Source organism: Castanea sativa, chromosome 9, assembly GCF_040712315.1.
Source record: "Castanea sativa cultivar Marrone di Chiusa Pesio chromosome 9, ASM4071231v1".
Classification (NCBI taxonomy): Eukaryota; Viridiplantae; Streptophyta; class Magnoliopsida; order Fagales; family Fagaceae; genus Castanea; species Castanea sativa.
In genome coordinates this window covers 617,505-739,400 of record NC_134021.1, presented here as the reverse complement: position 1 = coordinate 739,400, position 121,896 = coordinate 617,505, and the positions used below count along the sequence as shown (strand labels likewise).

The 121,896-nt window shown below is 33.1% G+C and overlaps 6 protein-coding genes, 1 long non-coding RNA gene, 1 other non-coding gene and 1 pseudogene across 14 annotated transcripts; 6 read left to right on the top strand and 3 right to left on the bottom strand.

Moving 5' to 3' along the window:
• The first annotated feature begins 3,514 nt into the window (after positions 1-3,514).
• Positions 3,515-3,587, top strand: TRNAK-CUU (transfer RNA lysine (anticodon CUU)). The gene has a single exon. It is a non-coding gene; the product is annotated as a tRNA-Lys (tRNA).
• A 14,572-nt stretch (positions 3,588-18,159) lies between these two features.
• Positions 18,160-19,806, top strand: LOC142610532 (metallothionein-like protein type 2). The gene is made up of 3 exons (XM_075782351.1): positions 18,160-18,416; positions 19,198-19,275; positions 19,377-19,806. The coding sequence occupies exons 1-3, from the start codon at positions 18,352-18,354 to the stop codon at positions 19,465-19,467; spliced, it is 234 nt and encodes a 77-aa protein (XP_075638466.1). The 5' UTR covers positions 18,160-18,351; the 3' UTR covers positions 19,468-19,806.
• Positions 19,807-22,949: 3,143 nt separating this feature from the next.
• On the bottom strand, positions 22,950-26,725 carry LOC142610530 (kinesin-like protein KIN-10B). 2 transcript variants are annotated; one of them, XM_075782350.1, is made up of 13 exons: positions 26,393-26,725; positions 26,129-26,297; positions 25,590-25,983; positions 25,263-25,468; positions 24,856-25,166; positions 24,713-24,776; positions 24,247-24,334; positions 23,999-24,126; positions 23,869-23,915; positions 23,736-23,757; positions 23,581-23,643; positions 23,458-23,496; positions 23,097-23,371 (listed from the first exon to the last, which is right to left on the bottom strand). In XM_075782350.1, the coding sequence occupies exons 1-13, from the start codon at positions 26,605-26,607 to the stop codon at positions 23,276-23,278; spliced, it is 1,842 nt and encodes a 613-aa protein (XP_075638465.1). In that variant the 5' UTR covers positions 26,608-26,725; the 3' UTR covers positions 23,097-23,275. The 2 variants fall into 2 exon arrangements, with proteins under 2 accessions (XP_075638464.1, XP_075638465.1); XM_075782349.1 differs by having other exon boundaries at positions 22,950-23,371; positions 23,999-24,334.
• A 1,455-nt stretch (positions 26,726-28,180) lies between these two features.
• On the top strand, positions 28,181-31,490 carry LOC142610916 (mitochondrial import inner membrane translocase subunit Tim9). The gene is made up of 2 exons (XM_075782902.1): positions 28,181-28,354; positions 31,169-31,490. The coding sequence occupies exons 1-2, from the start codon at positions 28,260-28,262 to the stop codon at positions 31,353-31,355; spliced, it is 282 nt and encodes a 93-aa protein (XP_075639017.1). The 5' UTR covers positions 28,181-28,259; the 3' UTR covers positions 31,356-31,490.
• A 7,343-nt stretch (positions 31,491-38,833) lies between these two features.
• On the top strand, positions 38,834-47,027 carry LOC142611176 (transcription factor MYB3R-3). Of its 2 annotated transcripts, none has more exons than XM_075783223.1 (9): positions 38,834-39,002; positions 39,445-39,599; positions 39,905-39,956; positions 40,369-40,426; positions 41,190-41,284; positions 41,378-41,481; positions 41,803-41,931; positions 42,642-43,825; positions 46,532-47,027. In XM_075783223.1, exons 1-8 carry the CDS (start codon positions 38,961-38,963, stop codon positions 43,813-43,815), a joined length of 1,809 nt encoding a protein of 602 aa, XP_075639338.1. In that variant the 5' UTR covers positions 38,834-38,960; the 3' UTR covers positions 43,816-43,825; positions 46,532-47,027. The 2 variants fall into 2 exon arrangements, with proteins under 2 accessions (XP_075639338.1, XP_075639339.1); XM_075783224.1 differs by having other exon boundaries at positions 38,845-39,002; positions 39,434-39,599.
• Positions 47,028-54,322: 7,295 nt separating this feature from the next.
• Positions 54,323-59,285, top strand: LOC142609613 (uncharacterized). The gene is made up of 2 exons (XR_012839639.1): positions 54,323-54,644; positions 56,826-59,285. It is a non-coding gene; the product is annotated as an uncharacterized LOC142609613 (long non-coding RNA).
• A 1,192-nt stretch (positions 59,286-60,477) lies between these two features.
• On the bottom strand, positions 60,478-87,516 carry LOC142610654 (E3 ubiquitin-protein ligase PRT6). Of its 5 annotated transcripts, none has more exons than XR_012839849.1 (19): positions 87,194-87,516; positions 85,003-86,103; positions 83,551-84,728; positions 83,274-83,414; positions 82,619-82,862; positions 81,819-82,541; positions 80,754-80,945; positions 80,031-80,620; positions 79,707-79,758; positions 78,983-79,619; positions 76,005-76,213; positions 75,357-75,922; positions 75,159-75,263; positions 74,888-74,954; positions 74,645-74,722; positions 74,008-74,076; positions 73,494-73,595; positions 67,160-67,252; positions 60,478-60,959 (listed from the first exon to the last, which is right to left on the bottom strand). XR_012839849.1 is itself a non-coding variant. In XM_075782529.1 (18 exons), exons 1-17 carry the CDS (start codon positions 87,260-87,262, stop codon positions 73,521-73,523), a joined length of 6,096 nt encoding a protein of 2,031 aa, XP_075638644.1. In that variant the 5' UTR covers positions 87,263-87,516; the 3' UTR covers positions 60,478-60,959; positions 73,494-73,520. The 5 variants fall into 5 exon arrangements, 3 of the variants coding, with proteins under 3 accessions (XP_075638644.1, XP_075638645.1, XP_075638646.1); XR_012839848.1 differs by having other exon boundaries at positions 67,160-67,209; XM_075782529.1 differs by lacking the exon at positions 67,160-67,252.
• On the top strand, positions 70,212-71,738 carry LOC142610656 (uncharacterized). Its single transcript, XM_075782532.1, has 2 exons — positions 70,212-70,723; positions 71,561-71,738. Exons 1-2 carry the CDS (start codon positions 70,438-70,440, stop codon positions 71,677-71,679), a joined length of 405 nt encoding a protein of 134 aa, XP_075638647.1. The 5' UTR covers positions 70,212-70,437; the 3' UTR covers positions 71,680-71,738.
• On the bottom strand, positions 87,387-99,882 carry LOC142610438 (NADH dehydrogenase [ubiquinone] 1 beta subcomplex subunit 10-B-like; annotated as a pseudogene).
• Between the last annotated feature and the right edge of the window lie 22,014 nt (positions 99,883-121,896).

Below are 121,896 nucleotides of genomic sequence, written 5' to 3'. Positions count from 1 at the left end.
CATTCCAAATTATATAGATTTAATAAATTTCAAATTAAAATGTTAGCAAAAATGATAACCTTGGGAGATTTAAAAAATATAGTGGTGGAGAATTTGAAAAATATAGTTGCTAGAAATGAATAAATGAAAAAAAAATTATTAAAAAAAAAAACTCAATACTTGATTTCTTGATAGTAAAGTACCATACAAAAAAAAAGGAAAAGATAAATCACTTCACATTCCACACTCTAGATACTAATTACTATATTAAATTTATAATCCACTTACTAATATAATATTTACAAAAAAAGTATAAAAAAAAAAATTACTTAGTACTTGATTTCTTAAAAGTAAATTATCATACAAAAAGGGGAAAAAAAAAGATAGAGATAAATAACTCCACAGTCCCAATCTAAATACTAATTATTATCTTAAATATTTATAATTTACTTAATAATATAAAATTTATTTTAAAAAAAGTGAAAAAAAAAACTTACTCAATACTTAATTTCTTAAAAGTAAATTACTATACAAAAACCAAAAAGTTTAGAATTAATAAACATAAATTTTTTTTTTTAAAGTATGGACAATTTACATTTTCTACCTAATAATATTCTTACAAGATTAAAAAGTTAAAAAATATATAAGAATGACTATTAATAATATTTAAATTATATAGGTAAGAATTATACTATATATTTTAATGTGTATATTTTAAGTATATTAATGCATACATAACATAACTTACCGTAGCTCCTAATGGTGGATTTTAATGAAATTTAAGCCCTTTCTAGATGTTCGGCGGATAATCAAGAAGTCATGAACGAAAAAGTTGATAGAGGAACATTTCCAGCTTCTTGTTTCTCAAAAGCCCACTTTACATTTTGTCCCCAGCCCATTTCAATCGACAACAGATTTTGCTTTCTACTAGGTACCAATGAAATGGGCCGAGTTTCAAATTCCGCCTTGAACCCATGTGGCTTGCCTCTAGGGATTCTATTCAATGTTAGAATTACTATGAACTTCAAAACAATTTAAAATTTAATTACTTGCTTTTTTAAAGGCTTTTTAACTGTTAGAGAAATAGGTGGATGATATTATGGGTTGTACTCTTATGTTGTATGAGTCGTACTCTTCTAAAAATGATGAAAATTTATAGGAAGTTTCTAATCATGATATATCCCTACTAGTTATTTTATTTAAGAACATTTATTATCTTATTACCGGCCCTTCATATATATAAAATAAGGATTTTGCTAATATGTGCCCTTAGGGCACACAATAACTATTTATTTTTTGATAAAAATTTCTCGAGAATTGAAAAAGTATTGACAGTTTTAACCAGACTCATAAAATAATATCGAGAGAAGTGGATATCAATAATTTTAAAACGTTTAGGTTTAAACCAATTTAGAGATATCTCCCTCCAATCCACTATATGATGATTAGATAAATCATCTATATGCAGTTTTAAAACAATTAGGTTTAAACCAGTTTAGAGATATCTCCCTCCAACCTACTATATGATGATTAGATAAATCATCCATATACAGTTTTATTTACATTAATTTATTTAATAAGTAATGTGACTTATTTAAATAATACACATAAATAGTCTTATAAATCTTCACACAATGAGTTAGCCTACTATGTCCTCAAATTACTAATATCATATTTTTATTTAGTAGTTTTCACCATCATCTTCGTGGTCATTGTTGGTTATACTAGGAAACCTTAGGAGCATTAAAATTTACATTTTTTAAGAGCATCTATACAAACCTTAGAGTCACTCTCTATGTCAAACTGGAGAACATCAAAACTGGAAATAAAATTAAGTGCACCAAGAATAGCTCCAACCCTTGCTTGAATATGGATGTTGGCCTACACGTTTGAATGGGCGAATATCAATTTCCCTATCCAATCTTTCGCCACTATAGCATCATAATTCATTTCGATACAATTTGCCTTGGTTTAGACCAGCTTCCACTTCTATGAATAATGTTCGAGGATGGCCTAAACTCATTTGTGTGGGCTTCTAATGAGTATTGTCTACGCCTTCATATACTGCTTTATTTCTCCACGTCCAAAGGTAGTCAATTGTCACTGCCCCAAAGAAGAAAAATTTATCCTTTTACTAGTTGTCTAATGGAAAAGGATAAATTGTCCTTTATAGTCATACTCCTCCTCAACTTGTTGCAATATTGGACTTTTTATTAAAGCACGTTTCTAAAACTACACCAAACACACAATTTGGATTTTCAATAGTAAAAATGGCTAACAGTGCTCCCTAAAACTGAAACAAACACACACGAAGACACTAGTTGATGACAAAAAAAACTTTACCACTTGATCTAATTAGGACCCAGTATTAAATTTTATGCTTGAAGAATAAAATAGTTGATTCTCTCTATAAAATTAATCTTAATTTGATTAGTATTAATTCATCGATTTTGAATCCATCTTTGCTTTGGACAACTTGAGGTTGTTTGTGTGATTTTATTACCAAGTGAAATTGCAATAGTGCATTTCTTAAATAGGATTTTATTATTCTATATTTTAATTTTTGGCATGTTGTAATTTTATATAGTAAATGGTATTCATTTTATTTGTATGCTTCTTTTAATAAATTTCTACAAGATAATATCAATCAAAATATGAAAAACTTATAAAAAAACAAATAGAAAATTAATTGAATCTTAAATAGGATCTCTTGTTAAATTTGTTACTAGATGTATAAAAAGTATAAATCTATATAAATTTCTATCATATTTATAATAATAAAAAAAGAAAGCATAAAAATTAATAAATTGAAATTAAAACAAAAACTTATGTTTTTTTAAATAAGAGTTTTAACTTATCTTGAGTATGGTGATGCGCGGTGAAGAAAAAAATTAAAATCTAATTTTGATTTTGAGAGAGAGAGAGTGTGTGTGTGTAGTGTGTAGTCGTATGAGAGATTGGGTGGGCAAGGTTCACATCTACCATGTGGGTGATGACTTACAAAAATTAAAGTATTGAATCATTATGAGAAATTGATTATCAATGATTATTCAATACAAACATAATTTTTTTTTTAAATTTTAATCTTTAGTAAATAATTTTAATCTTTAGTAAATTTTAATCTATTGTTCCCAAAATTTAGAATTTTTCTTAGGGTGGGAGAGAAAGTGTGCTACCTATCTATACCTATTTATTTTTATTTTTTCAATAATTATAATTTCTAAACTAAAATTTTGAGGTCTCTTTCTAAGACTGGTTCGCAAGTAATGGTTTGAGTAACCCTGTCTATGAACCGGTCATATTACCAATATTATACCATCTCAATAAATTACAAACAAAAATTAGTAAAATTTGTAGGGTAGCTAACTTTACTTAATCTAATGTAAGCTCAAAAACAAAAAATTCAGATTCTTTCATTTATCACGGTGATCCTACATCATACGAGCACAAAAAGCTATTTATAATTTCGACCACGTTGTATGATTATAGCAACAGTATGTTTATTATAAAATATCCCGTAGAAAATGTCAAGGAAGCCCGTCTAGCTCAGTTGGTAGAGCGCAAGGCTCTTAACCTTGTGGTCGTGGGTTCGAGCCCCACGGTGGGCGATCTCAAGTTTTTTTACTTTTTAATACCACTATTTCTCTTCTCTGAATGACTTAATTGTTTTTTTTTTTCCTTTTTTTTTTTTTATGTCACTATTTCTCTTCTTTGAATCATTCAAAGGCGAATAACAATCATCTTCAAATTCCTTATCAAATTTAATTTTGAGCCAATAAAGAAATTCGTGTTGCCACTATTTCTTTTTCTTTGAATCATTCAAAGGTGGAATAACCATCATCTTCAATTCCTTATCAAATTTAATTTTGAACTTGTAAAGAAATTTGTGTTTTGGAGAGTTATCTCCCCAATTCATTATCCAATTTAATTTTGAAGATATAAAGAAATTGATGTTTTGGAGATGATGACACTCATCAATGGCAAAGCTAAGATTTCAATTGGGAGAAGACTTGAAACATAAGTATGACTTTTGTTATGTTTCCAATTATCTCGAGTAACCCTTTAAAAATTATAACTTTATTAATCTTAACCCCACATAAAGATCACAAGTTGATTTGATTGTGAGAGTTTTAGAGAAATAATTTGATCCTTACATAAGAACAAACAAAAAAGAATAACTTTTTTCATAGCAAAATTACCCATTAATTAAGAATGATTTTATTTGTTTATTTTATTTTATTTTTTTAAAGCCTCCAAAAAAAAAAGAGAGAAGAAAATAAATTAATCTAAAAGTTGCAAAATATGATAACATACGTAAAAACTTTTCTAACAATATCGAATTCCAATATTAACATAACTTTGTTTTTGTAAGTATGTAAGGTATAAAGAGAAAAACTGAATCTAATGGTCAAATTCTCAAAATTCACATCTAATAAAAATATATTGAGTGATATAATATTACTTAAAATTATACTATGTGAAGATGAATAATTTCCATCCCCAACCTTTGTCGAATTTTCTTAAAATGACAAAGAAATTTCATTTTATCAAACAATGACAAGAAACAAGAAGACTATTACTTATCTTCCAACATGAAGTCTTTAAATCTAGGAAAGTTTAGTTTTGTGCTAAACTTTGTCCATAAATCTGTCAACGAACTTGTTTAGTATAGTTCTAATATTAGGGAAGTTATTAGAGTCATGGGCAAGTGTATGAGTTTGGTATCAAGTATGTTATCTTTCCTGATTCTATAAAAAGAAGGGTATGTTATCTTTCTTATTTCTTTTTGTTTTAGCTTAATTGACCGTTATAACTTATAAGGGAAGCACATCAAGAAGAAACTCATGCTATCTGATCAATTTTATAGTCTCTATAGAGTTTGGAGGCCAAGTTCCCTCGAATTAGCTCATAAAACATTCTTTTCACTCTTCTTCTTTTTTCATTTTTCATAAGAAACCCAAAATAGAGAAAGACAGTGTGTTGAATAGCCTAGGCATGGATCAAAGGATGGAATAATTGGAGCAAAGTCTAGCTCAAAACGGCTATATACCACACAGGGTAGAAGAAAAACACACACACACACACAATATTAGAAAGCATAAATTTTTATTTAGAAAGTAAATGCAATTGAATACTCAAAGCTAGTGAATAATAATCATCTAGGATAAGAATTCCTAGGACTCTTTGTCCTTGGGTACTTGTAAATATTTTTTTTCATTGGCACAAGTAAAAGGAAAAGGTTGAATCATTCATGCGTAGAAAGAGGTGCATGTGCTTGCCTAAGGACCATAATGAGAGAAACCATACAAAATTCTGAAGGACAGAAAAACTGTAACCTTTGGGCCATTCGGGAAGGGATTCCATGGCCACAGCGAATGAACGTAGTTCATTTAGGGCCCAGCAAGACATCAGTGCGTACTGTAGAGTGTAGATAGCTAGGGTGCCCAACCCTTTTTTGACTCTTTGTTTGATTATTTGATAGGTCTTCTCAATGAGTATGAAAGAAAATGTTTTCTAAAAGCAAAAAAGTATTATTTTCCCTTTTTAAATGGGCTAGTGGTTAAAAAGAACAATAATGAACAGCCGGTACTATGTTATAATTTATTATTATTATTATTATTATTTTTGGAGAATCACCATGTTTTAGAATAGTATTGTTGTATTGGACTCGGGTTAAAATATGCTACTTAGAGGGTACAATGATATGAGGTTTGAAGAGAATCCGAGAGGGGAGCCAACCCTTTTTGGACTATTTGTTTGATAGGTCTTCTCAAAGAGTAAAGACTAAGGAAGAAAATGTTTCTAAAACCTTTTTTTTTTTTTTTTAAGTTTTCTTTTCTTTTCTAAATGGGCCAGTGATTGAAAAGAACAATAATGTTCACAATTTTTGTGCTGAGTTGTGCTAGAAGTTGTGAACATTACTGTTGTCCTAGCAGTTTTTTTTCTTCTTCTTTTGACTCTTATTTGATAGGTCTTCTCAAAGAGCAAGGAAGAAAATGTTTTCTAAAAATAAAAAAGTATTTTTTTTCAGCTCTTTTTAAATGGGCCAGTGGTTCAAAGAACAATAATGACCATCCAACTTAACCACATAAAAAATAAAAAAAATAATGACCATCCAGTACCATATTTGTTAGAATAATATTGTCGTATTAGACTAGGGCTTTAAATTTGCCACTTAGGGCACAATGATATGAGGTTGCAAGAGAATCAGAGAGGGGAGCCACCCTTTACTGCCACAAGTGCTCGATAGCATCAACTCAGCAAAAGAAAAGATGTGCTTGAGAGCATCCATCAAATCTCGAAGTTCATATAGAAGAGCATTGGCTTTCCTTTCGAGTAGTACAACTTGCATTTGTACTAAACGTTTTACTCATCTCCCTCATTTTTTGAGTAGTACAACTTGAATTTTGTACTGAAATCAAACTAGAGAATGGTAGTGATTGGTGAGTTTAGATAATGCTCCCCCATCATAATTGTTTAATTGAAGGAATTTTTTATAAGTAATTATATAGATTCCCATAATTCCCCGATCCAGTATAAAACGCTTTTTATACTCAATTCAAACATTAAGTTTGGGCTCCATTATTATGGATTTTGAATTGATGGAATGTTTGACAATTTGTACTCCTAATTTCTAAAGTTTCTATTAGCAGGTGGTTGCTTAATTGTATTTGAAGTTAATAGTAAAGTCTCTTATCGTTAAAATATGGATTCGAATCTTGTCAACACTAGTTTCTCAAAAATCTCATTTGATTAGAAACTAAATTATATATATATATATATATATATATATATATATATATATATATATATATATATATATATTATCAATTACCAACCCCATATTCCCACATCATGAAAATGTAAATACCCACTTATTTAAGAGGGTGTATCCTAATCTTTTACAAAGTAAAATTTATACTAATTGAGTTAATTGAAACTCACAAATATATATAGATCCCACATTAAAATTATTTGTTAAGATAAGATGAAATAGAAATAAAAGATATATGAAATTGTATTTCTATGAAGGATCCTCTTCAAGATCCAATTGCTCAATTATGTGAAAGCACGTGGAGAAGTTATAAAAGCGAATGCTCAGTCCATTAGGTGGGTGGCCTTATACCATGGACGGAGCCATGTTTGGATTCCCCACCCCCCCCCCCTTTTTTAAATATTATTATTATATATATTAGGTACTAATTTTAGTAATTTTGTTTTAAAAAATTACACTTTTGCTCCCTTAAAAATATCATTGATTCTTTTAAGAGTATTGTTATAGTCACAAATTTTTCTATAACATTTTTAGAGACGATTAAGGTAACAAATTTTTATTGGTTCGCATTTGGACTCACCACTTACATTATTAGCAATTTGTAAAAAGGTTTGTAGTTCAAACATTTTTCACATTTTAAAGACCATTAAAAAATATTTATATGTCTAAAATCAAAAAAAGAAATATACAGGCCCAAAAAAATTAGTACAACAACAAAAATTATCAATAGTAAAACTAAAAAAAATAAAAAATTAAGCCTGGTCAACCAATTTTAGTTAAAACAAAAAATCCGACCCTTTAAAAAATTTTAAACAACTAGCAGTTAAGCGATTAAGTAGCAACAAAGTCAAAGGCCTAAGTCATTGCAGACAACCAACATCAAAGCCGCCCCCCCTAACTCTAAGTTCTGGCTTCATTCCTGCCTTGTACTTGTCTGCCCCATCAAACAAAAGAATAGCTACAATGATAACCATGGAGATAATGATAATCATTTTTTTTAATTAAAAAAAATGATGTTCTGTTAAAAATTAAAAGATAACTCTTGTAGGGGTATTGGGCCCAATAGTATATGAAGGATGGCCCAACGAAGTATTTTGGGCTGGAAACCCAAAATCCGAAGACATCAAAATGGTCGTGGACTATTTACATATCCAAACACGTCCGAGGAGTAGATTTGTCCTCGGGTTTCAAGGCCGAGGACATAGAAAGAGAAGTTTGGTATCCCTGGGTTATATTATAATGAGTCCTACAATTATGGGGATGCACGGTATACGTGGAGGGCGAGAGAAAGAACGGTGGAATGTCTAAAAATAAAGCTGCTACCACCGCCCATACATTAAAAGCTCTGTAAATTGATACTTGTATAGATGGAAGGATGGGACCTGAACATCGAGCTTGGAACTTGGTCCCTAATCCCGGCGGGCTTTAGGGAAGAATGGATGGGACAAGTATCCAAAAAGGGGGATTGCAACCAGAAAAGTGGAAGGTGATGAAGGGAAAGGAAAGGATATAAATAGGAGGAAAGGCATACGAAGAAGGGGAGGGACTTTTCTGAGTAAAAGAGATAGAGCCAATAGTAAATGATAATCAACACTTGTATCCAAACTTGAGAAATATCATTAGAAACCATCCTCGGACACAATCCGAGGACGATTTCTCAGTCTTACTCTTTGCAAACGATTCTTTGTTCTGTTCTATTGGGCCCGTTCTTTTTGTAATTGTCTAAACCATCCTTGAAATCTAAATTACAAGCCCATCCTCTACAAATTCATTGTAAAGAAAGGCCTTTCAAGCCCATTTTTCTCCCAGTCGTAGTTTGGGAACTTGAATTGTGTCCTTACAACTCTTTTTTTGGCTAATTATAAAATAAAATAGAACTTCTCCATTTATTGGATAGAAAATCTTAAGGTGAATAAAGTTTTCTACATTTTCTTATATTTGGTAATATTAAAAATAAATAAATAAATAAAAAAAGTCAGCATAAAACTATTTTTTGACTTCCTTTATTTATTTTGGCATGAGATAAAGTTAATGTTTGCTAAAAATTTGTGAAAATAATTTTATCTCACCCTAAGCTAAATAAAGGACTTCAAAAAATAATTTTTCAACTCATTTAAAGTCTTTACTAAATATAGGAAAATGAGATAAATTTGAAGAAGATACTTTTTGGAAAATAATTTATTTAAAAAAAAATGTTAACCTTAAAACAAACGGAGATTAAATCACTCTGGTAGTAGAGTGACCACTATACAAGTTGTCTTGAATTTTTTCTCAATAGTAATTAGGTCTTGTTTCTTTTGGCGCAAAATATTTAAATAAAAAACATTTTCTTCTTTTTAAATTAATTATCAAATTCACCACTGAGCCTCATTGCTCAGTGGTCACATCTTCATGATTTTTTTTTTGAAAAGACAACAATTTAAAAAAAAAAAAAGAAAAAGATGAACATAGAGGATTCACTTTACATTGGAGGATTAGTTTAAACTAAATATTTTTTCATTGGAAGAAACTAATAATATCATTTAGTTACAAGGTTATTGAGAGATAGTAATATAATTTATTCCTTTTTTTTATTCTCCCTTATTGTTCAACATTAAGTTATATAAATACTAGTCTTTTCATGCATGCTTTGCGCGTGCAATAAGGCTTTTTATTTTTTTGATCTAGTGTCATAATTTTGCTTCATCTTTTTTAATTTTAGATAAATTTGTTTTAAAAATATGGATTAGTAGGAGAGTGTCTTATATTGTAGACATTTTAAGTGAAATTTGTGATATATTTTCACTGGGTTTTTTCATGTTAAACCTAAGGTTTAAAGCTATTTTTTAACCACATAAAAGTTCAGTACAAAAAATAGAATCTTCTTATAAATAGTATAGATAACTCTCTCAAAAAAAAAAAATCTTATAATTATATATATGATTTTACATAACAAACATAACATTCAAATTCAAAAACAAATTCACCCTATCTACAATCTACTACTTCAACTAAATAAAATTTAATCAAACACTAACGTAACAAACTTAACAATTTATCTCACCCTTAAATATTACCCAACTCCTAGTCATAAAAAGTAAAAAACACAATTTTAAAATGATAAATGATATAAAATATAGGAACATTGCTGGAAAATTCTCTCTATTTTTTTTTCTTCTAATCAAACCCAAAAACATATTAAAAAAAAGAAGTTATTAGCCAAGAAGTAAATCTGCCAATGGGGTTTTCCATGTCCCTGGCAATGAGGTCTTCAAAAGGAGTTTTTTTTTTTTTTTTTTTTTAAGTCTGCGTTCTTGTTCTCCCCCCAAGGTTTATGAATAATTTTCCTCCATCTTAATGTCAAAGCTTTCCCTTTTTTAGTGGAAATAGTCAAATGCATCCACCCCTTTTGTCCTACTTGTTTTCAAAGAAGGGTAAAAACATGTGTAGGTTTGCATACAATAATACAAGAGAAGGTTTTGTTTTTGTATTTGTATTTGTATTTGTATTTGTATGAGAATGAGAGCGTTACTTGGAGTCATTGGACCCAGAAAACTCCATGATACAGACGTCACGTAAGAAGATGCGGTGGTGAGGTCCTAGATTTTTTTGACGTGTAAGTAATCAAAACCGTTACCGTCTACATTGTTCTAACAAAGTTTGGCTGCTACAGCTACTTTTGTGTCATAGTAATTATTATACCCACTTGATTCCTGGATGGCTTGCGTGAAGTGAAGTAGGTAAAAAGTCATATTCATGAGTCATGATGGTAGCGACTGGGGAACTGTCGCTGTGGGAGCGTCTCTTCTCTTCTGCTTCGATCGTTTTCCATCCAAAGTTAAAGGAGAGATAAGTTTTCTCTCTACGCATAGATAAAAAAAGCAGCGGCACGACATTTTCAGAAGGATAAAATCGCACACTCAAAGCCTCTCATTTTCACTGACACTCAACAATTAACATAAATAGTGGCAGTATCGGAGTTAGTCAAACAAAAAAAAACAAAAAAACTTTTTCTTTTATCAGGAATAATTTTCTACCACGCTGATAACTTATAAAACTTTCTACATTAATTATTGAAAGTACAAGATGTTGGTTAAGAAATTGTTTTATACCAAATCTTTCTGTTTTATGTAAAAAATTTTACCAGTTTTATGTAGCATGAAGCCAATTAATCTTATTTTTCTAGTTTCATTTATCACTTTAGTAATATTTTTTGCTCTTTTATCAATTCATATAAATTTTTTATTAACTGAACTTCACCATAATTTGTCATTAGCGAACATCTTATTATGCATGATAACATTTCTTATTATTCAAATAAGTCAATGTGTATTATTTAAAAAATTTTCCTTTAACTTTAACTAGTTTAAAATAATTTTTTCCAACCCAATCTGAATGACTTTTATATAGAATTATTACATAAGTACATAAGTATTATTTAAACAAGTCTCATGATTCATGAAATAAGTCACACGACTAAATCAATTTTCCTCTAAATCGATTTGGAATAAAAAAAATCCAAAAATAATAAGTTTTCATTATTTTTTTTTCAAAATTGTTTGAGATGGAAAGTTATGATCAGTAAATATCATTTTTATAGTTTCACCCAACATTGGCAATCAGTTTAATGTACACCAATCACAACATATTGCCTCAAATTACTATTGGAGTAATACTATTTATTATTTTATGATTCTCCCAATAACATGTTTTTAAAATTAGCTCCTAAACTTAACAATATCCTATTATTTTTATTTGTTAGTGACATCATTTTTTTATACATGTCAAATTGTCAATTTCAATATTTATTAAAAAATAGATAATGAAATATATATATATATATATATTTATTTATTTATTTATTTGGAGAGAGAGAGAGAGAGGTAGAAAATAGTGAAATATATTGATCCTTAGAATTATAAGATTTGAGAATTCAAAAAAGGAATTAGATTTCCATTTTTTAATAGATCCATACTAGTGTCATGCTTCTGAGTCTTGTATTGTTATGAGACTATCTTTTGGTGTCCTGTTTTATAATTTGATAAAAGATAAACTATTCGCTTGTTTGTCTGATTTTTTATTTTTTTAAGTTACAATAAAAGAGGATGGATTGAATCTTATATGTCTTTATTGAAAATAGCAAAAGCTACAAGCCAGTTATAAGACTTTTGACTATTAGTTTTTTTTTTTTAATAGTTGAGTTATAATTTATAAGGCTTTTGGCTATTCAATTCTATTATTAAACCACAACATTTATATAAAAATAAACCTTAAAATGACATTATTCTTTAACAAACAAAAAAAATAGTGTCAATGTCAGAGTTAGTCAAACCAAAAAAAAAAAAAAAAAAAATCTTTTATCAGGAATAATTTTCTACCACGCTGATAACGTATAAAACTTTCTACATCAATTATTAAAGGTACAAGATGTAGGTTAAGAAATTGTTTTATCCCAAATCTTTCTATTTTATGTAAGAATTTTTACTAGTTTTATATAACATGTAGTCAACTAATCTTATTTTTTGAGTTTCATCTATCACTTTAGTAATATTTTCAGCTCTCTTATCAATTCATATAAACTTTTTATTAACTGGACTTCACAATAATTTGTCATTAACAAACATTTTATTATGCATGTTAACATTTCTCATTATTTAAATAAGTCAATGTGTATTATTTAAAATTGTTTTCTTTAATTTTAACTAGTTTAAAATAATTTTTTTCAACTCAATCTGAATGACTTTTATATAGAATTATTTACATAAGTATTATTTAAACAAGTCTCATGATTCAAGAAATAAGTCATATGACTAAATCAATTTTCCTCCAAATCGATTTGGGACAAAAAAAAAAAAATACAAAAATAATAAGTTTCCATTTTTTTTCAAAATTATTTGAGATGGAAAGTTATGATCAGTAAATATCATTTTTACAGTTTCACCCAACATTGGCAATCGGTTTAATGTACACCAATCACAACATATTGCCTCAAATTATTATTGGAGTAATACTACATGTTAACGGTTGTCTTTAGGATAATTGTTAATAAATCATAATAAAAAAGTTTTGACACCACTTTCGTAAAAAATATAAAAAACTATCAACAACATTTATTATTTTATTACTCTCCCAATAAAATGTTTTTGAAAATAGCTCCTAAACTTAACATTTCCCTATTACTTTTATTTTTATTTGTTAGTGACATCATTTTTTTATACATGTCAAATTGTCAATTTCAATATTTAAAAAAGAGATAATGAAATATATATATATATATATATATATATATATATATATATATATATAGAGAGAGAGAGAGAGAGAGAGAGAGAGAGGTAGAAAATCAAGAAATATTTTGATCCTTAGAATTATAAGATTTGAGAATTCAAAAAAGGAATTAGATTTCGATTTTTTAATAGATCCATACTAGTGTCATGCTGCCAAGTCTTGTATTGTTATGGGACCATCTTTTGGTGTCCTATTTTATAACCGATAAAAGATAAACTATTCCCTTGTTTGTTTGTTTTTTTTTTTTTTTTTAAGTTACAATAAAAGATGATGGATTGATTCTCATATGTCTGTATTGAAAATACCAAAAGATGTTAGTCACTTATAAGACTTTTGACTATTTATGTTTTTTTAATAGTTGAGTTATAATTTATAAGGCTTTTGGCTATTCAATTCTATTATTAGACCACAACATTTATATTAAAAAAAAACCTTCAAACGGCATTATTTTTTTAACAAACCAAAAATATATTTAGTTTCTTATTCAGTAAATCTTCACAAATTTAATTTTTATAAGAGAAATGTTATGTTTACAATATTTTCACAACAAATTTTATGTGGCAGGTTGTTACGGGTTGTTATAGGTGGGGTAGAAAATTAATTTCATTGGTAGGTTCAAATTAGAACCAATAACAACTGTAAGGTCTCGTTTTGCACCTAACCCTACAAATGGGAAGGGGATAGGCCCAAAGAGCCCAATACAATGAATTTCTAGAGAGTGGGCTATAAATTTAAGTTTTAATGAGTTTTGCTAGTAACGATGTTGGGCTGAAATTATAATAGAAGGAAATTGGAACAATTTCAATAGTGAAAACTGTAATCGGTCTTAAGCTGAGGATGTTGGTTCTTATATTTCACTCTCTTAAGGACAAATTACTGATATTGTTCTTATGTATATAGTGTTTCCTCTCTTTCTCTCTTCCTCTCCTTTTTTCTCGATCCCCTTCCTTCGGGACCTTCTTCTTTCTTATACTTCCTTCCTTCTCTTATTTTTGCTCTCCACGTGTAGGTTTAGACTACTAATGTTGATACTTATCCAATCAGTACATTCCAGAAGTCTTTAGGTAATAGCTGTAAGGCTGAAAATCACTGTTCAAATATCATTTCCTCATTAATGCAGCCAGAGATTTAGATACAGAGCATTCAATGCAGTGGTTGCAGTTTTTCCTTAGATATTTCATAACTATTCCTGCTCCCAATGCCCCGCAAAACATATCTTCACCCACAAGACCTCTTAGAAGATCATTCTGGACAACATGACGTACCATCTAATCCTTACTTCGCTTAGTCAAGGAGATGCCCCATCTCGAATTACCTCCCTTAGTTTCTTCTGTCACAATTTGCTCATGGATCTCTAGGTCTGACATCTTCGTCGCTATTAATCTGTCCTCGGACAGGTGAATAACCTTGAACAAAACCTATGGCCCAAAAATGCACTTTGGGCTTTTTATCCCTACAACAACTAACCACCTATGATTTGTTATAAAAATATTGTGAAAATTTGTTGTGAACATAGCACATCTTTTTATAGTGGATCCAATTTGACAATTTCACATCTTTTCTTTAGCTGTCTTTTTGTTTTTGTTTTGTTTTTAAATAGAAGAAAAACACCATAAGACTACAAAAGCATTAACGTTATGTTTGGTAGCAGTTTTTGTTTTCTATTTTAAAAACTTATTTTTGGGAATGTAAAGAAAAAACAATATTTTTGTATTTTTGAAATAAAAAACATGTTTGGTTAGTTGAAATTAAAAAAAAAGTTTTTTGAAGAAAAAAAGAAAATATTAAAATGTGTTGTTATTAGGATTTAAACTCCAATGCTAACTCATTAAATGAGACAGATTCATTAAATTAAATGCATGTTTTGATTAACTTTTGAAAATTAGAAATTGAAAACAGCATCTTGTATGTTTTTATTTTCTGTTAATTTTGAATTGCTAAACAAATTTTTTAGTTTCAAAAATAAAAAATTGTTTTTAGAAACAAAAAATATGGGAAAATTTGTTTTTAAATAATATCTTATGACATTTTATTTTAATAATCTAAGCATACTGCTAAATTATGATATAATAAAATTAATCATTAATATATAAAATTTTTAATGAAATTTGTGATAAATTACTTAGTAAGTTTATTTAAGCATTTTAAAAATTGACTAGACTCTACTTTCGTTCTTTCCCTTCAAAGTAATGAATGATTTTAAAAAATGATTTTTATTTTATTTTATTTTATTTATTTACTTTTTAAAATAATTTACTTTTAATTTTTTAATCTCTTGATTTTTAAGATTAGAAAAAAAACTTCTTGTTTTTAAAATCAAATCTGTAATAAATCACTGGCAAAGTTTATTTATAGTTTTGAAAATTTCAAATGTTTGTTCAATTTCAGAAACAATTTTTTGTTTAAAAAAAAGAAAAAAGTCTTATAGTAATAACTGAAGGAGTATGTATTGACACGTTAGACTAGTTGAAGTGCCAAATGATCGGTTTGTGTGGACCCCACGGTGATAAAGCATAGGCGAGAGATAGCATTACACGCATCACACTGCACAGGAAAAATGCAAACGTCACAACTTTTTCATAACTTCTGGAAAAATTACGTTTTATCACCTAAACTATGAACCAGATTATAGTTTACACCCTAAACTATCTAAATGAACACTTTACACCTTAAATTATTACACTTATCACACTTTGTACCCCAATGTTACTTTTACTGTTTAACGAAATCTTGCTTAGGTGGAATATGCTTCTTGTTTAACGAAATCTTGCATGTGACAAGTACATGCTTCTTATTTAAGTGGAACAGCACATGTTTCTTACTTAGGTGGAACAACACATGTTTCTTACTTAGGTGGAGCAAACTTAAAAGACTGAAATTCCCTTGTTTAACGGGATCTTGCATGTGACAAGCACATGCTTATTATTTAGGTGGAATAGCACATGCTTCTTACTTAGGTGGAACAAACTTAAAAGACTGAAATTTCCTTTTTCAAAACAGCAAGATTCCGTTAAACATAACAACAAAAATAACACTGGGTGCAAAGTGTGATAAATGTAATAGTTTAAGGTGCAAAGTGTGCATTTGGATAGTTTAAGGTACAAAGTGTAATCTGGTGCATAGTTTAGAGTGATAAAGTGTTTTTCCTAACTTTTGTCGTAACTAAGTGGAGAGTAGCGAAATCTCTTATAGCTTAATTCCCATCACCTATCTACAAATTACTTGAAGTTTTAAGGAAAAGAGATTCGAGTGGTGAGATTAATAACATATTGTAATTATTTGTGTAACCACGAAATATGATTGAGACATGGTGGAAATCTAACACTCTTTTTTATTATTTACTTTTAATTTTTTAATCTCTTGATTTTTAAGATTAGAAAAAAAAAATCTTATTTTTAAATCAAATCTGCAATAAATCACTGGCAAAGTTTATTTATAGTTTTGAAATTTTCAAATGTTTGTTCAATTTCAAAAACAATTTTTTGTTTAAAAAAAAGAAAAGAAGTGTTATAGTAATAACTGAGGGAGTATGTATTGACACGTTAGACTAGTTGAAGTGCCAAATGGTCGGTCTGTGTGGACCCCACGGTGATAAAGCAGAGGGGAGAGATAGCATTACACGCATCAAACTGCACAGGAAAAATGCTAACGTCACAACATTTTCAGAGTAGCGAAGTACCTTTTAGCTGAATTACTATCTCCCTGTACAAACTACTTGGTGTTGGAAAGGTTCGAATTATGGAGTTAGTGGAGAGTAAAAATATTGGGTTTATAATTCACGACTTATTACTTGGGCAAGTTACGATAAAAATTATGAAAATTTTTTGTCATAACTTATCATGTAAGAGCATCCACATCTCTTCAGCTAAAATTTTGTAAAATGAAAAAAAGTACAACTTTTACATATTTTTTGTAAAAAATCACCCACATCAGTGGGTGTATAAAAGTGCAAAAACGTGGAAACCCTTAAACGAGCTACCGTGTAAATATACACGAGTAGCTTGTGTATAGATTATTTTAATATTTTCGTTCGCTCCATTTTTCCTCTCTCTCGCTCCGTTCTCAACGACCTCAACAAACTCAATATCAACACAGAGAAATTAACACGAACAGCTCCTCAGTAACAAACTCGACATACATTTGCTCCCAAAAAAAAAACACACGGATACACAAACTTTGGTCGGCCGGATCGGAGGGGATCGGTGGTGCGTGAATCGGAGATCACGGCTGGGCTAGGCGTGGATCGGAGATCGCGCCGGGCTCGCGTGGATCGGAGATCGCCGCCGGGCTGGCGGTGCGAGGATCGGAGATCGCGCCGGGCTCGACGTGGATCGGAGATAGCCGCCGGGCTCGGCGTGGATCGGAGATCGCGCCGGGCTCGCGGTGCGAGGATCGAGATCGCGCCGTGGGCTCGGCGTGGATCGGAGATCGCCGCCGGGCTCGGCGTGGATCGAAGATCGCGCTGGGCTCGGCGGTGCGAGGATCGGAGATCGCGCTGGGCTCGGCGTGGATCGGAGATCGCGCTGGGCTCGGCGGTGCGAGGATCGGAGATCGCGCTGGGCTCGGCGTGGATCGGAGATCGCCGCTGGGCTCGGCGGTGCGAGATCGGAGATCGGAGTTGGAAGATGGGTAGAGAGAGAGAGAGAAAGAGAAATGAAGAGAAGGAGAGAGAGAGAGACATGAATCAGAAATGAAGAGAAGAATCACCAAAAAAAATAAACAGTAGGCGCGCGCGTGTTAGTTGAGAGATATAATTAAAAAAAGTGAGAAAATTATTATTTAATTAATAGAGGTAGTAGGATAGATGAACTGATGTGGGTGATTTGTAAAAATGAATGTGTAAAATTTTAAAAGGAGGTTTTTTGTGTAAAATAGATGAAATTTTTAGCTGATCTGGTGTGGTTGCTCTAAGTGGAGTAAAAAAAAGCGAGTTTATTATATTACCACTCATTATTTATTACTTTAGTAAATTATGGCAAAAATTGTGATCACCTCAAAAGTAATTCTTCATTCTCAGATGAGAGCCTATCAGCCAGCGAAGCATTGAAAAAACGTACACCTTAAAGAGCACACCAGAAAGACCCAAAAACTGGAAGGAAGCTAATTAAAGAGTTTGTAATTTGGAGCCATATGCATGGGGATAACCACGAAATAGGATTGAGACACGTGGACGGTGGAAATCTAACACTCTCTCTCCTCAATTACATTATAAATGGAGGTCATGGAACGTCACTGAAAACTCGTGCTACACTACACGGTTTGATCTTTCTTCTCCAGCTCTCTCAAAATATCCCAATCTCTTCTTTGCATCAGTCATTAACTTCTGAAAAATGTCGTGCTGTGGTGGAAACTGTGGCTGCGGATCTGGCTGCAAGTGCGGCAGCGGCTGTGGAGGGTAATTGGCTTATAACTTGTTTAAGCTTTCGGGAAAATTTCATCATGTCTGTCTTCTTCTAGCTGTTGTAGAAATTTAATGATGTTTTTTTCCCCTGTTTTTTAAAGTTTATAACTTTTTTTTTTTTCCTTAAACGATAGAAAAGTTTATAACTTTTTAATTGCGAAAGGAATACGAGTCAGGCTTGTAACTTTACAAAAAATTGACCCATTTGATTCCTAATTACGGTAAAATTTTTTAAATTGATCAAGATTCTTAATTATCAGGACTAAATGACCGTAAATTTTTTAAAAGTGACCAATTTGATCCCTAGTCGTCGGATCAAGTTAGTCAGTTTTTGAAAAGTTTTAGAACGGGTAGAATTAGCCAATATGTTATTATTAACCCAAACTTTAGAGGTGTCTCAAGCTGAATCCAACACACTATTGTTGACATGTGAAATAATTTGAGGAAAGGGTGACACACAACTTTCTTGTAATATAAAAGAAAAAAGTTGATCACTTTGTATGAGTAATCTCAATTCTCCAGAATTTTAGGATGAAAAACTCACAAAGTTGAAAGTTGTCTTATGGTCTTGTCGTGCAATATTGTATTTTTTTTTTCTTTCATAATCCATGCCAGTAAAGGGTGTTTTTTTTTTTGGAGAGGAAAAATTGAAAGGGTTTTTATTTTTTACTAAGGTGATCTGATGGGTTCTTGAGTTTGTTCTGTAATTACTTATCTCTTTAACATCTGTGAAGTTATGGAATATTTATGAAATTTTTGAATATTGATGGTGTAGATGCAAGATGTTCCCTGATTTGAGCTCAGAGAAGACCACCACCGAGACTCTTATTGTTGGTGTTGCTCCCCAGAAGACGTATGTATTATTTTGTAGCATAATTATGCTTTTGTACTCTTGATTTTTAGTATTATGGACTAATCCTAATGTTGTTGTGGTGATAAACTTGGATTATGCAGACACGTTGAGGGATCTGAGATGGGCGTAGGAGCTGAGAATGGAGGCTGCAAGTGCGGATCCAACTGCACCTGTGACCCTTGCAATTGTTAATGGGAGAGATCCTTAGCCTTTGAAGCAGAGACGACCTTGTCTTTGGAAGCTAATAATAAATAGAGCATGTAGTTTCTGTTATATATGTGTTTGTGTGCTATGTTTCGTGACTTATAACTTATAACGTGTTTCTCTGAGAAGTGAGAACTCCTGTTGGAACTAGTATTTATAATAAAGTAGCCATGATTGTCTCTGCAAATCTTACTAGTCTAAGGTTTGCCTTGTTCGCTCAAACCATGGTTGCTTGGTGTTTACTAAGTTATGTATGATGGGAGTCTCTGCTGTAATGGACTAATATTTATTTGCCAATGGAAACTCCTTTTCTTCTAGTTTGAGAAATTTACAGTCGTTTGTTTCTTTCTTTCAATGTGGATAAATGATGAACTCTTGACACTATATGCACGTAATGGATGATTGAACAAATTTTTACCATTATAAATTTTTTTGTTTTAACTTAAAAAGTTTTGTTAGATTTTCTTAGATGAAATCTCTTCCCTCGCAAATAGGAGAGCAAGAGTCAAATAACCCTTTTTTCGGATCAAGTGGAATAAAATAGAGCAATTCAGCAAGACTAGAAACAGTAGCATTATAAATATTGTCAATGTAAAATGATGGGTAATGGGAAAGTCAAGTGGGTAGTTGGGATAGATAATGAAATGAATTGGACTTTTATCACTTGATTTTATTTTGGCACAAGGCACAAAGCACATCCATCCATAATACACGGTTCAGGCGTGGACGAAGTTTGTCCTTTTGAAACAACAATTTTATTATTACTTTTTCAATTTGTATTAATATTTTTGATGTAAAAGTATTAATAAACTCATAGATTCACTTAAAAAAAAAAAATTGTTGGTTCACTTTATATGATTTTTTTTAATTTTTTTACAAAATATAATTTCTATTTTGATTAAGTGAATATGTGTGAAGCTTCCTTGAACCTGATCCTTACCTCACATCTTACAAGTAGTTAGAGTGACCACCACATCAAGTCTTTTGTAATTTGTGCTACAATTATTGAAACATTGTCAACAGCTTATTACTTATTTGCATTATTTGAACAATAGAACAAACTGAGATTCTTAGAATATTTTCCTTCTCTCAATTATTATGCTACTTTATTGAATGGATCCAAAACATTTTCTTAAAAATAACTCAAAAACAAAAACAAAAACAAAAAGGGTACTAAATCATATCATTTGGGTTTGTTTTGGGCCCAAACTCTTTAGGTCCTCATTTAGAACAAATGGAATTATATTTTGTCATCTTGGTGTTTTTTTTCCTCATAAATTTTATTTCTAAAATATTTGAATTCAAATTTTCATATAAATAATGATCTGCATGAGGTTAAACCGTTAAAGTAAACTATTTTAGTTATTAACCTATTATGATATGATTTAAAGATATTTTCTTGATGTAATTTTTTTTTGAGAAGAAAAATGGGAATTTTTTTTCTTTATGTATTGATAGTTTGTTACTTGGTAACTAATTAATTAATTTGTGTGGGAAATTGAAAGGCTTGGTTTGTGTGCCAGTTTTACAATTGTGGCCTTTAACTATACGGCCTTTAGCAGACAATTGCGGCCTTTAGCATAAATTTGTGTGGCCTTCTATGCCCAATCCGCCTCTAATGAAATTCAATTATTTCACTATAGCTATCCTTAAGTCATTATAAATATAGTTCATTGTTATCAAGGACACATATATGTAACATATCAAACATACAATATTACATTGAGTATGTTGGTATATGGCTGATCACTTGACAAATCATTACAAAATATATATATATATATATATATATATCATATCAAACATACAATATTACATTGAGTATGTTGGTATATAGCTGATCACTTGACAAATCATTACAAAATATATATATATATATATATATATATATATATATATATATATATATATCTCACGAAGGGGTAAGTTACAAGTATAGACAAAAGCTAACTGAGGCCATAGGATTACAAGAGTAAGCAATATTTAGGATTGCCATCTGATTACAAGAGTTGGGAGAAATAAGAGGGGGGATATGCTGAATGGCTTGGACTAAGTCTGAAAATTAGCCTGCCTTGGAATGGAACTTAAGCTTCCTTATATAGGCCAAAAGGAGCTTAGGATCCTCTGAAGATTGCTGAAATTTCAAAGAGTAATTTGCTTTTACTGGGGTGAAAACTTTTTCCACCGAAACCAAATAGTGATTCTAGAAAGTAGCGTTAGGTACTGTTCATTAGTCAGCTACACACCAACTAAATCTATGTAATATTGTAAATTTTGATATGTTACATATATGTGTATTCTTGATTACAATGAGTTCCTATATTTATAGTGACATAAGGTGACTTAAGGCGCTAGTAGTCTTTGATGTAAAGTGAAATAATTGAATTTCTTTGGGGCGGGCATAGAAGGCCACACAAATTTTAGCCGAAGGCCATAATTGTAAAATTGGCACACAACTCAAGTCTTTTAATTTCCAACATATTGGTTATTTTCTTTATTTTCTAACAATCTGGGAACATATATTGGTTTTGTAAAATTGTATATTAATAGATATTTTTTAAATAAGTAATGAAAACATCTATTGAAAAGAAAAATAGAGTGAAAACCTTCTATATATACAATTGAAATACCAAGTAGGAGTTTAAATGAAACAAGTTATTTGTAAACAACTCGAGCTCAACTCGTAAGTAAAAAAAAAAAAAAAATATTGCATATGTTCGTTTATTTATCAAATGAGCCAAATCCAAGCTCAAGTTTGGGCTTGATTAGTAAACGAGTCAAGTTCAAAGATAATAATGTGTTTGTGAACAAGATTGCAGGTATGAGACTTGATTTAAATCTATATTATATAATATTATTATTTTTTTCAACGTTGGTTCATAAGAAAAATAATTATATCATACTATAATTTATTAATTCAGTGGATATCAAATTTTGTTCACATTCTTTACTATTAGTGGGAATAGAATAAGTTGACAGTTAAATGAACCAAACTTATATTTGATATTTGGCCCGACTAGTTTAGCAAAAGGATATTTGGCCTGACTAGTTTAAAGTCCTACTACTAGGAGAGCTAATAGAGATATAGTCATATAAAGTTTGAAAATATAGTACATTGAATTTTAAACATTTTTTGTGGATAATTCGTGGAATCATTGTTTCTTCTTTATTTTTTATTGTATTTTTTAAAAATGAAAAGTAGGATCTTACAATCCTCAGTTCATTCCTATGATCAAGTCTCCACAATCCTACACAAGATAGCGGCTATAAATTTAAATATTTAAAAAAAAAAAAAGGTTTTAGAAGCACAAAATAGATAATAAATGATGTTATGAAGGTGGACTGAAAAGTGAAAATGAGCTGTCAATTATCATATTTTGGTGAGAAATGGTCCGATGTATCAACTAAATCACAATCCTCTAAATAATCGCTTCATAAGCTATCTAATGCACTGAGGCTAAACAGAATGATTTCATTTTTAAGATGTGAACTGCATTTACCACAAGGCCAAAGTTGTTTGTGTAGGCTGGACTCTGAACCCTCTAACACAACATGAAGTTAACTGAGCAACTATTGTGTGACCAACAAAGTTTAAATCTCGTACCTCTAAGACTATGTTAGAGGATATAACAAAGGTGCATGAAACACATAAAGATTATGTTACAGGATATAACAAAGGTGAATGAAACACATAAAGAAATATAAACAAACTCGATCAAAGTAAGAAGTGAAATTCCAGGACATGGCAAATCATCATATCCGATAATGTCAGTAGTTTAAACTATCCAGAGCAAGGCTATTTATTTAACTTGTAGATGTCTGAACTACTGGGTGATGAATCTTCTAGTCTATCAAATATTCCTCTGGCAGCTTTGCTGAACAAGTTATAAACCTATAGAATTTTTGAGTAGATTAGTAAATTGGTTATCTTTTAGGACCAAAACTTGTGTCATTCTTTATTCACATTAATATATCTACCTGCTTGGATGAAAGGCCAATCTTCTCCAAATCGCTCAACTGCAACAGGTGAAGTACTAAACTTAGCATTAATAATATCAATATAAGTGAATTCCAAGCCCAAAGCTTACAGACTTGTCTTACCGATTTTAAAGGGCTTGTTTCCCTGAGCTCAAGGATGTATTCTGCCATTTTCATTCCAATCCCCTAAATTAATATTCAAGAAATATATCAGATTTGTCACACTCACATTAGAAACTATGGACTACACTGTCACTATAATTAGCTAACATATATACCTTTAACTCCAGTAGCTCCTCTCTGCAATCACAGAAGTCAATTGGCAAACTCAGTACATTTGCATATGAAGAATATAATAATAAATACATGCTAAGAAATGTCAAACAGAAACCAACAAACAACTGAACTTACTTGCTGGCCGTATTTAAGAAACCAATATACTCCTGAATAAGAGAGGTCTGCAAAGAAAATTTACAGAGATGAGAAATCACATTTTTAAGAGCCAGAGGAGAAACACTATGGTGTAAATCTTTTTATATACCTTCAGATTAGAGCTCCTTGCATGGAATTTATCAAGTGAGGGGCCAACCATTTCCGACTTGTTTGGAGAGTTCAAATTACAAGGTCTTTGGGGAGTAACTGGCTCAAACAAAGCTGGGCATAATTGATCTGTGGATGAGAGTTCATTAAGGGGTTTTTGATTTACATTGTTTTTTATGGGAGAGAGAGCTTTTCTCACAGAACTCTGCAGTTCATTTTTCTTCACGCAAGAATGCATTTGACAGTTACCAGGCAAGAATGTATTTGACTTGGGCAAAATTCCATCAGCAGAAGCCTCAATCGCTTCTATATTTGACTTAGCATCAATCTCCCCAGCCTGCAATAGAATTATGATAATATGCATATAAGTTAAAATTTTATATAGTTTTGCTTCTCTGCATTAAATATGAAGAAAACTTAAACTAGATCTGTTTCAACATATTCTTATCTTCACCTAGAGCTGTATCTTTTTACACTCCTTTCATTGAAATCACTAACAATGACCATCAAAATACCAAAATCTGTATTAAAATTTCTAACTCAGGAGTACAAAAGGCTGATGTTTTATGCTCTTTATGAATAGAAGACCTTAAGTGGCCCCCTTAATTTTCTTTTCAAATGTCATGCTCTTCAGTCATCAGTAGTAATGACAATTAAGCAGTTGTGGTTCTGTAGCTATCAGTACAAGGCACATTTTACAATTTCAAATTCTTACCTCCAAACAAGCATCAGCCGGACCTTCATTGTTGTTTAAATTTGTGAAAGGCACGGGAGCAAACCTGCACATATATTTGAGCAATTAGGCAATAAGAATGTTACTTATTTTAATCTGTGAAAGGTTCAATCAATCATCCATACCTTTCTTTTGCCTTAGAAGCACCTTGGTTGCTACTACCCTTTGCTTTCACAGAGCTGGGATAGACACTGGCTTTCTTAATAGAGCTCAAAGAACCCAGAGTTTTGCTCGTAAAAGGAGAATTGAATGGTCCAATTCGTTGTGCACTCTTTGTCTTGCCTCTAGAGTCAAGCCAAGCAAGCAGTTTGGCCTCCATATCAATTCTAATCTTTGGGGTCTCTAGCTTATGTGATGAAGGAACAAAATTGGATACGTGCCTTGACCGAGCAGCCAAGGTCACAGTATGAACAGATTCCTGGTACTCTCCTGGATTCTATTATCAAAGAAAATCATTTCCCTTCAAAAACTTCAATACACTTAAAAATTGCAGGGTCAAACAACATGAAATGGAAAAAAAGAAAGTCCATACCAGGCACGCAACCATTAAAGCACGGCTTGTCCCACCAAGTGAGTCTTGCAAAATACGGGTCAATTTGCTTTCTCTATAGGGCACACGGGTTTTGTTATTATTCAGTGCATAAATCACATTGGACAATGCAAACAAGGACTGGTTGATCTTGGCACTCTCTAGGAGACGAATTCCTTCATTGCAGGTCCTTCTATTATCTTCATTACCTGTTTAAATTATAGGTACAATTACACAAATCAAAATTTGGGAAAGAGCAGAAATAAACCCCTCTTATGTACAGCTGAGCTATGACCCTCTAATTGAGCAACTTAAAAGGTGAGAAATAACCTGCCAAGTCTATTAGGTTCAGCTTCCCAGTAACAACAGCCTCAGAGCCATCACCACAAGGAGTGGAAACAGCAATCACAAGCACCCCGTGGCTCCTACTAGAGACATCGTTAAGCCCCGTGTGCGCGACTTTCCTCCTCTGAATCCCACAAGAAAATGTCTCATAGAATTCAGACATCGACTTCACAGGGACCTGAGATAGTCCGCGGAGATGAATTTGCCCGTTTTTATCATCCAAAACTGTAATTTCCTTCCCCTTGAGCTCTAAAAGATCGTAGCACCTGTCCATATAGACCTCATAGTATGAAATCTCTGCTGTGCTTCCTGTGCTTTGGGACATTGTGAGAATTGTGGACATGGCCAGTGGCATTAGACCTGGATCCTCATCAGTACCCTACAACAACATCAAGGAACACAATAACCATAATGAAAGGAAAATTTGTGAATTTTTTTTTTATAAATATTTTGGAGGTTTCCCCCCTGACTTTCTCTGGAAACAAACAGAAAACAACATGGGATTTTTCTTTGTTTAAACAAACCTGCATAGTATAAGTCTTTCCACTACCGGTAGCACCATAGGCAAACACAGTGGCATTGTCGCCACGGAAAATACTCGAAATCAGAGGGCTAACTTCCCTGTAAAAGATCTGACTCACATTGTTGTCCTCTTGGCCAAAGAAAGAGTCCAACCTATAACATTCGTTTCGGCTACACCCAAAAGCGAAAACCAACCCATGATCAAAATCAAAGACCAAAGCCCCATAAAAGAATTTGAATTTAAAAAATTCCAAAAACTGTTTTACCTGGTTTCTTTATCTTTGAGGTAAACAGCTACTTCTTCACTGGAGGACTCGCATATTTCTTGATCAAGAACGGAAATGCAGGGTTTCGGGTCATCGTTCTTGCCAGAAATTTCGTGAAAGAGAAAGGGACGTACCCTTACAATGACTCTGACCTTGGAGATCGAATAGTTCGTGGACTTTGTAGGAGTAGAACACTTTACGGTTTGATTTGCCATGAATGAAAGGTTTGGATTTGAGAGACAAGAGAGAGAGAGAGAGAAAAGAAGATGGAGAAGACAGGTTTTTGGTTTTCTTGGAAACTGAAAGCACAAGATCAACGGATAGAGGGGGATAGACTTGTGAGAGTAAGGATTTGAAATTATTTGACCGTTGGGACTTGTGAGGACTATATAGTATGAATAAACCGTTTCCAAAAAACTTTTAGAAATTGGGTTTTTTTTTTTTTTTGGGTTCGTTTGAATTTGTCTTGGGGGTCACGGCCTTGCCGTTGGGTTAAAGGGTCCACAAGGGTTCTAATTATTACAACTGCTCCTAAAACAAAGGATAAAATGCGAAAAAGTCTCTTGTCACTTGTCAGTTTGCAAATTGACCCTTGTGCTATCTTTTATTTTTTAAACCCTTGGGTTGCGTTATCGATTTTGATTTATTGGCCAATAAGGTTTAATTATTGTCTAAATTGAACCATCATAGTTTTGTAATATAAAATTGATAGAAAATGGTTATGTGTTATGAGTACATTTTTTTTTCACTTTACTCTAAAAAAATGGACAATACGGACCCTTTTTTTTAATAGAAAAATGTTTAAATTACTACAAAATTTATAGCATAATCTTACAAACAGATGTTTTGTTTTAATAAAAAAAAAACCCTATGTGAAGATATTTTTCATATTTTTTTGTGTTTGGAAATATCAAAAAGAAATTAGTCAAAGGAAAACTATATCTTAACTTCCTTTATTTAGTTTGGTACGAGATAAAGTTATTTTTTAATAAATTTTTTTGGATAACAACTATATCTAATGTGAAGTTAAAATAAAATAAAATAAAAACTTTATATCACGAGAAATAAAATAAGGGAAGTCAATAAATAGCTTTTCAACTCATTTTAAAGTTGCTATCAAAACATAGGAAAATATAATAGTTTTCTAGAAGATGTTTTTTTAAAAATGATTCATGTTCCAAAAAATATTAATATGGAAACAAACATAGATATTTAGTGTTTGAATGACTTTTTGTAGTTAGTAACACATCAAATTTTTTTTTTTTTTTTTTTTTTGAGAAACTATACTCATTTGTGTTTATCATTAAGCTAGAAAATCATCAATGGCAAAATGTAAAATGTCTAATGGAATATCTTTCATCCAAGCAAACAAAGAAAAAGAAAGTTTAACTCTCTGTGCTAAGGCATAGGCTACAACATTGCCTTTGCCTCCTAATGTGAGAGAATGATCAGATTTATAATACACCTGAAATCGACGTAATGTCTTTTTAACAAGATGTCCTATACTTGAGAGAGAGAGAGAACTTTTATTCAAAAAGGGCCTTAATAACAACTTCAAAGTTACCTCATTTATAAAAATTGTAACATTCCCATTATCACTATTTAATGGAAGTTTATGAAATTAAAATAGAGGGACCAATTTTAGATGGTTCTTAAACTTCAGTTCAAGGTAAAAAAAAAAATTACAAAATTAATGACGTGAGCCCAGGACTCTTTGCATTTTGGTCTAGAAGGGTTAAAATGTAAAATTCCAAATTATGATAGGGTTTAAGAGGCTCAAACCCTTCGTAATTGTATCTAAAAGCCGCGAAAGCAGAGAGCTCTTAAACCCTAAGGCCTAAACCTCTGAAGAATTGTTGAATCGAAGATGGACAGGAACATGATAGCAGACTTGGAGTCTCTTCCTGAAGAAGATAAGGCTCGAATGTCTACTCTGATCGAACAGCTTCAAATTCGCGACAGGTTCACTCTTTTAAATTCCCAACCGTTGGGACTCAACTTTTTTTTTTTTTTTTTTTTTTTGCAGTGTTGAAAAAAGACCAAATTCTAATTGTGTTGCATAGATTATTTGTTTTCAATGAATTTTGAAAGTTGTATTGAGTTATTTTCGTTTAGTTGAGGGATATTTTGATGTGGGTCAGTGGAAACATATGGTTTAACAAGTTTACAACCAGAGTACTAACTTGTTGACTTACAGGCTTAATGGGAAACAAGGCTGATGCTTCTATAAATGCCATGGTAGTGTTTATTGTTATATGGTAGATTGGGTGTGTTCTACCATATTGAGGCGTGCATTTAAGTTATTTGTTTTTTGGGGTTTGTGATAAATGTTATGGATTTAGGTAGTGTGATATGTGGGTGCTTATTTAGATTGGAGTTTTCAGGTCTAAACATTTAGATTGATGTTCCAACCTGTAGACATCAAGGTTGATATGCTGAAATAAGTTACTGGGTTAGTGTTATTTTTTTCTTTTGGTTATGATTAGTTTATAGGAGTCCATGAAAAGAAAAAAGACTTATGTTGTTGGGGGATGCTGATTAATATGGGGACTTCCGGGGGTCTGAATTGCAGAAGTGTATTTCCTTCTACAGGGCAGTGAAAAGAAACAATATGAAGTAGAAAGATAATTGGTTGTCAATCCAACTAATTGCCTTAAAGATATTGAAATTGAAGAAGTTTGAAGAAAAAGAAGTTCTTAAACCATGCCATTTTGAGGTTATCTATGTTATATTGTCTGATTCGTCACATCAATGTTGATCTATAAGCCAATGATATTCAGAGAATTGAATAAGTTGTGCATTTGATAGTTTGACATGGTTTACATGGTACTAGTGATGCAGATAGCAAAGAGTCCGGGGAAAGACAAAGATTAAATACCAAAAGATTAAAGATTTGTGGTCTAGTTTTGATGTGGGGTTTCTTGGAACCTTTCATAGGTTATTTTAGTGATTATTGAGTCTTAGTATTATGTTTTTAGGTCAAAAAAGTTTAAATTGAGTTTTACTAGAATAAAGCCAATTTGGTAATTTCCAGATTTCTGGAATGGGCTGTCCTTGGCTATACCAAAGGCCCATGAGTCTTACTTTATTTTTTTGAGTCATTTTCCTATTTGGTTTAGAAGTTATTAAGTCCTTTTTGTTCATTATTAGTAGTCCTAGTCATTCTAGGAAATGGATTCTATAGAACACTAGTCCTGCTTGAAAATACTCAATGCACAATGACAGAGAATAAGAATACAATAAGATTCTGAGTCATCTGCCTCCAAGAAAGTGATCTCCACTTCATTCTGGTGATAACAGTGGCTTCTCCATTTGAAATGTACTGCAGCCTCTTCTTGAGATCGTTGCTGTGTATAAAGATTCCATTCCAAATGCATTCCCCAACGCTTCTTCTTTTCATTCCCATTGGTAGTAGCTGCAGCAACAGCAGCAGTACTAGAGTTTTCACCTTCTTCAATCACTTTGTCCTCTGCCATTTCCTTTCTACCCCTACCATAATATTAACAAATGACTCTCCATAAGAGAAATTGTCAAAGAGACGAGCTCCCTATACACACTCAACACAAAGACGAGCTCCTTTTTTACACTCCTTAAGGCTTTATTGTAGTCAATAATATTCATAGTGAGATTGCTTCTAACAACATTCCATCAGCTTGTTTTAAGCTTTGAGGGTGTGATTGCCTTCTTCTACCTAAGTGTGATTGTTAGTGTTTTTCTATCTTATTTCTTGTTCTATTCCCTGTTTTTAACACCAAACAACCATCAACATATTCAAAATTCAATCTTTTCTTTACCTAAATGCTTAAACATTTATCCTTATTCAAGAGCCCATCAAGATCTCATCAAGATATCTAATTTAGTGCTGAATTCTTATAGATCCTACATCAACTAGTTCCAAGGAAGAGTTGATATCTTCATAGTTAAACCCTTCTTTCCCTGCCTTTAAACTCATATTGTGCTTGTACGCAATCAACGGAGGCCTTCGGCCTTCCTGACATATGATGCAACGTCTCTAACAACATGCTCTTTCTTTGTCTTTCCTTTAATAAGTAATCAACCTACTTTGTTTTTTATATTTATGTATCTTTTACCTGATATATCAGCTGATGGCATGTGCAACATGTTTCCCTTGGTTCTGACCTCTATCATTTTACATACATGGTTCAGTATGTCTTCTAATCTCCATGGCCTTGGAAAAGTCTGGATTATATAATTATGATCCAAAATCATCTATGGAATTTCTCAATACTGAATGCGTTATGTATAGACAGAATATCACAGCCCTCACTACAAATGCTTCAAAATAAAGACATTTAAGTAGCATATTATTCCCAGACTACTGTAGATTTTACGTGGACCTTCTGCTGAGAGATGGCTGTGTAGAGTTTTAATTAATTACTTGATTAATGTGGCTGCTCAATTTAGCAGTCTGTTTATAAAGCCTTACAAAGGCCATGTGCTGCAGAAGGCTCTCTCTTTGTTTGATGACTGTTCCATTCTCAGATAATTCTAAGATATGATGTCTGTTTTACTATAAGCAAGGATTATACCGCATCAGCATACAAATACAAATTTATACTTCCTTCTTGTTGGAACTTATTGATGTACTTCATGTAATTGATTTTGGTTTCTGACTATAGAATGCCTTGTGTGTTATCCAGTTACTTCAGTTTTGAATTCTGATACCAAGTAGAAGCTACAGTAACATATTATGATGTTTGAGTGTTAAGGCCTCTGACTCTTTCATATTGTCTTCTTGATCAAAACAAATTGCAGTCTAAGGATGTATAATTCATTGGTGGAGAGATGTTTTACGGACTGTGTGGATACTTTTCAACGCAAATCCCTAACCAAGCAAGAGGAGACATGTGTGCGTAGGTGCGCTGAGAAGTTCCTGAAGCACTCAATGCGTGTTGGCATGAGATTTGCAGAGCTAAACCAAGGAGCAGCTACAACTGATTAAGGTGTTTCTGAATAACTTAGGTGTAGAACTCTTGTAAGACCCAGATATGGTCTTCTTAAAAGTTCAATTCTTGTTGCTTATTAATGTTACTCCCCTTTCCATGATAAGAAGACTGATTAGTCTGTTTATGCCCAATGGGTTTGGCAATCAACAGGATATGAACAAACTTTATATATATATATATATATATATATATATATATATATATATATATATATATATATATATATATATATATGTTCCATATAATCTGGGAAAGGAATGAATCAAAACTTAATTTGAGTGCCTACCAATTTTGCTGATTAAGAGAATTGTAGTGTCTAGTTCCATTTTACTAGCTGATTGTTTAGCTCTGTTGAAATAGCTGCTTCAGCAGTCCGTTGAAGGCTTGCCAGTTAAGCATTTAATATTATGTAGTTCCCGCGGTTGATAAATTAAATTCGGCTAATTCAAATTCTTTGGATACCAATACTTTCCGCAATCAGTAATCTCCTCCTCCCATTCTTGATATTCAATCTACTCTTACAATTAATTTTTGTTGGAATTATCTTAAGTATGTCTCAGCCAGGAGAATGTTGATCTTGGAGTCAAAACCAACCTGCTACTATTAATTTTTTTTGCTATATGCGTTTTTATTCTCTCTTCTGTCAAACTGAATATATCTATATAAAAACCGTACCAGTGTCAACCGCCTAGATCTTTGGAGTTAGTTTGGAAATGTAATATAGTTTTGGTTCATGTCTCTGGCTTAGTGCACCCTCTATAATGGAATAACATGATTGGATTTGTTACTGCCAGCAGCTCAAGCTGCAGTTGGAATAAATTATTAAATTGTTGGAGAGGGTTGTTAAACTATGTGAGCGTACCTTATATTATATAAGTGTGTGCAGATGCAGAGCTGATTTCATAGGTGCTATACTTTTCCAATTTGTGCCTAGTCCCTTAATAATGATGATAATTAACGGACTTGGGTTAGAGGAGGGCAGCAATTTTTCATTGGGATACACATTTTTAAGCGAGGAGTGGGAATTTTAAACTTAAATATCTTTGTCAGAAACACCAACTTAAGGAACTACGAAGCTATTGCCGCTAAAGTCTATACACTTATATGAGGAGAGCAAAAGTAAAAATAGTACTTTTTTTAGAAGCACATGAAAAAAGTGCCACTGTTTTTACTTTTAACGTGGCATGCGATTTCTTATGACAGGATTAGATCCACGTGATTCATTAATAATTTATATCTTTCAATATGTCTAGTTTGGTAGTCTTTATTCTTTAACATCAAGATTAGCAGGGACGTAATGCAGCATAAGTAATTTTCATTTTCAAAACTTCGTTGTCCCTGTCTCTCCAACGTGAAACATTTTCACAAACATAAGGTAGTAGATAGAGAGATAAACGTGGGGGCAAACTGTTATAATAGCTGATGTTTGGGTTTCCCACTATTTTAAGCTTTATTTATTTATTTAATGTAAACTACATGTATACTTTAATACCTAAACTCTTTGTAATGAAGATTGGTGGTTGGGAAGATAACAACAGTTTATCAACCTACTACTACAGTACTACTAGCATTTATCAAAATATGTTAAATCTGGTTATCAAAAAAAAAATGTTAAATCTGGATTGCCCCTTGTACAATAAAAATCCTAAAAGCATACCAATTAATAAGCATTTAATATGTTCGTCCAACCGTGCAACGCTGAAGAAAAAAGAATTTGAAGCATGGGCAAGGATTAGTTTTGACAATTGATAGTTCTCTAAATTTATCTAGTGTGTATCTTTGGATTAGGTTTTGACAATAAAATTTTCATGATGCATTGGCAATGTTCAATTGATGATGATTAATATTTTTCTTGTTGATCAAGTCAATATTCATGTGATGATGTGTCAATAAATGGAAAGTCAACCAGTTTCAACCCAATGAGACCAAACCACTAGTCCTTTGAGTTGTCTCAACTAACACGTATCAATGGTCATGTAAGGTCATGTGATAACATCAGATGAAAAGAATCACATGGAAATATTTTATTAAATTCAAAGACCAAATTGAAATTTGATTTTTTTAAAATTTAAATTCATAATTCATAATTAACTCTCAATAAATTTTGAAGAAAATTTTCAAATAATGTACCACTGAGTTTTCTATAATAGGCTTCTCATCTGAGAAAAAATGATTTATTAGAGAGAAATTTTATAGACACTTAGAGAGAAAAATCTTATTGACACTTGCCATAATAGAGGGCCATCCCTAACTGTAAGTCTTGCTCATCCAAAATAAAGGCCTATTCTTACTTCTCCAAATCAAAGTAAGAATTTTCCTTCAACTTCTTGTTGGTTTAGTTCGAGATCAAGCCAAGGGCCCTTGACATCAAATCAAGCACTTCCATCTACACTTCAAGTTTTAAGACATCAAGAAACAATTCGGGATCAAATTTCATGGCCCTTGAATCATAAAGTGTAGTAAAAATTACTCCAACAACCCTTAGTAATGAATGGAACAGGTCCATCCACACATCCAGTTGGTATATATCCAACATGAGTATATATAGGGTGACTAAACCCTAAACTACTAGTACAAGTACGAGTGGACCTATGCCTATTACATTGGGCTAATATGTCTGGTATATCTCTAACACCCTCCCTTAAACTCAAGGCGGAAGCTCGATGAAGGCTTGAGGTTGGATAAACATGAGAAGATGCTTTGAAAAATGCCTTTGAAGAAACCACAATAAGAATGTACCAATTGACTAATTTCAGAGTTTCAGATGAAAAAACAAAGTCCAAAATCAAAATCTACATGAAAAACTGAGTAAGATAAGCCCTTTTGGTAATTTTAACTTTTGATCAAAGATCAACATAAAAGTCAAATTGAGTCAAAGTCAATGGTCTACATAGTTCGAGTCAGTTCCAAGTTTTAGGTTCGGGTCACGAATTAAGCTAACAAACGCTGACCTCATCCTATGACGTGGTGCTAACATGGACTAGGGCTTACGTGGTTGTTGACGTAACCTAGTGATGTTATTGGATGACGTCGGATGACATTATCATTTATTCTTTGATGAATGTAGACGCGTACAGTGTCCTCCGGCGCATGGAGGCGATACCAAAGATCCAGAAGGCACGTGAGAGCACGTGTGAGGTCGAATAGGGGTTAGATTCTTGAGTTACATAGATCGGCGAATGACAAGGCCTTTATGGTGGCATATGTGCCCAAGATCTGATTAGTCAGTCAAGAATCTTCAGTGGTGCGTGGAGTAAGAACTAGAACCAATTGTGGCATGTGTGGCGTGTGGAGGCTTGTGTGTGGGCTTCAAATGACCGGATTTCTAGGTTTTCCTTATGGGTGACCGAGAAGCATGTCTGTGTAGTTGGTTTCGTCAGTTGAAGGCTCACTTTGCACATATCTGTGATTGGAGGGGCACGACTTGCTTGGCTCGTGGATCTTAGATACAAGTATTAGCAACGATGGCTACATGATTTCGTGGAATCTAGATTTGGGAGGTAGCAAGGCAAGCGTCTATGATGGAGAGTTGATCTGTGTTGTGCACGTGGGAAATTTTTTTGTTGTGTAGAGATATTTTGTTGAATGCCAAGAACAAAGTTTGGCTCTGATACCATGTCAAATATATTAGCAATGCAATGTGTTATACCATGTTGTATATGCTAGAGTGGATGCAGAAGGAGAAGTATAGAATATGAATTCTGAGAACACGAGGGTTATGTGATTCAGCCTTGTCGGCCTATATCTAAGGAGGAATCCCTTAAGGGCTACATCTTTATTATGCAATAGTGTAGTATAAAACCTGTGTTACAATGAATCTTAATATGAGTATATATAGACAACTAAACCCTAAACTATTAGTACAAGTAGGATTGGGTTAGGCCTATTACATTGTGCTAATATGTCTAATATATTCTAATAGATATCAAGAGTCGATTCAAGATCAAGCTTTATAGCCCTTGAAGCATAAAGTGTATGAGAGATTGAATTAGAGGAATTCATTGTATTCTTTTCTTATAAAGAATCATAAAGAGAATTATACCCACCTTCATACAAATCAATTATTTGGTAAACTCTTCATGACGTGTGATTTATCAACATGAAATTTATGTGTACATATGTCAAAAAATAAGAAAATTAATAGATAAATCAATCTAAACACGCACACAACAAACATTTTGTTTTGTTTTTATTTATTTATTTTGGCTACAACGCAATCTCAATCATTCAATCATCAAACAAGTTGCCTTCTAACTTAGGGGAAAAAGGAGGGATATTTACATATTACCCACTTATGGGTTGGGCCAATTTGCTTTTTGCTTACCTATGGTTTAAAAGTATCATTTTAACCACGTGAGGTTAACTCTATAATGCAGTTGTAATTTAACTCTATGTGCATGGTAAAAAAAAAGAAGCACACGCACAATTTGAAAAACAAAACCCTATCATAGGAGTGTCCAAAGCCTTCAACTAGCCTAATTTGATTTAAAAGTCCAGCCAATATGATTTTTTAGGTAGAGCACTACTCTTTCTCTAAGTCATCCACCACAAACACCATTCTCTCTCTCCCTCTCTCTCTCTCTCTCTCTCCACCACCATAAAGACTACTTCAACCTGCAACAAATACCACTGCGATCCATGAGATTGATGCACGACATTTCAAGTAGCTATATGCCTATATCCTAATCCTCTTGTAACTAATTAGTTACTTAGTTAGATGATTTCTTAAGAATTTACCAATAGGATTTAGACACTTGTCAACCATTTAGAAGTTGTCAATGCCAAACAATTAGTATAAGTAGCAAAATGTAAGCTCTTTGTAAATAAGTTTTTAGTAATTGAATAAATTGTCTAGCCTTTGGGTGCTATTTGGAACTATGTGTTCTTGAAGAGGTACTTATCCACCTATTAATGTGTTCTAAGCAACTCAGCCTTTTCAGTGTTTCTAAACCATACACAAATAACCCATCATATTCCCTGCATCAGAGACTGCCACAACATTTTTCTCTCTCCTTCGTGCCTTAGGTGAAGATGTTGAGTCCAAGTTGCCAAAATAACTCCCACCACCGAGCCTCTATGCTTAGGCTCGAATTAATTTTGCTGTGGATCTAAGTTTTTGACCAATCGAGGTTAGGTTTTTGGGGGTTGGGTGGATTTGGTATAATCCATGGATGTTTTATTTTATTTATTTTGGTGATTTTTGTGATTCCTTTTTCTTTTATTTTATTTTTGATAAGAAAATGATGAAAAAAAATGAAAGAGGAAAGATAAACAAAAAATAGATAAATGAGAATACAAGTGTAAAATAGATTTTTGGGGTGATTTTTGAGAACAATCTCTCAAAACACCAACAGACAAGTTTTGGAAATACAAAACTAAAAAAATAAGGGGTCACCAAACAGGCCCCGATTTCTAAATTTGTGGGTTTAAAAAAAAAAAAAATCTATATATACTACTATTTAATGAGCTTCCCATGTTTGGACTTGATTTTTTTTTTTTTTTGTTCTAAAATACCCCCACATCCCTAGGTTTAAGTAGAGACAAAACTAAAGGATAGTCTGATAGAAATACATGTCTAATTTGCACTAAAACATTATCTACAAAGTAGGAACACTCTTACACTAACTCATATCTTCAAAGTAATTATATATTTATTTATTTTTAAATAGAAAAATAAGTTAAACAACTGACGTTGCTATTGTTTTTTTTCTTTTCCTTAAAAAGAACACCCCATGTTTATCCAAAAACAAAACAAAATTTCAAAAAAAATAAAAAGTAATAGTTATATAAAAAAAAAAAAACTAAACTAAATAGCTATATACACTTTTATTTTTTTATGAGTAGATACATCTTTAACTGCCACTAAAACGTTACCTACAAAATAGGACTACTCTTCTGATAGTTTTCAAATTGCTCTTCTATTTTTTTTTTTTTGTAAAAGTAAATCATTTGCATTTATTATAATTTAAAATTACTACATTTTTCAATCACAAAAATACCTTGGGGTGTGATAAGTGTTTGGCGTTTTGTATGAAATAATTTACTCATCACACCCCTAGGTTTTTTTGTGATTGAAAAATGTAATAATTTCAAATTATAATGGATTTAAATTACAAACTTTTACAAAAAAATATAGAAAAGTCTCTGAGTTAACATATCTTATTATGCTTTTAGCGATAGACACAAAAGTGGAGTACAATTACGTAATAGAGTTAATCTTAGGTGAACCAAGTCATACTTTTTAAATCATGAGTGACAAAATGTAATATATATTAAAAAAAAAATTGATCCAATCACATGCAAATAATGTGTAATTATTAAATTTGAGACTCTAGTAATTATTATTAAAAAAAAAAAATCTGAATAGCTAGAGTTATGATTGCAGATAATTTCACTTAATATTTAATTTATCTGTCAAAGCTCTTTACTCCCTTTCTCTCTTCTTTTGTTAAATTTATAGAATCATTAACTCGGGCTTTCTTCACAACAAAGAAACAAAGAAATTTAGAGGTGCAATAGTACTATGCATCTCATCCTCAATCTTTATTGGTAAACCTCACTTTCCATTCTGAGTAAAATTCAAGTGACAATAATCAAATTCAAACTTAGTGTGTGTTTGGCAAAAATAATTTTTGCCAATTTATTTTACTATTTAACTTATTTTTGTTACTATTCATAGATTTTTGCATTTTTTGATACTATTTATGGATCTCACTATACTATTTCAGCTAACTTTTACCATTATCTACAATAATTTCAGCAAAAAAATTTTAATTTCAGTAAAATAAATAGACCCAAACATATTAACCCAATTTTTTCACTATTGATGCTGACCCAATATCATCCATTACAAAATAGTACTTGAAAAGTTGAAATAGTACTTTTTCCAAACAGCTAACGGTCAAGATTTAAGTAAAAAATAAAGGCAAAAAGATCAAGACAATTGTGCACCGTTGATATGATCAATACAGTTAAAACATTTCTTTCCCCAACACACAAAAAAAAAAAAAAAAAAAACCGACTTTAATTAATTTCCACACCAGTAGTCCCAAATCCAACGGTCAAGAATTACCCGCGAAACACGCAACCCATCCACAAACTCCAAACATGTTCGACACTTAACAAGGCCCAAGAAAGATCATCATCAATCAAGCCCAAAAACCCTCAATTTTTCTCAAGAATGAGTGCCGTTTGAGGTTCAAACTTTCTAACGTTTAAGAAACCAAAAAAAAAAAAAATGAACCGTCAAAAATTGCCGTTAACCGGTAGGGTTTAATTTTTTTAGAGTATTTATTTTTTAAAAGCCTCAAAGATACACAACGGTAATTAACGGAGACGTCGGTGCTTTACATATTCGTTATATATCTCTCTCTCTCTCTCTATATTTTAATATACAAAAAAAATGTTCATTTTATAATTAATTAATTAATAATTTATTTATATAAGTTTCTTTCTACTTCTTTCTCTCTTTTTGTTTCAACGGGCGAGAATTTTTCGAAACCAAGAAAGAAAAAAAGAGACCAAAAAAAAAAAAAAAAGCTCTTTGTTCTCTCTCTGACATAGTTTTCTTGGACTCGAATTCTATCGGTCTCATCTCGTCGATGAGCTCCACTTCGATTCCCGCCACTACTGCTGAAGCAACGGTACTTTTTTTTTTATCAGAAAAGTTCAATTTCTTTGTTTTTGTTTTTTTGGAAAAAAAAAACTGGTTTTGTTTTTCGTCTTTTTACAGTGTTTTTTTGGTTTGTGATTGTTTATTCTTTATTTTATGGGAACCCGAAGGCTTTGACTTGTGAAAGATTCAATGGGTTTTGTTCAGGAAACCCTAGAATTATGGGGTTGTTTGTGTAAGATTCTTTGTTTTAGTCATTGAGTTTTGATCCGTTAACTGATTCTGAGATCTGGGTTTTGTTTGAATTCGTGTTTTAGAGGTGGGGTTTTGGAAAATTTGGACATGGGTGGGTTTTTTTTTTGGGGGCTTTTTAGTGATTATGATTGGTTTTTTTGTTTTTGCTTGGAGGGTTTTTTGTTTTTTTATTGCTATATTTGTTGATTGGGATTTTGGGTTTTGGAGATTGATTGTAGAATGATGAAATGGCTGGGTTGAAACTAGAAGAGTGTTGTCTTGAGAATAAACAATCCACCGCGGCTTCGAGTTCCACCTCATCTGAAGGCAGTGGCAGTGCAATTGTTAAGTCCCCAGGGGCGTGTAGTCCGGCTCCAACATCTCCAGCTCATCGGTACTATCCGTTTACAAAGTCTGTTTAAGTTTTGCATTCAGTTATAGCTTTGTTTTGATGTTGGTTGAAAATTGGGATTAAATTGTTTAGTGTTTCATCAATTTTTTGATCTGTTTGATGTCTAAGAAAGTGTGAAATTGCCTTTTTTTTTTTTTTTTTTTTTTTTCGATTATGTTTCTGTGCTCAGCATATAGGAGATGCTTTGTGACCATTCTAATTGGGGTTTTTTTTTTAAAAAAATTTTATTTTAAATATTAACATATTATATGGTTAATGAGCTTAATTATGGGAATTTGACCTTACAGGAGAGCCACTGGCCCAATCAGACGAGCGAAAGGAGGTTGGACTGCACAGGAGGTTTGTATTTTTCATGTTTTTGTGAAGTTCTATGTGTTATGATCTAGAAGCTTGTCTTACGTTCCTGTGTGTCAACTACCTTTATGAAAGGCTGAGGTTGATTTAGGCAGTTGTTAAGTCATCTTTGCTCGAAAGACTTCACCTGGTGTTTGGCTTAGAATCCACTGGTTTACTTCTGATGTTATCAGCAGCATAGCTGTGGATCTAGAAGATCTTTGAAACTGCTATTATATTATGTTGATGTAGCCCAAATTCGTTTGTGTTCAACTGTGTTCACTTGTTTGTTGCTCTGCTATATGTTGCTTGTGTTTTTATTAGTCATCGACCTTACGGACATATCAAAAAAAAAAAAAAGCATTGACCTTACGGGGTCTTATTTGTAATTACTAACAATGCCTTTGGTTTTCTACAGGATGAGACATTAAGGAATGCTGTTGCAGCTTTTAAGGGGAAGAGTTGGAAAAAAATAGGTTTCTCCCTTTCCTCAGTAGTACCTATGATATTGATTGTTAAATCTGTGCTAATTTAGTTGCATGCAATTTTAGATTGCGTCTCTTGGGAGTTTTCAATTATACAGATTCCTGGTGGTTGTTTTATGCTTCACTGTTTAGCAGTGAATCTGCTGGAAAACATATTGACTTGAAGTAATTAGGAGTTGCAAAAATGTTTGAGAACTCATAATTTATAAATCTTGAATCATATGGTTCTTGAGGTAAGAGTAAACTTACTTTGGTTTACCTAATTTTGTACTAGAACTCCTCGTATCAAGCCCATTGTATCTTGCAAAATACTGTCAAGCCCAACTACTTGTCACGTATTTGAACATTTTCATAAAGAAGTTTGTAATATTATGCACAAGCAGAGCTGAAGTTGGCAGAACAGTTGAACAGCCAAATCTTCTTTAGCAAGGGGATTTGAGTGTACATATAAATTTATATTTTGTAGTTAAAGATCTGAATTTTAATCATTACACATGTCTAATCTTTACACTGATTTAAAGTTATTAATTTCTTTACCTATCCATTAAATCATCCCCCCCCTTCCCCAAATAAAAAGAAAAGAAAAGAAAAGAAAAAGTAGTGTAGTCGTTTGTGTTTCATCATGAAGAATACATAAATGGATAGATTCATAACCTTGACTTTGTAATGTCTAGCATTCATTGTACTCTAACACTATCTTGTAATTTCCAAACAAAAAAAAAGTTTGAATAATTTGGGTACAATGTGTTTGCAGCTGAGTTTTTCCCTGATAGATCAGAAGTGCAATGTCTGCATCGATGGCAGAAAGTTCTTAATCCAGATCTTATAAAAGGACCATGGACTCAAGAGGTTGGGACCTGGCCTTTTCCTTCTTCTCATATTTTTCCTTCTTGCTGCTTGTGATTTAAACATTAAAGTTTCTGTTATTTTTGTGGCTTGTAGGAGGACGATAAAATCATAGAACTGGTATCAAAATATGGGCCTACAAAGTGGTCTTTGATAGCCAAGTCTTTGCCTGGTCGTATAGGGAAACAATGTCGAGAGAGGTAGCTCTTATAACTGACTATAATTAGCTGGGAAATTTTGTTTATAATGCTAGTTTGCAATTATTAATATATGTTGAATGTTTTTCCCAAATATGGTCTTCAAAGTCCTGAACATTGTCATATTGACATGACATTCATTTGGATTGCTTTTTTGATTGTGTGCGCGCAAATGCCAACTGATTATTTCTCATGGTTTTGTATAATGGGATGATTGTTATTTATGAATTTTATCATTTTTTTATATGGCATGGACTTTCTAAATATGATCAATGGTTTAACTTCTGTTTATACTTATGAAAGCAAAATTTCGGATTCCTTCAGGTGGCACAATCATTTGAATCCAGATATAAAGAAGGATGCTTGGACACCAGAGGAGGAATTAGCTCTCATGAAAGCCCATCAGATACATGGGAACAAATGGGCTGAAATAGCTAAGGTTCTACCTGGAAGGTACTGCTTCTTGTTTGAGCTATAATTTTTGCCAGGGAAATCACTAAATTAAGGTATCAATAAGATTGACCCTGAAAATCTAGTGTCACTTTGCAACCTCATGATGTGTTGCTGATTTGGGCTGACAGTCTCAATCTTGTGACTCGTGGTAAAATAAGAACTTTAGATATTTTGTACTATCTCCCTCCCATCAGCAGATGTGCATGTTCAATCTTGAAGCCGAATGCTTTATCCTTACATTAGTTTTTTTTTGGGGAAACGTGTCTTCCAAGTGAGGGTGTAAATCTATAATAATTATTATTGGCTGCATCTACATGAGGGAGTTCTTTCTTGTTGTGCTATACACCAATCTGGTTGACTGCATTCAGAATGTTCAGAATATTATATTAATTCTATGGTTTGATATATTTAGGAGGCAAATGGATGTTCGAGGGAGATTAATCCTTTGATTTTGTTTCAGTAGCAATTTAAGGTCACGCTAATCTGTTCTTCAAATGAAATCCCTAAGAACAATAATTGAAGCCAATCAAAACAGAGTTGTAGTTAATGATGTTGAAATATGCAAATGTTGTCCTCTATTTTTTTTTTTTTTTTTAAAGCTTAGCTGAGATCCCTTGCATATTACCTGACATAGAATCTATTATTGTGCCATGAATGTTATTTAATATTTTAGTTTAAGCAAGGTCTTCTATGTGACTTCTCTTTTGCAGAACTGACAATGCTATTAAGAATCACTGGAATAGTTCCTTGAAGAAAAAGTTAGATTTTTTTTTGGCTACCGGGCAACTTCCGGTAGTTGCAAAGAACAGTCCCCAAAATGGTGCTAAAGATACTAGTAGATCTACTGCACCAAAAAACTTTCTTGTTAGTTCAAATAAAGGCTCAGATTCTACTGCTCAATCGTCATCAGGAACTACAGACATTTGTAAGACGAATGAAAATAGCAAGGATCAGTTAGCATCCTCTGCCCCACCTTGTGATATGGGTGCTTCATTAAATGTCATTCCAAATAATTCTGCTGATTCAGAATGTGAAGAATGCAAGGCAGCGTCATTTAATATAGATCTTAGCCGCAGCAACTCAGGGTTGGTGCCAAAGTTTGAGAACTCTGGATTCAACAGTGAGGCAAAGTTTGAGAATTGTGCAACTAATAGCAAGCCAACTATTGATAATTGTGGAATCAATGATGAACCAATGTTTGAGAGATGTGCAATCAACAGTGAAATTGATGAAAAATTTATTGGAACACCTTTGACTTCTGAAACTCCAACATATGGTTCTTTGTACTATGAGCCACCACAGCTAGAAGGTTGTAATCCATTAGATTCCGATTTTTTAAAATTGTGTTACATCAACTCTAGTCCGATTCTATCACCTATTAGATTCTTCACTCCACCTTGTGTGAAGAGCGGTGGTTTAAGCATGCAGAGTCCTGAATCAATATTGAAAATGGCTGCTAAGAGCTTCCCCAATACTCCTTCCATATTTAGAAAGAGGAAGACAGAAGGTCAAAAGCATCTGCATACTGATAAAATTGCAAAAGCAGATAAGGAATTGGTCAAGGATGTTGTTCATGCTTCTGATGAACAGAAAATAATCAACAGCTTGGAGACGTCTGAATCGCAAGATGGAAGTTTGTGCGAGAGTCCTACCTGCCATGGCAACAGCATTGCTGGGGCTAATGGTAAGGCTTTTAATGCATCTCCTCCATACCGGTTAAGATCTAAACGAACTGCTGTTTTGAAGTCTGTGGAGAAACAACTTGAGTTCACATTTGACAAAGAGAAGTGTGATGGTAACACCAAATCCATGGAATTATCCACAAAGGGAAGCTCCCCTGTTACTGAAGATTGCTCGCATGCAGCAAAGATTGGAGTGACCTAGGGCTTTAATCGTAAGTTCTTCCTTCTCTAACTATTGTTCTTTTACGTTCTATTCTGTCAGATCATTTGTTTGAGCTACTGTTCTAACAAGTGATTAAATATTCCACTGTGGCTCCTTTCTTTGAATATTGTTCATTTCAGTTAATGCATGTGTGTGCTCGTGTGTGTAAATTACTAAATGTCCCAAAAGCTTAAGCTGTTAGGAAAATGTGAATTTTATCATTATTCTCACGCATTTGTGTGTGTGTGTGTGAATTTGTTTTGTTTGAAGATGGAAACTGGATCTTACAATGAGAGCTCTTATATATTTGGATGTAAGTTCTTGATGAGTTTGATTAGTTTTCACTTAATGACTTGTTTTGCAATGCTTTTAATGAGTTTGTGAAGAAATTTACATTATTTGAGCAAACAATGTTGTGTCATATTTCTATATAAGTTTTACATCTAGACACTGTAATTCGTAAAAGACTCAAAATTTCAATAAATGCTGGATACAGGCAAAGGAGAGTTGACTACACCTTAATCTTCTGGTGAAGGGTTGAGTCTGCGACATGTCACTCTCTCATTTATGGTTTAGGACTTCAGAGTTACTTCCCTGTTAACAACTTTATATACCACTTCATATTGTTTCTCTTTCCCTTATGAGTCTTTCTTTTTCCTTTTTTCTTAACCTTTAGAAGAAAGCCCTTCACAACACAGTTAATGTGATGTAACAATAGAAAAATGCTTGTAGGGAATTAAACTTGAACCTGCTTGATAAGAAATTGTCTTTTGTAATCTGTGGAAATCCCTGTGCTTAGTTGTGGCTCCCTTTCCAGATTAAATAGAGAGTTGTAGAATATAAAATATGTAAATGGAACTTATCAAAAAAAAAAAAAAAATGTAAATGGATCCCAGCTTGTAAATCCTACTATGGCAGGATTATACTGTTCTAACATCAAGCTTAACATTTTTTTTTCCTTGTATAATGCTTATTTGATGTGGATTACTCTTCTATCATCTGGCTTACTTAACAAAGCTTGATTTTTTTAAACACATATTCCTAGGTTTCTGCTCAACAGATTTGTGGGTTTTTAGGACTGCAAATGAATTGAGCCGTTCATAAATAGTACGGGCTCGACTCAGAAAAATCTTTTTATTTTTTTATTTTATGTTTGTTTATTTTGCAAATGAGTAAATCTCAAGCCTAAGTTTAGATTCTATCATTAAACAAGTTGAGCTCAATCATAATAATGTGTTCTTGAATAAGCTTGCTAGTATGAGACTCGATTAAAGTATACATAATATTATATGTTTATAGCTCCTAAGTTATCAAATTAATTGTAATCTATCGATAATATTATAGTAGACTTATATAAATGTTTAACAATATAATTTAGGAAACTCTAATTTTTATTGGTACATAAACGAAAACTGTTCCATCTAATTAACCTAAATAATATAATTTCAACTATAATTTAGTTATTAATTATTAGCATATATTTGTGAAGGGGTAAAAAGTTTTAGTCATACTGTTAATTATATATGGGAAAAGCAGGAGTTAATCAAGTAGTTTATGAACAAGCTCAAGCTTGTTCAACAAGAAAATAAATTGATCTTGAATATGTAATCTAGTTTGGCAATGAGCTTGAGCTCGGCTTGTATACAAAATAAAATTAAATGAACAATCCTGAACTTTTAATACTCAACCTTAGTTTGGGCGTTGAATTGGTCCAACACCTAATCAGCGAAGTTTGAACCCACTTAAACTTGGAGCAGTGCTTGACTGCATCTTGAACCCATGTGGAGCTGGTAGAAGCTAGTTGACTGCACAATCCACAGCTTAATCTATTTCAGAAATAACCTATTGGGCTTTTTAAAGAACCTGTAAGTAAGTTGGATCTCTCTAGGAATCTGGGAACATGGACTTGAAGGAAGTATAAACTAAGCCTTCTATTTTTTGTGTGTTGTAGTATCTAATTAATTGAAGACCAACAATGAAGCATCAAAAAGACTATAAAATACAAAATGAAAGCACAAGGGTCTCATGGAAGAATTAATGCATTGGACTTCCAAAGAAATGAATAAATGAACTTTTTGGCTCCTATGAAGTAGATTAAGTACTCCTCAAGCCTTTGTGTAAAAAGAAGTAACATGTGCTTAGATTTGCTGATGTTGCAGGACAAGATTTGGAATAGAAAAATATATTGCTCATGGTTTTATTCATGTAGTCCTGTAACAATCTACTTTATTTTAACTTTTTAAGGGGTAGTTTGAGTCTTATCTAGTTATTTTTGTTACGGTTAAGATTACTCAAGGGTCATGATAAATTGTTTCCAGGAAGATTATGCGAGGACTTGTAGCAGCTTGACAGATTTCCTTTGGTTTCTAGGTTCTTTTAAGAGCCTTAGGGTTTGCTTGATTAATTACAAAGGGGTTTTTCATTTGTTCTCCTCTAAGATAATTCAATCGAAAATTGAAGTTAATCCTTAAATATTCACACTCCATTTTGATCATTGTTTTCTTTGCTACACTTTTCTCTATTGAGTTCAATCTTCTCTACTTTTCAATCATTGTTTTCCCCTTATAAAAAGCAAGGTGGAAGGTGAGGTCATGGGTTCAAGGCTCATTGGGTGCAAATGTGTCCCCAATCTAGTGATGACTGACGAGATGAAACTGTTAACACGATTACTCATATAAGTCTCTAATATGTTTTTTGTTTGTTTTCCTTGATTTAGGGATAAAGGCTGGACATATTTTGAAGTTGGCCGACAGTATCCTTCACGACCAATTTCAGATTCTATAGAAGCTGCTCAAAACTCAAAATTGACTCTGCCCACGGAATATTCAATAGTCAGTGCTACAATCATTTTGCAGATACTAGGTACTTAAAAGACAATTTTTTTTTGTCATATCCACACGGACAAAAGTGAGTGGCAGTTAGATTCTGGTAAGTGTAAAATATGAAAAAATAGGTCCTAAATTATATGTGAAAATATATTGACTGTACTGGATTTGTACAGATATGAGATATCCCATCATGAAGAGGAAAAATGATGCCTGGAAAAATTCTAAAATAAAGCGTAGCCCCTTTCCATGTCTTCTTTGATTCTTTTCTACATATAATCTAGAAGTGGAAGTAGCAATGTAATTTTAGTCATAGGAACCATGTATTTTGAAAGGAAAAAAGAAAAAGAAAAAAAAAAGAGGTGTAACTTTCAATGGTGCATATTATATAGTGGTACCACCCCCCCCCCCCCCCCCCTTCTTCTTGTGGTTGGTGATGCATGTATGATCCCGTAAATAGTAATGGAAAGACACTATTATTTTCATTTGATTTCAATGCACAAGAGGATAAATATATGAGTGTATTTTCTCCTTTTCAAGGTTCCAATGCAACATCCTATCAAAAATAAAAAGGGTAAAATACTATTTTTGTTCCTAAATTTTACTAAAAATTTGTTTTTCATACCTAAACTAGTGGAAAGTTCATTCATCTCTAAACTATTGAAAAGTTCATCTTTTGTTTTTAAACTATTAAAAATGTTAATTTTCGGTTTATTTGGTGAGACTTGAGAGGAGATTGAAAATGTTGGCGTCACTTTAAGAATTGTGATTAGCAGACTTACCAAGGGCAGCTGATGGCAGGTTACCCAAATTGACAGAGACCACTGGCTTATGGCACAGCCCGTGTATGAAGGTTGGTGAATGGTGAGTACTGGTCATAGGCATATTAGGGCATTTACAATAAACTTCATAGTTCTAGCAAAAGTTTTATTAGAAATCCTATTTTCTATGATAACTACGTTCCTTTTAGGTTTTACACACCCTCCAACAAAACTATTCTCTCTCTTTTTTTTTTTTAAATATTTTTTTATTGGTAAATAACAAAACAAAACTAATTCTCTCTACTCTATTAAAATATTTTCCTTTTTATTTGTTTATTCTTTCAAACCCATGATCACCCACTCAAACCTAGTACATAAGAAGAATCAGAGAACAAAATAAGAGTCAAAATTCAACCATACATTGGGAAATACTTGGGTTTGAAAGTTGATATCGATACGAGACTGGAAGAAATAGGACACGAGATCATTGACAGGATCCCGAGTAAACTACAAAGCTAGAAAAGCAGATTATTGTCATTTTCTGGGAGACTTTACCTTGATCAAATTAGTCATGCAAGCAATGCCAATCTACGACATGTCAGTATACTGTTCCAAAAATTACTGGTCAAGACAGAATCGTCAGGACTAATAGTAACAGAGCAATATAGAAACTAAAAAACTCTACACTATTGCACAGACCAATATCACTAAGCCCAAGGAAGCCATAGGACTGGGCCTAAGACACACTGAATGCATCAATAAAGCGTTGATTGCCAAACAATTTTGGAGGATTGGTCAAAACCCCAAGTTTTTAGTGACCACAACACTTTAAAAAGCAAATATAAGGGACACCCCACTATAGCCCGGGATAAATGGAAGGTGGGTGATCACATAAGGCTGTAAGACACACTTTGGTTTAAACCAGTCATTTAAGACCTAGAGCGCTTACAAGTTACTCCTTCGAACAGGAACAATCAAAGACCTGATGGACCTAAGGATAGGAACATAGGATGAAGAGAAATTAACTAGGATATATAGCAGAAATCATTAGAACTGCTCACTCAAAATTTGGAATCCAAGTTTGGAAATTAAACCCAAAAGAAACCTACCCAGTCAAGCTAGGATATAAAATTCTGAAGAAAACACAGTAGTACAGTACAAACACGAATAGAAAATACTCCACAAAGGGCCTCCCAATATAAACTTTCCATCATCTCTTCTTCTTATGCCCCTTTTCCAGAGAAATATGATTCAGATCAACACAGATTTTGCAAACAGAAATAATCAATCCCATTTTGCTAATAAAAATGGCTGGAAAAATAATCAAAACATATCGGTTCATTTAATCCACTTTGGTCCATTTGGTTTATTTTGGTTCATTTAGTCCACTTTGGTCCATTATGTCCAATTCAGTCCCGTTTGGTCCATTTTGGGTTTAAATTGATTCTTTTGGCAAGTTGATTTTTATTTTTTTTCGCTTAATTTTTTTTTAAAATTTTTTGGTTGAAAACATTTATATATACTTATACTTAGTGTAGTTTCTTGCCCCTCACATTAGAATGGACATTAGAATGGTAAAACAAAGAACAATTTTCCTATTTTTATTGTAAACAAACTGTACCATGATAAGAAAAAATAAACAAAAAAACACATCTCCCACTTAAGTAAGTTTAGAAACACAACAAAATTTCTCAATATTTTCACAACACTAATACTTTTAGTTGCGATGGATTTTAGAATATTTTATTTTGACCTATAATGTACTAACTTCTCAATTCATTGTAAAATATTGTGAGATTTTATAGTATTACCAACGCTCTGTTTGTTTCAGCATTAACGTTTTTTAGAAAATTGTTCATTTTCCAAAGAGCATTTTCTAGAAAACTATATCATTTTTCAGTATTTGGTAACGACCTTAAAATGAGTATGAGAATGTTTTCTGGTGTTTGATATGCAAATTTTTATTTTTATTTTTTATATTTCTTGTGTAATTTAAAACATGTGTATTATGTAAACCAACTAAGGTAATCAATATAAAAAAAAAAAAAAACCAAGAATGAATTTGGTTTTCATACTAAAATTTTGACAATAGATACAATCAAAATTAGTTGTCAAATTTTCATGATCTCTAGCATTCATCTTGTTCATATATATGGACAGAAACGTCCACACACACACACACACACACACACACACACACACACATATCAATAATTTGTTTATATACATAAAATTGACAGGGGAATACATCTTTAATAAGTACAAATAACAATAACTTTTAATTGTCTATTCTTTTTGCTAGTACACTAATTGTCTGCTATGGCCAACCACAAGTCTTATGTATTCATATAATGTATCTACATAATATATCATCACTACATAGTATTTGCATAATGTATTCATCAATAAAAAAGATTATCCTACATAATATCTCATCACTACATAGGCACTGTGTTTAAAATTTTCGTCTTTTATTTCATTCATTCATTCTTTCTTCTTTTTTATTTTATATATATATATATATATATATATATTTTTTTTTTTTAGTACTTTTATGTGCAAAAAAAACTTCAACCTGGAATCTATCAAACCAAAAAATTTCTTAGAAAAAAAATAAAATCAAGTTTGAAATTCAAAGTAAAGAATTGAGATTTTGGTAGAGAGGAATAAAATAATTACCGCTGCAAATATGTTCTCTTTTGCAAGTTGGTAGAGAGGAATGAAATAATTATTGAGCAATGAGGGAAAAAAATCTACTCAGAGAACTGTGTTATAAAGTGGAAGAGAAATATAGAGAGAGTGAGGGAGAGAGATCTATGAAAGAGGAGAGATCAGAGTTAATGACTGTGAGGAAGAGAAGAGACCAGAGTTAGTGACAGTGAGGGTGTGAGGAAAGAAAAAGAAAAGGAAAGAGAGAAAGAGTAAGAGAGCTTACTGTGAGAGAGAGATTGTTTTTCAAATTTTTTTTTGGAAAACAACCTATAAAAAACAAGCCTTATTTTTATTAGGATTTTCCATTGACTAAAAATAGTTTTCCGTTGACTAGTTTTTTTTGTGTGCTACCAAACACTGAAAAATGTGGAAAACTATATTTACAAAAAGTTTTTCAACAAAACAAACAGAGCGTAAAACAACACTCTCACTTTTATCAATTAGACTGACACTGAAATAAATGGCCACCAACTATCACATTTTATTATAATTTAAAGGTTGTGTACACTTTGGCCAATATTCAAGGCTTTTTTCTTTTTTTCTTATCCAAATTCCTTCCTTTCATTTCAAGTACCACCCATGAAACTCAAATTCTGAAAAATAATGTCTTGTATGGTACTAAACCACTAATATATCTATTAACTATATAAAAAGAGCCCGTGGCTCTAGCTATAGGATTCTTGGTTTATTCAACTTTTGTTTGTTTGTTTTGTTTTGTTTTTTTGGTAACAAGCCAAAAAGGTAGAGTTTAGGTGAGAAAGAAATTTTTTTTAATATTAAAAAAATGTTATGTCCACAATATTTTCACAATAAATCTTAAGTAGCAAGTTATTATTGAGTATTATTGGTGAGGAAAAAATAATTTTAGTGATGTGTTCAAATTAGAATTATTAATAACTTACCACTGAAAACTTGTTGTAAAAATATTGTAGATGAAACAATTAGTATTTAATACTAGAGAAATGATATGTCTACAATATTTTCACAACATTTTTATAACAAATCTTAAGCGGCAGGTTGTTATTGGTTGTTATTGTTGAGGCAAAAAAGTAATCTTAGTATTAGATTCAAATTTGAACCAATAACAAATAACCATTTATGATTTGTTGTGAAAATATTGTAAAAATGTTGTGGGCGTAGCATCTCTCTTAATACTTGTAAGTGTACAATTGCACCTGGACCCAAAGAAGATTATGGGCTCAGGCCCAATGAGCCTTAAACAATAAAATTTGTAGAGTGTGGGCTTGAAATCTAGGTTAGTAGTACGTGGAGCTTGATAACAGGCTTTCATAAACAAACACAAGTAAATAACGAATGAGAATGACAAATGGATCTCCTCGGACTCGAGCCGAGGACTACTTCTTTATTATTTCTTTCTTCCTTCAAGATTACAATTTCTTAATTTCTTTTTTTGTTCTCCTTTCTTCTCTTTCTTTGGCCTTTACCCCCCCTTTTATACTTCATTCCTCGATACTTTTTGAATAGTGACTAGAAGTTTCCACCTCACTGTTCAGGGGTCACCTCCCCATTAATGCGGCCAGGGAGGTAGGTGCGGAGCCTTTAATGCGGAGGTGGCAACCTTTACTCTTGATATTTTCTTTAATACTGGTACATCTAGAAGATTCAGGATGTCCCCTTTTAACCACTAGTCTTTCCAGAGTTGTGCCTTGACCTTTATAATGAAATCTTGAGTTCTCTTGGATCTGTCCGAGGTGAAACTCTCCCTCGGCTGTATCCTCGGACCCTCGGCGTATGGGCCAACTCATAGAGTTTAATCCTGGAGCAGGTCGGCCCTTCATGTTACAGCCCAAAGGCCCATATGCCCACCTGGGTCCTTTTACTCCCCACAATACTATTACCTAAAACCCTTAAAATAAGGAGAATTGGTGAGCTCTCTTCTTATTTTCTTTTTCTTTTTTTCCTTCAAGTACGCAAATTTGGTTTGAGCTTGTTTTTGTTTTTTGTTTTTTGTTTTATATTTTTAATGATTTTTATTTGTTTACATTGTACTTTTTCAATGTAAGCTTACACCGTAAAATGTAGACACACAAAGTGGCAAATATTATACGTATATGTAAAAAAAATGGTAAATATTGTACAAATTTTACAAATGTGTATAACATTTGCCAATTTTTGGGTGTCTACAATATAAATGTACATTATGTGTACAACGTAAACATAGAGATATTGTAAAAATATTGTGACACATGTCAATTCCTTTTAAGTCAAACTAAAATAAAATTAATATATAAATATATATATATATATATATATATATATATATATATATATATATATGTCAAACTGAGATCTAGCACAACTAAAAATAAAAGTATTGTATTATGAAAATGTCATGAGATTTTGTTGTTATCACACAATATTTTCAGAACTATTGAAGTGTAAGTTCCTTAAAGGTCAAAATAAGATAATAAATTTTTAGACTGAGATCCACCACTGTTGAGAATAAAGGTATTGTGAAAATGTTGTAATTTTTTATTGTGTTCCTAGACTTTTTTTTTTATTTTTTTATTTTATAGTTTAATCAAATTTGGTAAGCCAAAATTCACTTTTTCAGGCACAATTTTCTTGGGTTAATTTTTTTTTACTCACTGTTTAAAATTTAAAGTAAAATAAAAAATACAATTTTACACCAAAAGTGAAAAAAAAAAAAAAAAATTGGGCCCTTTAAGTTTGAGGTAATTTTATTCTTCCTTGAACTTTAAAACCCAAGAAACACCCTAATTGTTACTCTCTTAGTTAAACCATTTTGAAATCTTACGATTCTTAAAATATCCTATTGTAGAATGTTTAAAATACCCTTACTAAATTTTAATATCCCAATTTTATTTTTTTTTGTATTTTGATTTTTATGTGGTAGTCATACTTAAAAAGTTGAAATGGTGATGTATGGTGTTCTATTTGTTACCTAAAGAACGTTGATTTTCCTAGATTTAAATATTCTAGACTTAAAATTTTATCTAATTGAAACTTCAATGACACATGCCTTTTGTTATTATTATTTTTTTTATTTAAATTATTTCTCTTCTTACTTAAAAGGGTGTTCATTAAAACCTAAGTAAGCTAAATATCGTGACTAGACTCATAAAATGTAAGATAATAAAAATGGAAGTATGAATAATAAAATCTTTATTGTGGATAATTGCAAGTATTTATGAAGACCTTCAATTTGTAGTATATGACATTATTCATTGTGAAACTTTATATATTGTAACAATGTCTTAGCAAAACCCAATTGCTTATTATCCAAAAAAGATGATATTCATTATCACTCTTAGAAGTTTTTAATGAATGGATACTGACTTTAGCAAATAGCAAATAGGTTCTAAGAAACTATCATGGCAAATAAATGCTCATATATTAAAATGATACTCTAAGTTTAAATATATGGTTTCATTTTTCTTCAAATATATGTTTTATCTTAATTTTCTCACTCAAACGGGCAGCACGTGTCTTGCATGTGCCACCCAAACTAGTTGGTCAAGTGTACACAAGCTTGAATATTGGTCATAGTGTACACAAGCTTGAATATTGGTCATAGTGTACACAATCTTGAACCTCACTCATATGCCATTACAAGACATTATTTTATTAATAATAATAATTATTAATAAAATAATGTCTTGTATGGTACTAAAGCAGTAAAGCATCCATAATCTTTTTTGTTACACCCCGACCCAACTTTATAGTTAAACTATATGTTTAAGTGGTTAATTATTATTTTAAGCTACTTCCTTTCTATAATTAATAGAAGAATATTTAATAAACAAATTATTTTATAATGTCATTGAATAAGAATTGTAAAGATTATAAATAATTGAATGGCTAATTGTATTATAAATATATTCTAAGTATGTACAAAATTATATTAAGTGGTTAAGTTATTAGATATATAGTTGTTGGTGTTTAATTAAGTGTTTAAGATAAAGATTTATATGCCAAGTTATTTTATAGTTTGGGTCTTTGTAGAATATAAGCTTATAAGGGGGCGGGGTGGTAAGTAATTTTTAAAAGTTACAAGGGTAAGTTATGAGCCATTTTTCCTTTATGCATACACGTGCCCACCCAAAACCTTCTCCCTTAACTTTTCTTTGCTGCGCCACTCTTCTTTCTTTGCTCCTTAAATTCTTCTTTCTTTGTTCTTATCATCAACACCTCATCTTATTCTTCTTTGACTTTTCAAGACAACTAGAATATCCAAGAAACTCTCTCCCTTTCATTTCCCACGGGTCCACACAAATCAGAATTTCTCACCTCACTTTACTCTCTTTTCTCCTAAGGAAATAGCTAGAAGCTCTCTTAAGTCTCTCTTCTCAAACCCACGGGTCCACACCTCAAAAGGAAAATAAAACTCCACCTAATTTCTTCTTCATACTCTCTCAAAGAAACTAGAAAACTCAAAGACCCTCTCAAGCTTTACCTCTCATACTTTCGGGTCTAGCAACTAGGAAAGGGAAATCCTTTCATGCAAGAGTGGTTCTATTTCTATTTCCCCTCAAAAACAAGAAACTTGGTAAGGGTTCTAGCTACTCTCATCTTAGAATTCATGATTTCTTCATTGAATTTTAGTAATGGTACTTGTGGTTTGTAAAATTAGGAAATCATGATTTTGTGAGTCTATACATATAGTGTTTTAAGAAGCTTTGAAACTGTGTTGATGATTTGTTGAAGGTAAATTAGGGTTTTTACTAATTAATTGTATATGATTAAGGAAGTAAGAAAAAGTTAGGGTTAGTACTTTTGATGTTACTGCTGCGATTTTTGTTTTATTTAATTTTGCTATAAATGGTTAAATGACTGTATATAAGTTAGGGGTGTCCGTTCAACCCGGCAAAACCGCCCGCCGCCACCTGATCCGACGACCCCGGTGGTCGGACGCGGGTTCCGAACTCAATAACCCGACCCTACGCGGGTTGGTTGTCAGTTTTCCGCTTCAAAACCCGTGATACCCTACCCGAACTGAGCCTTTATCTTTTCTGACGAAGTATAACGAATTTCCAACCATATCTAGCGAGATCTCGCCTTTATTCGATGAAATCTAGGCCAGATCTCGATGGATCTGACCATATTTCTATCCGATCTTGACAAATCTGACCAGATCTCAACAGATTCGGCCAGATTTCGGCCAAACCTCGCCGGATCCGGCCAAAAATTGTTCCCGGCGATGAAACCCAATACCTGACCGATACAACCCGAAACCGACTAGACCCAAACCAGAAAATCCGACTAGATCAACGGGTTAGTTTCGGGCCATATTTTCCTCCACCCAAATAATTCGGGTTGGGTCTGGGTTGGGCACAAACCTGACCCAACTCGACCCATGGACACCCCTAATATAAGTGTTTTATAACATGTCTAATGAGTGTATAAAAATTCCCATATGATAATGAGATTATTTGCAATCATTTTATAATTTTATAAGAAAATGTTTCAAAGCTGTCATTGTGACAGATTTGGTGTTTACAACAAGAAAAATCTGGATTAAATCATATACAGTGAATTAGGATGCTAAGAGTAGTTCTTATGAATTCTAAGACACATATGGTTCTAATGGAAGTGGTCTCACAGCAATTGGATCAATATAAAAATAATGGTTTAATTTCTAAGTTGCATGAAATTTTGTCAGGACAGATTTGAACATGCTGTCTTGTATGATTTTTAATAAATCATGACTTTATTATTTGACTCTGAAATTGATATAGTATTTACTAGACATCCAGAGAAGTTGCTTTGTAAAATTTCATCAGGATTGGATATGTTTAGATAGCCCATTTGTATTTTACAACTGAGGCATATGCTAAGCAGTAAACAGTAAATGATAACTCTAACTTTGAGGATTTAATTTTAAAATTAGGGTGAATTTTTTGAGCTATAAATTAATATGCTTATCATTTAGTATGTCTTGATCATAGATAAATTTTGTGTAACTTGGTTCAAGGTTTGGTACTCAAAGGAGGGGTTCTAAACAATTCGATTGTTATTTTTATGAAGCTATCTTGTTCAATGTGTTGCCATGTGAGTGTATATAGTTACATGACCATGCTTAAAGGATTCATGTTTATGCATGCATTATTGTCCTAATCTCAAAGCACCTCTTGAAATGAAGTTGGCTCTTCTAGAGATATGATATAAATATGAGAATGATGGTTTTTCTTTAGTTTGGTACATCAATTGTTGATGTGTGCATAATATGTTTGTGGAAACCTCGTTGAGGTGGGATTATGATTTCCTTTATTTTAAGAGATAAGCTTTGAGATGAATGTGTAAATTTATTATAAGAAGTGATTGATAGTAATAAGTTTTGATATTTGGTTCAAGTGTTACCAGTAGCCAAGACTAAGCTCCTTCGACTTTAGGCTCTCAGTTCCTTTGCTTTTAGGTATGAAATAAGTTATATGAGCATTTGGTAAGTCATGAGGTTATTTTAAAGTATATTATGCATTAAAAGGTTTTTGATTAGAGATATGACATATAATCATGTTTCAGACAAAAATATGTTGGTGAGTTCTCGAAACTTTACGTATATGATTTAAGCATATTGATGCTGTTACTAATTCCATGAACATGATGTTTTAAGAAAGCAATGGAAATAATTTTATTAAGAAATGTTATCTAAACTATGAATTTCAGTATGATGTATAAGTATGAAATTTTTTCGGGTTATGTCCTCTGATGATCTGAACTTTGCGAGTAGGGGTTTAATTACTGGCTTTCTATGGAAAATGTTATCTTATTGGCCATTAAAAGTGGGTCTCACTTTGCTGTACCCGCCCTTGTTGGTTACAGCCAACTTGTGGAGGATGTCAACCTACTCCATAGTTGAAGATATGTATTATGATGTGATCCCGAGAATACCTGGCATTGTGGGGAATGCTAGATGCTTAGCACAGTAGTGCTAGAAGCCTCTCAAATAAGTACAGACTTATCAGATATGGATTAACCAATATGTTATGAACATCTATATTATTTTATTGATCATGAGAGAATAAATTGTTTAATCGCATTATGAAAAGTTAAAAGCTCTCATGAAAGGAAGTTTATGATGAAAAAAAAAGTTGTTCTTTAAAAGTAAAAGTTTCTGAAATTCTATTGTGCTTTAAAGATAAAGCTTCTGATGAAAGTTCAAGTTTATGATAAAAAGTCATCAGATATTTGTTTTTTAAGAAACGTTAAGTTTTATGATTATGAAAGTTATAATATTTTATGAGAAGAAATTAATAAAGAAAAATTTTCTTATTTGTTAAGATGTTTTTAATTAAATATAAAGTTACCAATTATCTGATTTTAGTCAAAATGATTATTTTGTAATAAGACTATATAGGTGCTATGTCCACAATATTTTTACAACATTTTCACAACAAATTATAGGTGGTTAGTTGTTATTGGTTTAAATTTGAACCTAACACTAAGATTACTTTTTTGCCCCAACAATAATAACCAGTAACAACTTGCCACTTAGGATTTGTTGTAAAAATATTGTGGACATATCATTTCTCATATATATATATGATCTTAAACAATCAATATTATATCTGGCTATGAATTGGTTGTTTTACTATTTTGTATATATAGATAAATATCTTACTTTAATTGTTAGTAACTATGAATTGGTTGTTTTACTATTGTTTAATTATTTAACAGTTGTTTAAATTTTAATATATTTTTTTTATTAAGTATAATAATCAATAAATAAGAACCATATACTGTAGAAAACAAACAAGATAATAAACAGTACATAAGAACTAATCAGGGGAAATCAGACCAATTTCTGCAGAAAACAACACTGCAAAAAAACTGTGCATAAAACTGATACTGCAGAAAAACAAACACATCAGAAAAACTGTGCTGAAAACAGACTCAGAAAAAAACACTGCAGAAAAACTGTGCAGAAAAATAGACAGAAAAAAAACTGTGCAGAAAAACAGATTGCAGAAAAATCCATTTGTTTTTTGTGTTAATCACCACACTGCTGATTTTTAGTACTAATGGGAGATCTGTTTACTGAAAAAAAAAAGATAACACAGCAGAAAAACTATGCAAAAAAATAGACACAGGAAAAAAAAACTGTGCACAAAAACAGATTGCAGAAAAATCCATTTGTTTTTTGTGATAATCACAATATGCTGATTTTTAGTACTAATGGGAGATCTGTTTATTGAAAAAAAAAAGTAGATCTGTTTATCTCTTTTTTGATTTTAAAATAATCTGTCTTGCTCTCTAATTTCTTTTCAAGAATTTTATGTTTCAATCATCTTAAAATAAAATAATTGAAGATCAATTTGTATTTTGTGTTAATCACTGTAATGTTGACTGTTTAGTACTAATAGGTATAGTAGATTTGTTTGTTTGTTTAGTTGATTTTAAATTTATTTGTCGAAACACAGCAGAAAAACTGTGCAGAAAAACAGACTCAGAAAAAAAACACTGCAGAAAAACTGTGCAGAAAAACAGATTGCAGAAAAATCCATTTGTTTTTTTGTATTAATCACCATATTGCTGATTTTTAGTACTAATGGGAGATCTGTTTACTGAAAAAAAAAGAGAAAAAAGTAGATAGCACAGCAGAAAAACTGTGCAGAAAAATAGACAAAAAAAAAAAACTGTGCAGAAAAACAAATTGCAGAAAAATCCATTTGTTTTTTTTGTTAATCACCATACTGCTGATTTTTAGTACTAATGGGAGATCTGTTACTGAAAGGAAAAAAAAAAAAAAAGTAGACCTGTTTATCTCTTTTTTTATTTTAAAATAATCAAAAAAGAGTTAAGAGCATCTCCAGCAGATGTTGTATATCTATTTTTTGGAGAGAAGCCCACTGTTCACTCCAAAAACTCACTCCAGTAGCTTCTCCATCTCCATTATTTAGATTAGAGTTGCTACAGTAGAGAATACTGTATCAATTACTATAGCTCCTCTAAACAATATTCCCCCTTAAAATAATACCCGGTTGAATAAAAAAATAATTTTCTTTCTCATTCCTTTTCTCTTTTGTTCTTCACTCTCTCATGCTTCTCTATCTCAACGATAATATACCACAATCAAAACCAAAACACAAAACCCAATCGAAAGATTTGAAACACAAAAACAATCTTTCTCATAAGCCTAATGAAATCTAAACAATAAAATTAAACTAATCAAACTAGAACAAAAAAAAAATGTAGAACGCGGACCTCTATTTCTCTGCCGGTGATCTGTGTGTATGAGAGAGAATTTGTTTGTGTGAGAAAGAGAGAAAGAGAGAGCTTCTTGAATACTCCGGAGTAGACGAAGAGAAGAAAAGAAAAACGAAAAGTGAAGAGAGCTCCAACGAGTGCTAGAGAACAAAAGAAAAAAGAAAAGTAGAGATAGAGATAATGGAAAGGTGTGGAGGAGAAAAAAAGAGGGGAAAAATAGAAAGAAAAGAAATGTGTGGATGAAAAAAAAAAATTAAAATTGAGAAATGCTACTATAATATTTTCACAATGAATCTTAAGTGATGGGTTGTTGTTAACTAATACTGATGATTTTTTTTTTTTGAGAAAGAACGAAAAAAAAAAATTTAATGATGTGTTCAAATTAAAATCAGTAATAGTTTCAGCAGTAGATTCAAATTAGAACTAGTAACAACTTTCTACATAAGATTTTGATGTGATTCTTGTGAAAGTATTGCGAAAAATGTCGTGTATATAACACTTTTTATTGAAAAAATATAATTGTTGGAAATGAATATAAGAAGAATAAATGATGATAAAAAAAGAATAAAGAATGAATGAAAAAATAATATTTAAATAAGATAAAAAATGGAATAAAAAATCTATTGAAAAGAGTATTTGAAAAAATAGATAGTTAAAAGGTAAAAGTCACTGTTTATTTTTTAAATAGTACAAAAATTTAGAAAATTTGCTGAAGATGCTATCAGAGAGAAGCAGAAATATGTAGAATGGGTTGTGGGGTAGGTAGGGTAATAAATGTGAGAAGATATTTAAACAATTTTATTACTTTTTTATTCAACCACCTGTTACTTCCAAGTGCTTTTATCTATTTTTTTAATCATATTATTGGGATATGTATGGCACACGAGGTAGGTAGCTTATGTTTCACACAATCTCAATGATGAATGTAGTCCTAGTGGGTTATTCAGGGGAAAAAAAAGTAAATAAGAAAAAAGTGAGAAGAGTAAGAATAAAAAAAATATAATGATTCTGATCAGTTAATTAAGCATTTTTTTAATATTTATTTCACTAACTTGTATTATTATTCAACTAAAAAAAAAATGTAATACATTTTTTTGATGTTAAGACTTAAGACTATATATATTTATTTATTTATATATATATTTATTTATTTATTTTAGACCACCCGAAACACATTGAAACGGTATGCCAAAATAGGCCAGTACCGAAATTTTTCATTCTACTAGACAAACCGAAACGAGGTCCAAAACGATATTCATAAAAATGATTTTACACCAAAAGAAAAAGCTGTAGAATTTTATCAGATCCAAGTGTGGTCAAGGGATTGTGAATGTGATCCATCGGATAAACTCCAGCACTTGCTCACTTTCCCTCTCCCTAAACACCTGTCTCCTTTCATCTCCACTCCTTTAACGCCCTTGTTTAAGTTTAAGCCTTCCCCTCAGAAGCCACAGAGAACCACCAAACAGTTTCAAATAACAATGCATCCTCAATCTTACGGTTCAAGCACAACCTCCGCGTTCACTCTGGCCTAGTCATTGCCTCCAAATCTCACGCTCTCGCCTTTCCCAATGTCTTTGATCAGCACATTCTTTTCCTTGTAAGATGATCTGATTTTTTAGGTGAAATCAAGGGTTCATCTGGGTGATTATTGGATCTACAAAAATAAAAGAGTTGATAAATTTAGATCTATTTGATTACCAAGAAAGTATAGGAAAGTTTAAAAGAAAAAATAAATAAAAGCAAGAAATCGTTTAAAGAATATATATATATAAAATGTTGATGTGACTTCTTTGTTTGCCATCTAAGCTCAGATGTAGCACCCTTAATTGTTATTAAATAAGTTGGATGTGCCAGTAGTGCAATCCATCAACCACATCAACTTTTTCGTTAATGAGATGGAGGGACCAAAAGTGATGAAAATTTCAAAACTCAACAATCAAAATGGCTCCCAAAAAAATAAAACGGGACCAAATTAAAAATATCCTTGAACTTGAGGGACAAAAAGGTATTCTTGCCTAACACCATTTAAGTCGCAATTATTGCTGCTGGTTGTGGTTAATAGGACCATAATTCATAAACACAAACAAAGAAATAGATAAAAGGAACAATAGTGAAGTACGAAAAATTTCAACAGAATCCCTGGAGCTGCAGCAGCTCACCACTAGTACGATGATTTATTACCACCTACTTGGTGAAACATACCACAGCCAAATAAATAGAGGTGGAACAAAATTGCAAGTATTCTTTAAGCATAATGAAGAACTGTACATCCATGGACAGCAGCGAAATACATCAAACAGAATTACTAGGCCTGGATTCATTTTTTGGCAAATTCAAAGATGGTAGCAAAAAATAAACTTTGCTGAAGCAGAAAAAGAAATTGAACAAGTAACTCTTAGCAAAGATGATCCATCTCGCAGACTGCATGAAAAGGAGGAAATAATGTTTATACAATTCTCATAATTGTGTTTAGGCCTGTCCAACCAAACCGCAGACCCGACCCACCCGGATAAACCGACCGGACCCGAACTGGCAACCGCCCAACCTGGCTACCTGGCAGTCAGCGGCGGGTCCCTGACATCCCAAACCGATTCCGGCGGGTCGGATGGCGGATCTTCCCTTCCAAAACCCGATCAATCTAACCCGATCTTGTATATAACCCAGTTCTTAGTCGTTTTATTTTCTCTAGTCTCCACTCCAGTTCAGTCAATCACCAGCTCACCCACCCTTAGTTTCTCTGTCCACTCGTTCTCTCAGTCTCGCCTCAGAGTCTCACACTCTCGATCTCTCTCATGCTCAATGGCCATCACCATCGCTAGCCAACACCATCGCCAATCTGAATCTCTAGATCTTCGAACCTCCACCATGCTGAGCTACGAGTCTCCTTCATCGCACCATCGCCGATCTGTATCTTTAGATCTTCGAACCTCCACCATCGCTGAGCTTCGCACCATCGCCGAGCTACAAATCTCCTTCATCGCACCATCGCCGATTTGCAAGTAACACTCCTTGTTTCTTTGTTTTCGTCTCATACAAGTTCAGATCTTCTATTATTTATTTGGGTTTGTAGATTTGTTCTTAAGATTTGTGAAATTTATACCAAATTTCATCTTTGTTTTGTCTTTTCTCTTGATTTCTATTTGGGTTCTCCGGATTTGTAGTTACTGATATTTGGGTTTGTAGATTTGTTCTTAAGATTTGTGAAATTTGTACCAAATTTCGTCTTTGTTTTCTGTCTTTTCTCTCTATTTTTGTCTGGGTTCTCCGGATTTGTGGTTATTGATTATAGTAACCAGAAAAGGACCTCAACCCCATATGCTTTGGAGCACCTTTCCTTCCTTGCCAAGGAAGGGCAACTGCTTGACCAAGCAACCAATTACCACCCTATGACGTAGCCACTCACCTGGGAGAAATTCTTGCTCAGATCTCAATCCTAGACCTTTTCTGTCGTCCTTAGGCAAGCTCAGTTGTAAAGGGAAAGGCTCCAGGATTACAAGCCATGATCTAAAAAGTGATTGCCCCCTAACCCTTTGGGTTTGTAGATTTGTTCTTAAGATTTGTGAAATTTGTACCAAGTTTCATCTTTGTTTTCTGTCTTTCGGTCGAGTCGAGAAAAAACCGCCGTCCGCCCGAGCCTGATCTGACTCAACCTGTAGTTTTTCGCGATCGGCAGCGGGTCTGCCGTCCTACAACCCGACAGACTCCGGTCGGTTCCGGGTTGGGCCCAAACTCGAGCTGACCCGACCCGTGGACACCCCTAATTGTGTTCATCAGAATGGAGGCTTCCTATGGGCAACTAATGAAATGTGACTTCCAAACAACGAAAAATTCAACAACCATGGCTACCATATTTGAAGCAGTAGATATAATCTTAGAGCATCCACAGCAGTGGAGCAAAAAATATAGCTATTTGGCACCTACAAAAGTCACTTTATCTATTTTACCTCTTCACACCCCACAACAATGGAGTTATATTTTTAGCTATTTGATTAAAATAATACAAATAACTCATTAAAATAATAATAAAAACATCCACACAAAAAAACACACACACGCACAGCACAAACATCCACCACCACCACCACCAGTCCACAGCAGGAAAGAAAAAACCACCAACCCAAATCCTTAATCTTTTTCCACAACCTAGACCAAAATGGCTACCATATTTGAAGCAGTAGATATAATCTTAGAGCATCCACAGCAGTGGAGCAAAAAATATAGCTATTTGGCACCTACAAAGGTCACTTTATCTATTTTACCTCTTCACACCCCACAGCAATAGAGTTATATTTTTAGCTATTTGATTAAAATAATACAAATAACTCATTAAAATAATAATAAAAACATCCACACAAAAAAAAAAAACACACACACACACACATTAGCACAGCACAAACATCCACCACCACCACCACCACCACCAGCAGTCCACAGAAGGAAAGAAAAAACCACCAACCCAAATCCTTAATCTTTTTCCTCAACCCAAACAAAAAAAAATCACCAATCACAAACAAAATAAAAAATCACCAATCACAAACTCAAGCCACCACCCACCATTAGAAACCCACCATAAAAAAACCACTACAAAAACGAAACCCACCACCACTGCCCACACTCACTGCCACCAGCCACCACCGCCTACACCCATTGCCATCACCACCCACAACCTCAACCCAAATCAAAACCTAATCACAAACCCAAAACCAAATCACAACCCAAACCCACCATATCAACCAAAACCCAGCAAAAACTGAAAATCATTAAATCAATAAAGCTTGGATTCAATCTAGAGAGAGGGCTAGAGAGAGAGACAGAGAGAAAGAGGGTTAACCCACCATGGCTAACCCCCCGCCGTCGCGCTGTCACAACCAAACCCACCAGATCAACTAAAACTAAAAATCATTAGATCATTTGAGCTTGGATTCAATCTAGAGACAGAAAACGACGGAGAGAAAGATCGGCGATGGGGCTTGGGGTGGGTTGGCGGAACAAATCGGCGATGAGGGAGCTGGCCAGCGAGCTAAGGGATGAGGGAGATGAGGTAGCTGGCCGGCAAGCTAGAGAGAAAAAAAATTGAGGAAGAAAGAAGAAAGAAGAGAGAGAGAGAGAGAGAAAGAGAGAGAAAATAGGAAATGTTTGTTTATTTTTATTTTTTTTAGCTTCAAGCTACAGTACGCAGCCAAAAATAGTTGCATACTGTAGCTCTGAAGCTAAAATTTTTAGCTATACCTCCACTGTTGTAGAGCTATTTTTGTATTTTGGTAAAGCTAAAATAGGTATATAGCTATTTAGCTTAACTGCTGTGAGTGGTCAAAACCAAACTCTAAAAATACTGCATAATTTAACAAGGGAAAAACTGATAAATAGGTAATTAAATATCCAACCCCTGTTTATGCAATAATTATCTTTTAAACAATACTTAAAGAGGAGACAGAGAGAAGGGGCATTTTTGCCGACACAAAATTACAATGGCTATCTCAGAACTTGGTTAAGCTTATATCCCAGGTCAAAGGGCAAAATTGTGAGATTGGTTAAGCTTATATCCCTTCTAAAATAGGGTATGCAATTTGGACAATCAAATTGGGTCAAGTCAGATCTTGGGAGGAATAGACCTATACCTATAGAGTCATCGGATCGGGCGGTGGGCAAATTGGGTGGGTTAGGTGGGTAGGTGGCTTGGATAGCCCTAAGTGAAACGAAGACCAAAACTAGAAACCAGTAGAACAAAGATCAAGTCCGGACTAGGAGTTTTGGTTGTGGAGGCGTCCAATCATGTCCAAGGAGTCTATGATGGGTTTCTTTGCCCATAGATCATTGCTTTGGATTTCTAGATTTTTGTACTGGGTTATTTTTGGATTTATTGTGATTTAGAATGTAAAATCTAGTTATTGATTTTGCTAGTGGGTGTTTAAATATCTGTATATTAGGATTTTTGCTGTTGCAAAAGTGAAATTGAGTTATGTGGCTAGAGTTCGGTAGTGGTGGAATGGATATCACTTTTAGAGGCCTCCTAGTTGTGTTCTAACCTAAAACAATTATAACATATTCAGATGGTGTTGATTTTCTTTTAAGCTATCACGGGTTTGAAAGTCAATGTTGGCAAGAGTGAGATTGTTCCAAAAGGTAAGGTAAGGAATTTGAATGCTCTGGCTAGTGTTTTGTATTGTAAAATTGGCAGCCTGCCCATGGCTTACTTAGGTATGCCTTTTAGGGCTCATTTAAGGCCTTCTCAATATGGAACCCTATCATATAAAAAAGGAGAGTAGTCTTGAAAACGTTTATATTTGTCGAAAGGTGGCAAACTGACTTTATTAAGAAGTACTCTTTTGAGTCTTCCAACCTATTAGTTATCCTTGCTTACTATCCCTCAAATCTATGGCGACTAGATTAGAAATTATTCAAAGGAATTTCCTATGGGGGACATCTGAGGATGAATTCAAATATCCTTTAGTCGCATGGAAAAAGGTTTGTTTGCTAGTAGAGGCAAGTGGTTTGGGGATCCGGAGGATGGGGTTGTTTAACCAAGCATTGCTTGGAAAGTGATTATGGTATTTCGGGATTGAATTCAATTTCTTATGGCCTCAGGTAATAGCAAAATTAGAAGGAGATGGTGCACTAGAAATGTTATAAGGACACATCGCTGTGGGATGTGGAAGAATATTAGGGTGGGTGTAGAGATTTTACGAACTCTCTCTGGATGTATTGTATGTGGTGGGAGTGGGTCATCGTATTCGGTTTTGGTACAATCCTTGGAGTGGGCACCTTCCTCTAAAGGATCTTTATCTCAACCTTTTTGCTTGCTTTGTTCTTAAAAATGCTTGGATTTCTGATTTGATTATTTCTTCATAAGAAGGGGGTGGTAGAAGCTAGAGTTAGGGGTGGCATAATCCGACACGACCCGCGAACCTGACAAGACTAACCCGTTTATAAATAGGTCATGAGTTGAGGCTAAACGGGTTCGGGTCATATTCGAATTGACATGACTAACCCATTTATTAAACGAATCGTGTTCGTGTTTAACATGTTTAACCCGTTTGATCTGTTTGACCCGATTAGCTTATAAAGGTAATTTTATCATTATACCCTCATAACCTAGGTATATAAGCTTATCTTTCATCTCTTCTCTTGAGTCAGAACCTAACCTCACGCCTCTCTCAGTCTATTGTATCTTCGTTTTCATCATCATTCTTTACTCTGTCTCCAACTCTTCTTCTTCTCCTCAAAACTCTAACCGATCATCTTTACTGCAATTACAGATACGTTGAATCTACAATATAAAATCAAAACCCTAGCCTTCCCATGTCTCTCAATCCTTTACTCTCTCTTCCCCTCAAATCCCTAGCCGACCCTTTTAGTTTCTTTTCCCCTCAAAATCGTGGCTGGCCTCTCTGCTCATTGTTCTCCTTCACGACTTCACAGCTTCACCAGTTCTCTTTCTTCAACTTTCAACCACCGAATCCACTAGCAAGGTATATATGTTTTAAATTTTTGTTTTATTTTCTTACCAATGAAATTTTCAATAATTTTAGATCTTTTTTATTGGGTCAATCATTATCATGTTAATTGTTTAGTGCTAATAATAGACTTGTTTGTATTTTTGTTGATTTTAAAATAATTGGGTCTTTCTCTGATTTCTTTTCAAGTTTCTTTGTATCTATCATCTTAAAATAACATAATTGTAGATCCGTTCCTTTATTTTGTTAATCACTATCATGTTGATTATTTTCTCTTTTTTAAAATAGAAGATAGAAATTTTATTACATTTAAGTATAATAATCAGTAAATAAGAACCATATACTGCAGAAAACAAACAAGATAATAAACAATACATAAGAACCAGACGGGAAATCAGACCTATTTCAGCAGAAAACAACACTGCAGAAAAACTGTGCAGAAAACTGATACTGCAGAAAAACAAACACATCAGAACTGTGCAGAAAACTGATACTGCAGAAAAACAAACACAGCAGAAAAACAGACTCAGAAAAAAAAACACTGCAGAAAAAAAAACACTGCAGAAAAACAGATTGCAGAAAAATCCATTTGTTTTTTGTGTTAATCACCACACTGCTGATTTTTAATACTAATAGGAGATCTGTATACAGAAAAAAAAAAAAAAAAAAAAAAAAAGTAGATAACACAGCAGAAAATCTGTGCAGAAAAATAGACAGAAAGGAAAAAAAAAACTGTGCAGAAAAACAGATTGCAGAAAAATCCATTTGTTTTGTGTTAATCACCATACTGCTGATTTTTAGTACTAATAGGAGATCTGTTTACTGAAAAAAAGAAAAAGAAAAAAAAGTAGATAACACAGCAGAAAAACTGTGCAGAAAAATAGACACAGAAAATTGAAAAAAAACTGTACAGAAAAACAGATTGCAGAAAAATCCATTTGTTTTTTGTGTTAATCACCATACTGCTGATTTTTAGTACTAATGGGAGATCTTTTTACTGAAAAAAAAGAAGAAGTAGATAACACAGCAGAAAAACTGTGCAGAAAAATAGACGCAAAAAAAAAAAAAAAAAAAAAACTGTGCAGAAAAACAGATTGCAGAAAAATCCATTTGTTTTTTGTGTTAATCACCATACTGCTGATTTTTAGTACTAATGGGAGATCTTTTTACTGAAAAAAAAGAGAGTAGATAACACAGCAGAAAAACTGTGCAGAAAAATAGACGCAAAAAAAAAAAAAAACAGATTGCAGAAAAATCCATTTGTTTTTTGTGTTAATCACCATACTGCTGATTTTTAGTACTAATGGGAGATCTTTTTACTGAAAAAAAAAAAAAAAAAGTAGATCTGTTTATCTCTTTTTTGATTTTAAAATAATATGTCTGGCTCTCTAATTTCTTTTCAAGTATTTTCTGTTTCAATCATCTTAAGATAAAATAATTGAAGATCAATTTGTATTTTGTGTTAATCACTGTAATGTTGACTGTTTAGTACTAATAGGCATGGTAGATTTGTTTGTTTGTTTTGTTGATTTTAAATTTATTTGTCGTTCTTTATGATTTCTTTTCAAGTTTATTTGTTTTTGTCATTTTAGAATTACTAAATTTCTAATCAATAATTTTTGTTTAAATTGGCCTAGATGGAAAGTGATGAGATGATACCTATTGAAATTAAGTATGGAGGCAAGGACATTGACTTAGAAGATGAACTTGATGAAGTGGCTGAACTTCCTCCGCCAAAGAAAGCCAAGACTAGGTCTAAGAATAAGACAAATAACAAAGACAACAAAAGGAGGACTTCATATGTTTGGAGTTTCTTTGAGCTGCTTCCTACAAAAGATGAAGAAAAGCCTACATGTAAATGCAAGAAGTGTGGAAAGGAATATATTGCTGCCGGAGCATACGGTACAGGAAATTTGAAGCGCCATTTGGATGTATGTCCAAGAAAAGACACAAGGGATGTTGGCTAGCTTATACTTGGCCAAAATGCAATGTCTGTAAGTTTACCTAAATTTGATCCTACAAAATTTAGGGAGTTGTTATGTGCTGCTATTACAATGCATGAATTACCTTTCCGATTTGTTGAGTATGTTGGTATACGGGAAATTTTTTCTTACCTGTGTGTTGATGTCCCTAATATCTCTAAAAATACTGCTAAGAATGATTTGGTTAAGATGTATAAGAGGGAAAAAGAAAGAATGAAATCTGTCTTGACATCTGCTCCTGCTAGAGTTTGTTTGACATCTGATTTGTGGACTTCTACAGCTACTGATGGTTATATGTGTGTTATAGCCACTGTTTTAAAAACCGGACCGGACCGGCCGGTCTGACTGGTTCAACCGGAAAAACCGGTGTAGTCCAGTCTGGTTAAAAGCATAAAAAACCAGTCAAAAACCGGAAATTTTTTTAAAAGCGGTTTGATGTCCGGTTCGGTTTTTAAAACCATGGTTATAGCTCATTTTATTGATGCTAATTGGGTTTTACAGAAAAGAGTGTTGAACTTTTGTCATATGCCACTACCACATAATGGTGTCTTTGTTTGAAAAGGTCTATAAATTGCTATCAATGTGGGGTATTGAGAATAAGATTTTTTGTGTGACATTGGACAATGCTTCTTCCAATGATGTTTCTATTGACATGCTAAGAACTCAATTGATAAATAAGAAAGCACTTGTTTGTAATGGTGAATTTTTTCATCTTTGTTGTTGTGCTCATATTCTCAAGTTGGTTGTACAAGATGGTTTGAAAGAAATTGATGTTGTTGTCCAAAAAATTCATGAAAGCATTAAGTATGTAAGAGGATCACAAGGGAGGAAAAAAGTTTTTATGAATCTGTTAAGCAAATGGATTCGGATGATAAGAAAGGTTCAAGGCAAGATGTGCCTACTAGATAGAATTCTACATTTTTAATGCTTCAAAATGCTCTCTCTTACCGACGTGCTTTTCAACACCTAGAGTTGACTGACTATAATTTTAAGTATTGTCCTATTGTTGATGAGTGGAAAAAGGCAGAAAAAATTAAGAAGTTCTTGGCTGTTTTTTACGATGCTACATTGGTCTTTTTTGGCACAATATATCCAACAGCTAACTTGTATTTTCCACAAGTTTTTATTGTTTATTTTACCTTGAAGAAATAAAGTGATAGTGAGGATGAGTATATAAGAAAAATGGCAAATCAAATGCTTGTGAAATTTGAGAAGTATTGAACCCTAGGTATAAGCTGTCTTTTATTGATTGGTGCTATCAAAAGCTTTATGGGTATGCTAGTTCACTCCAATATTTGAAGGTTCGTGAAAAATTATTTGCTTTGTTTGGAGAATATGTGAGTAATGTTCCTACACCTACAACATCTTCCGAAATGGCTGGTCCAGCTACTCAAGAAACAGAAGAACAGTACGCTAATGAGGGATCTTTGTCTATGATGCAAGTATGTTATTTTTTTATTATTCTTTTTTTTTTTAATTTATATTATCATATTTATATTCTGCTTAGATTAACATTTATTATATTGTTTTTATATGTAGGAATTTGATTCCTTTCATAGTATGGATATGGGTAGGCAAGCACCAAAAAACACAATTGGAGCTCTACTTGGATGAACCAAGAGTAGATAGGAATGCAAAACTAGACATACTAGCTTTTTGGAAAGGAAATGAATTTCGGTATCCAGAGCTTGCTGCCATGGCTCGTGATATTTTGAGCATTCCTATTTCTACGGTTGCTTCGGAATCCACTTTTAGTGTTGGGGGACAAGTCATTGATCAAGTCAGGAGTGCACTTAAACCTGATAGGTATCCAGAACTTGCTGCCATGGCTCGTGATATTTTGAGCATTCCTATTTCTACGGTTGCTTCGGAATCCACTTTTAGTGTTGGGGGACGAGTCATTGATCAAGTCAGGAGTGCACTTAAACCTGATACTGTGGAGGCATCGGTTTGTACAAGAGACTGGTTATATGCAGATATAGGTAATGTATTTTTTATTTACATGTTGGCTAAATGAGTTTTAAGCTTTATGATGATTTTTTTAAAAGAAAACTCTAATTATAGGATAGATATAAATGGGAAACTTTGTCTCAAGTGAGATGATTCACCAAATTGTGCTTTAGTGCAAACAGCATTCCATACTTTATCTTTAAAAGTTAGATTTCATTTTGATGATAAATCTGGTAGAATGCTTCATTTTCCCTTTCAATGTTCTACTCCACTACCCATTTTATGGTCTGATATATGTTATGAGTCATGGCAGCAAGGTCTGATTGACGTTATGAGTCATGGCAGCAACTTATGACCCAATCTCTAGTGAACTTACAGATTAAGGAAAGAATGAATATTGGCCTAATCAACTTTTTCTTCTATGTTCATGTTAAATGAAAATGTTATTGCTAATGCCCCTTTCACTGGTCTTGTATAACACTATAACAATAAGTTAGAGAAACCTACTAGAAATTTGTGTTGGGTTCTAATAGGTTTTAATTTTGTTTTGTTTTTCTGTAATTTAGTATATGATATGATACCTTCATTTCCATAAAATGTCAAATAGTAGTATAGAACAATAAACCAAGGTCTTAGTTTCCCTTGGATATAATTGTTGTATAGATGTTGTTTTGGCAGAATACATTTGTTTATAGATGTTGTTTTGGTAGACTTGGTAGACATCACAAGTTCATTACTAGTAATTACTACTATGCGAATGACTATTATTTATTTAATTGATTCAATTGCTTGATTATCCACAGTTTCTAAATTTCTTATTTATAATGTTTTGATAAGTTTTTAACGTTTCATTAAAATTTTTGTTGTAGAACTTGCACAATCACAATTGGAAGAGCTCACTGAAGATATAATGAACATGAAAATCAATAAGGATGAGCACAAGGAAGACACCTCTTCAATGGAACCCTCAATGGATCCAGTCCCTTAATCAATGATGACTTTCACTTTTTGATATGGCACTTGGATGTTTGGACTTAGATTTTGCCATCATGGATATTTTGATATGCCATATATGTAATCATTCTGGTTTTTAATTTCTTAATATGCAATGTCTTTAAAGTTTTTTATATGGAAATTGGATGCCATGTAATAATTTTGGTTTTTTATTTATTATGGAACTTCGACATATTATTAAATTTGGTTGTATGGAGGTTAGAACCTTTTGGACTAGTAATTTTATTTTGAAGGAATGAAAGAATATTTGCTTTTGTTATTATTTGAATTTTTATTACTTAATTTATGGTTGAATTATAATTTTAGATATATGAGAGTTGATAACAGGTTATTCGGGTTAAGTTTAACCTATTAATCAAACAGGTTGCTCAGGTCAGTTAGGATTTATTATTCAAACAGGTTATTAACAGGTCATTTGTGTCAACCCTAATATGACCTACTAATTAAACGGGTTAAATGTGTCGTGTTGGGTTACCCGTTTAATAAACAGGTCGTGTTAGGGTTGAGGAATTTTGACCCGTTTATCAAACAGGTCGAGTTCGGGTTGACCCATATAACATAATACTTACAGCTCAACCCGACACGCGAACACGAATTGCCACCCTTAGCTTGAGTATACATTTCTACAGAGCTTTTCATAACTGTGTGTTGGGAGGAAGTGTAAACTTTCTTTGAGTTTCTTTATTCCAAATGCCAAGCGGTGAGAGTGATAATGATTTGACTTGACAGTTGTCACAGGATGGTGTTTTTGATGTGCACTCTTATTATAACTCTTTGTTTGGTCCCCTTATTGCTTCTTCCCCTGGAAGAACATTTGGTGTATAAAGATACCTAAAAGGGTGTCTTTCTTTTTACAGACAATAGCTTGGGGTAGGATTTTCACCATTGATAATCTTGTTAAAAAGGGATTGCTCTTAGTTAATTGGTGTTGCTTGTGTCATTGTGATGGGGAAACTGTTGATCATCTTTTGCTCCACTGTGAGTTTGCTCATGTGTTGTGAAGTTATCCTAATGTTTGGGGTTCAATGGGTGATGCCGAAGACAATCACATCTCTTCTATTTGCATGGAGGAATTGGTTGGGAAACATTCTTCAAATATTTGGAATTTGGTATTAGCTTTTCTAATGTGGTTAATTTGGCAGAGGCACAATACTCATACAATTGAAGATATGAGAGAGTTTAGATCTTTTAAAATCTTTGCTAATTGGGACTTTGTTTGCGTTGTCTTGAATTTGGGGTTTTACACAATGTAGTTCCATTTTTTATTTCCATCTTCCTGTTAATATTTCTTATTGATTTGCTTGTAATTGCTTCAAGTACTTTGTATTCTTCATTGAGAACACAGTATTTTTTTTTTTCTTCAATAAAACTTCTATTACTTATCAACAAAAAAAAAAAAAAAGAGGAGTTCTTGGTTTTCCAAAACATTAAAGAACTTTTTTCGTTTTTCTCTTTTCTTTGTATTCTTCCAATTATAAACAAAAATAATAATTTTAAAAATGATTTTTTTTTTTTAAAATTAATTCATGGATTTTTTTAAAATTTTACGAAATTCTGAAAAAATAAATAAAAAAATAAAACAGAATACTACATCATTTTTTGGTAGTTAACGAAACCCACATAACCGAACTAGACGGAAGGGGGGTTGGCTTTTATTGGAATGAAGCTTAAACATAAATAATATATTAAAAAAATTAGGAAGAGGCAAGTGCCACAAAACACAAGTATAGCAAACTAACCTAAATGAGCTGTACTTAACCATAACCATAAAACAGTGCAAAGACTAACCTTCCCACCATTTACATGCAATCCAAACTAAACCATGAAGAAAGAACCAATAGTAGTTTGGCGAAGAACCTTTGAACTCCGATCAAGGCCATGGGAAGCAACCTATCAAGCAAAATATCCACAACAGAGAGAAAAATAAATAAATGAAAGAAATTTGAACAGAAGGCACCCCTCTCCCCCAAACCCCACCCCCCAAAAAAAAAAATTGTAAACAATAAAATTAAAAGCTCAAGGGCCCGTTTGGTAAGAGATTTCTAATAACGTTGTTTAAGTTTTATGGAAATATGTGTGGGTGAAAAAGTGTGTAGAAATACGTGTTGTGGTGTTTAAACAACAGTTTTCATTATTTAAACACCGTTACTAAACGGGGCCTAAGTTACCAAGTCTTTATGCTTGGTACTTGCACCATTGTTGGAAATGTCACAGATATATAAAACAACACAAAAGATTCTTTCCCAACCTAAAATGAGGATTTTTAAATTTAGAGAGAAAGAGAGAGAATTTCTTTCTTCACCATATAAGTTAGAGCAGCATAGCGTTCCTCGTTCAAATATAACGGCTTCCCTCTATGCATTTGAACATCCTGCAATATGGAAAATTTAAAATTATAAGAGAAGTGTGCATAAGTAGCATAAAAGTATAAAACCTCTAAATATAATTTCATACACACATAAAAGGCCAAATTTACAAAAAAAGTAGCAGAAGGCTACAAAAATTCAAACAACTAAACAAGAACTTCATTTTTCAGCAGTAGTATCTAAGACCCCTGGAAATCCTGACTAAGTAAATTGATATTCAATTAATATATTGCAGAATTTTCATGAAATTAGGAAAATGTCTAACAGTTATATATCTTTCCACGGGCAACCAACTAAATTGGTTTGAAATCAGCAAGTGAATTTTTAAGAATAAATCAAAACTGCATGGGTAGATAAGTTTTAAACTTTCACATTCAATCAAAAGGGAGCATTATTGTTATAAAGACTTTTGGTTAGGACTTAAAACCCAAAAAAAAAAAATTGAGGGAGAAAAATGAAGAGACTTAGAACCCAAAAGATACCTTTTGAGGTAGAAAAATGAGCAGAAGAAACCTAAAGTTTTATTTAGTACGTCAAAACAGAAAGAAAGCAACAGAAGCAAGACATATATACCTCTTCACCAAAATCATCCAAGTAGGGTGATGGCCAAGGAGCCTGACGTGCAGATCTCTGTAACAGGATTGTTGTTCTCTAGCATAACAAGTATCATTTATCAGTTGCCAGAGAGAAGAAAAGGAAAAAAAACAAACAACAAACAAACCACCCTAGGTAAGAGAGAACTCAAAATGAAATAAAACATATGAGAAACAATTTAGGACTCCCAAGACAAACTATATTGATGCATATAAAGCATACTCTGATCAAAAGGAACACTCCAGTGCCAGCACCACAGGCCATTGCATGAGTTTGGCATCCACTTTGGCTTCAGAAGAAATAAACAAATTATCAAATTTCCAGTTAGTAGTTGAAACATAAGCATCTAAGCAACTTGAGATTAAATAAAAAACATGAACTGTGAAAAAGTTTGATTTGATGTCCTGTGACATTGAGATCAGAAGTGTGTGTATGTGCACATTTGAGAAACATTATATGTAACAGTGACTGCAAGGATGGGTGGAACAAGAACCTGCAGCATGGCTTCCAACTTGGAGAGCATAATCTACCACACAGGAGGCATAATGCAGGCTCATCAAGGACAGATTTGCAGTCGGGGCAACGCTGTTTTATGAACCTGATAAAGCATAAATATTTTATAATGTAGATTTTCTAGAAAAAAAAAAAGTACCTTAAGTACTCACATCTAACGTGGAACAGTAAAACAAACCTCTGCAAAATTTCCTGGTAAACATGGGGAAGATGCATTAACTTAAAGGGAACTGCAGGTGTTATGTGCATGACACGTCCAAAATTACGAAATTCAAACTCCTTGCGGAAGTGATGGAACCATTTCAAAACAAGAGACCGCACACCTTCACTCTTTAGAACAACATCCAGTGAGGGAATCGTAAACATGGTTTCTAACTGTTGAACTTCATTGAGCTCGACAAGAGAAGAACCATCAGTGATATCCATCATATCATTGATGGCAAGAGATGATCTATCACTGATGGCAAGAGATGATGTATCAAACACATTATCCCTCTCACAGAATGGTGCTGGGGCAGAAGAATTAAGTAGTTTCAACAGCAATGCACATCTCCGCAGATAAGGGAAACTCAAGCTACGTATTGTATCCTTCATATTACTTGTAGGGCCAACATAGTTTGAAACAAAATATTGTTGGACATATCCACAGTCCCCTAAAACTTTGGAAATGTCAGAAATCAAGGAATCATTAATTCCTGGTTCATTCGACTTGCCTTGATGTATTCCACAATATGTAATTATAGCCTGCATTTCAACTATCAGGATCAGGAACTACCAATGGAAAATTGAAATTACTGACGTAAAGAATTAAGTGACATTGACACACCTGCGCAATAGAGACAACATAGAAGACATGCACAAGGGATAGCAAGGATTCTTCGCATGATAAAAATGGGTATGGAAGACAAAACAGAACCCACATTAATGATGAGAAAGGGTCACGAGAAAGGACAGGATCAGAAGCTCGATTCCAAAATTGAATATCAGAATTTGATTCTTCCATTGCAACTTGATTCAAGATACGCATCATATTACCTGTGAAGCATAGCAACGGTAATACCACTTATAATAAAGTGTATAAAATCTATCAAAAGGTATCATAAAGAATTGAGAATCAACTTCCAAGAAAATGAAAATAAATAATTCTCTGGGCATGCATTATGTCACACATCATGAAGTGCCACCCTTTTTCAAGCAAATTGTTTCATTAATTACAAAGAAAAAATCCGTGTTAACAGCTGCAACACTCATCTCGGACGTACTTTTTTTGTTTTTTGTATTTTTTTTTTTTTGCGGGGGTTGTTGGGGGCAGGGGGCTAAGGCATCTGTTTTTTACCTAACTCCTTTTTTTTATTATTGGATAGGTAAATAGATGTTTTATTGCAAAGAGCCTTCTTAGGGTATATTTGGATACCGCTTATTTTGTTGAAAACTGAAAACTTATTACTGAAAATACTGTAGCAAAACCCATAGCTACGTTTTTCAATTCTTGGTGGTCCATGAACAGTACCCATGGGACCCACTAAAAAGACGCAAACGCAGACTTGGGGGAGAAACGTGCCATCCAAACGCACACTTAATGTGAAAATGACAAAATTTCTGCAAAAAAAAAAGGGGATATTACTGTTTTTACCAACTCATGATTGTAGCTAAGGCCATAAAGCAAGTTGCCTTATCATATAAAGCAACACATCACGCTGGCTTTCATTCAATCAGCCTCATTTATGTAAATCCATTTTAAAGCCTATTCTACAAAAAGCCAACCAGCTACTGTATCACCCTTTTAAAGAGGGTATGCTAATTCAAGGTGAGAGATTGCGGCAAGGGCCGCTCTTTTTTCCTCACAAATGTTTCACTCCCTTAGCGTGAGATGATATTTTATGACTGTTGGATTTTTTTCATTTGAACCATCTCCATCTTCATGATTTGGAAGAGCTAACAATCCTGGGTCTTGTATCGTGTGCGGCCTATTTCCTTCTAAGGAAGAGACTTCCTTGAGCTCTGCAGCAGTAGCTGGGAGTATGTTAATCATCATAAACAAGTAGCCTTGGCACATTCAACAACAAAGCCATGGCATCATTTAATATGTGCGAAATTAATGCTTGGGTATTAGAATTAGCTTTGTCCCCTTAAAGATAGGGATAACTCCTATTGATGAAAAGATGAGAGCAATTTGAGATGGTTTGGTCATGTCCAGAGGAGAACGATTAATGCACTAGTAAGAAAGAGTTGATCCAAGCTGAGGGAATTAAAAAATGTAGAGGAAGACCCAAATTAACTTGATACTAATAATACTTAGAATTTATTGTATAAGGATGTTTTATATTTTTGAGATGGATCACATATTTAGGGAGTCAGTTAGATGGACAAAGGAAGACCCAAATTAACATTAGTATAAGTAATAAAAAAGGACTCCACAATTAAGGAAGTAATAGTGAATATGACCTCAATATAATAGAACAGGGAAAACGTATACACGTTGCCAAACCTAACTAATCTGTTAAGGATTCATAGCCTACTCCAAAAATTGGGGATTAAGTGATGCAGGAGCATCTACATCATGACATTCTCATTTGCATGGATCAGTTAGAATTTAGGCATGTTATTTGTTGTATTCCAATTGCAATTGATTGTAACTCTTAGGTAAATGTGGGTGAGCTGGTATTTAGTTAAAATCAGCTAAGCTTCAGTTTGTTGTAAGCTTGAGGTAGTTGCAGCTGTAACTAACTCTTTTGTAATTCAGATTTGATAAATGAGAATTTTACTCAGCTTTGAATGCTAAATTTCAAAAAAATACTCTCTGCACAGATGTGTGTCCACCTATAAGCCACTCTAATCAACTCTCACTTCTTTCTAAATCCAAGCCTAGACACATAGCACCTATCTACCTGCGTCATTAAGGCTTGTTGTATTAGAATTAGCTTTGGGGCACCTTTTATATAGCCTCAGTGGTTTAAATGTCAGGAAATTCTGAAATTTTCTGGTTTCTTTACAGGGGATGTACTAGTAGTCTATTGGGTCTTATTTTGAGTTTTATTAATAAATGGGTTTTTATTTGTTAGATTAATTATTTAGTTTGGGCTTAGTAGTAAAAGACAAGGAGACCAAGTCTTATTAAGGTTCAAGAAGTCCAAGTTCTATACATGTGCCACCTATATATATATGGATGTAAGGGTTTCTATTGGAGTAATAACACATTTATGAAGAATTCAGTAACTATTCCTCTTGAGGATTGGGTAATGCAACCCTTTCCAATTCCAAAGTGTGATGCTGAAAAAACCTAGTTCATCCTATTTTTCATTGAAATTTCTAGTGAGTTCTCACCAAATTTGCAACCAAGATTAGATCTGGATTTGCATCTATTCATACCCTAAAATTTTAACCCTTGAAAACCTAAAACACCCATGCATCAAATAGCTCTCCAAAATCCTCAAAACACTATTCATTGGTACTGTTCATAATCCTATAACAAGTTGCTTCCAGAACTTATAATTAAATTTGGGCAGTGGCTGGACGGAGAAAGGCCAATCCCCACATCAACCCCCCTCCCCCCCCCCCCCCAGCGGCTCTTTACTTTCTTGCCTACCCTGCAAAGAAGGGAAAAAAGCAATTCACACTGTTTCCCTTTCATCTTTATCCATCCTCCCTCTTCTCACTACAAAACACACTCACTGTGCACATGTTCCATGCCTGCCCTAATAAGTAACAAAAGCAAATATAAACTCCCTAGAAAGCTCAAAAGAAACATACAAAAGGAATTTTAACTCTCAAGGATAAGCAAGGGCACAGATGTAACAACCGTACCTTGTCCAAACGTGCCACTTCCATAACCTACAGATATACCGGAGCAAATAGACTCTGCAAACAGCTGAGTGCCTATAAATCTTTGAAGCACGTGAATAGCATTCTTACTTCGGGTATTTTGGACAATTTTTAGCAACAAGGACAACATAAATCCAGTAGAAGATTTTAGTTCCCCATATATGGCACTTATACCATAATTTGGAGTCGTTTGATTCCTTCCGCAGCGTGCAGCAATCTCCGTCGATATCAGGGAGTATTTAAGTGAATCCCACATAAGCATTGAGTGGCTTACCCTCGCAGACTCTGGCAACTTATCCTGTTTGTTTGGATAAAATAATTTTGAGAGCACCCGACGAACAGGCTCAAGATTTGGCAGCATTCTTCCATTTCTCCGCAGGGTGAAAACTTTAAGAATTTCACCCTTCCCAACCATATTGGCTGCAGATTGCAAGAGAGCCAAGGCTTGCTGAATGTGAAGAGAACCAATTTCTTCAGATGATGAGGTTGAAGGTCCAGCAGCAAGTGAAGAACTCAAAGTTGCACTTACAGGCTGCTTCTGAACCTCTTTAAAATCGGCAGGTAAAGCAGGCAAGACAGAATTTACAAGTCGGCGGCATACAGGGCAGAGGAACTCCCCCTGACAAAAGAAGTACATGGCAGATAAAAATGAGAAATAATAACCCATTTCCATTAACTAGAGAGAATTAAAGACAGGAGGATTTACCTGTTCTGGATCCACGATATGCCCTCCTTCAAAAACAATTCTTCTGACATATCTGGGTTAACAATATCAGAACATATCTTAGATATTTAAATAAACAAACGCATTAAAGTCTCTCCTTCGCAACACATAGGATGCAATAAATCTATAGATATCATTTCAATTTGTTTCAACATATCTACAGAATCATCAAAGATTTGGCATATTTCAATTTTCAACTTCCCTCTTTCAAAGACAAGATATCCAGAGTTCAGACAAAAAGCAATCAGGAAGATCCATAATTCCAAATAGTAAAAATAGTTGAATTTCCACTTTCCAGGGACTTACCTCTCCTTCACTGAAGATAAATAGCGATCAAGACAACCCTGATGCACCGCATGCCCACAGGAAGAAAGATGAACTCCATCACAATCTGTAGGTCCAAATCCATCATATGCTGGACACTTTGAAGTAGATTCTACAGAAGACTTATCCTTCTGAGCATCTTCAGACACTGAAGGACTTTCTTTTGTCTCTTTCGAAAGAGCAGCTATGTAATTTTTAAGCAAGACAGATTCAGCAACTCTGCTTCTTTCTAAGCCCCCTTCAGAAGTAGAAGGTTTATTGTCCTCCATAAAATTTGAATCCAGAATATTATCATGCACTTCTTTACGTATGGAGAAGTACATATCTTGTTCCAATGTCTCAAAAGATTCGACTTCCTCAGGTTTCCCATAATAAGAAAATCCATCATCTGCATTCTGAACCAACTGTGCTGATGGGGAAGATGAAATCAAATCTGAACCATCTGAGGATGTGCTTATTCCAGAGTCATTAGTCACCTTGTCCGTGGCAATAGAAGCATGCTCCTTCTCTGACTGGCGAGATTGTTCCCATGATGGGGGACCTCTGTCAATGAAACTCACAAGCCTAGATTTCTTGTTCCAAGAACAAACAATATATCATCAATTCTTTACTCAAGACGCAAACGATATACATCAGCTCATATAGAGATATTATTCAAACCTAGTAGGGAACAGAAATAAGAAGAGACACGAAAGAGTTGCTAACCTGAAGAAGAATCAAGAATGATATGGGATTTTTGGAGTTGGGATCATGACAAAGAGAGCAAACAACTTGTGCAGACTCATCTGAATCATCTCTAACATCAGAGCTACTTAATTCTTGTCCAGATTTTGAACTTTCATCCACAGCAGGATCAATGCTTGCCAAAAACTTAGATTGCTCAGCTCTCATTTTTTCCTGCATGACAAACCCAGTAAGTTAACTCTAATCAGGGAAACACTTTATTTAGTGCAACCAAAGTATAACCGATACAGTCAGATCATGGTAGTTCAGTTTTTCTACATAAAAAAGTTTCATGAATTGTTGAGCAAAGTGTGACCGACCTAGGGTCAGCACAATAAGTGATATACTCAGGTGAACAGACAACCAGATGCACAATCACCTTTTACATCCAGGAAATTAGCCAATCAACAAAGTACAAAACAAGGAATTCTACTACTGAATAAGGTATTCAAATCAAGCATCTTTGGCTAAACATGGGCACACACTTTAGTTTACCAAGTTTCTGGCAAAGTTGCAGGAACAAATGTGTATGTGTTGTTGTGATGGGGAGTCGGTGGACCACCTTCTTCTTCATTGTCCTGTTACACATACCTTATGGACTTTTATGCTTCAGGCTTTTGGTATTCATTGGGTTATGCCAGGTTCGGTGGCGGTTTTGTTATCTTGTTGGCATCAGTAGCTTGGGAAGCATAAATCAAACATTCGTAATTTGATTCCAGGATGCTTAATGTGGATTGTTTGGCTGGAACAAAATCGTCGCTCCTTTGAGGACAATGAGAAGACGTTGGATGAGTTAAAGGTTTTATGCCAGCGTAGTCTTTTTGGGTGGTCTCGTTGTTGGGGTTTTACTGATTTTTCTTCTCTCTCTGAGTTTATGTTTTCCCTTATATTAGCTTCCTGATTACCCTCTTTTTTGTTTTGCTGTTTGTTTTAGCTTTTTCTTGTTGTTCATCATCATGAACAACTTGTAGTCTTCCTTTTTTACTCACTAATAATAGTTCTCTAAAAAGGAACAAATGTGCATAGAAGTAATAGAATGAATCTCACCAAAATAGCTGCCTGTCTCTCTCGTGCTTTTGCCTTGCGTTTTTCACCATCAGAAGCTGACCCTGGGATATTGGCATCACTACTAAAATTGGAATGTTTTTGATAACTGACCACTTCAGGTGCAAGTTGTTGCAATTTGGCCATACATCCAGGATCAATATCAGCAAACTTCTTCAATATACTTTCAATCAGAGAAGAAAGGTTGCAACTGCCTGAGTCTGAAAAGTTGTCTGCGTTTTCTTTCTTCTGCATCCTCATCAAAAAAACAAGAAGTGACAACAAGCTTTGTTTACCAGCATCATAATCTAATCCCTCCCAGATTTCTTCGCCAGCATAAGCTAGGATGGGAACCAAATCTCCAGTAGAACATGACTGATCACTAGATTCTCTCTGCTGATAACAGATGTCTAACGCTAACGATAGTAAATGCAATGCAGTAAGAAGAACACCATCAGGAGCACGTGATTCAGCCCATTTATCAGTGAAAACAGCATAAAATAGCACTGCACGGATAATTTCAAGGACCACCTTACAAGTGGCTACTTTAGCTACCTCTTTGAGCGGAGGATAAATCTTAGTCCACCTGGGCAACTGACTGGTAAATGCAGAGACACTACAGAAGCGAAAGTATCTTTCTTCCGCACCTTGCAAATCCCGTGAGTTCCAACGAGGGTGGTATAAATCCAGTTCTTTCCAATATGTCCACCGCAGTGAGTACATACCCTGAGATACAAAAAATATAAGGACTAGTGCATGTCAACTTAGGAAAACTAACAGGTAGTTTAGGTACTAAGGAAAACCTGATTAAACCCAGATGGACTGGAATATGTAGCAATGGTATCCAAAATTTCCTGAAGCTGGTTAAACTTAGAGAGGTCACGGGGGAGAGATTTCACCAATTGACTACGAGTGGCATCTCCAACGGCCAACTTACAAATTAACTCCCTTTTCAAACTTTCAGCTGTAGTTAGCCCAGAAAATCTCCTTTCTTTAACTATCTGTATAACAAGAGCGAGCATTTCCTGCACCAGAACTGGTTCATACCTGAAAACAAGTGTTCTTTAAGAAAAGATAAAGAAATACTAGTGAATCATATAAACTCTACTGAATCAGATATGAACTCAGTCTTCCTATGACTCTGAAGGTAACATCAAAAGGCTACACTCATGAGGAAAACTTCAAGATGATATTAAGAAAGAATACTATTCACCCGAATGTAAGAATATTGGGTAAACTGACCAATACCACTCTGTTGACTTCAACACATAATAGAAAAATATCTCCAAGGGAAACATTACAGGGGATATCTATATTTCACTAAAAGGTGCATGAACTGATGGTTCTAATAGACAATAGTCAGTCCATTAAAAGAAACATAGAACAAGACAGATAACGTTGCAAGCTTGACAGCTAAAAATTGTAATATCAGATAAAAACTAAAAAAAGAGCACATACTCGTTAGACCGTTCAAGATTCAGAGAAAGATATTTTGACAGCCCAAAGCGTTCTAGAATTCTACTGACAAATAAGTCAGTTGGGGCCAATGCAGCACAGCACTGTAGCAGAAATAGATCAAGCTCTAAACCCTGCTCAGACCTGTAGCAAGAAATTATCAACAACAAAAAAAAAAAGACACAATCACCCCCTGCCTCTCTTCCCAAGGAAAAAGAATATGCGAAAAACAAACTTATATTCACATAAATACATTTATCACATTGCATGATTTACTAACCACCGAACTGACCGATACCATTCCCAAGATAATAGGGCTGCATCACCATTCTTTCTCCACATTCCAGCATGAACCTCAGCACAAAAGACCCTAACCCGTAAAGGATGCTCCATTACAAAGGCAGAAAACCCAGATGGGTGGCAGCCCCCAAGAACATGTGCAAAGAAGTCAATGCAGCTTGTTGATAACAAATTAACAGAACTACCAATAGTCACATTTGTCACCGCAGATTCACCAAAACATCTTCTCAATGCTTTCTGCAAAAGCAAGGAAAGCAACCGATGCAATGGAATATGAACAGAGATCTCCTGTGAACTAACATCATAAATTATGTTTGGCCAATCAGACGAACTCAGAACATGCAGTACATCTATATCCATCGTATCTGCTTCCATCAAAATGTCATTAGACCTGGCAGAGTTGCAGGCTACAGTATCCCTTTTACCATTCTCCAAGTCAAAATCCATATCACCACAGCGGACATGAGAAGAATATTGCCTACCATGATCTTCACTTGAACTGGCAAGTCTGCCAAAAATATATTTTCCTTTTTTAATCTTGGATAATGTTTCCTTAAATGATGAAAAATTACTACCAGGGTTACTGCTAGTATTTGGAGAAAATAGGTTAATAGCAGCTCCAGATGTGTTATCAACTCCCAGCCAATTCTCAAGAGCCTTTAGACACTCATTTATCAACCACTTGACAGGTGGTGGAATTAAGAGACAAAAATCAGTATCAGATTTAACTTCAGTGAGCTTTGATGTACATGCTAAGGCACTATATGCAGAGATTTCCAGGGATAAGTGTCCTACTTTTGCACGTCTTAGGCTATCTCCATCACCCATATCTTGATTGCATGTGCTAAAAAAAATTTCATCCTCTTTGCTACTAGAGACTGAAAATGCCCCATCCACAAAGATAGAATGGATATTAGCAATAGAATGACATAAAGCGAAAGGCAAAAGCATATTCTCATTATCTTCTTCTATATGGAGGCCCGTTTCTCTCTTTTGAGGGTTCATCCCTTGCACAAAAGCCAAAAGTCTCATCCAAGTTCTTGATATATCTTTCTGGTCATGGGTTACATATTTGGACACTACAGCATGGCTCATAACAAAACGAATATCTTCTACCACACGAATGGTAGTGTCGTACAAATTTGCCCACTTAGCAATCTGCAAAGGAATAATTCATCAACAATCTTTTGAAATAAAGCGGAAGAGAAAGGGAAAATCTCTATCCCCTAAAAATAAAATAGGATGGATTTCAAAACCATGTAAAACGATTTATGTTGTCAGTTTTGAAGAGAGATAATTATCAATTAATTAATCTAGAAATATTTTCTACGGCAATATTTATTTCCATGCATGTTTTAACAGATATCATTAATTCCAACATGATGATAGAAACCTACCACTTGCAAAAGGAGAAACAAAGAACATGTATTACCTGCAATCGACCATCATCACCAGCACATGCAGCAAAAATGTCTTCCACACATCCCAACAGCATAACAACTAGGTTCATTTCCTTTACAAGGCGCGGTGTCAGAGTTGGTACAGTAAAGATTTGCACAGAGAATGTAGATTGTATTGAATAATTCTTGGAGCCATTATCATTGCCCATTTTTATGGCTTCACTTACAACAGTTGGATAGTAGCTTAAAAATACTTTAGCAAACTCGTACTTGAAGAGAGGATCTCCAAGCAGTCTCAAAAGCAAGTCATAAAGCTTCTTCACTATTTCATCTCTCAAAAACCTCTCTGCTTTGACCAGAATCTGCAATAAACCAAGTGATGAACAGACCATCCTGGAAACAAAACTGAGCAAACTCTCACTGTACTTGCAGAACTCTAAAAGCATCTCCACCACCACAAATGTTAGTTCATTTGCCACCCTCATTTGCTCTGAAGTACGATCACCTGCTCTAGGATTTTCTTGAGGAATAGTTTCTGCAACTAATAACTTGTTTTTCCAACAAATAAAAAGAGCATTAAGGACGGGCCCCACGGAGTTTGCAACCTCCTCTGGAAGGGGTTGTATTTGTTCTACACCCTTATGCTTTGAGCAGAAGCCCTCACGTCTCCACGCCGTAACATCCCCACAATCACAACAACCACCACCCGTATACATAATAGAATAATCGTGGCCAGTGTGGTCCCCATTCTGAAAACAAGGAACACAGATTGCACATGTTGGGTCATGTTCACAAGTCCGACACCTATACGCTACATCATTATTTCCCCAAACAGCACCACAAACACCACGTTGCCCAGAACTCATTCTGGAGAGGTTCTTTAGGGCACTAGTAGGTTCACCCTCAAACATCAACCATTGTAACCACAACATGCTCTCTCGAAATCGTCTTTTCATGTTATTGGAGGTTCTTTTAGAACTTGACTTAGCATCCCGGAGTGCTCCCCCCACTTCCTCATCAGTAGGCAATATAGCAGATACAAGCTCTAACATTCGAGACTTGTCATCCTTGACAAACGCAACTAAACTAGGTTGATCAGATACCTCTTCAGGAACTCCAATCAGAGCAAGCCTCTGGTTTCAAAAGAATATACAAAATGTGAAACTATAAGACCTATAAACCCAAATTTTACAAATAACAACAATAACACACACATGCATACTAGACTTCCTTAGTAAGGTTCTAAACTTAAGACATTTACAACAAAACATTCACCAAAGTAAGAAAAACTATTTGCAAGCAGAAGTTTTATGAACCAATATATATATATATATAGGAATCTTTTTTTGATAATGTACGGAACCTTTCTCGTGTAAAGCCTACAAGCAACTGACCCCATCTGCCAAAAACAGTTGCCGTGTAAGACACTTCGTTTGGGGTGTCGTATCTGTGTCAGACAAGGAATGCATTTGGGACAGTTCTGCACAGTTTGCACTTGTATTCACTTGTCAAACAATGTTGATGTGGATGCCTCCTAAAGTTAGATGTTATTTGAAAGTTTTTGTAGCAAAGTGGCTAGGTACCAATTGGGATCTTGATGTATGTCCAAAAGATCTAAAATGACCTCTCGACGGTATACAGCTTTTTAAACTAAGGGGTCATTGGGGGGAAAGGTACTGGCTGGGTTTTTGCTTTATTGCACTAGGAAATTAAGAGGATGACATGTAGCCAAACAAGAATGTGGAAATGAAAAGAGATAAAGGACAATATATAAACTGTTGACGTTTTATCTTTTACTTACTCTTTTTAAATCGATTTGTATTCTAATTTCTAAACATCGTTTATTAGTCATGAATTCAATTACCCATTATTGCTCACAAAATGATATAAGTTTAACATTATATATGAAAAATAATAAACGCTTAACAATATTTAAAAATATAAATAAAAACATAGTTAATAATTAATTAATATACAAATCCCCGCCGTGTTGTGTCCTAATTTTTCCAAATTTTTATTATCATGCAACATTGAGGAACGCATTATAATCAAATTAGGTATAAACCCAATCCCCCACGTATTTGAAACTAAATTAAAATTCCAATATGCATAGCATCAAGAATTTAATTTCAATTCCTTGAAATTGAATATATATAACAACACAAAAAAAAGAAACCACCACAAAAAGAATTCAGAAATGAATAATAAAAAAAAAAGGAGTACCCGTAGGATTTGATCAGGAGGCTTGAGATTGATGGTATCGAAATAGGAATCGATGTCCATGTTATCCATGGCAGAAGCGGAAGCGGAAGCGGAAGCGGATGATGAGAGGCGCCAGTAGCGGACCAGCCAATCGGTGCAACAGAAACAGCGGGTGAACCCTGATGATCGAGATTCAGGGCTGTTGCTCCCCAGCTTTCTTTTTCTTTTCTTTTTTTTTTTGTCAACTACCCAACAAACTACCACTACGATTGCGTTTTCTTTTATCTAACTCCAAACAAACTCGATTCGATTGTTTGCCTGTGCTTCTTCTCTTCTACGAAACCCTAATAAATTATTAATAATGAATTAATTATAAAATAAATAATAATAATAATAAATTTATATATTCCTTTCTATCTTTTGCATTGTAGTTCTATACTTTATAGGGACACTGTGAGATATTCTCTGTATTGGAGTTTCGAGAACCTTTTAACCAAACCACTGAATTATCTCATTATAGCCCCCCACCTATCTCTCTCTCTCTCTCTCCTATGACGTCCACACTATCTTGTCCTCTGGAACACTCCTCTCAGGTATTAAAAAATAAATTAAAAGATTTGGGTAATTTCCACAAACCATAGGGGTGGCCTGTGGTTTGTGATAATACCCACAACATTTTAAAACCTACCAATGTCGTCCTAAAAGACAAATTTGTCCCTGAACTTTAAAATTAAAAATTTTAAAAAAAAAACGCCCATAACTTCTTCTCTTTTCTTTTTTTCTCTTCTTCTTCTTCTCTCTTCTGTCTCTTTCCTCCACCCCTTTCTTCTCTGAGTTCTCCAGCTCAGAACTCTCTCTAACGGAACCTTAGCCACGACGAAGCCCATGACTCAACCATTTGCTTCTATTCTTCCTAATTAATCCACTTAAATCCCTCTTTAATTTTCCAAACACCCAGAATGATGTTCAAAAAGATGTCAAAATGAATCCCACAAATGTTTATTCAACTTCTAGAATTCAGAACTACATAACATGAATCAAGGAGTACCCTTTTCTTTTTTCCTCTCATTACTTTCCCAGAACCCAAACAGAAGTATCATAAAATGCGGAAACCAAGCCAAATAGTTTTTGACCCAAAATAGCTTATCTATATATCAAAGCACCCAGACCCCACTTCATATATGAAATTATTGTTTTTAAAAAATAAAAAATAAAAACCCAGATTTTCAATCTCAAAGTCAAAGAATTTTGTAGAAAAAAAAGATGATGAGAGAGAGAGACCGGGGAGGGAGGGGTGGCGACCGCCCTTGCCCCAGCCGATGCCACGAGTGGAGTCGAGATATTGTTGGACGAGGTGTCGACACGTCTGGAGATGGTTGATGCCTTCGACGCAATAGGCACCACTTGAGCTTCTCCCTGATGATCTTGGCTTTCTCGATTTGGATCCACTTCTCCCTCACCAAGTGCTCCCTTATCTCTAGCATCGCCACCAGGTCCTTGTACGGGTTCGATGGATCGAAGTCATCTGGGGGCTAAGGTTCCATTGGAGAGAAGAGTTCTGAGATGGAGAACTCAGAGATCTCTGAAAGGGGGAGAGGAAAGAGACAGAAGAGAGAAGAAGAAGAGTTCTGAGCGTTTTTTTTTTTTTTTTTAAGTTCAGGGACAAATTTGTCTTTTAGGACGAAATGGGTAAGTTTTAAAATGTTGTGGAATTTACCCTAAAGATTTTTTTGAAAATAAAATTATATTATATTCGTTATCTTCTTTGAAAAAAAAACAATATATTTGTTAGAATTTTTTTTTTTTTTATAAATACAAATTACATCTTTTAAATGAGTCTAAATCTTCTGTCTCACTTTTCTTACTCTACTCTCTACTCCATCAATAAAAACTTGCTACGTGTTTACCTAATTAATTAAATATTATCATTATTGACTTATTAATGCTACCATTATTAATTAATAGTAGTATTTAATTAATTAGGTGAATACGTGGCAAGTTTTTATTGGTGGAATATAAAGTGGAACAGGAAAAGTGGGACAGAAGATTTGGACTCCTTTTAAATTTGGCAATTTTCATTTTGATAGATTAAGAGTGTTGTCTTTCAACTTGTTGATACCTTTTGGTCACTCTCTACTTTATTGTAATTATGGAATTATAAAAAATAAATAAAATGTATTTTACTTTAAGTTTCATTTTGATTATTGTCGTAAACAAGCAAAACTAAGTTGAGTATTAAAAATTAAAATTTGTTAATTTTATTTTATTTTGAAGACGTAACCTCGAGTCCATCACCAAACATAATTATATATTTAAGTTTAGTTCATTCCTTAAAAACAATTATTCCTTAAATTGAGAAATAGTTAGTTCTTTTTAAAATTATTTTTGTGACTATTCTTTATTACATGTAACAGATTTTAAATAGAATATATTTAAGAAAAAATTAAATGCTTCTGCATCGATTTTTACAAATTCTCGTACTTAACAACTACAATTATGAAAGAATAGTTATTCCATTATTACTTTTTTTTTTGTAATAAAAATTACTATTTTTAACATAACCTTCATTCAATATATCAAACATACTCTAATGAATAATTATTTCTCTTTAAAATAATTATAATAAGCCTAACAAATTTTGAAATAAATATGATTTCAAAAAAGAAAAATAAAAATTTTACATATGCGTCATCTTTTACTAACTTTCCATATATAACAACTAATCTTAATATTAAACTAATAAATAGGAATAATTGTTCCATTTTAACAACTTTTATTTATAGTACACAAATATTATTATTTTGGTTGTGTGTACCAAATGCATCTTTAAAAAAAATAGGACAAAGTTTGGCTACAAACTTGATTATATCTAAAGGCTACAACCTCACTCAATATTTCTTTTATTATATGTGAATTTTGACAAATTCACCATTGAATTAAATTTTATTCTTATATCTTCCATACTTGCAAAATTCCAATATATCAAAAGATTAATAGCTACGTTATCAATCAACTATTAAAATTTCAAATTTTTATAATCTAAAATTATGCATAAAAAATGAGTTTATGGATCATATAATAAATAACATCTAATTGACACAAAATTTGACATGAGTGTTGAGAGCGTAAAAAACATGCGCAGTCCAACGGTTAGATTTTCAATATATGTATGTAGCAATATATATTTTTTAAAGGAAGTTATTGCCTTAAAGCCTTAAACTATAACCAAGTTTGTAACTAAACTTTATCTTAAAAAATAAAAATTAAATGCCTATGAGATTTAAGAACAAAGCTATAACCAAGTTTGTAACTAAACTTTATCTTAAAAAATAAAAATTAAATGCTTGTGAGATTTAAGAACAAAGCTTAGCTACAACGCAAATTGGAGGAGATTCCTCCAAACTGCTAGGTGGCATCCTCTAACCAATATAACTCATTTAATATCCCACTCCACAACATTAACATTGATTAGCTCTCTCTCTCTCTCTCTCTCTCCATGGCTCCATCCTTTCTATCATTCCACCAATGCCCTCCAAACATGTTCTCTCATTCCAATCATAAATTGGAGTCAGTAATAAATCAACCTAGATTAGGGATTTCAACGGTACAACCAAATCAAAATGTAAAATCTACCATGCTTATGCAAATGAAGAAGAGAATATGGTTTCACATAGCTCTATAATACACAATTTGAACATAACCATTTTTTATTTCTCATTAACACTCCGTTTGGGAGGAGGGAAATATAATGAAAATAATATTTTTAAAATATTGTTTCAAGTCCCTTGTTTCGAAGTTTTTAAAAATTAAATAAAAAAATCATTCTCTTATTTACAAGTTTAGGTGGGAGGAAATGAAATGAGTAAGAGAGAATATGCATTATTCTCTATTCCCTCAAACACTCAGTTTTTTATTTCCTCCAAAATTAGAAGGATTCAAAGATAATGAAATTAAATTTAATGAAATTATTATTAAAATTCCAAAATGCCTCTATATATTCAACCCAGGGCCGGCCCTATATATTTTAGGGCCTAAGGCGATAACTAAAATGAGGCATTTTTTATACTTATGTATTAATTAAATTAATATTTATTTAATATTTTTATATTATAATATATTTCATTTAAAATCTATTTTTCTTGCCTTTTGAAATGCAAATTGACTAATTAAATTTTTGTATTCAAGTTCTTCTAACATCTCATTTTCAATCGATAATGTAGCTAATCCACTTAATTTTTCTTGGGACATTTCATTATCTTCTAACTCTTTTTGGTGAATTTCTTGCTCATTTGTGATATTTTCATCTAAATTTTATGTTATATTTTTTTTATTACTAATAAAAAATTTATTCATTGATCCTTTTTCAGACCCAATTAATTTTTCTTCTTTTTTTATTTTTTAAAGTTTTTCATATCTAGATGCATATTTTCTAGTAGACATTTCTAATCAAACAATATATTTATAAAGACTAAAATAAAAAATAACTTTCAAGTGTAGAGCAAATGAGAAATAAAACCTAATTTATATAAAAAGTATTATTTTAGTTTCACCAAATAATAACAAGTTTTTATCAATCTCAACATGCATAAATAAAAATTCATTCATTATATTACCAATAGCTAAAATATATATAAAAACACAAGATTAAAAAAAAATTAAACACAACACTATACAAGCCCAGTGCCCCAGCCCAGCCAAGAAGATGTCTGCCAAGATGGCACCCACAAAAAACATAAAACAAATCCTATTGCATCTATAGCACCCAAAAAAAAAACCAAGCTTAACAAAAAAAAATAATACAAAAAAAGCTTGAAGGCCCAAACATGGTTAAACGTCTAGCCCACTGCCCAAAGAAAACTTAAGTCTTTAACAAATCTAAAGAAGAGTCTAGAGAAAGGCAGAAAATCATAAATCCAAGTACCTCAAAAGTCAAAAGTCAAAACTCATTCAGCCATTCTTCAGTTTTGCAGAATAAAAACCTAAACGCAACAACAAAACAAAAAAAAAAAAAAAAGATGAGATCAGAGGAAGCTTGGTCAAGGGCAGGCCCTAACAGTGGGAGTGGAGAGAAAGAATGAGAGAGGCAGAGAGCAAGAATGAGAAAAAGAAAAGTAAAAATTTTAGTGATTTGAGGTTTTTTATTTGTTTTGATTATTGATTGTTTTGTGGTTAATTTCTTAGACCGGATTTGTAGCTTATTTTGTTGAATTTTGGTTTGTCTAAAAGATAATGATGTTATTTTTGGGACAATTGATTTTATTTAGACAAAAAAAAAAAAAAAAAATTGTGCGACCAGTGTTTAACCGAGTATAACAGAAATTTTGTTTTTTGGTCAGAAGGATGTGCCAGATTTTTTTTTTATTCATCTGAAACCAAAAATTTTTCCCCATATTACCTTTCTTTTCTAAACCTTTGTGGCCTCTCTTCCACTTGAGAGTCTTAGGCAATTGCCTAACTGGCCTAGTGGAAGGGTCGGCCCATTTCAACCATTTATTGAAAATATGAGTCTAATAGTAATATTGTCATAATATGATTTAATTAATTTCCTTCTATGTTACTTCCAAATAAGGCTCTTTACCTTCTATTCATTTATTTTAAAACATCCAAACAATGTTAGTTAATTTCATTTCACTTCATTCCACTCTTTCCCATTCATTTCATTACTTAAAAACACTATGACATTCCATTAATTTCTTGAGCTTCCAAACGGGAAGTGTAAAAAACTAGAATTACAAACTCACACAAATTCGGTTGTCTAGCTAGCCTCAGTAATAGAAACCCATTTTCAAAAAAAATAAAAAATAAAAAATAATAATAATTTTCTCATTTCTTTGTAATTCAAACAACCATTATCTAGGCGGTGTTTGGTGGTTGTTTTCAAACAATCATTTTCAGTTTTTAAACAGCATTTCACGCATTTTCACACACTTTTTCACCCACACGTATTTTCACAAATGTTTTTAAACAACAATTTTCAGTTTTTAAACACATATACCAAACGGGCCTTAACATTTGAGAGAGACAGAGAGGACTCTCTCTCTCTCTCTCTCTCTCTCTCTCTCTCTCTCTCTCTCTCTCTCTCTCTCTCTCTCTCTCTCTCTCTCTCTCTCTCTCTCTCTCTTTAAAATGCCCATACTCAAAAAACTTTCCCCTAACCCAATTTCTAACCCCACAAGGCTACTTCCATTTAAAAATAATAATAATAATAATTAAACCCCCTATAATTGCAAATAACGAATACAAAGTTACTTATAACATAGTGATGCTGTTTTGCACATTCCTCTTCACCTACCTACCCCACTATTCAACTCTTCTGTAAGCATAGAAATCGTCTAGCGAGAAAAAAATAAAATAGAGTATGATTATATTTGTGGGGAGTAAAAAGATCCAAGTGGGCATATGGACCTTTGGACTGTAGCAAGGAGGGTCGACCTGCTATTGGGCTAAGAATTTGTTAGTACTGCGAATCGGCTTATACGTCGAGGGTCCAAGGACACATCCGAGGGTAAGTTTCTCCTCGGATAGACCCAGGAGAACTCGGAGCTTTACTATGAAGGTCAAGGCAATATTCCGGAAAGACTGTTGGTTAAAAGGGGGAAACCTTGAACCTTCGAGGTACATCGGTGTTAGAAAAATACCAAAAGCAAAGGCTGCCACCTCCACGTTAAAGACTCTGCACCTATTTCCTTGGCCGCATTAATGGTGAAGTGACCCCTGAACAGTAGAATTAAAACTTCTGGTCACTATTCAAAGGCACTAAGAAAATAAATATCTAGGAGGGAGGGGGTTAGAGCAACACGTGGATAAAGCATCAGGGAAAGAAGTATTTAAGGGGGATGAACGCCAAAGAAAATGGGGGGTCTGTAACTAAGAAAGAAATGAAGAATTATAATTTTTAAGAAAGAAAGAGAAATAATACAGAAGTAGTCCTCGGCTTATGTCCGAGGAGGCCTATTTGTAATTATTATTTGTTATTTACAAGTGTTTGTAACTCTTAGTCTGTTATCAAGTTCTCAGTACCTCTAACCTAAATTTCAAGCCCATACTCTACAAATTTGATTGTTTATGGCTTATTGGGCCTGAGCCCGTAGTTGTCTTTGGGATCCAGGTGCAATTGTGCACTTACAATATTCATTGTTTCAGTTACAATAAGCTTAAGAGTATGTTTGGTTGGGTGGATTTTAGGGAGGATGAAAAAAAAAAAGTGGAAAATAAGAGAATGGAAAAGGTCTCTTGGTTATAGAGTTGGTAGTATAAATTTCCTTCATTTTTTTCTGTCTCTCTCGGTTTTTTCACTCTTCCTAACAACGAATTCATTTTCTTAGTTGAGATTGACGGAATGGGATAACAATATTGGTTTCTAATTGATTATAGATTTTCTGATCTAAGCTCTTCTAGGCCTTTTTTGGTGTTTTATGTGCTTGGTCAGCCTATCTCTTCTCTTAGAGTTTTGTGATTTATTTTGTCTTTTTTGTTAGTGAAAAATTTTAAATGTAGAATAAAATATTAAAATTTAATCATTTGGAAGGTAGACATTGAGTTTTGAATGAGACCTTCATGTTATAATTCTTTCAATGAGACTTATAATAATAAATTGTTAACAATAGATGTTTGTGACCCTTTTTGTTAGTGTGCATTTGAGAATATATTATAAGCTAGTTTTTGGCTTTTCTTTTACTACAATACTTTTAGTTAAGGGTATTAATCAGATTATTCAATTTAGCTTTTAAGGATAGTATTTTTAACAAAAAAGTAGATATATTATTTTCAAACAAACACTTAACCTATTGGATTTATTTTTATAATTATTTATAGGTACAATCTTGGATACGATTCACATGCAGCACCGCAAATACTAGGAAAGAGTCTTTACAATTGGTTAAATTTTTTTATATTTTTATATAATTGACGTTTATATTTTATCAAAACAAATAATTGTTAATTTCTATAAAGAAATTATTATTTTTTTCAAATGAGGAACTTTGCAATTACATTGATGTCCATTACTTGCCATCTACGGCTCATACACAATAAAAAATTAAAAAAAAAACAAAACAAAAGACAAACTTTTATGAGTGTTTTCAATAATTTTATATGTTCTTTTTTCCCTCTAATTGAAATAGCAATTTTTTTTTTTTACTTTTTTGTTTTTTAGTTGTTATGAGTGATGGATATTTTTATGGCCTTTACAATATTTAAAAATTTAAACCAAATATTTTTTTACCAATATATTGTGCATGCACAAGTTCACTACAAGAAAAAAGCCTTATTGCAACGAAATATTTTATTGCAATAAACTTCAATTTGTTAATTAATTAATTTGGTAAGAATGTTAAGCCATAACATATGACTCAAGCTTAATTGGTTGGACATTTGGAAGAAAATAAGATATCTATTGCAATTTGGAATAATAAAGAAGTTTGGAGGGTTGACTATAGGACCAAGTGCCGATCTTCCTGTTTTTCAAAATTTAATCTTCCCTCCTCTTTTTTTTTCTCTTCATTTTGAATTTAATGCACTGGTTCCATAATTTTGTACCTTCCATTATAAATAGGAGACTAGGCTTTCATTTCAAGGTGCACCAAAACCCTCTTTTCTCCCCCCCTCTCTAAGAGTTGTAGTGAAGTAATATTAGTGTTTGTCATTTCTTGGTATTACTGATTTAGGTTATGAGTGAGCACAATTCTACCTCAACTAAGATTTCTTCTTCTTCCATTCCTAAGTCTTAAAGGAAGTAGAAAAAAGGCTTGTCATATCATAGTCTTCCATGTGGATTAGCATGCAAGTATCTCCTCTTCCCTTAAAACTTGTTTTTCATACTATTATATACTATTATAGTGCTGGTTTTGATGTAAACAGTCTAGATATTTGATTTGCTATTTGAATCTGTTTGTGTATGAATGTTTTTGATGATTATTCAACATATTCGTACATCTAACATGATTTTGATCTTAGAAACATGTCAAACTTTTGCAAAAACATGTTAATTGCAAATGTTAAAATTAGGATGTATCATGCACACACTCAAGCACCATGTTCTTATTTTCAATCTGAACTTAATCTTGAATATGTTAGAACTAGGATGTCACCATTCACAAACATTCACTATAATTTATCTTTAAATCTAAACGCAACCTTCAATAACATGAAATTTGGGTTTTTCACATGCGCAAACATTTAATTTCAAGCAATAAGATGTCACGTTTACTTTCAAGTAAATAACATGCAATTGATTGAATGGCATGTTAGGTTGTATGAATAATGTGACATTAGAATTGGTCATCATAATTTAGAATACTAGTTTCATCGAGCAATATGGGTACCTAACACCTTATCATCTTGTAACTCAATCTCTAACTTAGATCAAGGGTTAGACCAATGCTTATCTATGCAATTTTCGATTTCTATAATGTAATTAGGGCCAAAGCCATCTACTTTTGCTTAGGTTATATATAGAACCAAAGTGATGTAATATTGTGATTATATTCAAATCAATGTACATTTTTCAATCGATAAAATGATGTTCTTTTCATTAAGGTTTTGTTATTTTCCTTTTAAATAAAAGAAATGTAGATTTCATGTAAAACACTCAATTTAGGGAGAGGTATAATGTTAAGTTCTTGGTGATTTAGAAGAATGATATATGAATAGGGAAAAGGAACAATAAGGAAGAAGATAGAACAATTATTTCAAGGGTAACTAACCTCCTAAGCATATAGAAGAAGATAAGGACAAGACTTGGCCAATTTTTGAATATCCTCTTATTAATCATTTGGCATCCTATATACAATAGTATTGTCAACATTTCCCGCCCAAAGAGCTAACTAACTAATTGAACATCAACCTAACTAACTAATTGTACTAATACAATAGTAATACTAGCATATAGTGCAATACATGTTAACCTCTAGTACACTAGTAAAACATATTTGGATTCCTTACAAATAATCAGTTAAATTTGTATTTTGAGATGAATCAATGTGACTCCACCCATTCGCACAGGTTTGGCCAAAGTCCGAAGTAAGGAATGTTCTTGGTGATCAGGTAGGGCGATCTCTCGCATCTCCAAAATTTCACTATCTCTTGAATCTACATTTGGGAACTCCTTCACTAATCTGCTCATTTCACAAACCCCACACCAAAAGTAGCTCTATTATCTAGAAGGATCATTAAGTGAGTTTTATTTCTACCAAACATCAACAATATCATGGCCAAAGGTCTTTCCTCTTATTGTTTTATGTTCATGTGGCCTCTTTAAATTGAGGGTGTGTATCAAATAAGGTGCACCTTGAATTTGTATTCCAAATTTGTATTTGTGAGTTGTTGATTTATTGTAAATATTATCTTGTTCTTTCATTTTTAAATATAAGGGTACTTTCATTTTGAGATTGCAGTAAGAGATTAAATAATATTATTTATTTGATCTAATTGGGTGGAATGCTTAGAAGAAAATACAACATGTCGTTCTTATAGTCATTCCTTCACCTCCTACTAATTTTAAAGGAATACATGAAATATACTTTAAAGATCATTTTTATTCAATTCTTTTTAGTTATTCACTTTCCAATTTGATAAGCAAAGAGATTCAACCTTGAATCCCTACAAATAAGAACATATGTCATTAGAATCTAGAACATTATTTGGTTGGAATAAATGAAAAATGTTGGGAGGATATAAAAATGGGAGAATGAAAAATATTTTAATTTTCCACATTATGTGTAAGAGGGATGGAAGATGGAAGGATAAAAAATAAAGTATTGTCGTGCATGAATTTCGGCTCATGCTTGATATTGTCTCCCAATTGTTGAAGGGATTTTTCACTTGGCGATGCTTGTTAGGTGCATAATGTAAAAGGCATGTGCACATGTGTACAACATTAGGGTGAGGTGTGTGCAAAAATTATAAGCAAACAATGATAGAGGCAACCTAAACAAAAATTAATAAAAATAAATATAAAAAAGGTAATGGATATAACTCTGTTATTTTTAATGTACTTGACATTAGTTTTCCTGAGTTTGCTCTACTTGCTTCCTTAGTTATATGTTTCTCCTCACCTTTTTCCTTGCTCTCGTATATGATTGAAAAAATGTAGAAAGTCTTTAGCTTTCAAACCAAAAACATGGGAAGAATTAAAAGAGACTGAAATATAGGTTATAAAATGTTGTTGGATGGCCTTTGCTCTACTTTGCCTCTCCTTCTTTTCTCTTTTCTTAGTTGTTGACTTGCTCCTTGTTGTTGTTTGTTGTTGTTACTGTAATGGGGTCTTGAATGGATAAGGAAAGCAATGGGTTTTATGTGGTTTTGAGTTTATGAAAGAAAGGAGGGTGTTTTTTAGGTTTGATGTTTTGGTTTTGGGCTATGCTTTTGGAGGGATTAAAGTGGTTGTTTTTAGGTTGTTGTAGTTGTGGTTAGGATTTGTGAAAAAAAAGAGGGAGAGGTATGTGGGCTTAGGTTCTGTTTCCGAGGTTTTGGAGAGCAAAATGACTACTATTAAGAGTTGGTTGTGTATTGGAGTGGGAAAGGAAGGGTTTTTGTAGATTTAGGGTTTTGAGTGTTTGTTGTAAATGGAAAATAGGAAGAATTTTCTCGTGATTTTTGAGTTAGGCAAGGACAGTTTTTTTTTGGTTGAGGTTTATTATGGAGGAGGATTTGGTGTGATGTTGGGAACAAAAAATAAAAAAGGGGGGAAGGCCTATGCCATGCCATGGGAATGGGGAATTTTTGGGGTTGTGCCTCCCAAGGGACTGATGATTGTTTTGAATTTTTATTTTTATTTTTATGAATATGAGAGAAAAAATATTTATATGGGCTTCTCCTAGGGTTTTAAGGTTATGGATAAGAGTGAGTGGCTATTCATGGATAAGAATAATGATATGTGTTACTAGAATATTATAACAATTGGGATAGATTTTAATTCACCTATGCAATGAACTAAACTTGAACTGAAGTGCACTTAAATCAACAGCTAATAATTCACAGTAAAATATTGACATGCTCATTAATTAAAAGTAATTAACTTGAATTCTAAATAAATCATGTATGACCTAATAAAAATAAAGGGACCAAATATGACAAAGTAATTGGACTTGGATAAAAACAGGACATGTAATTTATAAAAATCAGTTAAATTCCTTAATCAAATTGATGATGCTTAAATCTCGATGACATGCTTGATTAAAAAGTCCCAAAATGGTACCAATTTTCCATGAAAATCATACTAAAATTTTAGCTCACATTGCATAGAAAATTATGTACTTTTTCACAATTGAAATGCAAAGTGGCTAATTTTCTTAATTAAGTGACATCTCACCTAATTCAAACTTGATCTTCATCCATGAGCATGCAAATTACAAAGAATTTTATGGTCTTAAATATAGCACAAAATCTAATCGAATCACATGGTTAAAATAGAATTAAACCTCAAATACATTCGGTCGACTGCATAGAAATTTATGAAAATCAACAACAAAAATGGGCCTACTTATTAAAACCATGAAATCCTTTGCTTTAGGGCTAAAACCTCTAATGAAATTTAGAGCCGGACTAAATATGGTATCAACAATTACTATTATGCATTTATTGTAGTTTGAAACAATGGATTAATGAAGATAATTTTGTAATTTCATTACACAAGCCATTTTCTCTTCTATTTTTTCCAAATTTGGAAGAAACAAAAATGTTGAGTCCGGGAAAATCCCCACCCACTCCATTTTCTTATCTCATTTTCTTTCACCTTAACAAAAAATCATAATCTTCTGTTAGTTTTCCTTTCCCCCTTTTCACCTCAACAAAACACAACATAAAAACTTGTAAGACCATTGATATGGGTTTGAAAGTCGAAACTATTATGAGTATACCCTTCCAATTTTGTTTACACTTGAGCGACATAAGGGAATCATTAAAAACCTAACTAAAGATTGGGCTCTTCATCCAATTGGAATCGGATCTCACGAATTATGGTCCACTTAAGTTGGGCTTGAGGTTCACATTGGCATAACAGTTTTTGTGCAAGCATGGTGTCAATAAAGAAACATTTGACAAGCCGGCCAGCCTATTAGCAAGCCTAACTACTTAGGGCGACTCATAACATTGACATTACTTAGTTTATGTACAAATAATAACCTGTCACCTTAATGGTTGTCAAAATATTTTGTGAAAATTATTGTGATTCTAAAGTTATTGTTACAACAATATTTGTTTGGGCTGGCCCACCCAGTCTGTAGCAATCCTTGTTGGCGAGGCAAGGTCTTCAAGTTGAGAAATTCTCCACTAAAGGATACTCCATTTTGGTTAATCCCATTTTTTTTAATGATGATTGTTCACATTCTTGACAAAGTACTATTTTAGGATTAAAATTGAGAAGTCATTCTAACTGTTAATAATTTAAACATCATATTCTCTATCATGACTCTCTATTGATAGTGATTAGAGTGTTTAGTGGATGTTCTAAATTTAAATCTCGTTATTGAACAAAAGTAAAAGTTAAACAGTAGACTCAGCAACCATCATGTGGAATAATTTCTGTGTAAACAAGTTAAACCTAATAACTAGGGGTGTTCGCGGTGTGGTATGGTATTGAGCAATTTTTAGCACCGGACTTTGCAGTGCGGTTTGGCCATAACCATAACCGCACCGCACTTTATTTTTGTGGTCAAATGTGCGATGCAGTGTATAAGATGTGATTTGAAGCCGATATATTTTTCAAATTTTGGGTTTTTTATGCCCAGCCCAAAATTGATTTTCTCCTTTGTGTTGGCCAAGTTTTAAACTAGTGAGTTAGTTTTTCTTTATTTTAGACTGATTTTCCTAATCAACACTTGTTAGGGTTATTAAACTTTTTTTCTTTTGAAAACTAGGGTTATTAAACTATAAATAATATATTTAATATTTAAAAAATGAATATATTAATATATAGAGAGGGTGCGGTGTGGTGTGGTTTTCTTATTATAAAACCACAAACTGCACTACACCATGTAGTGTAGTGCAGTGCGGTGCATTATTACTTGCGATGTGGTTATACCATTTTGTGAGCGGTTTGATAAAGTAAACACCCCTGTTAATAACTATGTTTATGAACTAAAAAGCAGCATCTTGTTCATAATACTTTGATGCTTTGGATTTTCTTAAATTTCTCATCCAGTCTCATCCTTATCTTGCAATTTGAAATACAGTAATAGCTTTATGAGTATTTTCCTTTTTTATGACTTTCAAACTAATTAATTATTGTACAATAAATTGGTGAACCCTGACTAAATTGGTGAATCCATCTTAAGACTCTGCATTAAAACCTAGTTCCAGATAAGGCAAAGCATGCTTGCCAAGTTGCATTGAAGTCCAAAATTAGTATGACATTTAATTCACAAGGGTAGTGACTAGTGGGTTCCACTTTTTTTCCCCCGGGATAAGTATATTTGAATACAAATCCTCTGTATCACTTTTTGCGCAACACTTTATGTTCCACCAATCACTACATGCTATGTTTTGATTTTACTTTCCCTATAAAACAACTGAAGTTTAAAATAGAAAGCAATCATACACATAATAAATAGTGATTGGTGGAATATAGAATAGTATACAAAAAGTAGTACAGAGGATTGCATTCAGTATATTGGATGGTCTCTATTTAGCCAGCCAAGTAGCCATGTTAGCCAAACCATAAAATTGTAATTATCATACCATTTAAGAGTAATGCTATCATTTAAGAGCAATAAATGTGAAAAATATTGTCAATTTTTTTTATTGCGCTATATACTTTAAAAAAAATTGACAATATTTTTCACATTTATTGATGTGGCAAGCTTTTAATGATTTTTATTTAGACTCATCACTAACATCACTTTTTTACCTACTACGTACTAACAATCTACAACATTAGCGTGTGTTGTGTTTATAGACTGTCTTTACCATCTAATGTCTATGACCTCAGTCCTTAATTGAGTTTCATATGACTCTTCTTTTTTTTGGGGGGGGGGGTAAAGAGTTTAATATGACTAGACATTGAGTAATTGTATGACTCTAATGAGTAATTATTTAGTATTTTAGAAAGAATACTTCTTCTCTTCACATAAATTGTAGACTCTACAATGAATTTAAATAGGGAGACTTATTATGTGAGAAAGAAAAAATATTACTCATGAAGTAATGAATAATTTTTTCCTCAAAAAAGAAAAAAAAAAGTTGAATAATTAGCAAGTGAGTGAGAATAATAAATACCAATTAAGTGAGTATCAACTTGCCATACATAGCAAAAAAATATTTATTGTGTTTCATCATCAAACAAAGTCAAATTCAAATTTGCATCTTTCTAATGCATGCATTGGTGAAATATATAGCAATATTTCATTTCTACCATATTTTACCAATCGTTTCAAGTACACAGATGCTCAATCCTGAGCATTGTATATGTAACCGTCGGCTAACTAGGTAAAAACTTTATAAGACTTCCTTCTTTAGACGACACTTCACCACCTTGCCTGGTTGATGTGCACGTGGCTTGCTAACCTTTGCATGTATAGGAGCTAAGACACTATATGAACCCCTTTTTCTCTCACAATCTCACTCACTATCTTCTTAATTACTATCTTTCTCTAGGGTAACAATGGTGCTAATTTCTGAGTACACTGAGGATAACAAAGCTATGGAGTCACAGATCCTTAAGCCCTTGGCGACAGAAGGGCAGGAGAGTCTTTACTTGGAAGAGGGGCAACATTTAGGCACCGTGCGTGTCATAAAATTAGATGGGGTAATTTTCCTATACCTTTGATTTTTTGAAACAATTTATAATTTTGACCCTTGAAAGAATAGATCTGGTTTTTGCATGCTTGATCTGATTCTTGTTGGGTTTGTTCTTTTTTTTTTTTTCTTTTTTCAAAAGGTGTTTCAATTGTTGACTTTTTTGTTTTTGTTTTAAGCTACTATTATACATCCTTTTTCAAAAGCTTGTGTCAAATTTAGAGCTTTTAAACCTAACTTTTGAGAATCTATCATAATATTTGAACCATATTATTTATTTTTATAAAAATTAATATATATTTTTTAGTAATGAAGGTAAAGGGCGATTTGTAATCTGGACATAACCATAATAGTTTTTATTCTAGATAACCCAATACTTACAGGACATATATAAACAGATCCAAAAGGAGGGTTCAAATGGGGATCTACAAATATACTCCATTGAAAAAATGTTAAGAAAATTGAATTATAGCCTAATTTCAATCTCACTCAAGATCTAATAGTTTCAAGCGATAAGCAACAATAATTTTAAATCAAACTAAGGTCATTGAGAGTATCTTATGACCTATCCCACTCTAATACTCTAACTACAGGGCCACAACCCCTAAGTACTTGGTAGTAATAATAATTGAGCCTTAAGAAAGAGTACTAGATGATTTTTAATTTCCTTTTTTTACACACTAAATTTTAAATCCTAATCATATATATCAATGCTGCAAAATGATCAACTTTAAGGATAATTGAGTGTTAATTGGCGCCCAATGGAAGTGATTATTCATATCCATGAGTTCAAGACATGATCATGACCATTACCCGCTAACCGTTAATAGAATCAAATTTTGTATTATTTGTTATTATTTAAAAAAAAAAATTATTAATACACTTGGATTTGTAGGGTTTGGTTGATTAGAAATTAATAAGGTTTTTATACTTTATCATTAGTGATATAAGATCTATACAATATAAGATGTGATGGTTGACCGTTAATCGTTAACCATTAATAAAATCTATATATAAGATGTGATGGTTGATCGTTAACTGTCAATAAAATCAAATATGATATCATTTGTTAACCGTTAATAAAATCTGTATATGATTTGTGATGGTTGACCGTTAATCGTTAATAAAATCAAATATGATATCATTTGTTATCATTAGATCATATTTAGAAGTACACTTGCACCTTTTTGGTTTGATCAATGTGAAATTAATAAGATTGTTATCCTTCATTATTAGTGACATAAGATTTATTTAATATGAGACAACTGGTATAATACAAGACTTGACGGTTAACCGTTTACCGTTAATAGAATCAAAATTGTCATAATTTGTTTTTTTAAGAACAACTATATTAATTCACTTGCATTTTATGGGTTGAATGGTGATAAATTAATAAGGTTTTATACTTCCACTTTAGTGATATAAGATCTATACACTATGAGACATGACAGTTAACTGTTGACCGTTTATCGTTAATAGAATTAGATTTGATATCATTTGTGATAATTAATATATGATGGATGAGAAATTAATAAATTTTTTAGCCTTCATCATTAGTGACACGTCTATAGGAAACATTTTAGTTGACCGTAATTCATTTACTGTCACAGTGTCAATAGAATTGAATTTGATATTATTTGGTATTATTAGATCAATTTTATTAGTACATTTGCACTTTTTATGGTTTGATTGATGAGAAATTAATAAGATTTTTATCTTTCATCATTAGTAACATAAGATCTATATAGTATGAAATATGATAGTGATCTCGTTGATTGTTTACTGATAATAAAATCAAATTGGATATCGTTTATTATTATTTGATCAAATTTATTAGTACACTTGAATTTTTATGGTTTGATTCATGACAAATTACTAATGTTTTTATCATTCTTCATCAGTGAAATAAGATCTATATAATACACGACAATCTATACAAGATTTTCACAATACGACATATAAAAATTGACCTTTAATAATTTATTGTTAACAGAATCAAATTTGACAACATTTGTTGTTATTAGAAAATATAGTTGATACATTTTCATTTTTAGAATCTGTTTGATGAGAAATTAATTAGGTTTTTATCTTTCATAATTAGTTACATAAGATATATATAACACAAGATGTGACGGTTGGCCGTTAAGGCGTTAACTATTAATAGTTAAATACAAAATCAAAGTTTGGTATCTTTGTTGTTATCAGATCAAATTTATTAGTACACTTGCATTTCTATGGTTTGATTGATGAGAAATTAATAAGGTTCTTATCATTGATCATTCTTGGCATAAGATCTAAATAATACAAGACGGTTTGTACAATATGAGACATGACAATTGACTGTTAATTGTTTACTGTTAATAGAATCAAATATAGATTCATTTTTTTTATTAGATCAAATTTAGTAGTGCACTTGCATTTTTATGGTTTGATTGGTGATAAATTAATAAGTTTTCTATCTTTCATCATCTATGATGTAAGATCTCTATGATACATGAGAATTGTACAAGATCTATATAAAATATTAGAAATTATAATCGACTGTTAATTGTTTACAGTTAATAGAATCAAATTTGGCATCACTTGTTGTTAGTAGAACAAAATTATTAATATGCTTGCATTTTAACTATTTAGTTGATGGGAAATGAATGAGGTTTTATCCTTCCCAATCAAAGACATAGGTCTTCATAATATGAGATATGACGATTGATTGTTAATTGTTAGCAGTTAATAGAATCAAAGTTTGGTATCATTTGTTATTATTTGATCAAATTTACTAGTACACTTGCATTTTTATGATTTGATTGATAAGAAATTAATAAGGTTTTTATCCTTCATCATTAGTAACATAAGATCTAACCATCGCACACCCTTGGCGTGATGGTTACTCTACAAGTATAAATACTTGTAGGGTGTAGAGGGCAAAAGTCAGAATTCAAGTCTCTAAGAGAGAGTTTCACACACATATATACTTAGATTATATTAGAGTAAAATTTCTATTTTGTATCTAAAAAAAAGGTAACATAAGATCTATATAATACAAGAATATGGGACAAGACAGTTAATCGTTTATCGTTAATGGAATAAATTGGAACATCGTTAGTAGAACATCTTTATTAATTCGTTCACTTGCATCTTTATGGTTTGATTGATGAGAAATTAATAAGGTTTTTATTTGTCATCATTAGTGACAAAGGATTTATATAATATACAAGACAAGACAGTTGACCGTTTACCGTTAAAATTAAATTTGGTATCGTTGGTTATTTTATTATTAGATCGTATTTAAAGTACACTTGCAATTCAATGTTTGATTGCTATCATTGGTTATCAGTAAGGTTTTTATCCTTCATCATTATTGATATAATATTTATACAATTTGAGATAATTTGTACAATATAACATAATTAACCGTTTATTGTTGGTGGAGTCAAATTTGGCATCATAAGATCTATATAATGCTAAACAATTTGTGCAAGATCTGTACCAAAAATGTAATAGTTAAACATTAATTGAATCAAATGATAGTTCGTTTTAAATATACTATGATTTTTGTTTATTTATTTTAGAAATAAGCACACACACAAAAGAGAGAGATAATGTATTTCTAACACATAAGTAGACTAGGAATTACGGAACTTATTTCGTGTGCGTGTGTGTGTATATATATATATATATATATTTCATAATTTTTCTTTTGGTAGGTGATGCCAAAGGTAAAAGGAGGGAAAAAAAATTGCAAGTTTCTAAAGAGACTTGGACCCAAGTTTAGGGCACAACTACCTCTAACGTTATCATTCAAACGAAATGGTGTTGAATAAGAATTATTAGATTCCCTTTTCAATGTAATCAGGGAAATTGCTATATATAAAACAAGTGAATCCAACTTGAAAATCCGAGGAGCAAACAACTTGTACTTCTATAAACACGTACAAGCTTTTTGAATCATTTCCATAAATTAGATTGAAGAGATAGTTTAAAGTTAACAATGGGTTCTGGTGGCAGCCAACAAATGTTGGGGTTTCGATTTCTGGAAGGGTCAGCAAATTAGGATGGTAGTCTAAGTAAAAATTGGTATATAAGGCAACATTTTCACCATAGGATTTGGTAACTTTATATTTGGTTTAGCGTCTTAGATTCCTATTCAAAAAACCTATTTTAGATACCGTGGCAATGGTTCTTCATATGGAACACACCGTGCTAAAATGGAAAGGAAGTAAACCCTATTTGGTGTCAATTTTTATAAGTTGTATCTGGGCGAAAGGATTTGAACATTGAACTGGCTCGGACTCCCACTATATATATATATGTCTGTCTTGTTCTATCATTTTCACACAATTCCCTTTTCTATTCTATCTCTCTATCTCTATAGGCCAATATGTCAGACTCCCAAAATCCCATTAAGGTGGAGAACATCACGGGGTGGGAGATACAACCCTATGTTCCAAAACCAGTAGTTGAGGGTGGTTTTTCTCAAGACAATGGCCTCCTTGCTAAACTACACAAAATTCTCAAAGACGTGATATCTGTAAGTTGTTCTTTTCACCTTTTGTTGTTAGGGTCTGTGCATGATACAGATATGAATTTCACAATCCATGCTAACAATTTCCTATCTTTTTATTTTGCAATAGCAATCCACGTCCTATTTAAGAAAACAGGCGGGAAAAAACGAGGATGGGACCAACGACAATGGTGCAGTTCAAGCTGTGCCCATTTCATACCAACCACCGGAGGGTTGCGCAAACAAAAATCTTGCTACCAACACTGTAAACTTTTACACAAATCCTCGTCTAAATTATTATTTGATATGTTTTCCAGTTTAGGTTATTTGACATGAAAGTTTTCTCATGCATATATATGATATTCTTCACGATGTTAACAATGCTATCTTTGTATTTGCTGTTGAAAACACAGGCGACACCGCTCAAAAAGCCGAGAGGTAATACTAGTTTGGCTGGGGAGATCTCAGTCTCGTTTAAGCTACCCAGTGATTGTGACATTAATTTTGAAGAAGTGGACAAGGTAGTTTCATTTCCGAGATAGAGTTCTCATTTCGTTTATTCTGTTTTAATGAATTTCGTAAGAAAAAACTCAATACATATATCCTTGAATTGTGATGAATTCCTGTATAGGTGGTGTTGTTTGGATGAACAAGAGTGACTCTTTTTGAGGGGTTACAACTTTTGATAGGGGTTTGTTACTGTTAGGAAGATACAATTCTTTGCAAAGTTGTTCTAATCCTCTCTGTTTCAAACCCTATTTTTACTCACCATGACCATCATATACACACCTATACGTGGATGAACATGTACACTACTGTTTTAATGGGCACTTGATGATTTTGTTTGCAGATCTTGTCCCCTCTTCCTCAAGATGTGGATCCGAAGGACTCTAATGCTCAGAATGTGCGTCAGTTTTCTTTTGTTGAGAGGCTAGATGGATGGAAAATTATACGGAGAAAACGCAGCAATGGAAGATTCGATGTGGTAATTTGATTCACTTTTTTTTTTTTTTGGATCTCCCTAACTTTTGTTGCCGGATAATGAGCCATTTTTTTTACAAGATGGAATTTCTACTCTAACATAATCTTAATGTATATGTGTGAAACTCTCTTAGCTTGAACCCCGATCTTTACTTCCCACACTTCATAAGCACTTATACTTGTGAAGTGACCACCGCACAAAATGTGCGCGGTGGTCATAATGAACTAAAAGTAAAGCATATTTGTTGAAGTGAGCAATTTAATACAATACTTATTTCCATGAAATTAAAGGTTCATAATTAAGAAGCTAATGCCTTGTTAACATAACATATATAAAATGTTCCATGCAGTATTATCGTCATGAAAAATCAAACCGAACATTGCGGTCGACCATTGAGGTTGTCAATTTTCTGCTTTATGAGGTTTATCCAGATAAACCGAGGCCAAAAAAGGCCAGGGAAGCTGAAGCTGATAATTCGGTGCGTTCAAGATTCAAAACTACATGTTTGGCATTTAAGAATTACTGAAAAAATTATACCTTGATGATATTAAAAAATCTGTTCATTAATATCTCGGCACTGTAATATTTTCAGGCACAGAAAATCGAACATAAGAAAGAAATACTGAAGAGGAAGAGGACCTCTCCAACAGCTGAAGGTGGTAGTAGTGTTGTATCAAAGAAGAAGAAAGCGCGCTTGTCATCTGAGGTTCGTGAAGAACACAAGACAAAGACATTCGAAGTAAAATACATGGAGACAATGGAGGAATTGGTAGATGATGATGGATATATTGTGGAGTTCTTTATTCCTTCCTATGGTTACAACTTTTACCGCCGTACATCCCCTGAAACTGAAGAGGAAAAAATAAAGCGTATAAGCGTTGAGGAATGGCTATACATAGCAAATCGTAATCTTCTTAATATGTTCAACGGGGAAGAAAATGTGCCACAGGGACAGGGTACGTAATTATTTCACTTACTAATATACACAATCAGGGTCCGTTTGGATAGAACTTATTGTTGAAAACTGAAAACTGAAAACACTGTAGCAAAATAATTTTAAAATGTGTGAATAGTACCGCGGGACCCATTTTTAATAAAAAAGTTGCTGAAAAGTGAAATTTGTGGGTCCGTAAACAGTGCACGAATGCACTGTTCACAGAAGATTGGGTCAACACTTGCGGCTGGAGGAAAAAAAAAAAAAAAAAAAAACTGAAAACGCAGACGCAAGAATAAGTGCAATCCAAACGCCCTCTCAGTGTCATGTGCTAAATGCGAAACATTCCAAAAAAAAAAATTAAATCCACATTTTATATTAAAGTATGTACACTCTGCATAATGTTGAGATCCACCAACTTTTTTTATAAACAGTTGAACAATAAACTTTTACTGATTTTCATTGGAGTCTATCAAAATGCATAACTTATATCATTTTTTTTTTATCAATAATCATTCATTACGTCGACAGTTTATAACTTTATATAGAATATTCATTAGTGAGTGTGCAAGATAAATTTCCTGTGGTTAATTACCTAACGTGTGGATCAAGTTTTCTATTCAGAATCTGGTCTAGCTCTTTAATTTTATTGTTTTCTCAAAGTCTCACTGATTGCAGGAAATAATGAGATGGATGCGGATGAGGATTCTGACGTAGAAGAGAACATTTTTGCAGACCCACCCCCGGATTCTGTTGCTGCCAAACCTACACAAAAGCAAGAAAATCCTGTAAAGCCAAAACAAGAAGAAAACATCAGTGCAGCCCCACCGCCAGATTCTGTTGCTGCCATTCCTACACAGGAGCAAGCATTTCCTGTAGTGCCAAAAGGTGCAGCCCCACCACCCCCAGATTCTGTTGCTGCCATTCCAACACAAGAGCAAGAAAATATTGTGAAGCAGCAAGCTAATCCTGTGGAAATGGTGCCAAACATTAATCCTGCTATGGTGGAAGCCAATCTTGCTCTAGTGCAAGGCAATAATATTCCTGTTCTAATGGAGCGCAATGATGGTGAACCCTCAAGTTTCATTACTTCCTACGATGAACAATGTGCACTGATCAACTTTATACCGCGTGTTGATGACGCCTTTGAGGTTGTGTATTTCAGGTTTAATGACGAATGATAGATGGCCTTTAGTTAGAATTTCTAGATGTGAGGTAGCTAGTGTTTTGCTGATTATATACCTTGCTTTTGTTTTTGAAGAAAAGACTTTGCTGCAAACTTCATAATTTCTTCGTTTTTGGGCATCCAATCAGTTAGCCGAGTATATACAATTTTAGTCATTAGACCATAAATATCAATTTAGAATAATATTTATTTAAGTTTCTCTTCATAATTTTTTATTTAAAACCATTCTTTTTTCTTTTCTTTTTTTTTTTTCTTTTTGACTTACAAAATTACTAATAAAATTATTGTCTTCAAGTTTTTTTTAGCATTTCTCTTTTTAATTGATAATATCTGTACATACATTAAAAAAAAAAACAGTCTTTCTATATAACTAAGAATTTTTGTATTACAATTTTGGAGTTTTTTATAATTTTACGATAATTTTTATTTTTGTCTTCCTAATGTATTATTTCATTATTTTCTAAGTCTTGTTATAACTTATAACTTACTTTATTCATTTGTTACATATATATATATATATATATATATATATATATATATATATTCTCAATTATATTTTTTATATTTCCAGTAACAAATGTATCAAGATATTTTATTTGAGATTTAATTATTCTCTCTCTAATTAAAAAAGTTTACAAATAAAACAAACACTATCTCCAATATAAATTTATGATATGACATGAATAAAATAAATTTAAAAGTGGAGAACAATATAACCTAATTTACTAAAATCATTTTATTAACTTCACTTAATAACATAATTTTCCTCATGAGAGACTAGTTTACAAAAATTAGAGTCTTGAGTTATTAGGAAAAATTGATTGTCAATTATAATTCCACGCACTCATCACAATTTTTTGATTTGGGTTGAAACAGGATTTACAAGGGGATTGGAGTTATGTTGAGCCAATATTCTTGGGCTCTCTTTGAAGACAGGGAAGGATTGTACAATTCAATTATGTATTTGTATTTTCCATTTATCATGCTATAATTTTGGGGCACTTTTGTTATGGGAGCCTCAGACATTGGCCCCTAGAGAAGTCATCCTAGATTTGCCTTTAGTATGTGGTTGATGAACATTTGCATATATCCAAGAAATTAATGAATATTCAAAAGTAAAAGAACTTGGCAGTTGTTAGGCTCAGTTTATTACATGATATATATTTACATCAACTCCTGTTAAGCATAAATTAGACTAAATTTATGCATTCAAATATAAAATGGGCAAAGTGCAGCTTTGATATAAGTTTGCAGCAGCCAGTACGCAAAATGTAGCTTTGATATAAGTTACACTAGCCCTAAGCTAATTAGAAATTACAATAATCCAAAAAGCATGCTCCGTTTGACTACTTGATTTCAACTAAGGCAAAAAGAATTGGTAAGCAAAAAGTCAATGGAAGGGCAGTTAAGCTCGTGAATGATATGTGAATATTCACTTGTACCTTGATTTTTTTTATAAAAAAATAATTATTGTAAAAGTATAGTTTTACTTCTTCTTTTTTTTGAAAGTGTAAATAAACTAATGAAATATGAGCTCATATATTTTAAGCGTAGTCTATGACTTGAAAAGAAAAAAAAAAAAAAAAAAACCACCTTTAAAAATTCATGAGAGTTTTTTTTTGACAAGATGTAATCAATGATTAATGCATTGGGATGGGTTGGAAGTGAGCCCATGACACTGGAATTATATATCGACGACACAAAGAGCCATAATTAAATCTTAATAATGAAGAAAAAAGAAATTAAAGGTCAATTTTTTTTACTGGTTTTCTTATACTAGTTTTTCTTCAGGTTTCATGTATTTTTTTTTTCCCAGTCTTGTGACAAAGTTGAAAAAAAAAAAACACTAGGTCACCCATCAATTCAAACCTTTTTATTGTCAAGAAGTACTTAGTAAGTTTGACCCAAGAAAATCATTCACACTCAAATGACGACTATAATTTATAATACATTTCCAAACTTTGTTAGGAAGTGAGTTATAACACACACACACGCACATATATATATACACCCCAGAGCCTCTGTAATGAACAATATAAGTTGAATGGGTTGAATAAGTTGGATGTAGAGAACCCTAATAAATCTCTGTAATAAATTTCCTGTCCGAATAAAACAAAAGCGGTTTACTGACTTGGCTCCTCTCTTTGCCACCCTATATCTATTTTGCATGTAATGTATCCGCAAATTTCAAAAAAGTATCTGTAGTATGTACCAACAAAAGACGAGTGAGCGTTACATATAGATGCTTGATATATTCTCCACTTTTGTAACCTTTGTAACTAAGTCTTCTCTCTGTGAGTCTGTGACACACACTGTGAGCGCACACAGTGAGTTATTATGGATGAGAACAGTTCAAGAGGGCTAAACAAAATGGAGACGACGGAAGGGCAGCCCAGAATGCTGAGCGAGGATCAACAGCAGCCCCAAATGCCAAGAGTACATTTTGTTGATGGAAGAGAATATGGATTGCCAGAGGGATGGATAGTGGAACAAAGGCCACGGACCTCTGCTAAGTACTTTGGGAAATTAGACCAGGTAATAGCGTTATACTCAGCATCTCTTCTTTTGCAGTAGTATTAGGTTTTATACATATGGCTTAGAAGACTCCAGACTTTTGATCTAATTTTGCAGGTGAATTTTATAATTCTTGAAATTGGAGACATCTCATGATAAAAAGTTTGAATCTAGGGTTTTTTTTCTTTTTTTTCTTTGGACATTGTTAAATTATTAATCATTCTAAAAGCTGAAGAAAATATTGAGAAATGATAAATTTAATCATTTAAGCACACATAATTTTATTCTCAAAAAAATAAAAAAGCACACATATTTCTAACATTTCCCTCACATGTAACATTTTTAATTCTAACATTTTTCTTTACATGTGGGTTTAAACTCTCTCTTTTAATAGATGAAGCACAATACATGTGATTTTAAATGGAAAATAGAGTGGAGGAGTTAGGGATTGAACCCAAGACCTATCAGTTTGATATTATGTTCAATTAACGATTCACCCAAAAGTTTAAACTATTGAAAAATAGTAAATTTAATCATTTAACTACATAATTCTAACATACATAATTTTAGTTAAATTGCTTAGTGTCTTGTAAATTAATTAGGATTTTGTTATGTTCGAATATATAGTTAGTCGGTTTGTTTTGACATTAGCATTTTTTGAAAAATGGATTATTTTTCAAAAAGTATTTTCCAGAAAACTATCTTATTTTTCTATGTTTGGTAGTGACCTTAAAATGAGTTAGAAATGATCTCTTTACTTATCTTATTTAGTTTTGCTTGAAATAAAGTTGTTTTCCTTATTTAGCTTTGTGTGAGATATAATTGTTTTCTAGAAAATTTTAGCGGAAAACAACTCTATCTCATATCAAGCTAAATAAGGGAGGTTAAAAAAATAATTTTCCTTTGATTTATTTTTTTTAAGATACTATCAAACACAGAAAAATACGAAAAACTATTTTCACATAAAATTTTTCCTTGAAATAAATAGAGCGTAAACCAAATCCATCCACATATAAAATGCTTCCTTTTGCAAACTCTTATGCATAAAAATAAATAATAAAATTAAGAAAGTAAAAGAAAGGACTTTTTGTCTTCTTCTTTTTTTTTTTTTTGTAGGGAGTTTATTGTCATACTAGTTGGGTGTGTTTGCTAATAGTTTTCTCTTTGTGTTTTTTAGTTTTATTTCTTTATATACAAATTTAAAGTATAATTATACTTTAATTAACTTTCAATATATTTAAAAATAAAATTTCAACCACCGCACACCCTTGATGCGATAGTCACTCCACAGGTATAAGTACTTGTGGAGTGTGGGGGGTAAGAGCCGGGGTTCAAGTCTCCAGGAGGGAGCTTCACACACATATACACTTAGATTAGGCTAGAGTAGAAATTCTATCTTGTATAAAAAAAATAAAATTTCAAGAAAGAAAAGAAAAAACAAATTGTATCCTAAAGATACTGCTTACTTTTAGGCACAGAGGTAGATTTAAGGGTTTGGAGAGGAAATATAATTTTAGGCGCTAAATATTGAGAGAAAAAAAAAAGTGGAGGTACCGGAAAGAGAGAGAAAAATATTTTGTTATTCGTGTGGCTGAAACCAATGTGTCAGTTCATTAAAGTAGCGTGTAGGGCCTTTCTATTCCCTTTTTTTTAAGCCTTTGAAAACTGAAAAATAAAAACAGCTTTAACACCTATTTTCAATTTCCTTCATAATATGGAAATTGGAAATAGTTTTTGATTTTTGCCTAAAATAAGTTACGAACAAGTTTTTTTGCCTTAAGAAACAAAAAATTGTCATTGAAACAAAAAATTGAGGAAAAAAAGATTACCAAACGTAGCCTAAATATTGTGATTGACATGCTTCACGGTCATTACAATTAACTTCCTTTGAGGTGTCTAAACCACGGTATTGTGGGCATGACAAGAGAGGCAAATTAAGTAATCCCTGAATATGTCTTTTCTTCCTAAACACATCAAAATAATCATCAAAGGTTGACTCCAAGAAGTTGCAAGCATTATTATTGTTGTTATTATTATTATTATTATTATTGCTTGATAAAAAAAGAGTCTCCGATGTGAACTTATTATCAACTTCACACAACGTGACTGCAATGAAAACATTATTATTACTTAATTAATAACAACAGATTCCTTGTGATTCCACAACAAAAACTCTATATTCTTTGAGATACTAATTATTGACAAAACATACAGAACTTCAACAACTTCTTCTTCCTTGAAAAGTAAAGAAAAATAGAGTAGAAATTAATACAAGCATAAATTATGACCACACATATAGAAATCAAACTGACAATACAATCATGCCCAAAAGCAAACGGAAAGCAATTCCCACATTGAAGCTATAGCCACAGTTTTGGTAAATAAACCTTATACCATATATATGCTAGTTGTGTAAATGAAGAAAACATTTCCGAAGGTGATCCTACTATTCCTAGTGGTTGAGGTTACCACTCTCGCGGTCGTGGATCTGGCTGTAATGGAGATTCTAAATATAACAACCTTTCTGATTCATGTGGCCAATTCTTTGATGGGAACACTGATACCCCAAACCATGAATCTTGCTCTCGCTGTCAAATCTATTACGAATTCGATCATATGATAGCAACCTATTGTTATTGCTACTCAACCTCAGCACCTCCTCTCTTTGCTCACCTTGCCTTCTTTGGTGTTCATTTTCAGATTTCAAGCTGATTACTAGATATTGGTGACACTTATCATGTCATTTCGAATCTTACCAGTATAACTACTCGTGAAGATTGTTGTGTCCATGAGCACCATGATGTTGGTAATGGCAAGGCCTGATCGAAGGCCCTTCTCTCACATTGGCTTTTCATACCCCTCCTCCTTCCTTTTGTGTTTTTAATGTTTCCGTGCTTTCTCTATGCCACATCCTTACTCTCAATTTATCACTCTTGCAAAGATAATGATTTTTTCTTTGAAAGTTCATCCTTTCATTTCTTTGCCTAGGATTAGGTCACCATGAAGAAGAGCGAATGAGTCTGGTCTCTACAAACTTCCATCCACCACTCCAAATTCTTGCTCTTCGTTAGTGCTTGGGTATCTGAATGTGTTGACTCCATTTGTTGGCATCGTTATCTTGGTCATCCCCATGATCGTTATCTTTATGTCATGCATGTCAATTAGGGTAATCTTGTCATTTGCCTCTTTCTGTAATAATGAAGTCTTGCGGTTCTGTTTTCGCGATTGTTAAATTACTAATTCTCCCAAAATCGGTAATTTAGGCTATATTTGGTTCTCACATAACTCATATTATAAAATTTATATCTCAGTTCTCATAAATCAAATCTAATTCCCAATTTTCTCTTGATATATTCTACATTGTGTTTGGCATCAAAACTCCCCTTGGTTTTCAGTTTGGAAAAACCAACTTTAACTCAGTTTGCGTAACCCATTAGTCGAAGGAAAATTATTAAGTACTCCCAGAGTACCATAAATGCATAGTCCTCCCTCTCACATGAATGATGGATCTCATCATGAATTTAATTAATGGGACCCACCATTCATGTGAGAGGAAGGAGTACGCATTTATGATACTCTGAGAGTACACAATAATTTCTCTTAGTTGAAATGGCTACTGCCCTTTCTCTTTAGAACAATCTCTCTTCACATAAACAAAACCCTAGAGGAACCTAAAAAGAAGTGACAAAATTAAACCACACACAAGTCGCTTGAGTCTTTAGCCTCAAACCCATAGATCGATGGCCATTTCTCTACCCTTAGACCGGTGGCCCTTTCTCTCTCTCTTGCCATGTGAATTTTCCCAAATTGGTACTCTCACGTCTCTCTTGCAGTCACATACCTTAATTATCAAAAGGCTTCTTTTCCTTTTCCACTCTAAAACACCTAACCCTAGTGACAAGTGTGTGTGTATATATATATATATATATATATATATATATATATATATATATATCGAATTATGCACAAAAAAAAAAATTATGATCCTAACTCATTTATAAGAATATGACGAGGAAGGAGGAGTGGAGGACCCATAATTACCCACATATATTTAACCAAAGAAACTTATATAAATATCAGACCAACCCATAAAAATCTACAAATATTTAACCAAAAAACCTAAACCAAAGAGTTTTGAAACAAGGAAATGAAGGTTAGATCAACTGACTTGAAAGAGATCTGTTGGATTAAGAGAGATGTGAGAACTTGAGGTTGAGAGATGAAGAATGAGGCAAAGTTGTGTGTGTGTGTGTGTGTGTGTTGTTGCGTCCAAGTGCAATTGAAAAAACTTTGTTTTAGTAAATGTGAGTTTCCATTTTAGGACCAAGCAGCAAAGAGTCGTTGGCTCTCATTATTTTTGACTAACTTATAAGTGAGACAACGCTAACGAATGGGTTCCAACCATGATCTATTTTATTACAATTAAGCCACTTAACTCAATTTCCTTTAAAAAAAATTTCTCATCTCACTATTCATTCTCACCTTTTTTTAAAGATGAGTTATGAGAATTGAGAGACAAAAAAAATCAAACCAAACAAGAGAAGAGGTGGTGGGGCCCATGGAAAACGAGAAATAAGTTATGAAAATTGAGTGATTGTGGCTAAACCAAACATAGCCTTAACATAGTATTAGAGTAGAAGGTCATGAGTTCGCTGCATGTTGTAAGTGGTACCGGTGAAAACAAAAACGAAGAAGAAAGATTGGACACTATTCCAACAGTCATAAGCTCAAAGGTAACTTAGATTTAAACAAATTTGAAGCTCAAAACGGTGACTTTTATCTAAATGATAAATGGCATCATTTTCTCTTGTGTCTGGCATGTTTTATTCAAGGCAGCAGAATGATGTTGTTTGGGATTGTTCTTCCTCATTGAGCAAAATCTGGACTTGCTCTATTTTAACTAACTGAGCTCCACATATTTTCTCTAGCCTGAAGATATTTTTTGTATAGCTGTCAAATCTGTTATAGATTAGTTAGTTTGTTAGATAGAATTCTTCTAGAAAATGTTATAAGCTATGATGATCAAAGAAAGCAAAGCTCTGTATTTGATTCTCCAAGTTAAAAACTTTGGATTCACACTCATGGTCAAATTTCCTTGAGTACCAAGAAGATACTAATAAGGCTGAGAGAATGAGCCATATATATGCTTAATCAAGGAATAGGCTTCCAGTATTGTGATTAATTGGTGCTTCCATGGAATGTAATTCGTGTAGTCAAGCTTGATTGACATCAAATTGAACATATTAGAGAGTAGTAATAGTGGTGAAGGAGATTGAGTTGGAGGTTGAGTTTACTTCTACTGCCTTCATTCATTTTTGTTCTAGTGATGGCATCATACATCAGACCTCATGTCCTCATACTCCTCAGTAGAATGGCATTGCTGAGAGAAAGCATAGGCATCTCATTGAATGTTCTCTTACCATGCTATCACATTCCAATCTTCCTTTTTCCTACTGGTCATTTCCACTGCCACTCATATCATTAATAGGCTTCCCACTCCTTTATTTCAAAACAAATCACCTTTGGAGCTTTTGTTTTAGTCCAAACCAGATCTGCTTCACCTTAGAACCTTTGGTTGTACATGCTTCCCTCTTCTTAAACCTTATAATAAACACAAACTTCAACAACACACTAAGCCCTGCATTTTCCTTGGCTATCCTACCCACTCAAAGGGTTATATTTGTTTAGAGCCTAATACACTTTGGATATACATATTTAGACATGTTTTATTCAATGAGTTTGAGTTCCTCTTTTGACACAACCCCATTAACATCAGTTGCTCATTGGCTATCCTTTCTTTCTCATTTTCCTGTTGTAAACATTCCTCTATCTGCCCCCAGCTTTAGTGTCAATCCTAGTCCTAGCCCCTATTCACCCATTGTAACCACAACACCTATCTCATCTCTCACGCCTACTCCTCAGTTACAAGCTCCTATACCTTCTTCCTCTACATCTCACATCATTTCATAATCTTATATACATGTTCCTTCTTTTGTTGAGCCATTGCAGCCCACTGCTGTGACTTCTGTGTCTATCACTGTATTTGCTCAGAATACACATCCCATGACTACCAGATTTAAGGCTAGCATTTTCAAGCCCAAATCTCTTGTTGCCATTGTTTCAAAATCTGCATCCAAGCCTTAGATTGACTATACCATCACTGAAGCTCTCTCTTATAAAATTGCTACACAATTTCCACAATGGTGCTCAGTTATGGATGAGAAGTTTGCTGCTCTTACTAGACAAGGCACCTGGACCTTAATGCCACCTTCACCATCTCAAAATGTCGTAGGTTTCAAGTGGATCTTCAAGCTGAAGCATAACAATGATGGTAGTATAAACAAGTATAAGACCAGATTAATAGCAAAGGGATTTCATCAACAATATGGTGTTGATTTTGAGAAGATTTTCAATCCAATAATTAAGCCACCTACTGTCAAAATCATTTTATCTCTTTTTGTTCAATTCAATTGGCCTTTGAGGCAGCTAGATGTCAAAAATGCCTTCTTACATGGTTTCTTGAGAGAGGAATTGTATATGGTACAGCCCCTGGCTATATGGATCTTGCCTTTCCTAATTGTGTATGCCACCTGCAAAAATCTCTTTATGGGCTCAAACCGGCCCCTAGGGCACGGTTTTAGAGATTCTCCACCCATCTTCTTTGGCTGATTCTTCCTAGTTTATACTAAGGCATGGCAAGTTCTTGGTTTTTCTACTGGTTTATGTAGATGATATTTTCCTCACTAGCAACTATCCCTCTTTCTTACAGTCTTTGATTCAACAGCTAAATTTTGAGTTTGAACTTAAGGACCTTGGCAATTTACACTATTTTATGGGCTTGCACATTACTCAAACCTCTAAGGGGTTATTTCTAAATCAATCTAAGTGTGCTCATGATTTACTTCTTAAGCACAACATGCTATATGCTAAGCCTGCCAAGACCTCTTGAGCTCCTAACCTGAGATTAGTTCCTGCTGAAGGTTCTCTTCTTGCTAATCCTCGTGTTTATAGGAGTATGGTGGGCTCACTTCACTATTTGAATTTTACAAGGCCTGATCTTAGTTTGCAATTCATAAAGTTTGCCAGTTTATGTCTGCTCCCAATGAAATTCATCTGATTACAGCCAAACAAATTCTAAGATATATTAATGGGACTCCCAATTTTGGGGTTTTCTTCTAGTGTGGTCCATTGTCCCTTTTAGCTTTTTCAGATTCAAATTGGGCTAGTGATCCTTTTGATTGCAAATCCACCACTGGATATTTGGTTTGTCTTAGCTATAATCCAATTACCTAGAGTGCAAAGAAGCAAGACACCGTGTCCAAATCCTCCACTGAATCCAAGTACAGGGCTCTTGCAACTACTGCAGCTGAGTTGTGTTGGATTCGTCAAGTTTTGAAAGATCTTGGTATCTTTCTTTCCTTTCCTCCTAAGCATTGGTGTGACAACGTTTCTGCTCTTGCTATTGGTTCAAACCCTATTTTTCATGCCAAAACAAAGCATGTCGAAGTGGATTATCACTTTTTTAGTGAACAAGCTCTTCGCCATGACCTTCAAATCATTACATTGCAATTGGTGACCAGTTAACTAACATTTTTACAAAGAGTCTTTCCTCTTCTCATTTTCAATTTCTGCGTTCCAAAACCATGGTGTCCATCGACCCCTTGGTTTTGAGGGGGATGTAAGTGGTACTAGTGAAAACAAAAAGAAGAAGAAAGGTTGGACACTGTTCCAATAGTCGCAAGCTCAACAGTAACTTAGATTTAAACAAATCTGAAGCTCAAAATGGTGACGTTTATCTAAATGATAAACGGCATAGTTTTCTCTTATGTTTGGCATGTTTTATTTAAGGAAGCAAAACGATGTCGTTTGGGATTGTTCTTCCTCACTGGGCAAAATATGGACTTGTGTTCTAACTAACTGAGCTCCAGATATTTTCTCCAGCCTGAAGATATTTTATGTATAGCTGTCAAATCTGTTATAGATTAGTTAGAGTTCGTTGGATAGGATTCTTCTAGAAACTGTTATAAGCTATTATACACTATTAATTTGTTTGGATAGAACTTATTGCTGAAAACGAAAAACTGAAAACACTGTAGCAAATATTTTTTAAATGTGTAAATAGTGCAGTGCGACTCATTTTTAATGAAAAAGTTACTGAATATTAAAAATTTTGGGTCCCGTGAACAGTGCACAAATGCACTGTTCAGAGTAAAAAGTCAACAAGTGCGGCTTGAAAAAAAAAAAAAACTGCAAAACGCGCTGCTTGAAAATGCAGACGCGAAAACGCTCTATCCAAACACATTCTATATATATATATATATATATAGAGCAGTGTGTATGTAAACATAATTAAGCTTGAATGAAAGATAGAGTTTACTTCAGAAAATTTTTTCTCTCTGTTTTTCTCGGTTTCCGCCATTGTTGAATCTTAAAGCTTTTCTTTTTCTTTCACATGTCTGCCTGCTCTACTCTACCTCTCATTTAAACTCACCACCCCAATTAAATTGTGTCTTTGCCATATGTGGCATGGTTCATTGTTCAGGCAACAAAATGATAAAATTGAACAGCGAAATAGGCATTTGGTTTTAATCAGGTTTTCATTCCTCGCTGGTCTTTATGTTTCCAAAAATATTGACACTTTGCATTTGAAACCGCTGCCTATCTCATAAATAGAATGTCTGTCACGTGATCAATGGTATTTCCCCTTTTGCAAAGCTATTCAAGTCTTAGCCGGATTGCAATTTACTCAAGCTATTAGGTTGTTTGTGTTATCCATTTTTACGTCCATACAATCACCACAAAATAGAGTTTCGGTTTGCCTTCTGTGTCTTTCTCAATTACAGTCCCTGCTATCTTGGTTATCGATGTCTTAACC

Coding starts and splice junctions, on each gene's coding strand:
- LOC142611176 (XM_075783223.1), top strand. CDS start 38,961: ATGAGCTCCACTTCGATTCCCGCCACTACTGCTGAAGCAACG. Junction 39,003..39,444: donor CCACTACTGCTGAAGCAACG/GTACTTTTTTTT, acceptor GATTGATTGTAG/AATGATGAAATGGCTGGGTT. Junction 41,932..42,641: donor GCTAAGGTTCTACCTGGAAG/GTACTGCTTCTT, acceptor TCTCTTTTGCAG/AACTGACAATGCTATTAAGA.
- LOC142610656 (XM_075782532.1), top strand. CDS start 70,438: ATGGCTCGTGATATTTTGAGCATTCCTATTTCTACGGTTGCTTCGGAA. Junction 70,724..71,560: donor CTGGTTATATGCAGATATAG/GTAATGTATTTT, acceptor TTTTTGTTGTAG/AACTTGCACAATCACAATTG.
- LOC142610530 (XM_075782349.1), bottom strand. CDS start 26,607: ATGGCAAATCAAACCGTAAAGTGTTCTACTCCTACAAAGTCCACGAAC. Junction 25,167..25,262: donor CTTTAATGGTTGCGTGCCTG/GTATGGACTTTC, acceptor CTTTGATAATAG/AATCCAGGAGAGTACCAGGA. Junction 23,916..23,998: donor CAAGGAGCTCTAATCTGAAG/GTATATAAAAAG, acceptor TTTTCTTTGCAG/ACCTCTCTTATTCAGGAGTA.
- LOC142610654 (XM_075782529.1), bottom strand. CDS start 87,262: ATGGATAACATGGACATCGATTCCTATTTCGATACCATCAATCTCAAG. Junction 84,729..85,002: donor GTGATGATGGTCGATTGCAG/GTAATACATGTT, acceptor ATTCCTTTGCAG/ATTGCTAAGTGGGCAAATTT. Junction 75,923..76,004: donor ATGTTGTCTCTATTGCGCAG/GTGTGTCAATGT, acceptor GTTGAAATGCAG/GCTATAATTACATATTGTGG.
- LOC142610532 (XM_075782351.1), top strand. CDS start 18,352: ATGTCGTGCTGTGGTGGAAACTGTGGCTGCGGATCTGGCTGCAAGTGC. Junction 18,417..19,197: donor TGCGGCAGCGGCTGTGGAGG/GTAATTGGCTTA, acceptor TTGATGGTGTAG/ATGCAAGATGTTCCCTGATT. Junction 19,276..19,376: donor GGTGTTGCTCCCCAGAAGAC/GTATGTATTATT, acceptor TGGATTATGCAG/ACACGTTGAGGGATCTGAGA.
- LOC142610916 (XM_075782902.1), top strand. CDS start 28,260: ATGGACAGGAACATGATAGCAGACTTGGAGTCTCTTCCTGAAGAAGAT. Junction 28,355..31,168: donor CAGCTTCAAATTCGCGACAG/GTTCACTCTTTT, acceptor AACAAATTGCAG/TCTAAGGATGTATAATTCAT.